Source organism: Cynocephalus volans, chromosome 1 (genome assembly GCF_027409185.1).
Source record: "Cynocephalus volans isolate mCynVol1 chromosome 1, mCynVol1.pri, whole genome shotgun sequence".
NCBI classification, from domain to species: Eukaryota; Metazoa; Chordata; class Mammalia; order Dermoptera; family Cynocephalidae; genus Cynocephalus; species Cynocephalus volans.
This window is the reverse complement of record NC_084460.1, coordinates 31,365,690-31,480,253: the sequence shown is the minus strand read 5'-3', so window position 1 is coordinate 31,480,253 and position 114,564 is coordinate 31,365,690. Positions and strand designations below refer to the sequence as shown.

At 45.6% G+C, this 114,564-nt stretch overlaps 4 protein-coding genes across 13 annotated transcripts; 2 read left to right on the top strand and 2 right to left on the bottom strand.

Annotated features, from left to right (window-relative positions):
• Positions 1 to 1,988: 1,988 nt before the first annotated feature.
• LOC134364527 (RNA-binding protein 12) lies at positions 1,989 to 36,869 on the top strand. 9 transcript variants are annotated; one of them, XM_063080441.1, is made up of 17 exons: positions 1,989 to 2,142; positions 7,628 to 7,680; positions 31,569 to 31,697; positions 31,796 to 31,975; positions 32,128 to 32,202; positions 32,285 to 32,356; positions 32,497 to 32,577; positions 32,745 to 32,834; positions 32,936 to 33,022; positions 33,161 to 33,247; positions 33,333 to 33,392; positions 33,471 to 33,604; positions 33,702 to 33,756; positions 33,988 to 34,039; positions 35,802 to 35,935; positions 36,095 to 36,331; positions 36,534 to 36,869. In XM_063080441.1, exons 3-17 carry the CDS (start codon positions 31,569 to 31,571, stop codon positions 36,672 to 36,674), a joined length of 1,614 nt encoding a protein of 537 aa, XP_062936511.1. In that variant the 5' UTR covers positions 1,989 to 2,142; positions 7,628 to 7,680; the 3' UTR covers positions 36,675 to 36,869. The 9 variants fall into 9 exon arrangements, with proteins under 9 accessions (XP_062936511.1, XP_062936503.1, XP_062936500.1 ...); XM_063080433.1 differs by having other exon boundaries at positions 7,596 to 7,680; XM_063080430.1 differs by lacking the exon at positions 7,628 to 7,680.
• Positions 36,870 to 40,028: 3,159 nt separating this feature from the next.
• On the bottom strand, positions 40,029 to 44,400 carry SPAG4 (sperm associated antigen 4). Of its 2 annotated transcripts, none has more exons than XM_063113062.1 (12): positions 44,091 to 44,400; positions 43,495 to 43,599; positions 43,143 to 43,209; positions 42,894 to 42,955; positions 42,612 to 42,655; positions 42,298 to 42,323; positions 42,063 to 42,171; positions 41,749 to 41,824; positions 41,488 to 41,603; positions 40,974 to 41,141; positions 40,364 to 40,453; positions 40,029 to 40,249 (listed from the first exon to the last, which is right to left on the bottom strand). In XM_063113062.1, the coding sequence occupies exons 1-12, from the start codon at positions 44,398 to 44,400 to the stop codon at positions 40,091 to 40,093; spliced, it is 1,332 nt and encodes a 443-aa protein (XP_062969132.1). In that variant the 3' UTR covers positions 40,029 to 40,090. The 2 variants fall into 2 exon arrangements, with proteins under 2 accessions (XP_062969132.1, XP_062969139.1); XM_063113069.1 differs by having other exon boundaries at positions 40,035 to 40,249; positions 44,110 to 44,182.
• Positions 44,401 to 50,113: 5,713 nt separating this feature from the next.
• Positions 50,114 to 93,812, top strand: LOC134390945 (fer-1-like protein 4). Its single transcript, XM_063114729.1, is given in 46 exon segments — positions 50,114 to 50,192; positions 50,466 to 50,521; positions 50,875 to 50,963; positions 51,054 to 51,153; positions 52,263 to 52,354; positions 52,540 to 52,581; positions 52,877 to 53,047; positions 53,543 to 53,603; positions 53,742 to 53,873; positions 54,126 to 54,188; positions 54,269 to 54,353; positions 54,582 to 54,741; positions 54,858 to 55,041; positions 55,128 to 55,314; positions 55,909 to 56,267; positions 56,620 to 56,728; positions 56,923 to 57,100; positions 57,194 to 57,314; positions 57,765 to 57,865; positions 61,853 to 61,940; positions 62,014 to 62,130; positions 64,758 to 64,910; positions 65,526 to 65,679; positions 65,811 to 65,935; positions 66,335 to 66,469; positions 66,569 to 66,742; positions 67,175 to 67,291; positions 67,386 to 67,547; positions 70,247 to 70,445; positions 70,568 to 70,626; positions 70,715 to 70,846; positions 71,485 to 71,527; positions 71,617 to 71,717; positions 71,794 to 71,931; positions 72,030 to 72,146; positions 88,404 to 88,531; positions 88,724 to 88,894; positions 89,323 to 89,477; positions 90,056 to 90,216; positions 90,656 to 90,685; positions 90,687 to 90,742; positions 91,986 to 92,084; positions 92,304 to 92,545; positions 93,038 to 93,318; positions 93,422 to 93,522; positions 93,626 to 93,812. Coding segments are annotated over 46 exon segments (5,994 nt in total).
• Positions 93,813 to 95,609: 1,797 nt separating this feature from the next.
• ERGIC3 (ERGIC and golgi 3) lies at positions 95,610 to 109,136 on the bottom strand. The gene is made up of 13 exons (XM_063104670.1): positions 108,996 to 109,136; positions 108,788 to 108,858; positions 108,582 to 108,669; positions 108,245 to 108,364; positions 104,656 to 104,749; positions 103,472 to 103,637; positions 103,272 to 103,329; positions 98,234 to 98,265; positions 97,167 to 97,263; positions 97,028 to 97,092; positions 96,165 to 96,301; positions 96,033 to 96,088; positions 95,610 to 95,832 (listed from the first exon to the last, which is right to left on the bottom strand). Exons 1-13 carry the CDS (start codon positions 109,081 to 109,083, stop codon positions 95,753 to 95,755), a joined length of 1,152 nt encoding a protein of 383 aa, XP_062960740.1. The 5' UTR covers positions 109,084 to 109,136; the 3' UTR covers positions 95,610 to 95,752.
• Between the last annotated feature and the right edge of the window lie 5,428 nt (positions 109,137 to 114,564).

Here is a 114,564-nt window from a genome sequence, read left to right as displayed (position 1 = left end):
CTCACTGGCTGAGCGTGGTGCTCACAGCACCAAGTCAAGGGTTAAGATCCCCTTACCGGTCATCTTTTGAAAAAAAAAAAAAAAAATTAAAAAAAAAAAAAAAAAAAGAGAAAAGATAAAATGTTAGAGTACCTTGCACATATTTTAAGAACTGTATTTTGATTATATATTTGAATGTGTATACGAGATTGCAAATATCCTTTTTTTTTTTGGCATCTGTCCAGTATTGGGATCCAAACTCTTGACCTTGGTGTTAATGTTTTAACACTGTACTCTATCCAACTGAGCTAACTGGCCAGCCCTACTCTTTCTCAAAATGAGTAATGGTCAAAAAAGTTTGAAAGCCCCTGGGCTAAAGTATGGTGAATATGGATAGACAGGGGAAGGAAGAGATGAAATTATAGAGGTTTTTTTTTTTTTTTTAAATCTTTTTTATTTTGAATAATTTTGGATTTATAGAAAAGTCACAAAGATGGGGCCGGCCTATGGCTCACTTGGGAGAGTGTGGTGCTGATAACACCAAGGCCACAGGTTCGGATCCCTATATAGGGATGGCCGGTTAGCTCACTTGGAGAGTGAGGTGCTGACAACACCAAATCAAGAGTTAAGATCCCCTTACCAGTCATCTTTAAAAAAAAAAGAAAAAAGAAAAGTTGCAAAGATAGTACAGAATTATATATCCATCACCAATTTCCTCTAATTTTTTTAAAGGAATTTATTTTTTAATTGAAATGTATTGATTGTACATATTTATGGGTACACAGTTATAATTCAATACATGTATACAATGTGTGATGGTCAAATCAGGGTAGTTAGCATATTCATCACTGCAAAAATTTATCATTTCTTTGTGATAACATTTGAGCTCTTTTCTTCTAGCCATTTGAGATCATACAATAAATTATTAACTTCTCTAGTTTTAAAATCTTATATAAAACTGTTATATTTGTCAAAACTTAGAGATTAACATTGGTACATTAATATTAACTAAACTTCAGATTTTATTAAAATTTCACCAGTTTTCCTACTGACGACCTTTTTCTATTCTAGGATCCAATCCTGGATACCACATTGCATTTACGAGGTTTTGTTGTTAATGAACTATATCATACCTACAAAGAATATATATGTAAAGTATAGTTTTGGTTTAAAAGTGTGGCCTGTTTTTTTAATTTGCTGTTTTTGACATACAAGGTTAGCACCAGTCAAGTCTTCCACACAAATGTGCCCAAAAGCTATAAAAGTTTTGATCCTGATTTTATTAGTCAGTTGACTCCCCACTTTCTGACTTGGAAGACTGGGTCAATTACGGAGACACTAATCAAAATAGAGGGTATGGGCAGAGGGAGTGAAGTCTGGGGGCTAGGACCAAAGCAGCTTGAGAATTTGAGAATAGTTTTTCCCATAGTAAGATAATACTAAAGTGCAGCTGTGGAGGGGTTATGGTGGGTAAGACTTCCTGGCCTGAAAAAAAAAATTTTTTTTAACCTTTGGGCTGAAAATTTTAAATGGGAAAAAAGAAACGGGTTTTGACTCTTTTTTTTTTTTTTTTTTTTTTTTTTTTGGCGGCTTGCCGGTATGGGGATCCGAACTTTTGACCTCGGTGTTACAACACCGCGCTCTAACCACTTGAAGGTTTTGACTCTTGGCAGGACATTATCGATAGAAGTAGCCACCACTCTGTTGTCCGTTTAATCCTCAAAATAATTCTTCTAAGCATTATTTCCCTCCTTTCGCAGAGTGGTGCAATTTGCAAAGTCTTTCAAAGAGGGGCCGAGCCGCACACTCCTACCCATCCCACCGCTCAGCGTCACTCGCCCGAGGCCGGGCTTGTGCGCAAACGCCGCTAGTACGGATTGAATGCCCCTCTCATCACACACACCGGCTACTTCCGGGAGATCGCCCGAGAACTTCAGCGCGCTTGCGCCGCACCGCCCCGTGACGTCAACCGCTCCGTTCCGCCCCCTTTTGGAACGCGGAGCTGGTGAGCGGGCTGGCGGCCATTTTGTGAAGCGGCGAAGGAGGTGGTGGCTGCTGTAGGCTCCGGGAAGACGTTCGGGCTGGGGCTGTCGGCCGCGGGGCGGAGGCACTCGCGCGGGGGGTAACTCGGGTCTGGGTTCTGGTGCCGCGCAGCTCTCCCCGGTAAGACTCCCGCAGCCCCGGAACGGGCGGGGCTGTGCGGGTTCGAGCCGCCCCTTGGTGGCCCGGGGCGGGGCCTTCGGAGGCCTCGGAGTCCGCCTCAGCGAGCGCCCCACACAAAGGGTCGGGGCAGGGCTGCGGGGGACCTGGGGCACCACTTACAGCTTGGAGGCTTGAGAGGACGCAAGGAGGACGCAAGCGAGGATGAGCCTGGGTACCGAAGTGGGGACGAGGCCATGGCCAGGATTCCCCTGTGGTCTGAGAAAGGGAGGAGGAGGCCAGAGCTGGGTGGCCCAGCGCCTGCGGGCTAACGGGGATTGCAGTGAATACACACCTACGTACCGTGTGGGGAAGATTTCCTGTATCCTCAAATGGGGCAGAGGTTATAACTACACCTCTGTACCCTGAACTGGGGAGATATTCATAGTCTGGACACTCTCTCTACCTGAACTGGAAAGGAGACCCCTGTGGCCTACCAGCAAAAGGGGACTACAGTCAGGACACACCTGTGGGGAGGAAGTTGTAGTAGGTGCACTCCTGTGTCCAGGAAATAAGTCTCAGGACCGGCTGCCTTCATAATCTCAAGGTTGATGGGGTTGCAGTGAAATGTTCCCAAGGCCCGGCGCTGGGTACAGGGCATACTCTCGAGGGTGTAGGCAATTTGAGAGGCCGCCTTCTCTATAGCAAGGAAGTGGCGGTGAGTACGCCTCCCGAGGCTCTGAGAATTGTAGTCAGGTGTCAGGCCGTTAGTCCCAGGTAGGGAAGGGGCTGCAGTGAGCAGCACCTTCAGGGCTCTCTTGGGAGAGGAGCCTCTGCCACTGAAGGAGGAGGAGATCCAGAGGGATGTGGGGGTGGGTGATTTTGATGGAGAGTTTATTGTTTCTCTGAAGGTTGGCGGCGAGCTTGAAATGGGTGGGAAGGCCTTTGGGGATCTACAGGTTAGTGACCAGGATGCATTAGGCTTAGCTGCTAGGTTGTAAGTATATGGACTTAGTGTGCCTCCAATGTGTGTTTTATAATGAAGAAACAGGTGCTCCGGTGAGCGTTATTTGGGGTTATTTGGTGCTAAACATTCATTCTGTTGAGTAGTGTATATTGAGAACGCAGGCTTCGTAGGAGAGATTTCTGGACCCTAAACCCCTCCTTGGCTCCTGGATTCCCAGAGATTGGGACAGTTGGCAGGAACCATTTTGTATTATTCAGGATTAGGGTGAATCTAGTCAATATAACCTATTGAAAAAAAAGTGTGGCTACTGAAGGTTTGTTGAAGGGAGAGACTTATGACTGGAATATTTCTCTTAGAGTTTCCTGAAATTTTAAATGGTGTAATTTTTGTAAAATGTAGTCTTAGCAACAAGAATTGCCTGGTACCTTGTTAATTAGTATATATTGTTAATGCATTTCAGAGAATTTGCAATTGAAAAAAATCCCGCAAGTCTGGACATGTAAGGAAATCCTGTTTTTTTTTAATTACAGAAATATAATACAAGAGTGGTTGTACTTGTTTTTGAAATTTGGTAGTTTTGATAGTATGGAGGATTTCTGGATTTAGTGGAAAGTAATTGTGTTCAGGAACTTTCCAAGATTATTAAAAAGAAGTTGGGAAGAACTGTTACAGGTGGTTCATATAACTTTATGGTAATTTAATTTTTGAAGAAAATGAAAGGTTTGGAATGTTTATATTAAAGCGTTAATAAAGATGTCCTTAGTATGTATTATTGGGCAGTTTTAATGAAACGGGATGCATTTTTATATCACTTTCATGTGCTCTATTAAATGTTGATTACTTTGTTTATGGATTGTATTGCGTAATTTCAGATTTTCTTATGTTCAAATCTGTTAGGTTAAAATATGAAGCTTTAGAAGCCATTGTGGTTGTTACTTGGAACATACTGTATGTGCTAATATCAGTACACTTTAGGCTTCTTTCCCTTTCTTTGACACGTCATATGTTTTGATGACTGCATATTGAGAGTTTGGGAGTTGCTGGTACAGTTTTTAGATGTGAAACTTGATTTTGTGGGCCACTGTGTTCCAGGTGCTGGAGTGATCAATGTTGATACTGTTTTTATTCCATTTTGCAGAGAGCCACTCCATCAGTTTGAATGAATGTTTTCTTCTGTAGATGTTATAGGAAGAATTGTCAGTAATTGGTTGCACAAAAGATGCTTTCAGATATCCCTTCCTAAAGTGCAGAGTATATTGTCTAGTTTTATATCTTCTGCCTGTGCTTAATACATGTTCATGGAGTAAATGAATATTGTTAAATGTTTTAGGTAAACTAAACAAAAAGAATTCCACCTAACTTACAGCTTTATTAGATTTTACTACCACCACCATATACTTTTTGGTTTGCATAGTTTAGTTGATTAAATTTAAAGAGAACTTTTAAGTATTAAAACCACAGTGAGGGTGAATGCGGTTGGTTAGGTTAAAAGTACTATTTTTGCTTTGAAATTTAAATGAAGGTAATGAACATTTTTGTTGGCAGTTGGGATCAGAAAATAACAATATTAAAGTCTTTTTGGGAGGAGGACTATCTTATTAAGAAATGTCTCTTGATTTGCGACCTTTGAGTACTGAATGGAGGTTAATGGGAAAATTGAATAATGCATTATAAAAGTGATACATCTCCATCAGTGTCAGAAGAATCTTTTCATTAAGAATGATCCCGGAATCTGAAATGTATTGTTTGGGGATGGGGGACAAAATCAAATGAATGAAGCTGTGATTGTTTCATAATGCCTACCGTAATGTGATTATACTGATTATAGCATTGTGCCCATTGTGATTGATTCTCTGTTGCTCATCTCTGAAGGGCTGCTGTTTTTTTGGTTCTTTTGGATCTGAAGAACCTAGCCCTGCTATACCCTGGTTCTTGTCAATTAAAGACTAATGATTGAACAAAGTTAAAATTGACTTTTGGATGTTTATTGCCAGATAAAGAGTGGAAATGGTTAAGTTCTAGTTTGTGCCTTGACTTCTTGATAAAGACGTTTATTGTTAGACATTTTATTTGAAATTCCAAGTGATTGGAATGGCTAGTAAATAAGGACGTCTGTCTTGTCATAATATATTAAATTTTTGTAGCAGATATTTATAATTTGTGCATGTATTTGGTATTTGCCAAGCTGAAGCAAAGCCTCTCTGTTTAGGACTAATTCCTAATACGAAGTGGAAAATATACTAAAGCAAACTTCTTGTTTTAGGTCTTCTGACATATATCATTGAATTTAATGGCAAATCAGGCCCATTTTTCTTCTTTACTACTCTTATACTTTATGTATAGATAAAATCTGTATTTTAGATATTTTGTTGAATAGAATTATTTTAGTTTTATCCTTCTAAAGTTTACCAAAGTGAATGGGGTGGATTTTTCATTTCAGGATCCTATATTCAGTTGCTAGCTGACATTTAGAATACAGGAATTAATAAATTCCTGGGTTACAAGTGTGGTCTTTACAAAGTGAGGTGTTGAAACGAAATTACTTTAATTCTTAGTTTCCATTTACTTTGCCCTTTTGAGGGAAGTATCATACCAAGGGTTGTGAAGTTCTGACTTTTGACTTCTAACCTCAACTTTGTGCATACTTTTTCTTGGTGTAAGGTGGGTTGCTGAAGGCCTGCTGTTTAGCTTAGTTGGTTAGAGCAAGGTCAAGGGTTTGGATCCCAGTACTGGCCAGTTCGTGTCCCCCCACCCCACCCCCCAAAGGTGGGTTACTGAAATAGAGAAGAATCACAAATTTATGTCTGGATTGTTTTTGTGCCTTAAGCTGAACACATAAAACTTGACTCTGGGCATTCGCCACATTCAGTGGGGCCTTTCAACCTTTCCTTGTGGAGTGAGAAGTTTCCTCCTTGTTAGTTTCTTGCAACTGTTGTAGAAATTTTTGGAAGTAGACCTAGTTAGTTTCCTTTGGACTTAACTGGCTGCTCTTGACTTTATCCTTCTCCAGATGGACATAGGGTGCCTTCTTGAGTTTGGAAGGAAAGAGGCTGAGGAACCTGTTTCCCTTCTATTTAGGGCATATGCCCGGGCCTCATATCAGACCTTTTGAATTGAAATCTCCAGTAGGGGTCATATGTTTATCTCAAGTGCTTAACTAGAAAATTACTCTGGTTCTTTAGCTCCTGGAGTCAGACCTGTACATTTAGAAATAAATATTGCAAATAATTCATACTCTTCCTCATTGCATTACTCAAAGCAAGCTTTTTTTTCTGTTTCATGTTTCCCTTTGTGACCAGTTAGATAAACTATTAGATATGGTTTCTAAATGAAGAGTTTTTTGAGCTCTTTAGACTTAGGATAGATTTGTACAACATATAAACGATTAATACAATGCTTTGGGCTTTAAAAAGTGTGTTTATGAAATACTTGCGTAGCTTTCTGTGGCAAAACAGTCTCACTATTCTTTAGTAATTTGAATAGTTGACTAGATGTTTAGCTTGTCCTTTAGAAAAGTTTAGAATAATACTTAGAGTTTTTGAAATATGTTTTACTTTTTGATGAATATTAAGCTCATTAGTGGTTTCTTAATTTTGAAAGGTATTAGTTTAAAATGAGTGATATAATGTCTTCTGTTGGTAATCTTAATATTGAACAGTGGCAGTTTTTTTCTACTTCCTTTCTCTGAATTAAAAAGTGGCCTTTTGAATATAATTGTCTAATCATTTGGTCATATATATTGCTTGTGACTTATTCATAACTTCACCAGTTTGGAAGAGATCCCAGTGAAAGATGAATGACCTGTTTTTACTTTGGGAAGTACTCTTAATATCCCAGACATTTTTAGGGATTTTTAAAAATAAGCTTTTTGCAACTGTTGTGCTGTTAGAAGAAAACATTATTCGTTAATATTTTGAACTCCAGTGGAATTAGTCCTTATAGCCAGAACTTTTACTTCATGTATGTTTTGTGATGTTTGTTGCTATTTTGGTGCAAAGAAAAATACATTGAAAGAGTAATTTTAGCAATTTCCATCCTCTTGAATTGACAGTTTAATCTGTCCAGGAATTGTTATTGTGCAAACTTGTGCTTTTTCATCAAAAATTTGGTGGGAACCTGAGGAAACAGGTAGTGATTGGACTTGTGTTATGGAGTTTTCTGGACTGGCTTAATCATCAAGTGATAAAAGCATCTGTGAAGCTGAGCTTTACGACTGTTTTAGTTTTCAATTGATTCATTCTTGGGCTAATTTATGACACATTCTTGATGTATGTAAATATATAAATATTTTGAGAGATACTCAAATTTGAAAGCAATACCAAGTAAAAAGCATGCATGGGATTTTGGTTACATGTCTTTCCTTTTTTTTTTTTTTTTTTTTGATATGCATTCTAATGAAGTACTCTGGTGGTTTCAGACTTGCCTTCGTAATGTACAGTTCAGTGTGGCCTGTGCGTGTTGTTTTGTGTTTCCTGCATTGATTTTTGCCTTCGTTTATTCTCTATTGCAGTCTAAAAGTTGGTTTTAATTGGTTGCCCACAGGATTGACTTGGCCTCTACTTCTTGTTAAGAAAATACATCTCTTGTTTTATCAGGTAAGAGATTTTGAATACAGGGTTTGTTTTTATACAAAATAAAGTGAAATCACTTATTAAGAAACATGAAAATATGTGTAGTAACTAAATTGTGTGTGTGTGTGTGTGTGTGTGCTTACAGGCTCATCTGAGGGTTGGGGGTGGAATTGACCAGGTACCCTGAACAGTTGTTGTTTCCTTTGGGGATCAGTTTTATATGGATGCATTTCTCTTGCTGCATTACTGATTGTTAGGCAATAAGTACTGTTTTTTTCCCTCAGTAGCATTCTAGACTAATTACAAATATAGGTGCTTGCTATCAGTATGGTTATTTATATTCCCGAGAGGTATAGATATAGATATTGGGCCCTATGTTTTAGAGTACAAAATTTAGACTTTATTTTTTATTTTTATTTTTTTAAAAAGATGACTGGTAAGGTGATCTTAACCCTTGACCTGGTGTTGTCAACACCACGCTCTTCCAAGTGAGCGAACCAGCCATCCCTGGTATATAGGGATCTGAATCCATGGCCTTGGTGTTATCAGCACCACACTCTCCCAAATGAGCCATGGGCCGGCCCACACATTTTAGACTTTAGATGGAACTTTAGCAACTGGAATCTAACCCTCTTGTTTAAGTAATTAGAGTTGGGTTCAAGATAGGTTGAAATGACTTAATAGGTACTTAGTAGCAGAATAGCAGGTGTTATTTTATATTTTTCAGAACTCAAAAACTTTTCTTCCTCATATGGCCTTATGAGAAATCTTGCGCTCTACTTTGGTTTAATTCTAAACGCTTTTCTAGCTGGTAGAGAGGTAAATTTTCAATAGAATTTTTTTTGTGCACCTTATACAGAACTTTAGTAAATCCCTCTCTTAGCAGAAAATGGTTTAAAGACTTATTGTGTATGTCACTTTAGCCCTGTGTTTAATTTTTGTGTTTCTTGGGACCATGTCAAGTTCCCATTTTATTGTCCCATTGCAGACTAACATCTCTCTCAAGTTGTCTTGGGTACCTGGATTACCTGTAATGATTCCCCCTATATTAAGCGATTATAAGCATTTTTTGAAGTTGAACAGGATTGCTATCACAATTTTGAATATAGCCACACATATTCTAGATTCAATAAGGAATGGGAATTTGATTTAATGACTTGGAAACTTCTTGATGAACTTCCTAATAGGCCGCTAAATAGTAAATAAGGAGAAAAGAGTCTGTTGATGTCTGTTTTTTAGGGTTACTTTTTCTTGTTGACTCTTGCAGTCCATAAATGAAAAGCTTCCCCCACCCTTCCCAAATTTCTAGTGTTTTATGATGGTCTCACAAAGAACATTTTCTGTTTGCCAGTTTATTTGTCTAGATTAAATTTGAAAGTGGCTTTTATTTTTGTGTATGAGTGTGTTAAAACTATCAAAGCCAAACAATATATTTCTCTTTCGTATACAACAATCATGAGATTGAGTTATTACTAGATTTTATTGCATTGAATTAGTGTTCATATAATACTTGACAACGAAGAATTGCTTTCAGAATGGGGTTACGGAATTCTTAGAGCTTAGAGCAGGAAACCTTGCCCCTTCTGATGTTCTTGTTTGGGAAGTGATAAAACCAAATCTGAAATAGTTTATTATAACTTCCCTGAGGTCACAGAGCCAATTTAATAGGCTTATATTTAAAAGTTGGTTTTTGAGATGACTTGGAAAACACCCTATGTTGTTTGATCACGTTAATTTCAAATTAATATTTTTTCCACTTCCAAGAATTTGGTTTATGTCGCTTCACAAAGGGCTGCCTTTGCATTTGCTCTTAGAAGTCTTTAGAACTGAAATACTGAAATTTGACTTGAACTTGGGAGAAACTTTTCTTTTTGATTAAATCAAAATAGACATTATCTAAGGAGATCAGTGAGCAACCAGAGATCCCACATGAGTTGGGTCAGAGACTAAACAATCACTGAGTAAAGTTCACATCCCAGTTCTTTGAAAACAAAACCAAAATCCCCTCATTTTCTTCATTGTCAGCCCTCCCCTAGGGAAAAAACAAGACTTATTTATTTATTTATTAATTAAAAGATGACCGGTAAGGGGATCTTAACCCTTGACATTGTCAGCACCATGCTCTCCCAAGTGAGCTAACTGGCCATCCCTATATAGGGATCTGAACCCATGGCCTTGATGTTATCAGCACCGCACTCTCTCAAGTGAGCCATGGGCCGGTTCTAAACAAGACTCTTTTTATTTTTTTTATTTTTTATTTTTTTATTTTTGTCATTTTAGTGCCCGGCCGCACCACGCTCAGCCAGTGAGCGCACCGGCCATCCTTGTATATGATCCGAACCCGCGGCGGGAGCACTGCTGCGCTCCCAGCGCCACACTCTCCCGAGTGCGCCACGGGGTCGGCCCAACAAGACTCTTTTTAATGGAGGGTTTGAGAATGAGTCATTGGACCTGAGTTTTAATTAAACCAGTCACAGTGAATGGCATTATAACTGGGATAATGAATACAAGTAACTCAGATATTGGCTGTCTTGTTCAGTATTTCTTTTGGATTCTTCGTATGTATTAACCTTGTTTATAATAAATAATTCCATATGTAGTTTTACTGAATAAAACTATAAGGCAGATTGAAAAGTTTTAGGATGAAATATGGAATCAGTTCTCATTTGAGACTTGAATCTACTTTAGTGTTAAATATTATTTGTAATTATTATTTTAGTCTTGTTTGTTGGATTTTGAGACTGAGTCCTATAAAATGACACTAATAATTCTATAAAATTATTAAGTTTATAGAAACTATGCAAAACTAGTTTTAAATATTAATTTTGATGCATCCTTTGCATGTTTTTCCCCTAGAGATTGTTAAACTTTGTTTCCTGATTTGACTTCCACTTTTAAATCTTACTTAGGGAGGTTGGAGATAATTGGGTGGGGGACATGGGGTATAATCGTAATTTGTGGTAATGGGCATACTGCCAGTGTGGATCTGGGCTTCACATCTTTTGCAAGAGGGTTGACAGTCAGCTTTGTATCTCATAAATATTCATAACCAATAAAAAAAACCTTAATTATTAGTGGTCTGAATGATGTACAGTCATGCCCCGCGTAATGACTTTTCCGTCAACGATGGACCGCATATACTATAGTGGTCGGAGTAGTAAGCTAGGTGTATATCAGGCTATACCATCTAGGTTTGTATAACACTTTGTGATATCTGCAGGACGACGAAATCACCTAATGACACGTATACCCGTCCTTAAGCGACGCATGACTGTATATGGTGATTTTATTGTCCTACAGTTGTTTTTTTCCTGAAACTTTTGAGTCTTGGGACTGAATTTCTAATCGTTTTCAGAATTAATGCCTTTTGGAAGTTGGAATTGTCTAGGTTTTACCTTGTAAATGGCACGTAATGTTTGTTCAGTTTTTAGAATATCTAAATTAAAAACATTGCTTTTGATAGCTTGAGGGAATATTTGAGAGCCTAATATGGTAGCTGGTCATTCTTATAGCTAAAAACTTGGTGTGATAAACAGGAGTCTGACCTGGCCGTTGCCTTTTCTCATCTGCAGGTGTGTGTGGTTTCAGCGCAGCATGGCTGTGGTCATCCGTTTGCAAGGTCTCCCAATTGTGGCGGGGACCATGGACATTCGCCACTTCTTCTCTGGATTGACCATCCCTGATGGGGGCGTGCATATTGTAGGGGGTGAACTGGGTGAGGCTTTCATCGTTTTTGCCACTGATGAAGATGCAAGGCTTGGTATGATGCGCACAGGTGGTACAATTAAAGGGTCAAAAGTAACACTATTGTTGAGTAGTAAAACGGAAATGCAGAATATGATTGAACTGAGTCGTAGGCGTTTTGAAACTGCCAACTTAGATATACCACCAGCAAATGCTAGTAGATCAGGACCGCCACCTAGCTCAGGAATGAGTGGCAGGGTAAACTTGCCTACAACAGTACCCAACTTTAATAATCCTTCGCCCAGTGTAGTTACTGCTACCACTTCTGCTCATGAAAGCAACAAAAGTATACAGACATTTTCCACAGCCAGCGTAGGAACGGCTCCTCCAAATATGGGGGCTTCCTTTGGGAGCCCAACATTTAGCTCAACCGTTCCAAGCACAGCCTCTCCAATGAACACAGTCCCACCACCACCGATTCCTCCAATCCCAGCGATGCCATCTTTGCCACCGATGCCATCCATTCCCCCAATACCAGTTCCTCCTCCAGTACCTGCATTGCCTCCCGTGCCTCCTGTGCCTCCAATTCCCCCAGTCCCTTCTGTGCCACCCATGACCCCATTGCCACCCATGTCAGGCATGCCGCCCTTGAATCCGCCACCTGTGGCACCTCTACCTGCTGGAATGAATGGCTCTGGAACACCTGTGAATCTGAACAATAACCTGAACCCTATGTTTTTGGGTCCATTGAATCCTGTTAATCCTATCCAGGTGAACTCTCAAAGCAGTGTAAAGCCACTTCCCATCAACCCTGATGATCTGTATGTCAGTGTACATGGAATGCCCTTTTCTGCAATGGAAAATGATGTTAGAGATTTTTTCCATGGGCTCCGTGTTGATGCAGTGCATTTGTTGAAAGATCATGTAGGTCGAAATAATGGGAATGGATTGGTTAAGTTTCTTTCCCCTCAAGATACATTTGAAGCTTTGAAAAGAAACAGAATGCTGATGATTCAACGCTATGTGGAAGTTAGCCCTGCCACAGAGAGACAGTGGGTAGCTGCTGGAGGCCATATCACTTTTAAGCAAAGTATGGGACCTTCTGGACAAACCCATCCCCCTCCTCAGACTCTTCCCAGGTCACAATCGCCCAATGGGCAGAAAAGGTCAAGGTCAAGATCACCACATGAGGCTGGTTTTTGTGTTTACTTGAAAGGGCTACCATTTGAAGCAGAAAACAAACATGTTATTGATTTTTTTAAAAAGTTGGATATTGTGGAAGATAGTATTTATATAGCTTATGGACCCAATGGGAAAGCAACTGGTGAAGGCTTCGTAGAATTCAGGAATGAGGCCGACTATAAGGCTGCTCTATGTCGTCATAAACAATACATGGGCAATCGGTTTATTCAAGTTCATCCAATTACTAAAAAAGGTATGCTAGAAAAGATAGATGTGATTCGTAAAAGACTGCAGAACTTCAGCTATGACCAGAGGGAAATGATGTTAAATCCAGAGGGGGATGTCAACTCTGCCAAAGTCTGTGCCCACATAACAAATATTCCATTCAGCATTACCAAGATGGATGTTCTTCAGTTCCTAGAAGGAATCCCAGTGGATGAAAATGCTGTACATGTTCTTGTTGATAACAATGGGCAAGGTCTAGGACAGGCAGTGGTTCAGTTTAAAAATGAAGATGATGCACGTAAGTCTGAACGCTTACACCGTAAAAAACTTAATGGGAGAGAAGCTTTTGTTCATGTAGTTACACTAGAAGATATGAGAGAGATTGAGAAAAATCCCCCTGCCCAAGGAAAAAAGGGGTTAAAGATGCCTGTGCCAGGTAATCCTGCAGTACCGGGAATGCCCGGTCCAGGAGTGCCCGGCGCGGGAATGCCCGGCCCGGGAGTGCCCGGCGCGGGAGTGCCCGGCCCGGGAATGCCCGGCCCGGGAATGCCGGGCGCGGGAATGCCCGGCGCGGGAATGCCCGGCCCGGGTATGCCCGGTGCGGGTATGCCCGGCCCGGGTATGCCCGGTGCGGGTATGCCCGGCGCGGGAATGCCTGGTGCGGCAATGCCTGGTGTGGGAATGCCCAGTGCAGGAGGTGAAGAGCATGCCTTCTTGACTGTAGGATCAAAGGAGGCCAACAATGGGCCTCCATTTAACTTTCCTGGTAATTTCGGTGGGTCGAATGCCTTTGGGCCACCCCTCCCTCCTCCAGGATTAGGAGGGGCCTTTGGTGATGGTAGGCCTGGTATGCCTTCAGTTGGAAACAGTGGTTTGCCTGGTCTAGGACTGGATGTTCCAGCTTTTGGAGGTGGACCAAATAATTTAAGTGGGCCATCAGGATTTGGAGGGGGTCCTCAGAATTTTGGAAATGGCCCTGGTAGCTTAGGTGGCCCGCCTGGGTTTGGAAGTGGCCCTCCTGGTCTTGGAAGTGCCCCAGGGCATTTGAGTGGGCCGCCAGCCTTTGGGCCTGGGCCTGGACCTGGGCCTGGGCCAATCCATATTGGTGGTCCCCCTGGCTTTGGATCTAGTTCTGGAAAACCAGGACCAACAGTAATTAAAGTGCAGAACATGCCCTTTACTGTGTCTATTGATGAGATTTTAGATTTCTTTTATGGCTATCAAGTAATTCCAGGTTCAGTGTGTTTAAAATACAATGAAAAAGGTATGCCTACAGGTGAAGCCATGGTGGCCTTTGAATCTCGGGATGAAGCCACAGCTGCTGTCATTGACTTAAATGACAGGCCTATAGGCTCAAGAAAAGTAAAACTTGTATTAGGGTAGTTGTTCACATCAATTCTTTATAAGGTAGATATTCATATTGCTGTGATTAATGCATCCAGATTGTTTTCCTAGTATTTCCAGGTTAGAACCTGTGGATTGTTTAAATTGCATATAGATTGGTTTCCGTAACAGAGCATTGGTTGACTGTTTACAGAAGACTCACTACCTGGATAAACATTGCTGTATGTTACAGTACAGCTATCTGGAGAGAACACGAAAATGATTTTGGCATACCATTAGAGAAACTATTTGTAAAACTCAAATGACCACATAAAGCTTATCAAGGAGTCTAGATTGGTTTTGTTTTATATCATATGGGATAAAGAAAATAGAAATGCCAGTAGAGCTCATTGAGGGTGCTCTTGCCAGCTGCTGAAAAATAGAAGTTGGCTACTCTTGAAATTTGGCTTAAAGCTGGAGAGATTTGCTTTGTTATAGGGTCAAAGCTTTGTCTAAAGTCCTCTTTTCCTTTTAAAATTGAATAAAATCTCTGTATACAGATTCATTGTATGTACCTTTATTGCTTCCTGAGGGTTCTCACTGTACAGACAGTTCTGCTTCAGAAGTTGCTGCTTTATTTGCCTAATTGACTCAATTTGTAAATGGGCAGAGCTGTTTTGTTTTCTTTTTCTAAATATAAAACTCCACACTTGGTTTGTGCTTTAACCTTGAATTTTGATTTCTAATGTCACACTTAAAACTGTGTGGAATAAGACTTTTGCCATAAAAATAAACTATGGAATCCTCTACCTACCAGAGCCTTTTTGGTTTGACCGCCAAGTTTTAGTTTAGTCAGTTTAAAAATTGTTTATGCTGTTTGGATGGCATCGAAAACCAGAAACCACTTTTAATAATCAGTGTTTAAGATGCTTGATTTGATGTCCTGTCCATAATGGACTAATTGTTTTGCAATTTTCTTCTGTCCCACCTTATGTGAAATTTTGCCTTTAAGTAAACAAAGAGGGGTCCACTTATAAGAAAGAGTATTATATCTAGGTTTTTAAAACTGATGTTGAAATTGTTAGCTTTGTTAGCAATAGCATTATGGAATAAAGGATCCATAAGCTGGTACACAGATTGATATGTGTTTAATTCTGTGACTTAGAGACTTTTTGGTGTAGTTGTTTGATCAGGAGCCTGTTTACAAAAATTCTTCATACAGAGTACAGTTGCAACTGCCAGAGGGGAGAGAATTGAAACTCCTTATCCTTTCATACTTTTTTTCGGCATTTAGGACACTAAGGCAGGAGGACCACGTGGGTCCTGGTTGGTACGTGTCCTTGTCATAAATTTGCCTTACCATGTCCTGGTCACTGCCACAAAAGGCGCTACTTAGGGTTACTTTCCTCCTTAGTTAAAATGTTCTAAAGATGTGTCATGGTGTATTGTAAACGTACTGAATGGAGATTGGTGAGATATCATGAAAAACAAATTTTGTCTTTTACATAGCCCTCTTGCCTTGGTTTGAAACATTCCCAACATTTCCTACAAATCAATGTAATTTCAAAGTGGTCAGCCTTTTAAAAGAAGTATTTCCTATTAAAAAAATATATGTAGTGCCTTTTTGGTGTTGCAAGTCAGTGGAACACTGAAATACAGTATTGTAATTTAGAATTAAGAGTGGCAACAGTTTCATTTGTGTGATAAGATTTAGAAAAGCCTTTTCATCACTGCAATCTTAGAGGATTGACAGTACAGGATTTTTTGTTTAGGGAAAGGATTGCTTAGACTTTCAAAGAACTGGTGGCTGCATTGTGGGTCTTTTGATAATACACGAATACAGATTTGCTTTTAACAGATCACTAGATATTGCCTCCTCAACTTAAAAAGCAATATGTTTGTATATGTTGTTCAATTTAAGTTTTCTGTTAAGTAATCATTTCTTATTCCAAAGACAGAAGGCAAAAAACTTCAGCACTGCTGCTTGGGAGTCTTATTTCAACACAGATTATTTTCCCCGTTGGAAAGCTGACTAATTTCATTTTAGCAAAATGAGTTGTTGGAAGATGAAAGTCTTTTTAACTTTTTTCCAATTTATTTTGGTTCTATGTTAGTACATTCTTATTAAATATTTCATACACTTTATTGCAACTACTTTGTTATTTCTACATTTGAGGTAAATGCTGAAAAGGAAAACTTGATTTCATTGTTCATTGAATTTAAATAAATTAATAGTGGTTTGTGTAGAAATTGGAGAGAACTATGTTTCATATTTCGTTGAATCACAACACTGCTTCTCGTTGTGAAATGTAATTAAATGCTTTACCCTCTGGAACTTGATTTTTGTGTATCTGAGACTTATTAACATTAGTGCTAATAATGCTAAGCATACTGTTTATCTTGTTCTGGGTATTGGAGTTTCAGTTTTAAAAAAATTCTTGAAAATATGTTCTGTGAAACTATTCATACTTCTCTTCCTGCAGATTTTCTCCTGAGAACTAGGTTTGGGGTAGAAATGAATTTACATTATTTTCTCATTTGTTTTGTATGGTATGAAGGATTTGTAAAGCTTGCTCAAAGTTTTGTGCATTTGTAAACACTATTATGATATTTGCAATTTTATGTGTAAATTTTATTGTCTGTTTTCGGTGACTCTGACGTTCATGGAAGAGACTCTTTTCCATTAGGTTTAATTTTTCCCCCTTCTTCCGAGTTTTTATTGGTGTTTATTTTTCTTTTCGTTTAAAGGATTAGAGAAGTCTACAAATGTATTTTATGAATAAGCAAATTTGTGAATATTTCTGAACTTTAGTGAAACATTTAGTTCACAAGCATAATTTGGAGGTGTGTTCTGTTTACACTGTAGTTTGGATGTACAATTATTAGTTTTTTTTGTTTTTAAATGCAACACAGTGTTAAGTGAAATATAGTTCTAGCTTTGTACTCCAAAATGTCAAAGCATCAACAATGAAAATCCCATTAGGAAACTTTTTATTCAAAATTTCGGTAATATTCAGTGTAGCTAAGGTCAGTCTTAACCCACTGGATGAAAATCTAGGACTGTGTGTGGAAGTAAGCAAACATACATTTTTAGATGGAGATGGACACCTTGCGTAAAAATAAGGATGCATGAAAGCCCTAGTCAAACTCACATCCCTTTTACTGTATTCTGTGATTGTATACAGGTGTGGGTCAAGTGTGTAAAAATAAAATCCATTCATCAGTTTTAAGAACACTTGAAAAACGAGTAAAGAAAATGTAAAATTGCTGCTCGTCAAATCTTTTGGAAAGCATTTCTGGCAGTGATCACTTTAAAAATTATATCCCACCCTTGCAAGATTGCCACACTTAAATTTTTTTACTGGCAGTTCTACAATAGTCCAAATTTTAGAAACCAAACACAATAAAATGGCTCATTGCCAGCATATACTGCCTTGGCATCATTCAGCAGAGGTTCTTGTTTATAAAGATGAAGTCTTGAATACTGTTCAATAAACTTGTCGCAAAATTAAACAGGCTGATGCTTTTAATGCTTTAACTGCACAAAAGTATTTACTGAGATATAACATTATTAGGTTTGTTTTAAATTCCTGAAAATATTTTGTGCCTTTGGAAAGGTGGATTTGGTGATCTTGGAGGTAACAATTGTTGCTTATCCTTGTCTGCTAATGCTGAAGTGTGGAATGAAGAGGATACCTGGAACAGAAGGGAGGACACTTGATTCTAGGTCAAATCTGTGGTATCCACCTTTTCAGAATTTTATTTTACTGTTTGTTTTGCTAGCAAACTACTTCGTTATGTGGACTGGGAAACAACTGGAGACCAGATGCTCCTTTTAACAGAAGTAGTCTTAAAGGGGTCTGTGAATTACCATTTAAAAAAACTGATGACAGTAGGAAATGGGGAAAATCTTCAGAATAGATTTTCAATTGCACGTACCTCTAAACGTTTATTTTTCCTTTTTGTTTTTGCATTAGTATGTTAGGTATTTGAGGTGGAAGAAAGGAGAGGAATAAAAAACATTACTGTTTTCTGATATTGATGCTCTAATTTTTGTCTCTTCCACATTTGTTCAACTCCTGAAAATTTAGCAAATGAAAAGTTTCCATAAACTCCACAGAGTACTTTTTAAATAATCTGGGTTGGAGTCGCAGTGAAACTAGTGGGCTGCTCCGTGTTATCAAAGCTCTTGAAATTTATGGCTTTTATCTTTATCATGAAAGAGTTTAGCTTGTATTTGAATTTGAATACCCAAATTGTTTTAAAGGGGCTTAATTCCAGGTAGTAGCTGAGCCATTTTAAAATGATCAAGGTTTGACTAAGCATTTGAAAAATTGCTGAGTGAAATCAGCAGCCTACAGATACCTGGAATGGCCTTTACCATCTGGATAGGATGGACTCTGATAATATGTCTCCTATTCATGTTCAGGAGAGGTCACTTCTATAATTAATTGTCTGCTTTCCAGTGTTTTACAGCAAGAAATAGTTTATGAATTTTGTGCGTCATCACCATTCTCCCAAAAGTAGAGATTTTATGGGATATGGTAGAATCTAAATTTATGGCTTTGCTTTTTATTAAAAATTTGCTTGGTTTCAATTTCTTTTTTTTTAGTGTAAAGTCTGATAGATCACATTAACTTGTAAAATGTTCTGGAAAGAGTACTCTGGTAGTAGCACAATGCTTTGGTGCTATAGAGACTTTTCTGGGAAAACCCTTCTGTTCAACAACGTAAGCAAATTCATCTCCTATTGGTGCCTGTTCAGGTAAATGTTAATTCTTTATTGTGCTGTTCCTGAGTTTCTTCCTGGTGCTTTGAGCTACTTTGTGTCAGAGAGTCTCAAAAGCATCCTAGAATATGATTGTTTTTTGGAATCAACATAACTAGCAATGAGTAACCAAGGTGGCACGATTTTCTACATACTGCTCTAAGTCAAGGGTCCAGAAGGAGTAAAAAGCCACCTGATGTAAACATTCCAGCCCCAGGGACAAAAGGACAGCATTTCAAAAGTCTGGGGGCAGGAAATAGTGCTGGAGAAAATCTCATTAACCACATCCCTCAAATTCTCTCAAGAGCCCTAGGGACCTACCTTCTGTGAAAACGTTGAAGGTTAGGGCATAAAGACCCAGTGAACAGCTGTAGAGAACTGGTAAATGGCACAGCAGAGCATTGGAATTGGCACTCTAGCTGTCCCAAACATCTGGCTCTGACCTTAGTAACTTAATAGTTTGAACTCATTTTTCCTAAGCAGCCGATGGCTTGCCATTTCATGTTGAGAGGAAAAGGAGGTGACTATTTGGTGGAAATGGAGCAGTGACTAGCAAGGGAACATAATTCAATATGAACTGAGTTAAAGCAGTTGAATTAACCTAACTCATCCCAGGAGTGAACCATGCTATGTTCAAGTGAGCTTCCCCTTGTTATTTCATTTCCTCTTCATTCTGCTACTGCTAGTTTTCTTTTGCCTGCTTATATAGTAAATCTGCTGGTAACCAGGATTGACTCTTAAACTGAAGCCCTCTCACTACTGTTTGTGTAGCCCCAGCCTCCTAATGGGCAGGGATCATGTTCTCATGGCTCTTGAATAGTGAATAAGACTTGTCATGCATTAGTGCTTCACATCAGATGGTAACAACCACATTGTGCTACCACAAGTCACCTGTTAGTCTCCACAGAGTGGGAGAGATTTAAGAAGGGTACAGGAATTCAGCTACTTAAGAGGTTTTAAGTCATACCAACTGGTGCTGCTGCTTTCCTCATTTTTCTTTTGTTCCACTTGGAAATACGTTGATGCCATCCTCCAATACACTCTTCCACACATTGGATTGCGATGAGGGTGGGAGGGTGGCACAGTCTTTATACGTAACTCCCTTCTGTGGTGTGGCCTGTGGGACCAGCAAAGTCCCTCTGCTATAAATCTGGCTAAAGTGATGGCAGGATTAATGCAACTACTAACTGAAGTAAATACTGCTTTGCTTCTATGACTATTGAATTGACAGGTTGGAGTTGGAAACATCTGTTGCTTTCAAGCTTTTAGGACAATTTCACCTGAATATACAGCTTAACCATAGCTGTATCCCGTCCTAACAAGTTTTTGAGCAGTGTTGTGTACCTAGCGCTTATACATTGGTGAAACAGGAAGCAAAATAAGATGCCTGTTCTTCAAGAGTTTAGAGTTAAGTTACACAAGTAAGCGCTTAGTTGTACTCATATTATGTATACTCATGTAGCACAGGAACCAGATAAAGGTTTTCCTGGCCTATTGCTAACTGATGGTCAGATAGAAACAAGTGTAAACCAGTCTGTGACTGTAGTGTATTTTTCCTATTGTCAAAATCCTCGCTTTATTTCTCTGCTTCCCTAATGTGCAAATTCTGAAGAGCAATCCACCATAAGGTCTCCCAAGTATCCCAAATGAATTTATTCCAGTAAGGAGTAGGTACACTTGCATTATCAACAATATGTAGGTTTCCTTTCCAAGGGATTTGGTCTGCTTTTGTTCATTCACTCAGCAGCTTTTGTGCCACACTGGAGATGCACAAGTTTTTGGCAGTGCCTCCACCTGGAAGATGCTCAGGAAGGTGGTTCAGTACCGTTGTTGTCTCAGACATTCCACAGGTGATAGAGAAGCATTAAAAGAATGTTGGGGCAGGATGGGGGCAGAATTGACTACCCCATAGATGTTCTTTGAAAATTTTGGTGTAGAATACATTTTTGTGAGGTGAATTCTACCTTATTTGCAGTATTCATGCCTGGTATTTAAAAACTTCTTTTGATGGAGTGTTCAGTAAATGTGGAGTCCAGCATTTCCCCCCTTTCTGCTCCAGCAGTCAGACAAATAGGAAGAACGTGGTGGATGTAGAATTATTTTCCATCTGTGTGCAAGGCTAGTTAGTATAGGTCACGGGGAGAGGCCACATGAGCCTCACTGCTTTTTAGTGACCAGGTGGACTTCAGACTGGACTGGATTACAAGATGTGAGCTGTTGCTAAAATGGGTGGATATAGAAATCACATTCTCAGGGAATCAGGTTGTGGTTCTATTATTACTGTGACCCAGTACCTTTGGCCTCTGTTTTTTTTCCTACAAAATGGGATTAAACTAGATGATCTCATATCTGGTGTTAAGCTCATGTGATTCTGTGAACCCAGCCATTCTGTATTTTTCTGGAAATGTGTAGGACCTTAAACTAAAGAGAGACCAAGAGTGGGACTCAAAATTTTGGTCTGGCTACTGCTCTACTGCTTTTTCTTTTTCTTTTTTTTTAAAGATGACCAGTAAGGGGATCTTAACCCTTCACTTTGTGTTATCAGCACCACACTCTGCCATGTGAGCCACGGGCCGGCCCTTCTACTGCTTTTTCTAAATGTAGGAGAAGTCCCACACTACAGCTTGGGAACTTCAAAGGGTCTTCATTTCCACTTTTGGGGGCTGTTCTTCTTCTGCTAGTTAGATCCTCTGGAGCAGGTAGGCGCAGAGGCATTCTTCCTGGGTATCGCATGAACCAACAGAGTTAGACCCAAAGGTGCACTTATGCATTTGTGAGCCCTGAGAGGAGGAAAGAGTTGACATACACTGGGCACTTACTCTATGCCAGGCAGGGAGCACTTTTCCTGGTTGGCCTCACAATCCTCATAGTAACCCTGTTAAATTGGCATTATTATTCCCACTTTACAGATGGGAAAATCCAGGTAAAGAGAAGCAAAGTGACTTGCCCAAGGTCTCGATAATAAGGGGTGAACAGATTTTTCGATCATAGGTGCCTACATGACTCCAGAGGTAGAGCTCCCACCCTGACCCCAACTCTTCCCTGCCTCTCTCTGACTTTTGGGGAAAATATGGAGGCCACTGGCAGTAGTCTTCTATCCTGGATCCTGAGCCTGCTGGGGAAGGGGCTCCCACCCTGCTTCAATGCCTTTTCAGTTCCCCAACTGCAAGTATAAGTGGAGGGGCAAACAGCACTACCTTCTGGGAAGGCATCTCAGCCTCCACAGTCAAGCTAATGATTACAGAGTGGGACCCGAACTTACTTTGAAGTAGGCAAGTGGAAAGTTTGTGAAGGACAATCAGAGTCTCTGGACAGAGAAAAACTCCCATTCCAGTGTAGTCCTATCCTGCTTGAAGGCCATGTGTTTGCTTAGTTTGCTTCTTTCCTCATATCCAATTCTGTCTTCAAGCTAGATTTGCTTTTCTGAAAAGGTGGGCACAGGTAGTTAGATTTGTTCAACTTTGGATAAGTCTTTGGTGATGCTGGAGTTGGATCAGTGGCTCACAAATCTTTTTGACCTTCACCCAGTACGGCCATATGGGAAATCCTGTTGCCATTTTCTTTACCATATTTCCCACTTGTCACTTTTTGTGTGCACATGCACATTTTAAGCTTTGTGGTATTGCCAAATACTGCATGGCAGTCAGACTTAGTAGTATATGGATCTAAGCCAGACTTATCGTTTAAAGTTGTAGTTTATGAACACAATTTTAGTAGCCCTTAGTCTTATGTACGAATAAAGAATATATAGTGTTATAGTAAGGACTTGCATTCTTGGTTCAGTTTGTGACCTATGAGGAATGTCCTTAGGGTTGCTGATTTAAATTTAGAGAATCCCTGAGTTAGGGGGAGAAGCAGGGGTAAGAAAGTCTTGTCTACCTTCTCCATGTCACTTGAGGAGGCTGAGAAGGAAGGGAAGAAGAGTGGTGGTCGTGGTGGGCATAGTTTGTCTATTCAATCTGAATGGGAAAAAGACTATTGAGTGGTTGGTGTTCCCTCCATTGGGAGTCTATGGAGGATTTCCTGATTGGCTTTCAAGACTTGATCCAGCACCTGTGAGCTGCTCCAGCATGTCAAGGTAGGCAACAGGAGTGAGCATGACTTTGGTTTGTAAAGGAGTGATCCTGCCATCCAGACATTTTGGTCCTCTATTCCTTCTTGTGGCCTCTTGGTGCAACTTCTGTATCATTACCTAGGGTGGATAAATGGAAATGGGAATTGCAGGAAAGCCTTTCCTCCTTAGGCTTTTGGGAGTAGAAGAGGACAGTATTAACTCCTGAACTTGAAGGGCTGATGAACGAATTTCAGCTCATCTGGCACTGAATTGGATCCAGCTGGACCCAGGAGAAAAGATCTAGGATTTATGAAGAGCAGAGTTAGAACCTCCCAAGGCAGGGAAGGGGATGCAATAGAAAATGAGTGGGATTCCCTATCAATAGTGGTATGCTGGTAAACTGGCTAGCAGAGGGGAGGAAACCCTGACCTTTAGCATTTGCCCAATTTTTGTAGTTTTAAGCTTACCACATCCACCTTCTTACAGAATAATACTTAACAATGGGCTCCTGCAGGTTCATACAGGCCTGTTCCAGCACACGGTGGCAGACTTCCCTCAGGTGTTTTCAATTCCCATTATGTGCTCATGCCTTTGCTTTGTGGCAGGCAATGCTGAAACAAGCCTTTATTCTAAAGAAGTTTGTATATTTCGTTTAGGACAAGGAGTCCTTATGTTTTGTGCAGTAGTGTGAAGAACTACCCCCCTGCCCAAGCAAGCCCAGTTGCTGTTTTTGAGCACTCTTAGTAGCATAATCTACACCTGTTATTTCTCTGTTGTCTAATAAATTAGATTCAGAACCAAAAATAAAGAAGTTTGTCATTTAATTGACAGGCAAAGAACTAGAGAAACATTGACAGTATAATTGTGTGGTATGGATTGGCTATAGAAGCCCAGAGTAAGAAGTTGTTGAGTGCTGGAGAGATCATGAAAAGGGGACATATGTGAGCTAGGCTTGAAGGATGATGGTGATAATAGCTAATGGATGGTGGTAACAGTTCCAGACTGTAATAAATGTCTTGCACACATTATTTACATTACTTTTCAGAATATGTAATATCCCCCACTTTACACCTGAGGAACCTGAGGCTTAGTGTCATAGTAGCTCATTGTGGCTAGGAAGGAATAAGACCAATATTTAGAGCCTCGTCACTTCACTGCAGAACCCATACTCTTGCCCACTCCCTCAGATTTTTTTTGAATATAAGAAGGGAGGTTCTTCCAGAAGAGGAAGGTATTTACAGTCCAAAGTTCTAGATTAGGTGGAAGTCAGAATATTTTAGTTCCCCATCTCATTCAACCACATACAAGTATGTGGCCTTAGCCAGATCACATCTCTCTCTGCCTTGGATTGAGGGATTTGGATTAGATAATCACTCAGTTCCTTTTTATTCCTGACATTCTGTGGAAAAAATTACAAAAATGAGAATGAGTATGGCTTCTTTAAGGGATAGTGGGAGAATTTGCCCTTCCAGAGTTTGGGGCTTTGGAAATCACTGAGGTTGGTGATAGGGGTAAGCATAGGAAAGCAAATTACAAGGGGAAATGGAAGGGAGTGAAACTCCCAAGTGGTAGAAAGCAACGGTAGAAAAGGTTGGAGCTAGTACTTAGCTGTTTCTGTTTACAATTACTGACTAGCTTAAAATGGAAAGGTGAGGGTATTGGGAACATACAGAGATAACAAGCTCGTCTTTTGTGTTGGAGGTTCCTAGAAAGCTCACTTTTCCCTTGATGGCTTAAGCTGCAGGTCAGGGCTAGATTTGGGTCATTTCTGAGGGTCTTTGGGTTATCAGTCCTTTTCTAGCATTCGTTAATTCGGCAGAAATTAGAGCACCTGCTATGTGCCAGTCACTGGAATAGGAACAGGGCAGATCTGGTCCCTCCCCTTGTTGGATTTACAGTCTAGTAGGGGTAATAAATAAGAAAATAATTTATACATTTTGGTAGGTTTATGAGAAACTGGGTTGTATTGGGTTGGAATCAGGGAAGGTCTCTGACATCAACGTAGAGAAGAGATGGAGGGGATTGAGTGGAAATGGCAAGTCCAGTTAGACATTTACACACATCCAGGAAAGATATGGTTGACAGAAGAGTGTGCACAAAGATCTGGTGAGTAGTAGCCAGACCTCTCTTAAAAAAATAAATGATAAAATTCCGGACCTATCTTTTTTTGACTCACTTAAATGTGATGTTTAATATGGCTTTGTAAAATTCTAGTCCTAAAAAGGAGGCTGAAAATCCCATGAGGTTAATTATAATGGCACCACTGTATGAAAAATAAATGAGTCTGGTTTAAAGTGTGTTGCTGTTAGGCCTGCCCGTGGCTCACTTGGGAGAATGTGGTGCTGATAACACCAAGGCCACGGGTTCGGATCCCTATATAGGGATGGCTGGTTAGCTCACTTGGAGAGAGCGATGCTGACAACACCAAGTCAAGGGTTAAGATCCCCTTACCGGTCATCTTTTAGGAAAAAAAAAAAAAAAAGTGTAGCTGTTCAAGAGATGTGAGGACAGATGAGTAACAAACGTGAAACCAGGAGTATTTAATCACACAATTTCCAAGCAGAGGTAGGCTTGGAAGTAGATTTTAAAGGAGATAAACAAGATTTGGAAGAGATTAATCCATGAGTTATAGATAATTTAAAGGGAATATGGCTCAAAGTATAGAAAACTACAGATTATAAAAATTTGTTTATAAGGAGTTGGTGTTTCTAGTGAGAAAGAAAAAGGCAGATCTGTGAAAAATAAAACAGTATGGTAGCACAGGAAGTTATGACCTCTCAGAATGGAAGCCAGGCCACCTGAGTACCATCACATCAGTGAGCGTTCAGTCCCATATGCTGCTGATGCACACATGAACTCATGACAGTGTGGTTGGAGTTTGAGTCTGGATTCAGAAAAGAAACTGAAGAAGAATGGAATAGGACTAGCTGTGGGAAAAGTGGTGTAATGGTAATGACTTAAGAAATCTAGTACACCAGAAATCGAGGCTTAGCACAAGAGGAAACTCCTGGCCTACTCATGTATTTGGCCCAGGCCAAAAGCATCTCTCTGGGAAATCTTTAAAAAGTCATGGAGTGAGAAGACAGCAGCTCCAGTTCCCTGTAATCTCACCACCCCTAGATAACCACTACTACTGCTTTTGTGTTTCACAACATAGTCTTACCAGGGAGAGGACCTGTAATCCTCCATTTAAACTTTTCCCCAGTGTTTTATTATGAAAACTTGCAATGTGCAGAAAAGTTGAAAAACTCTACAGTGTGGGCCGGCCCGTGGCTCACTCGGGAGAGTGCGGTGCTGATAACACCAAGGCCCCGGGTTCGGATCCCATATACGGATGGCCGGTTCGCTCACTGGCTGAGCGTGGTGCTCACAACACCAAGTCAAGGGTTAAGATCCCCTTACCGGTCATCTTTTAAAAAAAAGAAAAAAGAAAAACTCTACGGTGAATACCCATATATCCACCATTTAGATTCTGCAATTTAAATTTTCCTTTTGTTTTACCATGTATCTATCCATTCAATAATTCATTTTACTTTTTGGTGCATTTCAGAGAAGTTGCAGGCATCAGTACACTTCACCCCTAAACATTTCAGTATGCCTTGAATTCATTATTTGTGCGTTTAATTTTGTAAAATTTACATACAATCAGATGTGTACACCATAAGTGTAGCATTAGATGAAAGTGACAAATGCACACACTACTGTGACCCACATTCCTGTCACAATATAGAATTTTCCATTCCTGCCTAGACTTCTCTCTGCCTCTTCTCAGTTAATACCTGTCCCTCCTCTGGGGGAGTGGGGAGGACAACCACTATTCTGAGTTTTTTCATCATAGATTAATTTTGCTTCTTCTAAAACTTCATAAATGGAACCTGTGTACTTTATCCTTCAGATTTATCCATGTTACAGATGTTAATTGTTTTTCGTTGCTGAATAGTTTTATATAGAAATCACAGTTTGTTGGGCCGAGCCCGTGGCGCACTCGGGAGAGTGCGGCGCTGGGAGCGCGGTGACACTCCCGCCGTGGGTTCGGATCCTATATAGGAATGGCCGGTGCACTCACTGGCTGAGTACCGGTCACGAAAAAAAAGACAAAAAAAAAAAAGAAATCACAGTTTGTTTATACATTCTCATTGATAGACACCTGGGCTGTTTCAAGTTTTTGGCTATTATTTATAAAGTTGCTATGAACATATTTGTACAAATCTTTGTGGACACAATGTTTTCATTTCTTTTGGACAAAAACAGGAGTGGAATTGCTCTTGGGCTAGGTGTTATGTTTGTTTTTCTGATAGGCTGCCAGACTTTTCTAAAGTGGTACATGTAATGCTTTAAACAATGTATGAATTCTACATTCTTGCTAACTTATGGCAGATTTTGGTCTTTTTACTTTTAGCCATGCGTTAGGTATGTGTCTCATTGTGGCTTTATTTTGCATTTCCCTGATGACTGATGCTGTGGATCACATTGTTTGCTTATTTCTTATTCATATATTTTCCTTTTTGAAGTGTCTGATCAAATTTTTTGTCCAGTTTTTGACTATTACTTAATATTGGGCTGTAGGAGTTCTGCACTTGAAATTTAAAGCTTAATTGCACAGGATTAGGATAGACAAGATTTACTGCTAGACATTAGTTCAAATGAAAAAGGCCTAAAGGTGTAAGTTGTGCAAAAGCACATTCACCATTCATTCAGCAAATGGTTATGAGTACCAGCTATATGCTAAGCATTAGTACTAGAGATAAAGAGATAATAGCCAGCTCTAGTTCCAAGATGCCCATAGTTTACCAGGGTAGACAGACAAAAGTTAGAATTCTGGTGTAGTGGTTTCAGTGTTAGTCACTAAAGGTTTACTTGAGTACCTATTATAGGGTAGGTACTGTTCTAGGTAGTGGAGATATAAAGAGAGACAAACCAGACAGTGTTCCTCCTCTAACAGCTAATATTTCTGGAGTGAATATAGGAGGAGGCAGATAGTGCAGAGTCCCTGAGATGGGTAATGACATTGATGTCATCTATATGTGGATCAGAAAGGCCAGTGTGACTGGAGCTTACTGGGTGGCTAAATGATTTTAGGCAAGTGTCAGGTCTGGCAGGGCCTTGTAGACCATGGTAAGAACTTTGGATTTTATTTTGAGTGTTCTGGGAAGTCATTCCAGAGTTTTAAGCAGAGAAATGATATGATCTGGTTTCTGTTTGGCTAATAAACACAGAAATGTGTGTGGTTGCAGAAAAACTGATGAGGAAATCATTGCAGTTTTCCAGAGGAGAAATAAAATCCTACCTGGGGAAGGTGGGCAAAGTTTCATAAAGGAATAATGTCATACCAGAACTTTGGATGACAAGACAGTTGCTAGGCAGGAGAGTTAGAGGTATCAGCATGTATGTGTTTGGTGAACCAGAAATAACTTTGGATGACTAGCTGAGTGGGTGCGTGAATGGCAGGAGGTAGGGCAGGTGGCAAACTGGGAAGGGCTTTGAAGGTTGATCTAGAGATACAGGATTACCATATTGTACAGCTACTGAATTCTGTGTAGATAGGCCTTCTGGAGTTGTGCAACAAGGTGGCCCTGCTTGCGAGTTTGGCTCTGGACCTAGGGCCATGGGCAGTTATACGGGGATTTTATTTAGAGTTGAGACTCTGGAAGCTGGCATCAAGGATGACTAGCTGGGGCAGTGCTAGGGAGGAGGCAAGAGACAATAAGGGCAGAAGTTAGATAGGAGTTGTTGAACTGGAAATAGAGGCTTTGGGCTAAGAATGAATAGTCAAGAGGACTTATGATTTGGGGGAAAAAGCTAATGAGGCCCTTTAAAAAATACAAAATAAACAATATAAAAAACTGACACAATATAGAAGAGTATTAAAGTACACTTACTCTAACGAACTTTAGAGTATGTAAAATTTTCACCTTCCCCTCTTCCAAGCTACCTGAAATCACATTTATTTGGTGTATCTTCCATTTTTCTGTGTGTATATTTATTTTATGCATATATTCAAATCTATTGTATGTATACATATACACATACAATTTTTTTATATACATATACAATTGAAGTTTAAAATGGACTCATCCTCTTACCACTTTTTACAACTTTGTTTTTTCATATAGTACTAATAATAATAGTTCTGCCTTGTTTTTTTTAGCTCTACTCAGCATTCTATTGTTTGAATATACCATAATTAACTTAGTCACCACTTAGTTGATAGGCCTTTAAGCTGCCTCAGGTTTTTCGCTATTCTAAGCATTAGTAAAATGAGCACTCCTTTTTGTCTCGGTACTGTACAAACACTGCCTCAGAGAACATGCGACCTGACAAGCACGGAGTTCAGATAGTGGCTTAGGGGAAACTTGTCCTGCTCCCTTGGGGGAGTATGTGTTCTGCTCTGGACCTCTCTTTGGGGAACCTCCAAGGGAGTGATCAGAACGGTCAGAAGTCAGCACATTCTAGGGTCAATAGCCAAAAGAACTGGGGGAGTTTCTCCAGATTTTAGCTGGTACTGTTCACTGCTCCCAGGTATCAGATAAGGAGGTGGAATAAGGCTTTCCTGTGGAGCTCTAGACTGGGGAAGAAGTAGGAATAATGGGTAGAAGTGATAATTCCACAAACTTGGGTCAGTTTGGGTAGATTTTATGGAGCTGTACTTTCTGACAAGTGGATTATAAGAGTGATAGGTTTTCCATCATTGGATGCATTCAAGCAGAGGCTGAGGTGCTATGGAGGTACATGAAAAGCAAGTTGAACTCTAAGAATCATTCCAACTTTGGTTGATAACAGCATTCTAGATGAAGACTATGAGGGGCCAAGATGGGGTACTTTGGTCTGGGTGGGGAGAAGGATTGACTAATGGTTAGTATAGAGAGGCTGAGGCTGGAGGCATTCCAGGGTATAGTGCTAGGAAGCCTGGAATGCTGAGTAAAGCCGAGTGAGAGATCTGACTTCATATGCACTCCTGGTGCAGAGGGTCATCAGGTGTATGTGCCAGAGTCTGCACAGGGAGAGTAAGGGGTCTGAGGATGATTGCTCTGGTGGCTGTAGGAGAAGGGACTTCACGGGAGTCACCATAGTGATACATGCAAGAGAATAATGTTTCCGGCAGAGGAAATGGGTGAGTTGGGGAAGCTTGGTGCTGCTTGATTGTAGGGGCAAGAAGCCAGTCAGTTTGGAGCTGGCTGGGCTAGGTCGTGGGGATAGAGATGGCCTTTTCATTCAACAAATATATTTATTGTGCTTGGGATAGAGCAATGAACAGAACAGGTAAATATTCCCTCCCTCACAGAATTTACATTCTAGTGGGAGAGACAAATTATAAAATATTAAATAAAATACATCTAATATGTTAGACATTGATAAATTCCAAGAGAAAAAGCAGGAAAGGGGTATATGATGTCAGTGGCAGTAAGGTCAAATTTTAGAGTGGCTAGAAAGGGAAAGCATTCTCCATAACACAGAAGATGATTTTAAATAAAGACCTAGAGGGAGAGAGATGGAGCAACAAGCCATTTGGATAATATGGAGGAAGAACATTCCAGGTACTGCAGAGGCTTTGGGGTAGAAACAAGCTTGGCTTTTATTTGAGGAATGGCAAGCAAGGTGGCTGGAATGGAGTGTTAAGAGATCAGGTTAGAGATATTTAGATCTTTCAGGACCGTGCAGGCCATGGTAGAGTTTGGAATTTTTTTTTTTTTTTTTTTTTTAAATATGACCGGTAAGGGGATCTCAACCCTTGGCTTGGTGTTGTCAGCACCATGCTCAGCCAGAGACCCAACTGGCCATCCCTATATAGGATCCGAACCTGTGGCCTTGGTGTTATCAGCACTGCACTCTCCCGAGTGAACCACGGGCCGGCCCTCAGTTTGGATATTTTCTAAGAGCGATAGGAAATCATTAGAGGATTCAGGCAGAGGTGTGACATGACCTGACTTATGTTTTAACAGGATCAGTCTGGTTGCTGTATTGAGAATAGCCTGTTGGGGTGGAGAGGGGGGAGTGAAGGTAGGGATGGTTTAGGAGAAGAGAAACCAGTTGGAAAGGCTAATGCTTTAAGCCAGGCAAGAAATTATGATGGCTTGGTCTGGGTAGCATCAGTGGAAGCAGGAGTTGGACATGAGCAGCTGATTAGAGGTTAGGAGAATCAATAGAGGGATTGTAACTCCACTCCAAGATATAGGGCCCAGGGTGAGTGGGAGGAAGAGACTGAGAAGCAGTATGTAGATCATAGTTGCATTTGGGGCAATGTTTTGGGATTGGAACTTGGATTAAGGTCTGATCTGGGACCAGTAAGGGGGTCAGAGAGTGAGAGTCATTGGTTTCTGCAAAGATCAAGGTTGGAATCTGGGTCTGGGCAGCATTGTTGGGATTAGGACCAATTTTAGGGTGAGGACTACTTTGGGGTCAAAGTTGTAGATGGAGGCTAGTACCCCTTTTCGACATCTTCTCATCATACACTGTACCAGAGTTGGTCGTAACCACCATCGCCTATGCCATTGAGCTTACCCAGGAGGTTGAGGGGTATGGAGGCTATAGGGCCTTCTCTTCCTTGGGTGTCATGGGAGTATATGCAGGCTCAGCTGTGCCTGGGTGAAGGCTGCTGGCCCTCCCCAGCTCTGGGACCTGCAGTAAGGGAAGGGTGGCAAAAGGTCCCTGGTGCTTGACCCAGCTCCTTTTCCCCCAGATGGCCCACTGTGTGACCTTGGTTCAGCTGTCCATTTCCTGTGACCACCTCATTGACAAGGACATCGGCTCCAAATCTGACCCACTCTGTGTCCTTTTGCAGGATGTGGGAGGGGGCAACTGGGCTGAGGTGAGGAGGGCCATAGACATTAAGGTTGTGGAGGGAGGCTAGGACTGTTTTGTGGTGGAGGATGTGTCACTGTGATGCTTATTGGCGTCTTCCCACAGCTTGGCCGGACTGAGCGAGTACGAAATTGCTCAAGCCCTGAGTTCTCCAAGACTCTGCAGCTTGAGTACCACTTTGAGACAGTCCAGAAGCTACGCTTTGGAATCTATGACATAGACAACAAGACACCAGAGCTGGGGGATGATGACTTCCTAGGGGGAGCTGAGTGTTCCTTAGGACAGGTATGTAGGGTCAGGGATTAGGATCCTTCAGACACAGGTTCTGTAAGAGGCTTATCAGACAACCCAGCGTGCCTGGAGGTGAGTGGGTGGGGGGCAAGCAGGACCTAACCCTGCCTGAGATCTTGAGGCCTCCCCACCTTGCTTTGCCCCAGATTGTGTCCAGCCAGATACTGACTCTACCCTTGATGCTGAAGCCTGGAAAACCTGCTGGTCGGGGGACCGTCACGGTAAAGAAGAACCCAGCAAGGGTGGGGGAGTGGGCTTATATCAATGAAGAATTCATGAGGTGATACAGTCTCCCCTACCTAGGTCTCAGCTCAGGAGTTGAAGGACAGTCGTGTAGTAACCTTGGAGGTGGAGGCCAGAAACCTAGATAAGAAGGTATGTCTGCAAGGAGACCCTGGAGATCCAAGAATTAAGGGGACAGGGTTGGTGTATGGGGAACAGGGGTGGGTGGGGAAATAGGGCTGGCATAGTGGTTTCTCCCTGAGTCTTATAATAGGTCTCTGTGGCATTGGCAGGACTTCCTGGGAAAATCGGATCCATTCCTGGAGTTCTTCTGCCAGAGTGATGGGAAATGGCACTTGGCATACAGATCTGAGGTGTGAGACCCCTGGGATTGGGTGGGGTGAGGTAGGAGAATCTCCTGGGGCTTGTGACTAGCAAGATTTGGAATACGGAAAAAAGAGACTGCAGGTAGGTAGGGAAGTGTGGCAGCTCCTCATGGGCCAGGCCAGAGCTCAAAGGAGGCCTTTCCCTCTATCTTCAGGTAGTCAAGAACAACCTGAACCCTACATGGAAGCGTTTCTCAGTTCCCCTTCAGCATTTCTGTGGTGGAGACCCCAACACACCCATCCAGGTGAGGAGCTTGCCTCCTGAGTGGACTGAGTGGGGGAAGAGAGCCTGGGGAGGGACTAGTCTCACCTGCCTCCTTTATATCCACACACACCTTCCCCTCAGGTGCGATGCTCAGACTATGACAGTGATGGGTCACATGATCTCATTGGTACCTTCCACACCAACTTGGCCCAGCTACAAGCAGTCCCAGTGAGTGCTGGCCCTGTTGAGGGGTGTTGAGGTGGACCTTGATGGCTGCAGCCCAGGGGAGACAGGGAGGAGAGGGCAGCTCAAGTCCTTGGCTGATGTTCTGGGAGTTTCCTACCCTAATTTTTCTCTCCTCACCAGGCTGAGTTTGAATGCATCCACCCTGAGAAGCAGCGGAAAAAGAAAAGCTACAGGAACTCTGGAGTTATCTGTGTCAAGATTTGCCAAGTAAGACAATGTAGCCCATGTGACCTAGGCTCTGATCCCTGGGCTCCATACCTGTCACCGTCCATGACCCTGGTTTCATCCGCAGGTAGAAACAGAGTATTCCTTCCTGGACTATGTGATGGGAGGCTGTCAAATCAACTTCACAGTAAGTTGCTTTACCAGAGTCAAGAGAAAAGGTCTGGGGCTCAAGGTGGCTTTCAGCTCTCTTCCTTGCTTCTCCCAGGTGGGCGTGGACTTCACTGGCTCTAATGGAGACCCCTCCTCACCTGACTCTCTGCATTACCTGAGTCCAACAGGGGTCAACGAATACCTGACAGCACTGTGGAGTGTGGGCAGCGTGGTTCAGGACTATGACTCGTAAGTAACAGGTTCTCTTGGCCATCCCCTCTCCCTACAATGCTCTGGGCGGACAGTTTCCTCATTGCCTCTTCCCCAACTCACTGTTTTTCCACAGTGACAAGCTGTTCCCAGCATTTGGATTTGGGGCCCAGGTGCCACCTGACTGGCAGGTGAGCTCTCTTTTCTCCCCTACGCCTGTTTTCAGTTTCAGGGTCCTGATTAGGGGGGGATGCAATGACTTACATGCTGCTTGGCACCCAGCTTTAAGGGGAGATGCAAGGGGGATGCATCCTTGCAAACTCAGGACTAAATAATTCTTATAGGAATCTTGATACATACCATCGTGCCCTTCTTAGCACAAAGAGGTGGGGGAAGAATCTTGTTTTCACTCTTGCCCTCAGGTCTCACATGAATTTGCCTTGAACTTCAACGCCAGTAATCCCTACTGTGCAGGTAAGTTTCCCCTTCCTCCAGTGTGATGCAAGTCTGTCTATACCTAGAGGGGAAAGCCTGTATGGGCAAAGAAGAATGGGGGGCAAATACCTGCCTCCATTCTCCAGAGGAGTGGATTTTAGAGCTAGGTCTCTGGAGTCAAATCTTTAACATGACTTGGGGCAAGTTGCTTTGCCTCCGTGTTCTTTGGTTTTGTAATAATGCTAAATATTGTAGGATATCGAATATTCAAGAGAGGATGTGAGTGAAGCAGTAAATTTGAAGCAGTAAGTGTAAGCACATAGTAAGTGTTCTCTAAAAAAACAGTAGCTGTTATATTATCATCTTTGCCTAGAAGCTCACAGGTACTTAATTGGGCATCAGTGGAAGCCTTGGTGCCTCCCTGCAGGGTGCTTTTTGCTAGATTCCCCCAAGCCCTTTTGTCTAGGGCCAAATCTGTGGCTCACCAGTACCCCCAGGTGGGAAACAAGCTGAAGTGGAAAATTTGACCTGACTTGATCTGACCTGAGTTTTTAAATTCTCTTTTAACTTTGTATTTTGATATAAATTCAGACTTACAGAAAAATTGCAACAATAGTCATAAGGGTTCAGGTCATTGGAGCTCAGATTCCCCAGACATTAACATTCTACCTCATTTACTCTCTGTCTCCCTTTTTTTAATCTTATTTTTTTTCCCCTGAAATGTTTGAGAGTGTTGTAGTGAATAGCCCTGCCCCAGATTTTCCTCTGTGGCCCCACCGACTTTGTACCCATCATCTTCCACGTGGCTCATTACCCCTAAATACTTCAGTGTGTATTTCATAAAATCAAGGACAAATGCTCAAAATCAGGAAATGAACATCAATACAATACTACTTTCCAATCTATATTATTTATTCAGGTTTTGTCAGTTGTCTTAATGTATTTTACAGCAAAAGCAAATCTCAGGTCACACATTGTAATCCACTGTCATATCTTTTTATCTGGAAGAGTTCATGTCTTTTATGATATTGACATTTTTGAATAGTACAGGCCAGATTGTTTCTAGAATGTCCCTCCGTTTGGGTTTACCTGATATACTCTCATGATTAGATTCAGGTTATACATTTTTGGCAGGAATACCACTGAAGTGATGCTGTGTATTCTTCTCAGTGCATCATATCAGGAGGCACATGATGTTGATTTGTCCTATTACCACTGATGTAACTTTGATCACTTGCTTAAGGTAGGGTCTACCAGGTTTCTCCACTATGCAAGTACTGCTTTTCCCTTGGTAATTAATAAGTATCTTCTGGGAAGATACTTTAAAGCTATGTAAACATCCAGTTACTCATCAACTTTTACCTTCTAGTTTTAACATCCATGGATGATCATTGATGAATCAGTTATTCCTATGATGATTGTCAAATGATTTTATAATTCCTCCTACATTTATTGAGAGCTTTCCCTTCTCTCCCAGTAATTATTTAATATCTGTATAGACTCTTATTTTATTAAATGGATTAAAATTCATTTTTTTAAAGTAGGTTATTATCTGATGCTCAAACTGTCTTGGATTTGTCCAGGGGAATCTCCTTAATCTGGGTTTTAATTCAAACTGTGATTTAGGGCAAGTCCCTTCCTCTGTTTAACCCTTAGTTTTCTCATCTATAGGATAGAGTTAAGTACCCTGGATTACAGGGGTGATTAAATGTACTCACGTTCCCAAATCTCCCGGGCTGGTATTAGATGACTTCAGGACTGGCCCAGAATTTTACAGTGTTTTTTGCCTCCTTCCTGACAGGCATCCAGGGCATTGTGGATGCCTATCGCCAAGTCCTGCCCCAAGTTCGCCTCTATGGCCCCACCAACTTTGCACCCATCATCAACCACGTGGCCAGGTTTGCAGCCCAGGCTGCACATCAGGGGACTGCCTCGGTGAGGGTCAGGGGTGGCAGTGGCAATGGAGTGGTCAAGGGCACCCTTAAGGGTTGTGTAACAAAGGACTTCTTGTCAGTGTGAGAATGCGTGGCTGGGGTGTCTGGAGGCGTTTGGGAGGGAGGATCTGCCTCAGTACATGAATGGGCTTATCCCCAGCAATACTTCGTGCTGTTGCTGCTGACCGATGGTGCTGTGACAGATGTGGAGGCTACACGTGAGGCTGTGGTGCGTGCCTCGAACCTGCCCATGTCAGTGATCATTGTGGGTGTGGGCAGTGCTGACTTCGAGGCCATGGAGCAGCTGGATGCTGATGGTGGGCCCCTGCGTGCACGTTCTGGGCAGGCAGCTGCCCGTGACATAGTGCAATTTGTGCCCTACCGCCAATTCCAGAATGTGAGTTGGGGCAAGTTTGGGGGCAATCCAGATCTGGGAGTTACCCTTCCACCTCTCCCTGATGTGAGTGGGGTTGAGGCCCCTTCATCTAAGTCTTGGGCAGAGTTGGGTGTTGGGTTTTGTATCCTTTCTTGGGTATGAAATGTAGACCTTGGGCAGCTGTTCTGGGCCACCACTGACTTTGCCCTTCTTCTCCTGGCAGGCCCCTCGGGAGGCATTGGCACAGACTGTGCTTGCAGAAGTGCCTGCACAACTGGTCTCCTACTTCAAGGCCCAGAGTTTGGCCCCATTCAAGCCGCTTCCACCCCCAGCCAAGGGTCCTGCACAGGCCCCCCAGGCCTAGGTTCCCTTGGAGGGTAGGTGTGGCCAGTCCTCAGCCCTGTGTCCCCAACATCTGGCCCAACCCTGCACACTCTCCTCAGTTGCTAGCTAGCTCTTTATATTTGATACTTTTATATTTGCTTCTGCCGTTGCTGCTCTTGATCCCACCTGCTTGCCCCTCGTACCTCTCATTCAATAAAGACCAGTGAAGACCACTGCCTTGCCACCACTCTGTGTGTGTTTTTGGGTGGGAGGCTGCTATTGGCCATGTTTACTTTGCCTCTCTGACACTGTTTGTTGATGTTAGGGGTTGTTAAGTGAAGGATGTCTCTGGTGTAACACAGCACCACGCTATAACAAAAATTGGATATTCCTGACCAGATATCTGTTCATTCTAGAGATACTGACTCTCAGTATTTTTGAAAATACAAAGTTTGAACTTAGCCAAACACCCAGCATTCCTTCCCTCAGGTGAACTGGCAACAGGTGAAGTGCTAGACCATGTAAGAGGCCACAAAGGGCAAGGGAGGAATGAATTTTAAGGTAGAGCAAGGGCTATGTTAGACTTCCTGGAAGAGGAAGAGGTGGAGGTTCTGGTCCTAAAGATAGGCTACAAGACTGGATTTTTTTTCCCCCCGTCCCTGTCCCCCCTGGATTTTTTAAACAGCTAGTTTTTGGTTTTTTTTTTTAATTGTATACAAAATTGATTGATTGATTGATTGATTGATTGATTGGTGGCTGGCCCATACAGGGATCCTTGGTGTTATAACATGAAAAAATTTTAAATACAGAAAAAATAAATATCACCCAAACTCCCATGTCCTGATAAAATATATTTGGTGTGTATCTTTTAGTTCTTTGTGCATGTTTTTAATCTATACGTACTGTTTTAGCATGCTTTAAAATTTTTCTAATTTTAAAATGTGTGCTAGTTGGTATAAAATTATTTCAACTATAAATATTATACAAAATAGTGGAGCAGGTTAAGACCCCTGTTTTTAAAAAAAAAAAAAAAAATACAAAATACAAAATCTGACAAAGACTTCTTTTTCTAAATAGGATATTTATATATAGTATTTGCACCTTGTTTTTAATATATTTTGTATGTCTTACCCATCAGAACTTACTGCTTCACCTCATTCTTTTTAATGCCTACATATTATTCTCTTGTATAAGTGTACCAGTTTATTTAGCCAATACCTTATTTATGGATATTTGAGTCCCTTCCAGATTTGTTCAATTACAAACAATGCTATACTGAACATTCTTGTACATTTACCTTTGGGCACTTACAGGAATGTTTTTGAAGGATTTGTTCCTAGAAGTGGAAATGCTAAATCAAAGGGTATATTTAAATTTTTAATAGATATTGCAAATTGCACTCCATAACAAAAATTATGGTCAAATTCTTACTCCGTTTGTAATCTGACAGGTTACAAAAAGGAAAAAACTTCATTTTTAGTTTGAATGTATTTAAATATCAAGGCTAGGTATCATTTCATATGGTTATTTGTGAGTTAAATTTTTTCTCAATAGCCTGTTCTTCATAGGCTTTATGTGTATATGTTATAATTTATTCTTTATTCTTTTTAAGTTATTAACCCTTCATCTCTTATACATGTTGAAAATATTTCTTCCCAGGCTGTTTTTTTCATTTATTGCATCTTTTGGTATAATGAACTCTTTTTTTTTTGATGGTTAGCCAGTATAGGGATTGAACCTTAGACCTTGGTGTTATCAGCACCATGCTCTAACTAACTATAGAACTCTTTTAATATGGAAATTTAAAATTTTTGTGTATGCTGATCAGCTATCCATATATCAGGGCTGGCTGGTTAGCTCAGTTGGTTAGAGCATAGCCTTGTAACACCAAGGTCAAGGGTTTGGATCCCCTTATTGGTCAATCACCAAAAAAAAAAAAAAGAAAAAAGCTATCCATATATCATTAATTACTTTCCGTGACGTTAAACATCCCCTTATATTACCATTTCTATTGGCTGCATATATATATATATTCTTAAAGATGACTGGTAAGGGGATCTTAACCCTTGACTTGGTGTTGTCAGCACCACGCTCACCCAGTGAACTAACCGGCCATCCCTATATGGGATCCGAACCCGTGGCCTTGGTGTTATCAGCACCGCACTCTCCCGAGTGAGCCATAGGCTGGCCCTTATTTTGTAACATAATTTACCTACTTGGATACTATGTTTCCAGTTTTCTTTATAAACAACAGTATTATAAGTATCCTTGTAAGTAAGGTCTTTGAATACATTCTTAGAAATAAAATTGCTATAATTAAAAAGTATAGACAGTTTTAAGGCTTTGTTTTCCTATTTTGGAACTGCCCTCCAGAAAAGATATATTTTTTCTAACCTTAGGCTTTGAGAGCACTCAGTAGAATCTTTTTCCTTTGTCTTCAAATTACAAAAATAATACCCCCCAAATTTAAACAGGTGGATAAGTGCTCCACTCCCACACATACATATGTGTGTGTTAGACACTCCTAGTTCCACTTCCTAGAGATGTAACTCCACTGTTGATAGTCTGTATAATCTTCCAAAACATGAACGCACTGGGAAGGATCCTAACAGCCATGATGTTATTGCATGTTTCTTTGCTCATTCTGGTCCCCCTTTTCTACCCTTAGGTAGAACTCAATCCTTAATGCCTGTCTCCATCTTTTTTTCCTTCCAATTCTACTTTTGACTCAGAGTGAAGAATTCTTGAGTCTGTAAATGAATTGTCCCTATTCCCTGGAGCATCTTCTTTCCCTTGTCAGGCTCCTTGAGGGCAGGGACTGGTGAACTAGAGCACCTAAAATATGCTTAGTATGTCTAGCACTCAGGTCTCAGTAAAGACAATCTGAGTAGGGGTTACCAGGCCTGCATCAACTCTATGACTCAGAAACCTCCTAGAGGTTCTCAAGTCTCCTTAGTTTTTGAGTGTTTGCCCGAAGAAGGGTAGTTTCCCCTCTACCTGCACCTAGCAGAAGTTGGGGACTTTTCCAGACATTGGGGGTGCGAATTGAGAATAAAGCATAGCTTCAGGCTGCCTAGCAGCTTTGCAGTTAAAGAGGTTAGCCTCTGGAGGAAGGCAGGCCTGAGTCCCACTCTGGTGCTGCTCTTCACTAGCTGTGTGACCTTGAGCAAGTTTCCTGACCTAAGTCTTCCTCTCTGTGATTGTGAGGATTTAAGTTAGGTAATGTGTATAATGTCCACAGCACCATCTCTTGCACATGGTAAGCACTCCATAAACATGAACTGCTGCTATTATATTGATCTGGACTTCTCCAAGAAAAGAGGGTGTGTTGGGAGGTAGACCCCACTATACTTATATTGCCAAAGGCAGCCAGAACTCTCCCCAACAAAGAACCCCTTAGCACTGATCTAGCTTCCTTCAGCACAGAACTCAATTCTACTTCAACAATCAGCATGTTTAATGGGGCCCCCCAGTGGCCCCTGTGGCACTGTCCCCTGTCGTCTCTGAGGTTTGCACACCATGGGCACGGACACGATACAAGCACGTGAAACGGGGGTGGCCCCAGTTGCTTAGAATCTGGATCTTCACCTTGGGAAAGGCAGTTGGGGGGTCATTCTGGGGAGACAAATGGATCATGCTAAGACCTGTTCTCCCAAGGACTGCCCTCCTCCCCAATTGTCCCTCACTGCTCCACTCCCTTAGCACCTTCACCCCCAGAGACAGACACACCTGCAGGTGGAAAGTCTGAATCTCAGATTTCTCCACATCGAAGGTGAATTCCCCCAAGAAAACTTCAGTCTTGTCATCAACCTGGAGGCCCTGGTGGGTGAAGAATGAATGGAGGAACAGTGAGGAGTGGGTGGAGGGGAAGAAAAAAACTGCGTTGAGGATGTACTACTATGTGTTCAATAGCTACATGCGTACTCTCGTGTTTTTTTTTGATGGTAGGAGAGTGTAATGTGGAATGTGAGCCCTAAGAAACCAGGTTTTAAAATTTAGTCAGGCCAATTGAAAGTTGTTTGACCTTGGGCAAATAATTTTCCCTTACTGAGCATTGCTTTCCTCTGTAGACATGGAGATAATAATCGTGCTTCATGGGTTGTTATGTGGCTGCAATGAAAAATGCATGTACAGTGCATGCACAGAGTAAGCACTCAATAAGACGTAACTAATATTTGATTATGGTTATGATTATAACCTACAGCAGCCCTGAGAGTGAAGTGGTAGTATCTTCATTTTATAGAAAAGGAGCGAAGACTCAAGTACTGGCACCAGTTCTCATGACTGCCCTCTGCTTTCAAGGCAAAATCCCCCACATTCTGTCCTCGGCCCCACTCACAAAGACTGCGAAGTCGCGGGGGGCGCTGTTGGCTCCTCCGGTATGCGCCACGCTGGGTGGCGGATGCTGCAGGGTGATGTCACTCAGCAGCACACGACGCGGTAGCCGGATCACAACCTGGCCCTGGTCGCCCTCAAAAGCCCAGCAATTCCCAGGGAACACGTCTGGCTGCAGGCAGGCGGATAGACCATCAGAACCAGCCGACAGAGCAACTGCTACCCCTCCCCAGCTGGGTCCCGGCTCACGCAGGCTCCGCCCTCAGCCCCTCCCAGAGCTCTACCTCCAGCCCGGGTCCCTGCCCACTCAGATCCGCCCAGGGACCAGTCCCCTGCTACTGCACTCTCCTTTTATAACCGCATCCTCGGCCTCGCCCAGAGCCTCACCCTGGCTAAGCCAGGCCCCGCCCAGCGCAACACCCTCAGCTCAGCCAGGTCGCGCTTCCAGGGAGCTGTTCTGGTCCTTCTCCCAGCGTCCCGCCCCCGGTCTCATCCTGGGATGCTATTTCCAGTCCCACCTCCAGGATAACGGTGGGCGGCCGCGCGTAATTCCAGAAGGCGAAGCGATTCCAGAAGTAGGCAGTGTTCGTGTCCTCGTAGTCGTGGGATGTCTTCTCTAGGTCGATGGAGGCTCCTGGAGCGGGAAAAGTAACCCTCAGGAGCTCCCAGGCCTTACCAACAGTTGCGGGAGGGTCTCTCTCAGGCTCTGTCTTTGTCCGGTCAGGTGCATAGGTCCGTCTATGTCAATGGCTCGATCTCCCAGTGTTTCTGGATCTTACCCACAGAGCTCAGCGCATAGTCGGGTTTCCGCACAAAGTCCTCATTCAGCCTCTGGAACACGAGCTTAGCCACTCTCTGAAAAGAGGCGGGGCGGGGCTGGCGGGCTGGCTGTACAGGTGGGCAGAGTTCTCTGGGAACTAGGTGCTCTGGGGTGGACTTTGAGGGTCCCGGGAGAAATCCCGCAGGGCCCTGGGGTTGGAGCTTAAGTCCTAGGACCCAGGGAGCCAGGATCCGCCGCCAGGGGTTTCCGAGGTGGTCGGGACTGCGCAGTGTACGGAGCCACGGGGCTGGGCTGGGGCTGGCCCGGGCTCACCTCGCTGTTGGCTGCGCGAACGCTGGACACCTCCTTGTGGAGTTTATCCAGCTCGGCCTGGAGCTGCTGCAGCTGCTGCCCCTGGGAGCGCACGCGCTCGTGGTACTCACTGGAGGTGGGAGGTAGGCCCGGTGCGGTTGGCTCCCTGTTGCTCTGGACACCTCCCTTAAGGCCCCCCACGTCCCCAAGGTGCACCTTTGAGCCCTAATTTCCCACCCCAGGTGCCCACTTTCACCTTAGAGTCAGCATCTCCTTAGGTTCCTATTGGACCGAGGAAGGGAAGGAGGGACAAAATAGCGCGCGCTCAGCTCTCCGCGCCACTTTCTCCCACTTCAGCCTGGGAACAGCCAGACTGGAAGTGCCTCCTTTTCGAGGACTGTGCCCCCTACCCCCCGACTCTGACTTTCCAGGACCATAGCCTCTCAGAGACCCTCAAGCATATCTGGCACTGCTTCCTTCCCAGCAGCCTAGGGGACCCCCTCCGCCCCACAATCTCCAGGGTCACAACCTGCCACCCATCCACCCCAGGACACGGTCTCTCCAACTTACATTCTCCAAAGGAGGGACCAGGTACAGGAGTCCCAACCAGAGTGCTGGAGAAAGAGGGGGTCTTCAGGGGAAGGGAAAGGAAGGGCTGGGGATCCCTTAGCATAAGGGGACAGTGAGGAGAGAAGAGGCTTGAGGGGATTGAGTCTGGGGAGGGTGGTGGGAGTCTGAGGGGGAGTTAGAAGGCTCTGATGGGACCGAGTGGGCTGAGGAAAGGAGAAAATGTGCTGGATTTGGCTCCACAGCACCCAGCGCTGAGGGCCCAGGGAATTCACCGCCCCTCACCTGCCAGAAAGAGGCTCAGCAGCGACACAGCCGTGAGCAGGAAGCGGATGGAACAGACCTCCCTGAGGAACCAGAGGGAGGCTGAGGCCCCAACACCCTAGTCAACCCCCCAGCCCCGCAGGGTCCCAGACCCAGCTAGTGCGAATACGACTCAGATCTTAATCGGCTCAAGCCTCAGCTGGATCCTGGCCCTGCTCCCCACACCCTCCAAAGGGCAGCCACTGGGGCGCTTCGGTCCCTCCCTCTGACCTGTACGCACTGACCAGCACGTCTCCTGCCAGTGATATCAACACGCTCAGCACCTGGAAGAGTATGCCTGAGGAGAGGAGAGGGGGCTCAGAGCGGGGGAGAGCAGGACGTGGTGTTCCGGGTGCAGGAGGGGTTCCGGAAGGGGGCCAGGGAAGAGCCTGGGGCTCAGGAAGAGGGGTGAGCTAGGAGAATTAGATGCAGGCTAGGAGAATGGGTTGAGGCTCAGAGTGGGGCTGAAGACTCAGACATGGGCCGGGGGCTCAGAACAGAGGACGGGGTCTCAGAAATGAGAACCGGAGTTCGGGGAGGCGAGCCGAGGGCCAGAGGGGATCGGGGCTGGAGTGATCCGTACTCAGGAAGCTCTTGGACACCCGCGGGGGAGGCATTTCCTGCCTCAGATCCAGGGTCGAGAAGAGGTCGAGCTGCTCCTCAGGGACTACGGGAGACCCAGCCGGTTCTGCGGGAGCCCAAAGGCTCCATTGGGGCCTTGCGCACCACAGGCCCACTCTTCCCCCGGGACTCGGCCGCGGGATCTCCCGCCCGGAAGCCGGAGAGCTGGGCAGCATCTCAAAGGCTTTGGTGCAGCCGAAACCCGATTCCAAGTCTCTCTCCGCACTTTTAGGCCCTCCCCTCAGGGAGGATCAGTCAAGGGTAGGTCCCACCCCCAAACGGATGCCCCGCCCCCAGCCTGAGGGCTCGGCAGCCGCTCACGCTAACACTGAGGCCGCGCCTCCTCAGTAGTGCCCAATCACAGGACTTTCTCCGTCCCAGTGCCGCCCATCACACCGAGGCCCCGCCCCCTGCGGGATCTCATTTAGCACTTCCCCTTTACTCTATAGGTCCCTCCCCTTAGGCGCTGCCTGGAAATAATTTTATCCCCGTTACACGCCAGGCCCCACCCCTTAGGTCCTGCCCCCCCAACTCTCCCGGGGCCGACCCCGCCCGCACCCGAAGCCCCGCCCCTCACGGTTGCCGCGCCACAGGCGGTCTGCCCCTTGTGGCTCCGAGGCGCCGGCTTCTGCCGAGAGCTTCCTGCCCATGTGGTTCCTCCGGGCACTCCTGCGTTCAAGGCGGGCTCACCGCAGCTCGAGCCCTGGGCTCTTCTGCCCTCAGGCTCCCCGGGCCCCGGCCCAGCTGACCGGTGCCCCATGGTGTCCTCCGAGGTGACGCTCACTGAGCTGTTGCTGTTGTCGCTGTAGAAACTGGGCGTGTGCTTGAGCGGGGCCGTGGCCGAGCCCGAGCGGGGGCTCCGCCGCATCCTGACCCGGGGCCGCCCCCTCACGGACGCCGAAGTCGCCGCCGCAGCCGGCAAGGCCCTCGGCCCTCTCTCAGACGCTGAGCACCACCGGAACCTCTAGGACCCTGCTTACAGCCGGCGAGCCCCAGCGCCGGGTCCAGCCCTCTCGCCTGTATCTGTGCCTGGCTGCTGACGTCATAGAGGAGCCCACGGTCTCTGCGGACGTCCTGTCTGCACGTCACAGAGCTGGCCGTGACGTCACTAGGAGTCACAGCAGTCTCTTCTTTCTCACATTTTTTTTTATTGAATCATAATTGATTATACATATTTTGGGGGTTCAATGTTGACATACGTTGATCAAATCAATATTACTAGCATATATATTGTTAGAAATCATAATTATTCTCTATGCCCCTTGTCCAATCTCTCCCTATCCCCCTCTTCCTCCCCCCTCCCACCACGCATAACCCCAGATTTCTTCTCTCCCTCTGAAAGAGTAATGGTTACTCTGTTCATTTGTTGCCTAGATGATCTGTCCAATGCTGAAAGTTATGTTTAGGTCCCCCAATATTATCATAGAGCAGCTGCTTTTTCTGTCCCTCTGGAATGGGCTTTGTGGAGAGAGACAGACTCTACTTTTCTTTGGTCTCTGCTGGTGACTCTCCTTGTGTCAATGCACTCCAGTAGTTGGTGGACCATCTGCATGGTGGTTGTGACGTCTAGCCAGTTTCACGGCAGCCGTGGTTACAGTGGTGACTGTGGTGGACTACCCACATGGAGGTGATGTTTTTGGCATGCTCTTTGCCGCTGGTGGTGTGCCTGGTTGCAGGGGGGGTCCGGTCCTTGGCTCTATGCCCTGGGTCCCCAGGCAGGCACCAAGGAGCTGGTGGTTCTTTCTGACATTTGAAGCAAGCATTGACATCATAGCACTTCCCAGAACATCCTGTCCAAAATTGCATTCAGGGTAAAACAATTTCTATCCTCCCCTGCTTTGTTTTTCTCCTCAGCACGTGTCACTAACATGCTATATATTTTATTTATTTATTTCATCATTGCCTGTCATGCCCACTAGAATGTAAACTTTATGAGAGCCTGGATTTTTGTTTTGTTCACAACTGAATCCTCCAGCACCTAGACAGACTTAACATATAGTTGGTGCTCAAATATTTGTGAATGAATGAATGCTAAGAAGGAGCAGGGAATCACCCGGGGCACTTCTAAATAAGCATTTAGTCCCTTTTGCTCTGCAAGCCTTTCAGCCCTCTCCTCTCATACTAGTCATCAAGCCAGAGAATGCTAACCTCAAGATCTGTGGATCCCTCTCCCAGACCTATGTTTACCAGGGGTCTGTAGGGTGAGAATTTAGTACCCACCAATCACCATACCCACACTCCCACCACACACCTGAGCCATGGAGAATGGTGTTGTTTTGCCTCCCACAGATTTGTCACCTCTCTTCCCCCGGGTGACAGAGCCACAAAAAGGATTACTCAAAGCCCATTTCTTCCGAGCAGTGAGAGACCCTGAAGGGGTTAATTTCCCAGAACCCTCAAGAGAGAGGCATTCCTTCTTTTTGGAAATTAACCACGAACTGAGGTTCTCACCCCGCATTTATCTCCAGACCAGGAAGTTACAGGAAAAGAACATAGGTGGGGTTATGACCAATTATAGTTTAACAGTAAAGGCTGATAACATCAGTGAAATAACAAGGTGACATTCCATAATGCAATTTGCAAAAGGTTGAGTAGATCACCAACAAAAGCTTGATCTTAGCAAACACTATTTTTCCCTACAGCAATTTCCCCAGCATTTTATATATCAATAAAGTAACTTGTCTGTCCTTGAGCCAGCAACTTTGCTGTGTTACAAAGACTTTAGCCTGAGGAAAGTTTCCTGTCTTTTGCAAGGTTAACATTTCTACATGTACTTTTAAGAAGTTAGGCTAAACCTGAAACTGCAGGGCTTTGGAGGCCCCGTGAAATACATTTGCTTTATAAATATTGGTGTATTCCACAGAATGGAATGAAAAACCACAGACAGTCACAGCCAGGAGATAAGAGGTTCCCAAACTGTTGCTGTGCATCAAAATACCAATGCAGTTTATAGAAATTCAGGTTTCCAGGCACATCTCAAGATTCTACTTCAACATTCCTGGAGTAGGCCCAGTAACGTGCATTTTTAATAACCACATGCATGATCCTGATTAAGGGCCACACTTTGAAAAGAGAAACCACCAGGGCCGACCCCGTGGCGCACTCGGGAGAGTGCGGCACTGGGAGCCCGGCAACGCTCCCGCCGCGGGGTTCGGATCCTGTATGGGAATGGCCGGTGCACTCACTGGCTGAGTGCCGGTCACGAAAAAGACAAAAAAAAAAAAAAAAAGAAAGAAAGAAAAAGAAACCACCAGACACAGATTTAATTTGATTTCATATTTTAAGATTATAAGTGTGTATTTTGCTTAGTTTAAGAGTTAGCCTGTAGCCACTATGACAATAAACACATTGGTCTCAATAGAAAGGGTGGGAGCTTACTGTGGAGGATACTGACTAAGAAATTATTAATGAGATAGAAATAAAACACATGTATTTTGCAGGACCAAAGTCCTTAGTGTAGAAGGCCAAAGCCTGTAGTTTAGAGGACCAAAGTCCTGTAGTTTAGGAGGCCAGAGCCTCTAGTTTAGAGGGCCAAAGCCCAACCCTTTAAGAAAACAGGTAGAAATGCTAAGATTGAAAAAGACCAGAAAACTTTCACAGGACTAAAGCCTTTGATGTAGACAAGAGAATTGAAGCCCAGCAAAAAGTGATTGCTCTGGAGGCAGTTGCCATTAGTTCAGCTAAACCTAAATGATGGGAGAGTATGTGAGCTAAAATCTTCAAGGATGTTCTGCTAGTTAGTGCTTGGGGGACATTCCACATCTTGCCCTAAGCTGTTTCTTTGAGTTTCTTGCAGAGTTAAATGCTTTGGTGATTATCTCATTGATTCTTTTTGTACATCACATAGCTTAGTTTTATGACTCTTTTTGATGGGTAAATTGCTTGAGCTATTTTAAGTTATATCTGCCTTAATGAAGATTGTCACATAGCCAGTTTATGTTTTCACTATGATTGATTAACCATCTGTTTTTCTTCTGTAACTTTCTTGTCTTTACAATAAAAACTGAAGGCAAAACCGATTAGGGGCTATGCCTGGGCTCCCCTCTCTTGAAGGAGTTTTCCCTTAGTGCAGTGCCTTTGGGCTTCTCATTGCTTTGAGTAATATATGGGCTCTGAGTAATCTTTTCCATCTCCATCACTCTGTGAGAGGTGACAGCTTATGACAGGGAAAAGTGTATGAGAAATTGCTTAAAGAATGTCCTGCTTGTCTTAAAGGAAAATTTAGCCAGTTAAACATAAAATAATAATAATAATTAGTAGTGATTTAGGGTCACAAGATGTTTGTTCTTTGAAAAATGATTTGTGATAACATCTCTGACACCAATCCTAAGTTTGTTTTGCAGGTGAAGCAAGACCACTAAAGACCACAGACCTGCTGAAACACGTACTTCCCAGATCTGATGAAGCCAAGAAAAATGTCACTCAAGATGCCAGAAATAATTGTGCTGACTTCACTGTGAGCCAATCGGATCCCCACACAACTCCCAACACGCCTGCTCATGATTTTTGTTCTATAAATGCTTGTGATTTTAAGCCATTGGGGAGTTCGGGTTTTGAAAGCATTAGCTTCCCATTTTCTTTGGTACCTTTCAAGTAAAGCCTGTGTTATAACACCAAGGACAGAGGTTTGGATCTCCTTACCGGCCAGCGGCCAAAAAAAAAAAAAAAAAAAAGACTGCAAATCCTGGTGTGAGACTTAATTGGTACAGTTGTGCACCAGGCAAGCAGACCCTTCTACGTTAACAAAAGCAATGCAGTGCATCCTGCACAAGTTACACAGCTAGGCAAACAGGTCCAGAGAAGGAAAAGGACTTCCCAGAGACCACGAAAAATGTGACAGATTTAGAATTCCAAAATCCTGATCTCCAGCCCAGCACTCTTCTCACCATATCACACTTTCCTTAGAATGTTAGGAAGTGGAAATGGCAGTTCTCAGAGGGGTTGAGGCACAGAAACAACCTGTTAAGCTGTGTTCCTGCGCAGAGGAGGAGGAGGGAGAGGAAGGCTAAAGCACTGCAAACTAAGAATGCTGGTCTGTCCCCCTAACCCCCTGCTCCTGCCCTTTTTTCTGTTTGTGAACTCCTTTGGGTCCCAGCGTTCCCATCTATCAGAAGGAGGAGGTGAAGCTCTCCCCCAACGCCTGAGAGTCTTGAGGTTTAACCTGGACATTGCTTAGAAATGGAACCCATCCCTCTTGTCTGGTGTTTTATAGACCCCCAAACTCATTTGAATACCTAACAGCTGAGAAATAGGCAGAAGAGGACTTTCCAACCTCAGCATGGAGATGGAAAAGCTGAAGCACTAGGAGGGACCATGTCTGGATCAAGGCCACACAGCAAGACCCAGCTCCTCTGTCTAATCTTATCTGCTGCTGCTGCCTGGTACCTTCCTTGTATTCAGGCCAAACTGAACAAATCACGTGTCCCAGAACATGCCCTGCATTCCTTCCCACTGCCTGAATGTCTGTCTCAGGTCTCAACTCCTGTCCTCTAATCCCATTTTAAACACTCCCTCCTCTGAGCTCCCCAGCCCTGACCATTTCCTGCTCTGATGGTGGTTGCAGTCTTTCTAGGCTGTGTTAGGTATTGGAGTCTGTGAAGCTACTGGAAGACAGAACACGTATGATTCGCCTCTCTGTTGCTGTGCCCCCTGCCCCCAGACCACGTACCTGTACTCTTGGGGAAGGAATAGCACAAGTCTTGCACATAGAAGGTGTCATTAAATAGAATAATTAAGTGGATGGCTGTGAAATGCACTCAGCACACAGTTAATTTCAACTATCATGGGTTCAGACTTCAAGATACATTCATTATTTCACTCAGGAAAGGTATTGCACATCTGTTTAAGGGTTATTACCTAACCTAGGAGTTTTATGTCCAGAAAAGTGTACACATGATATTTTATAGAAAATTTCAAAGGTTTGCAAACTCCACAGAGCCATTCTACGGTCCCATTAGGGTCCTAGGACCCCAAGATAAGAACTTCTGGCTTCTGTCTTGAACATCTACTATGTGCAAGCAAGGGACACGTATTCAATCACTCATTAATTCAAGAAATGTGTTGAATGCCTATAGCACTAATGCTGGGGCCTAGGGGATTCATTTATTAATACATCTATTTATTTAGCCAGTGTTTTAGGGTCTACCATATGCCACACCCTGAGCTGGGCACGAGGACAGAAAGATGAACAAAAAAGAACATGAAATTCATGCCCTTGAGGCCTCAGAGGCTAGCAGGGACCAGAATGGGCAGATTGGGTCCTGTCCTCTTCCACTTTGCATCCATCCACCCTATCCAAGCTCCCACCCCTCAAGGATACAGGATGAGGCTAAAGCAGTCCTGCCAGCTTGCAGCTGGTGCGGGCAGGGGAGACTGAGCTGAGCAAAGGGACCTTATCCCCATCTTTCAGTCATCTCCTCCCTCCCCACACATGACCCCCGTGCCTGCTGCCTGTGTATTTGACTAAAGGGCAGGGATTGCTGAACCTGCTGGGTAAGTCAGTGAGTCAGAGGCGATTCAGGTGGGCGGGCGGGTGGGCAGAAGGGCAGGCAGGCAGAGGGAGAGCCAGTGGTGCTGGGACCATGGCTCTGACCGTATGTGTGCGGCGACTAACAGGGCTGCCGGGCACCCATGACCGACAAGTGAGGCTCAGCTTTCGGGGTGAGGCTTGCAGAGGTTCTGTAAAGATTTTGGGTACAGGGGGGCTCTGGCTCCTCCATTCTCTAGATCCCCCAACCCACCCTTGCTATCTCTACAGCCTGTCTCCTGTCTCCCCCAGCCTGATGTCGCCAATCCTCTGACTCCTTCCCTCTCCATCATCTCCTTTTCTTTAAGGGTGAAAGGGACTGGACACTGGGCAAAGGGTGGGGGAGGCAAATAATTTTTTTGTGTGGGGGGAGGGGCTGATAAATGACTAGTTTCGGTTCTGAGCAGGCTTTACCCAGAAAACAAGAAAAATTCACTGTGGTCAAGAAGCAGATATTGGTGAGGTCAGTACTGTTGGTTCCTGGATGGGGAGAAGCAGGTCTATTCTTGGGTTAGGGGACTCAGTCCTAGGTCTTGGGAGGTGTACTCTTGGGTGGTGGGGACAGTCTCAGACTTGAGAGATTAGTCTGGAAAAAGTCAGCCCCAAGATTGGGGGGATTAGTTCTTTGTTGATAGTTAGCCCCAGGCCCACCCTAGTTTGGAGTTAACTCCTTGTTGGGGGATAGTTCCAGGTTTGGGAGGTCAGTCCTAGAGTTAGCTCCAAGTTTGGAGGGCTGGTTTCTGTTTCAGGGTTGGAAATAGGTTCTGGATTGGGGGTCAGAGTCAGCTTGAGTCACAAACTTTCTCCTATCACTAGCTGTTCCGTTGGCCCCACTATGGGGCTCCGCTGGCTGGGGAGAGTCTGTCTGTGCAGGTGGTCAACTGCAGCCATGTGTTCAGCCCCCGGTGAGTAGGCCTGGGGGAGCCAGGGATGCAGGTGGGGCTGGGGGTGGCTTGACGCCATTCCCCTGGGTCACTCTTGTGCCACTCCTCCAGGCCTCTGGGGACCTTGGTGATCTCCCTGCAGCAGCTACAGAGTGCCGGGCATTTGGTACTGCGGGAGGCCCTGGTAGATAAGAATCTGCGAGTGTCTCCGGTGAGTTCCACCAGCTCCCAGCCTGAGAATCCCTCTAGAGAGAGGGTTCCATTTCTCAGAGGGCAAAACCCAAGACCCAGACAGGAGTGGTAACAAGGTACCCCAGTCAGGGCTCCTTTTATTGCCTGAGTTCCACAAGAACCAGGTTCAGCTCTGAGCCCTAGAGGTGTGGAGATGGGGGATATAAGGATTTCTGTGCTGCTCCCTGACCTTGCACCAGGCTCAGTTCTTGTGGGAGACAAAGATGAACCTGGCCAGATTTTCCTGGTGTTTCACAGAGGGTCATATAGCCTACTAGAAATGGGCCTGGGTTCAAATCTCAGATCTGCCATTTCTTAGCTGAGAACTTGGACAAATTATTTAGCATCTCTAAGCTGTTTCATCACCTACATCATGTGGAGTCATACAAAATGCTGAGTTTTTCATTCAGTCTGCCATCATTTGTTGAGCTCTTATTATAAGCCTAGTGCTGTGCTGAGCAATGAAGATTCAGTGGTGAGCAAAACCAGATAAGTTTTTATCTAGTTTTCCTCTTGGAGTTCCTATCTAAAGAGGGAGGCAAACATTAAACAAATATTCACACAAATAAATGTACAATTGCAACCGGCAGGTGTTACAAAAGAGCTGGTAAGGGGCTGGGAGAGTGTTTAGCAGGGGAGTGTGACATATTTGGGATCCAGAAAAGGTTACCTGAGGAACCAAAGCATGACAGGCATTAATTAAGTGGAACAGAAATGTGCAGAAGTCTAGTGCCCTGAGGGAGGATAGCTGGGGTGCAGAGCAGGAGCAGAACTGGAAAGAGATGGAGCTGGAAAGGTTGGCAGGGACCAGGCCATGCAGAGCTGTGAAGGCCCCAGTGAAGGGTTTCCAAGAGCAATGAGGGAATTGTGGAATCATGTTTGTCTCCCTCAAGAGGTAACTTGCACATGGTAAGTTCTTAATAGGTTGTGAGTAGTCAATATTATTAATGATCAGAGAGGAACCACAAGTCACCACAGATTCAAGCCAGGAAGGTCTCTATTTACAGATGGAGTAAAAGTGTCCTTGGGCCTCTCTTAGCCCCAGGGCAGCTTGAGGGACCCTTGGGGACACTGTGTATGTGTTTTCAGATCCAGGTGGAGCTTGACCTAAAGTATCAGCCCCCAGAGGGTGCTGCTGGAGCCTGGGCAGAGGAGGACTTTGGGGCACCAATCCGGGACAGGTAACCCCCCAGCAATCTAAGCAAGTTCTGGTACTCCCAGCCCAGTGAGGCCCTGGAAAGGGAGAAGTAGCCCCCAATTCCTCTCTGGATCTGCGGATACTGAAGCCCTTGGGAGTGTGCTAACTGGGTTGCAGCTCTGTAGTCAGGCCTGGCCCTCTTGCTCCTTTCATTTCTCTGCCTCCCAGCTCGGAGCTGATCATCCCCAATGTGGGCTTCCAGGAGCTGGAGTAAGTATATGGGGATGCCCTGGGGTCACTGAGGTCAGTCATAGGGTTAGGAGCCAGTGATGTGGGGTCAATCCTGGGGTCTGGGATCAGTACTGAATCAATTCTAGGGTCGGGGTCACTCCTAGAATCAAGAGTCAACTCTGGAATTAGAGGGGTCCCAGGGTTGGGGGTCTGTCTTGGAATCAATGGGGTCAGTCCAAGAGTCAGGGGTCAGTCCTAGGGTCAGGGAAGTCAGGGGATGCCCAGAGATGGGTGATAGGTCCCAGGCATGTCCCTTGAGGGCCTTTCCTATCAGGCCTGGGGAGGCCCTGCTGGAGCGGCGGGCAGTGGCTTTGGGCCGCAGGCTAGCTCGAGGCCTAGGCCAGCAGGACGATGAGGAGAATGACCTGGAGCTGGAGCTGGAGCTGGAGATCGAGGATGAGCCTGATGTGGAGCTTTCCGGGGTCATGTTCAGCCCCCTCAAGAGGTACCCACTGCACACTTGCTCCCACACCCTACTAGTGAGTCAGTCTCACCACTTACACATGCAGGCCCACGCCCATCCACCCTCACAAACACACAGTCCCAGTGTATGGGTGAAGGGCAGATATCCTGGGGTCAAAGTGTCACTCACTCATAGGCATAGACACAGCCACGTTCACGCACACAGTTACACTGGCTTACAATCACACACACGTGATGATGAAAGCTTAATGAGGGCAAGGAGTTCTGTCTCTTTTGTTCATAGCAGTGTCCTAGTGCCTAGAACAGTGTTGGCACATAGTAGGTGCTCAATAAATCTTTGTTGAATAAATAGTTTCAGGGCTCCAGGAATGAGTCAAATTCTGGGTGTAGGGTTGAGATGGAGGCAAGACAAGACCCTAAGGACTCAGAATCCAAAAGTTCAGAGGGAGAGGAGACCAAGCAAGTGTGCATGCAGGCAGGCAGGGGGCAAAGTGAGATCTCACCTTAACCTCTGCAGCCGAACCCGGGGCCCGGACCGCGGGGATCCCTCCCAGATGTCCAGAGCCCAGGATTTCCAGGTATTGCTCTTCTTCAGACCCTAACCCTTGGGGAGTACCACCTGTTCTGCACACACACAATCCCCCCCCCCCCCCCCCCCCCCCCCCCGCTATCTGGGCAGGTCTGGCTTCTTTTCCTCCTCCTTCTGCACCCCTCAGGTGGGGGTCACCGTGCTGGAGGCCCAGAAACTGGTGGGAGTCAACATTAACCCCTATGTGGCCGTGCGTGTTGGGGAGCAGCGCCGAGTTACCGCCACACAGCGCGGGACCAGTTGCCCCTTCTACAACGAGGTGGGCGCGACCAAGGAAGAGGGCGGGTCTGAGAGAATGGGCAGGACCCAGATAAGAACTGTCCCTGGAGGGCGCGTGGCCTGAGTGGAACTGAGCCCGGCACCCGCCTACGGATGGGCAGGGCTTGTCGAGGGAAGGCACGGAGAGGCCCGGGGGCGGGGTGCGGTGGGGGAGTGGCTGTTTTCTTTGCAAGAGGCAGCGGCCAGCCGGCGCGGCCCTTCACGTCTAACCTTCTCTCGCCCCCATTTCAAGTACTTCTTGTTCGAATTCCATGAGAGCCGGCTTCGCCTCCAGGACTTGCTGCTGGAGATCACGGTGAGGGGGGTAGAGTGAGAGGTTTTTGTCAGAGGAGGGGGGATGCTGAAGCTCCAGGACTACCGTCACCTTCCCCACAGGCCTTCCATTCGCAGACTCTCCCGTTTATGACCACCCGGATAGGCACCTTCAGGATGGACCTGGGCATCGTCTTCGACCAGCCAGGTACCGAGCCCTGCCCTTATTGAGACTCATCTACACCAAGACCCCTAGACACTGACTTCTGAAACGGCCGCCTCTCGCGAGGGCCGACCTCCTCGCTTCCCGCTCCTCCCTGCTGAGCCGGCGGAAACCCCGGCCCGTGGCTAACCCTCCCATCGCAGCCCTAGGATCGCCCCCTGCCTCCCGCCGGTCTTCCCTGACCCGACCCCCAGCCCACCCCTCCGCCCCCAGATGGCCACTTCTACCAGAAATGGGCTCCACTGCATGACCCCCGCGACACCCGCTCCGGGACCAAGGGCTTCGTCAAGGTTACCTTGTCCGTGAGGGCGCGCGGGGACCTGCCCCCTCCACTGCCGCCCCCGGGCCCAGGGCACAGTTCGGACATCGAGAAGTGAGCTGGGGTGAGGTGGGGAGGGGACACTAGGACGGCGCGTGGCCCAGGCGCGCCGAGAAGGGCAGGGGCCGAGACTCCAGCCTCTCCACCTTCTCCGCGCCCCCCTTCCCTAGGAACCTGCTGCTGCCGCGCCGGGTGCCGGCCGAGAGGCCGTGGGCGCGGCTCCGCGTGCGCGTGTACCGTGCCGAGGGGATCCCCGCGCTGCGCCCGGGGCTGCTGGGCAGCCTGGCCCGCGCCCTGCACGACCAGCGCGTCTTCATGGACCCCTACGTGCGGGTGTCTTTCCTGGGGCAGCAGGTAAGTGGCTCCCGTGCCCGCTCTCTGCGGCCCCGGCCCTGGTCCCGCGCCGACCCCTCTCCGCCTGTCTTCGCCGCCGCCTTCAGGGCGAGACGTCGGTGAGCGGCGAGGCGGCGGCGCCCGAGTGGAACGAGCAGCTGAGCTTCGTGGAGCTCTTCCCGCCGCTGACGCGCGGCCTTCGCCTGCAGCTGCTGGACGACGCGCCCCTCGTCGATGTGGCCCTCGCCACGCACGTGCTGGACCTTCGGCAGGTCTCCCACCCCGGCCGCGCGGGTAAGCGCGTCCGGACCCCGTCTGCCCTGGGTCCCGCGCCCGCGGCAAACCCCATCCTTGGGACGCAGCTCCACTTAGGAAGCCCGCTCCACCCCCAAAACGGCGCAGCCCCTCGGAGCCAAGCCGGCCTCGCCCTTCGGAGCCTCACCTGTCGCCCCCAGACTATGAATCCCAACCTCGGTCTGGCTCTGTTGACAAAACTCTGACTCCAGCAGCATATCCACTAACCTCTCCATCCCCGCGCTTCCTACAGGTTTACACGCATTGAAACAAGCCCATCTACCCGTATCCGTTTATCTCGGTCCCTTACCTGATCACCCGTAGCCCCGCCCCAGTCCACCTCCAGGACTCTGGCTCCGTCTGTCCACAGCGCCTTTGGGAGACAAGCTGGTTTCAAAGCGCTCCAGGTCGTGGTCCGCAGCTGTGCGTCCGCAGCCGTTCGCAAACTTTTTTACTTCCAGGGCCCCTTCCCCACCCCCCCACCCCCATCCCTCCAAAGGTCTTGGAGGAATCAGCGTGTGGAGCATAGACTGACCTGGCTAGCACCCACCTGCTCAGTGCTCCCCTCCAAAACACTGTTCTTGTTCCTTACAGCGGGGTTTAACCCCACCTTCGGCCCAGCCTGGGTGCCCCTCTATGGCTCGCCCCCCAGCGGGGGGCTCCGGGACGGTCTTCAAAGTCTCAATGAAGGCCTTGGCCAAGGCATTTGGTTCCGTGGCCGTCTGCTTGTGGCTGTGTCCATGGATGTGCTCGAAGGGAGAGCTGAACCTGAGCCTCCCCAGACCCCAAAGGGGTCTAGATTGTCCCGGCTCACCGGAAAGAAGAAGAAAGGCCGGCGGGGCCAAACCCCAACGGCGGCTCCGCAGCACGTGGACACCAGCTCCAGCGCGGATGGGCCTGAGATTCCTAGTGCAATGGAGGTGGAGGTGGACGAGTTGCTGCCGCTGCCACAGGTCGGAGCTGGGGTTTTAGCAAAGGGGCGGAGTCACCTTCAGCCCTTCATTAAATACCATGCGGGTCTCAATTTGGGGGCATGGGTGAAGAGTGCAGCGTGTGGACACATGTGCTTGAGTGTATGTGCACATGTTGGGGGACTGACCAATCAGGGGTGGGCCAGAGAAGACCAATCCCTAGGCCAATGGTTGGGGCTGCAAGGGGAAGAGACCGAGGTAGGATACCTACGGTGACTTCCAGGCCTTGGTTGCAGTGTCTTTCTGTGAGCATTGTGGCCAAGTGTAGTCCAGGCTGCTCCCGGGGGGGGGGGGGGGGGGGGGGGGCTGAGACCAGCCTGACTCCTTTCCCCAGAACGCCCTGGCGCCCTGCGAAGATTTCCTGCTTTTTGGTGTGCTCTTCGAGGCCACCATGATTGACCCCGTCGTGGCCTCGCAGCCTATCAGCTTCGAGATTTCCATTGGTGTGTGGCCTCGCTGAACCTCCGAGGGTCATGGGTTTGAGGGTGGTAATTCTTGTTTCAGACCTTAGGCCCCTGGAAGGGGCTGTTGACCTTCAGTAAGGGGTGTGTTCTGACCTCTATTGAGGCAGAGGAGGTTGAGGAAGGGGTCTGACCCTCAGTCTATTGCCTGCTGACCCTTGCTTCTCTGTGGGTAGGTCGTGCAGGCCGCCAGGAGGAGCAATTGGGACGAGGGTCCAGGGCTGGGGAGGGAACAGACGGCACGGCGGTGGAGGCGCAGCCTCTGCTGGAGTCGGACGTGGGGGCCAGGCCAGAGGAGGAGGAGGAGGAGATAGGGACCCCTGCTCAGCGGCCTGAGCCTATGGACGGCAGCGGGTGAGTGCTCCTGATGGCTGGAAGGAAGGTGTTGGGCGGTCCCAGGGATCCAGAATGCCCCCCAAAGCCTCCACTCTTCTCCACCTGGCCCAGGCCATACCTCTGCTTGCCCCTGCGTCACCGCAAGCCGTGTGTGCGTGTGTGGAGCCGCTGGGAGGATCATACGTGGCGCCTGCTGAGCAGCAACTGTGTGCACAAAGTGGCTGAGAGGCTCGTGAGTGCAAGGCCGGTGCCCACAGGGAGAGGCTGGACCATAGAGACTCTGGGGGTGGCGTGGGGGGACTGTGGCCTTTGAAGGGAGCTCTGGAGCGGGGCTAATGGATGGAGCACTAGGGAGCCAGCACCTTGTTGGTGCAAGGCCAGAAGGTGGAGGCCAAAGAGCACAGCTTCTGGGCAAACTGAGGAGGCCAGAAGTTGTGGGAGGACAGGGATTCAGAATTGTTGGACCCAGGAAGGGGCTGGGTGAAGGAGATGCATAGAGCTATTGGGGGCAGGGTCTCACTGGGGTGGAACCAGTAGGGGGCTAGAAAAATGGAACCTGATCAAGCCAAAGAAGGGTGGGCCAAGAGGTGCGGTCGTGAGTTGGTGGGGCCTCGAGGTGGAGGTGGTCCTCAAGAAGTCCCAGACCCTCAAGACTCTCTGACCCTTTTGGCTGGTTGCGCAGGACCAGGGGCTGCAGGAAGTTGAGACGCTGCAGCGCAGGCCGGGGCCGGGAGCCTGTGCACGGCTCAAGCAGTCTCTGGAAGAGCTGGTGGCTGGGAGCAGGTGAGCTGAGAGCCACCCCTTGCTGCCAACGCCGTGGTGAGGGAGCTCAGGGTAGCTGTCTGGCCCCAGGGTGGCTTGAAGCTGCGATTGCTCAGCACTTTACAGAAGAGTAAGAAGGTGATTGTCCCTATGGAAGGAGTTTGATGGAGACAATTGGGGGTTTGACGGTCCCCACATCCTTGGGCATCTCTACTGCCCTCTCCTGTAAACTTCCTTTCCCACGCTCCTGGAGGCTTGTACAGTTTCTCTTCTCAAACCTCCCCTCTTCCTCCTCCACACTGGTCCTGGCTAATGACCTCTCTTCCTTCATGGAGAAAACAGGGGCCTTACCTTCCTCCAGCCAGTCCACACCTTGCCAGCCTCTGCATCCATCTGCTCTCCTTCCTGCTGCAGCAGAGGAAGTGCCCTGCTCCAGTAGCCCTAGCTGTGGCATTGATTTCATCTCCTCTCACCTACTGGAGGAATTTGTTCTGAAGTTATCCAGTTTCTCTCCTGCATCATCGACTGGTCCCTAGTTACCAGGTCATTGCTGAAACCACATAAACATGTTCTAGTCGCTTCCATCTTTGATCTTCATTTCCCTGAATTCCATTACCTGCTCCAGTTACTTACGTGTTTTTCTGACCCTCTTCTTGAAATAGTTATTTATCTATTTAATAAACATTTATGACATTTACTATGCCAGACCCTGAAGCTTACATTCTGGTGTGTGTGTGGGGGGAGTGGGTGAGTGTGTGTGTGGGGGGGACACAGATAATGAACATGTAAACAAAGCAATAGAAATGAGTAGGATAAGGATAAGTGTTAAGGGAGAAAATAAAGTGAGGGAGCATTTTAGAGACATGTTGCAATTTTGGAAAGGGTGGAGAGGAGAGGTCACTCTGTAGACGACATGAAGAAGATGAAGGAGCAAGCCTTGTCTGTAAGGATGTTCCAGGCAGAGAGGAGAGCATGTGCAAAAGCCCCGAGGTGAAAGCATGCCTGCTGTGTTTAAGGAAGAGCAAGGGAACCAGTGTGACTGCAGTAGTGTGAGCAGAATAGATGAGGCTGGAGGGAGGCAGGGTAGATCATGCGGGAGCCTCATAGGCAATTGTCATGACCTTGGCTTCTTCTCTGAGTGCAGACACTGAAGGTTTTGAAAAGAGGAGAGATATACTCTAACTTACACTTCTTAAAAAGAGGGCTGGCTGGTTAACTCACTTGCTCAGAGTGTGGTGCCGATAACGCCAAGGTCATAGGTTCAGATCCCTGTACTGGGCAACCACCAAAAAAAGAAGTGGGAGAGGAATGATGTAAGAGAGGAAGCAGGGAGATTACTAAAGAGGGCATTGTAGGGGCCAGCCCGTGGCTCACTCGGGAGAGTGTGGTGCTGATAACACCAAGGCCACGGGTTCGGATCCGTATATAGGGATGGCCGGGTTGCTCACTTGGAGAGCGTGGTGCTGACAACACTAAGTCAAAGGTTAAGATCCCCTTACCGGTCATCTTTAAAAAAATAATAATAATAATAATAAAGAAGGCATTGTAATAATCGAAGTGATAGATGATGGTGGTTGCAGTGGAGATGCAGTGCCAGGATTTGCTAGTGAATAGGTGTAGGGGATGAGGAAAACTCACGAAGAATAGTCATGAATGACTCCCAAGATTTTGGCTTGCACAGTGATGTAGATGGTGCTGTTTACTGAGTTATGGGAAAAAAGAGAAGGAGAAGATCTGAAGGGGGCTGGGAGGCAAGGGAGGACATCAGAAGCTCATTTTTGGACATGGTAACTTTGAGGTGTCTATTAGACTTATAAGTGGACGTGTCTGGTAGGCAGTTAGCTAGATGAGGTCAGTTCTGGGGAGAGTTCTAAGCAGGGATTGTAAATTTGGGAGCTGTCATTACGTAGATGGGGATGGATAAAACCATCTAGGGAGCCGAGAAAAGAGAAATCTGAGGACCTGGAGAGCTCCAGCATTTAGGGGTAGGGTAGAAGAGGGGGACTCTGCCAGGGACCCCAGTCAGGAGAGGCAATGAGGTAGTAGGTTGTAGGTGGCCACTTTTCTGCCCTCCTTTTGCTCAATCCTTCAGTGTCAGTGGATGCAGTTGATGTCCCTCCTTCTTGAAACATTCTCTGTGGTGAACTTCCATGAGTCCACACTGCCCTGGTTTTCCTCCCACCTTCTTGCCTATTCCTTCTCATCTCTTTTGCTGACTCCCTTTCTGCTTGACTTCTAAAAGTTCTAAATGTTCATGCGTATGTGTCCCAGAGATTAATTGTAAGGCTACATTCTCTAAGTCTCCAAAAGAGCAGCCACCTTATCCAGCTTAATTCCTTGCTTGATTTTCTAAACTGTTTCTGTTTTCACTTTACTGAAATTATTTTATTACTGAAATTATTTTTTGGCAGGCAAAGTTTCTTTTGCTTTGTGTGTGTGTGTGTGTGTGGTGGCTGGCTGGTAAGGGAATCTGACCCCTTGACCCTGGTGTTATCAACACCATGCTCTAACGAACTGATTGGCAGGGAAATTTCAATGAAAGATCTGTACATATGTTTCACTATTTATAGTTTTAGCCAATGTAGTTTTCTTTTATGGCCATTGTTTCTGTCAGGTCCAATTTCCTTGAATCCAGTTTGGGATTTAATTCTTGACATAAAGATTTGATTCTTTTGTCAGTTTTCAATCAATATCAAACATTCATAAATGCAAACATTCATAAAAAAATAATAATAATTGGGGTCAAAATGGTTCCAAAAGATCTGTTTCAAAAATCATTTTTGACTGAGAATACAAGTGGTAATCAAAATGAATTCCCTGCCCTAGCTTACTTTCAATGTAGGAAGACAGACAATAGATAAATAAAGCAGAGTATTTATTTATGCCATGGGGAAAGTGGCAGGAGCTGTTTAGATGGGGTGATCAGGGAAGCTGACATTTGAGTAGAGATCTGAATGAAGAAAGGAATGAGCCATGCACAGATTTAAGGGCAGAACATTCTAGTAGAGGGAGGAATTAATACAAAGGCCCTGAGGTGGAAATGAACTTGGTGTATTTGTAAGGGAGCAAAAATGCCACTGTGGCCATAGGGGTGTGCATGAGGGCGAGTTATATTTGATGAAGATGGGGACAGAAAGGGAGCCAGGTTATGGAGGGCCGTTTAAGCCATTTTAAGGATTTTTGTCTTTTCCTCTGAGATGAGAAGCCACTGCAGAGGAGTGGGATGGTCTGGAAAGCATTGAAAAGAGCACTCTGGATGCTACATATTGAGAATATTGTGCAGGAGCGGGGGTAAGAATAGAAGCAGTTAGAGCAATTAGGAGGCTGTTGCAATAATGCTGGGTGAGAAATGATGGAGGTTGGTCTAGGGTGGTCCTGGAGAAAGAGAAAGGGAGAAAAGTGGTCAGATTTTGGATATTTTTTGAAGGTAGAGCATAAATAACTTGCAGATGGATTGATGTGGAATGAGAGAGAAAGAAAGAGAAGTGAAGGATGACTCTGACATTTTGAGGTTAAGCAGGGTTTTCTTTGTGAGGGGTGTCATTGGAAATCGTGCATTTGGTTTGGGCATGTGATGTTCAAGCTATCTTTTAGTCAAGCTGGTGGAGACTAAACCACAGGTCATCCCAGACTTAAAGGCACATACGAATTCCCCAGAGTACAAACTTGTAGATTCTGATGCAGTAGGGTCTGGGAGGAGGCTGGACATTTATAACTAGCCTGCAAGTGATACCAATGCTGTTGGTCCATGGGCCAAACTTGGAGTAGCCAGGGTAGTAAATTAAATATTAGCGAGATCTGGAGCTCAAAGGTGAAGCTGGCCTTGATGAATTTGGGTGTGGTCCAAATACAGAAGGCCCTCTTTGGATGAGGAAGGGCACCCCTTCTGAGATCAGGACTGAGAGGGCTGTTGGAGGCTGGGGGCGCTCCGAGAGCAGGGAATGGCCCCAAGAGTCAGTGTTCTCTCCCTTGACTCCCCCCTGCTTTGCATGCCCCTGCTTTCTGCAGACAGTTTTGCCGCAGTGCTGAGCGCAGGACGATGATCAGGCCCAACACCCTGGATCGATGCCGAGGGAAACTGCTGGTGCACAGCCTGGTATGGGGCAAGGAAGGGAATCAGGGGCACCTAGCTGGGGCCCTGCACTCACGCTCTCTTCTTGACCTTCCAGAACCTGTTGGCAAAGCAAGGACTACGGCTTCTACAGGGCCTGAGACAGGGCAATGTGCAAAAGAAAGTGGCATTGGCCAAGAAGCTCCTGACAAAACTGCGCTTCTTGGCTCAGGAGGTGATGCCTTGCCTACCCCATTCCCTCACCATGTATACCCTTTCCCCTAAGCTTTTGGATCATTCCAGAAGCCTCTGGGCAGGTGTGATTTGCCCTTTGGAATGATGCCAGGGCTGGGACACATTGATTGTTCTGGGCATAGGACTGAGCTCCATTTGGAGCAGCTAAGGGTGAGGATGAGAGTTCTGGGGCCCACCAGGGTCTGGGGAATATTTGGGATCTCTTTGGATGAAGATTTGAGAGAAAGTTCCCTTGGGTATGACACCCTTGCTCTGCAGATCTGAACACGACATGTGTGAAGGGTGAAGAGAGTTTGCATTTTTGAAATGCTTCCTCTGCTAAACATCTGTGTGTGTTATCTTGTGTCCTTCCAACAACCTTGGGAAGAGCTTACCCCATTTGACAGGCATGGAAACTGAGAGAGGGAAAGGGACTGGTCCATTATGTCACCGCTGGTTAAGTAGCAGAGCTGGAATTCAAAGCCAGTTCTGCCTGACTCTGAAGCTCAGTCCTTCCCAAAGGCACAGGATATTTAGATCCCTGGGGCCAGAATGTCCTCAGAGTCAACCACTGAGGAATTGGATTTTGGTCTTTCTTAGAACTTGAAGGATAAGTTGGAATTTGGCAAGTGAGAAAGGATGCACAGCGTGTGCAAAGGCCCAGAGTCGGGAGGTCTGGGCAGCTGGAAGACGGTGTTGGAAAGAGAGACAGGACAGAGACCTTATTATGTTGAATTTCAGTGCAAAATTGCTTCTTAAATGTGTAAGAAAAACCTCCTTTTGTCTGCTGACACTTAAAATTTTTATGACATAAATATGCATCCTGAAAAAGTAGTTTAATTTTACTGTTTTTGAAACTTTATATTATTTTGCTTTTTTATTCAATATTGTTTGTGAGATTTACCCATATCATTACATGTAGTTGTAATTTGTCCATTTCATTGCTGTATAATATTACATTATATGAATATACCATAATTTACTTATTCATCATACTGTTCATGGATATATGAGTTGTTCCCAGTAGGTGGTGATTAGAAACAACGCTTCCAAGACAATTCTTTACATGTCATGATGTGCAAGTGGTTTCTTCTGGGCAATGTTCTCAAACGTTGTGGTTTCAGGACTGGAGACCCAAAAGAACTTTTGCTTATGTAGATTGCTATCTACTGATATTTGCCATTATATAAATTAAAACTGAAAAAAAATTACAACCTGAGAAATAAAAAATTATTATTAATTATTTAAGATAACAAGAGTAAAGGGTTTGGATCCCCATACTGGCCAGCTGCCAAAAACAAACAAACAAACAAACAAATAAATAAATAAAAATAACAAGAGTAAAATTATTGCATGTTAACATAAATAATATGTTTTTATGAAAAATATATTCTTCAAAACAAAAAAATTACTGGGAAGAGTGGCATTTCTTCACATTTAAAAAAAATGTCTGGCAAAGAACTTTTTATACTTTGTTATATTAAAATCCATTGGTCTATCTTGCAGTTTGAATGGATCTCTTATCCTTGCATGATCATGCATAGGATCATTTGAAATCAACATGGTGTAAATGCTTTAAATATTTGGTAGAATTCACCGATGAAGCCATCTGGTCCTGGACATTTCTTTGTTGGGAGGTTTTTGCTTACTGATTCAATCTCTGTACTTGTTATAGGTCTGTTCAAATTTGTTGTTGTACAATTGTTCTTCGTATTATCTTTTAATTGTTGTTATTTTTGTAAGGTCAGTAGTAATGACCTCACTTTCATTTCTGACTTTAGTTATTTGTGAAATCTGTGATAGTCTAGAATGCATCAGAAGATTTCTCTTGGGTCTCCAGCCGAGCCTTAAGCATTTGCTAGCTGGAAGCCTAATGGGGGAGTTTTTTTTTTTTTTAAAGATGACCGGTAAGGGGATCTTAACCCTTAACTTGGTGCTGTCAGCACCACACTCTCCAAGTGAGCCACGGGTCGGCCCTAGTGAGGGAGTTTTGTCTCAGTACCTCTGCCTCATCCTTATCCTTCAAAAAGTTGAAATCCCAGAAGGCCACTGATGGATTTCTTTTAGCTCTCCTGCCCCACACCTTCTTCTAAGAGTGGTTACTTTGCACTTGCAAGAAATCCCAGGTGCCTGAGGAGGATGAATGGTGCTGATGGTTGCACAATGTGAATGTACTTAAAGCCACTGCAGTGCACAATTAAAACTAGTTAAGATGGGGCCGGCCAGTGGCTCACTTGGGAGAATGTGGTGCTGATAACACCAAGGTCACAGGTTCGGATCCCTGTGTAGCCGGTTGGCTCACTTGGGAGAGTGTGGTCCTGACAACACCAAGTTAAGGGTTAAGATCCCCTTACCAGTCATCTTTAAAAAAAAAAAAAAAAGTTAAGATGGTAAATTTTGTGTTATGTATATTTTACCACAATTAAAAAAAAAAAAGTCAGGTTGGACTTTGAGCCTGAGGTGGCTTGGGGGGCATCTGGGGGAGATGTCCAGGAGGCAGGTGGCCATGAGGATCTGGGGTGCAGGCAGGGCTGGGATGGATATTTGGTCCATCCATCCAGTCCAAGCTGTGAGAGCAGGTGGTCTCAGCTCCCAACCCCCCTCCGTGACACAGTTCTCTGCCCGCAGCCCCAACCACCCCTCCCTGATGTGCTGGTCTGGATGTTCAGTGGGCGACGCCGCGTGGCCTGGGCTCGGATCCCTGCCCAGGATGTGCTGTTCTCTGTGGTCGAGGAGGAGCGGGGCCGGGACTGTGGGAAGATCCAGAGTCTGCTGCTCACAGTGAGGGGGTGGGGGCGAGGGTGTCTGGGAGAAGTGGGGTGAGGCTCATAGGGCGGGCGTGGGCATCAGGGTGGAGGCCTGTGGTCAACCAGGAGCCCCTGAACTCTTTTCAGTTGTCCAAAAAGCCAACATAAGGTTGTGCCTTTGCCCAGGCCACCTTTGAAATGAGATAAACACATTTTTCAGCTCTGGGCCTGCACTCGCCCTCTTGTTGACCACATTGTGACAAATGGGCAGGGTAGTGAAAGAGGAACCGTAATCAATTAGTCCCTTACAAAAAAATTTCTAAATGAGGTGTCCCTGGAAAAGATATCAAAGGGGTCCCTTGTGGTGAGAAGTGGTGACCCTTGGTATAGGGGTCAGGGAATGCAAATGTGTCAGGAATGGCGAGGACAAAGGAGGGAGTGTGGGGTGTGGGGTATAGGAAGTGACAGCATTGGGGCAGGAGGTGTGGGGAGTGGGAGTGAAAGGGGAATGGGGTGGAGGGTGGGGGGCACAAAGGTGTGGTATAGCCATACAGAGAAAGGGCGTGCCTTGGGGAACAAGATTGTTGCCTCTAGCTGGGGTAATAAGAGGAGACAGCTGGGGCCTTAACATGCCTCCTTTCCCCACCAGGCGCTTGGGGCAGCCCCTGGTGAGGTCTGTGCCAAGCTGGAGCTCTTCCTGTGGCTGGGGCTGGGTAAGCAAGCCAAGGCCTGCACCTCCGAGCTGCCCCCGGACCTGCTGCCTGAGCCCTCGGCCGGGCTGCCCCACAGCCTGTGTCGGGATGGTGAGTGAGGGGCGGGCAGGGGACAGGGGGCACAGGGCCCACCTGGCTATTTGCCCAAAGTGTGGGGCTAATAAGTCTAGGCACTCCAGTGGTCCCCTGAGCAAACATGACCTTTTCCTTCCCCCTCCCAGATTTTAGCTACTTCCAGCTCCGGGCTCACTTATACCAGGCCCGAGGTGTGTTGGCAGCAGATGACAGTGGCCTCTCAGACCCCTTTGCTCGAGTCCTCATCTCTACCCAGTGCCATACCACACGGGTGAGGGCTGGGATGGGATGTGGGTGGAGGGGGCTGGGAGACAAGATGGGGTCTTAGGTCCCCACGTCCCTAAGGCTCTTCCCACCCTGGATTTTCAGGACCAGATATTGGATGGGACTGCCTTGACTTAGGGGGTGGTGGAGAACCAGAGGTCTTAGGGGTGAGGAGTTGTTTTCTGGGGTTGACTTTAGGTCTGGGCTCAGAGGGCGGCAGATTACAACAGGGAGAGACCAGGGCTAGGAGACCAGTGTGAAGATGCTTTGCCCTCCTTCACATCCCCACTTCTCTGGTGACAAACAGTTACTTAAAGGGTTACTTTAGCTCAGTGGTGCTGTCCTACATGTGCTTCAGGAGCCTTCTTCTGACACCCGATGTTGCCACTTCTCTGCGTGGCCCCAGGTCCTGGAGCAGACGCTGAGCCCCCTGTGGGATGAGCTCCTGGTCTTTGATCAGCTGATTGTGGACGGCAGGAGGGAGCAGCTGCGGGAGGAGCCTCCTCTGGTCATCATCAATGTCTTCGACCACAATAAGTTTGTGAGTGAGGCTGGGCCCCCCCAGGTTCCCAGCCTGGAGTCCCCCTCCCCTGGCTCCTGAGCCTCTTTCCCTTTTGTCTTCATGCCCTGCTCCCTGCAGGGCCCTCCTATGTTTCTGGGCAGGGCACTGGCTGCCCCGAGGGTGAAGCTGGCGGAGGACCCATACCAGCGCCCTGAGCTGCAGTTCTTCCCCCTGAGGAAGGGACCCCGGGCAGCTGGGGAGCTCATTGCCACCTTTGAACTCATTGAACTGGACTACAGTGGCCGACTTGAGGTCAGAATGCCCTGGCCTAGCTGGCACAGGCTGCGGGCCCATCTGTTATTCCATCAGGCATCCAGCTTCAGGGAATAGAAAACATGTGTGTGTCCCAGGGATATCCCTCCAGGTCCCTTATCCCCAGAGCATGCAGGCTGCAGGTCTGTCCTGGGGTCACCTCATTGGACCTCCTAACTCCAGGGAACATTATAAGTGGTCATACCCTAGGTTTACCTTGCCAGGCTCCTCCAACCCCAGAGAACCCAGGTACCCACCCTCCCTCCCTGCACATGGCTACTTCCTGAGACACCCCCACTCCCCCAATCCAGCCTTGCCCGGTTCTTCTGTGCCTATATTTCACCAGCACCTCTCCATATCCCTTCCCCAAGCCTGGGCTTTTTCTCCTTTGGCCTGACTCCTCTTTGACATTTGACCTCTTCTCCCCTGCAGCCTTCAGTGCCCAGTGATGTGGAGCCCCAGGATCTGACAACCCTGGTTGAGCCCCTCTCTGGACACCTGTCCCTGCCACCCAATGTGCGCCCAGTGCTCAGGGAGTTCCGTGTTGAGGTAGCACCAGACACTCAATGACCCCTTGCTCCCCTGCACTGGGGCATCCCTCTGTCAGGTGCAGGTCCCTGAATCTCCCACTTCCTGAACCTAGGTGCTCTTCTGGGGTCTGAGAAACCTTGGTCGTGTGCATCTGTTCGAGGTGGAGCAGCCCCAGGTGGTGCTAGAGGTGGCCGGGCAACGTGTGGAGTCCGAGGTCCTGGCCAGCTACCGTGAGAGCCCCAATTTCACAGAACTTGTCAAGCATCTGACAGTGGTGAGGGTGTGGGCCATGGGCAAGGAGTGCTGGGCAGAGAAGTGCAAGAGGGCAGTGCATGGTGAATTTCCAGCTGGTCATCAGATTGATCCACGGGTCAGCAAACTGTCTGTAAAGGGCCAGATAGTAAATGTGTAGGCTTTGTGGTCCATACAGTCTCAGTTGCAACTACTCAACTCTGCCATTGTAGCACAAAAATAGCCATAGATGGTATGTAAATGAATGAGTATGACTATGTTCCAATAAAACTTTATTTACAAAAACTGGCTGTTGGCCAGACTTGGCTTATGGGCTATAGTTTGCTGATCTCTGGATTAATCCAAGGGCTGGTGGTATTCCCTTGGCTCTCTTGAATGAGTAGATTAACCAAGTGCCCTGAAAGATGAGTCTCAAAAAATCTATGTAGTCTCTGAGACACCAGGGACTGGGAAGAAAAATATATTCATTGTGTAATTTGTAATTACTACAGTCTGGAGTTTGGAGTCAAATCCTGGTAATGCCACTTAGGATCTTGTCAAATCACTTGTCTTATTTGAGCTTCAGTTTTTCTGTATGTAAAATGAGGGTAATAGGTACAAAAGAAAAAAGGTTGGCAGGACATACAGCAGGTATCTCCTGGCAGGAGTGCTGTGAGGAGCAAATGACAGAAAGGATTTTGGTGAAAGGGCTTTGTAAACTGAAAAGTGCCGTGACTGTGTGACTAGGACAAAGCACAATGGTTTCAGACTGCGAGGGGGCAAAAGACAAACAAACAGAAAACCCCACCACTATTTCATGACTCTGTTTCACATGCAGGAGTTTTCTGTTTGAAACTTCACTGTGCTATAAGATAATGAAACTGAAAGCAGCTTGCCTGTTGAACTTCCAGGGGCTATGTCTTAGTCTGTTCTGGCTTTTATAACAGTATATCTTAGACTGGGTAATTGATAATCAATAGAAATTTATTACTCACAATTCTGGAGGCTGGAAAGTACAAAATCAAGGTGCCAGCAGATTTGGTGTTTGGTGGGGGCCCATTCCTCATAGATGACACCTCTCTCTCTCTCTTTCTCTCTCTCTGGCAGCTGGCCAGTACAGGGATCAAACCCAGGACCTTGGTGTTATCAGCACCACACTCTAACTAACTGAGCTTTCCAGCTAGTCTAGATGGTACCTTCTATTTGTCTTCATGTGGCAAAAGGGCAAACAGAGGCTAACAAGCTCCCTCAGGACTCTTTTATAAGGGCACTAATTCATGAAGGCTCTGTTCTCATGACCTGATCACCTCCCAAAGGCCCCACCTCTTAATACCATTATCTTGGGGGTTATGTTTTAATATATAAATTTGGGGGGGACACATACATTTAGACCATCACAGGGTGTTTCTTTTCATTTCTCACTTCATAGTGCAAATTGGGGAGCACACATCCCTTTCTGCATTTTGCACTTGAAAAGAATATGAATTCTTCTGTTGTTGAGTGGAATGTTCTATAGATATGTTAGGTCAAGTTGTTTGACAGTATTATTCAAGTCACTTGAACAAGGCTCCTTTATTTTCTGTTTAGTTCTATCCGTTATTGAGAATAGGGCATTGAAGTTTCCAACTATTATTGTTGGATTGCCTGTTTTTCCTTTCAATTCTATCATTTAACTTCTTGTATGTTGATGTTCTTTTGTTAGGTGCATATAAGTTTATAATTGCTATATTTTCCTGATAAGTTGACCTGTTTATGATTATAAAATGTCCCTCTTCATCTCTAGTAAAATTTTTTGTCTTAAACTCTATTTTTTTGATAGCATAACTACTATCTGTGGTTACTGTTTGCATAATATAACTTTTCTCATTCTTTTACTTTCAACCTATATGTGTCTTTGAATATAAAGAATGTCTCTTAGACAGCATGTGGTTGTATCTTTTTAAAATCCAGTTGAAAATCTCTGTCTTTTGATTGAAAAGTTTGATACAGCCACAATTGATGTTATTATTGATATTATTGGTTGGACTTACAGCTGCCATTTTATTATTTGCTTTCTATATGTCTTGTATATTTTTTGTTCCTCTTTTACTGCCTTTTTTGTATTAAATAGATATTTCTTGGTGTACTACTTTAATTACTTTGTTGTTTTTACTCAGTAGTTGTCCTAAGGATTATGATAGGTATACTAACTTTTCACAGTTTACTTTAGATTAATGCTAATTTAGTTTCAGTAAAATATAGAAAACTTTCTCCAGTATAGCTCCATTCCTTCCTCTCTCCTTTGTGCTATAATTGTCACACACACACACACACAAACACACACACAATCCAGCAATACAGTAGTGTAATTATAACCCCCACCCCCAATCCATTGGTAGATATGGAATTCCTGGGTTAAAGGCCATACATATTTTTATGGCTCTAAATCTATATTTGTAAATTGAGTATTGGTCCTTTACATAAGAATAATAACCCCATGTTTCTGATAGCACTTTGTAGGCTCCAAAATACTTTTGTATCTATTATGTTATCTGATACGGCTTTTGAATCCAGAACTGTGTTCTATTTTTAGCTGGGAAACAGTTAGAAGGCAGTGACTTACCAGAGATGGCACAGAGAGGCCATAGCAGAGCTGGGCTGAGAATGTGAGCTCAGATGTATCGTTTTTCCACCTGTCTCTGTGGCTGCCTTTCCCTCCTCCCCACGTCTTCGGACACACAGTTCCTCTCTCCCCACCCCCAGAACTTGCCGGAGCAGCCTTACCTGCAGCCCCCTCTCAGCATCCTGGTGATCGAGCGCCGGGCCTTTGGCCGTACAGTCCTTGTGGGTTCCCACATTGTCCCACACATGCTGCGATTCACACTCCAGGGTCATGAAGATCCCCCTGAGGAAGAAGAGGAGGAGGAGGAAACAGGGGACCTGGTGCCCAAGGGACCTCAAGGTTAGGGGCCACCACACAGAAGCTCCTCTGTTCCTCGCAGAGACAGCTCCAGGGGACTCTCCAGTTGGGCACGGAGTCTGACTTCTTCTCACCTCACCTCATGGTGTCATTTCCCCTCCCAGGACAGAAGTCCCTGGATCCCTTATTGGCTGAAGCAGGGATCTCCAGACAGCTCCTGAAGGTGATGGGGGATGGGAGATGGGTGGAGAAGGGGCTGGCAGGTCTTGGGGTGGTTCTGGGTTAGAGGGACCGAATTCTCTCTGCCTCAGGCTCCTTTGAAGAAGCTCCCCCTAGGGGGCCTCCTGAATCAAGGCCCTGAGCTGGAGGAGGACGTCCCTGATCCTGAAGAGCTCGACTGGTGGTCCAAGTACTATGCATCGTTGCAGGAGCTCCAGGGGCAGGTGGGCGTAGAGGAGGGTCCCAGGATGGGGGCTAGAGGGTAAATGGCAAGAGGATGATATAGTTGAATGTGGAGCTCTACAGTTTCTCAGAGCTCTATGTTACAGCTATCTTTTCTCATCTTCACAACAATTCTAGAAGCTGGGGATTGTTAACAGCATTATGTAGAGCTGTGTTGTCCAACAGAAATATACTGCAAGTGACATAGGTAATTTTAACTTTTGTAGTGTAGAAGTCACATTAAAAGTAAAAGGAAACAGGTGAGATTAATTTAAATAATATATTTTATTTAACCTAATATATCCAAAATATTAGCATTTCAACAAGTAATCATCATAAAAATTAATAATGAGCTATTTTACATTCTTATTTCATACCAAGTCTTTAAAATCTGGTGTGTGTTTTACACTTCCGGCACATTCAGTTAGGACTAGCCCGTTTCACGTGCTCCGTAGCCGCATGTGGCTTGTGATTACTGTCTTGGACAGCTCAGGACTAGAAGATAACCTGAAGTTTTGAAAATGCAAGTGGCTTACACAGCTGGAACTCAAACTAAGATTTCCCAACTTCCTATCCTGAAAGGGGTAGAGAAAGGAGATGCAGGGTGGGAAAGAATCTCTGACCTGCCCTTTCATTTCAGCCCAACTTTGATGAGGATGAAATTGATGATCCTGGGGATTCAGGTAAGAAATTCAGTTTTTTTGCTGTTGCTCCATCTGCATCCTCCTCTTCACCCAGATATTTCTGACTGGGGCACTTTTGCTGTTACCAGATGGAGCCAACCTTATTTCTGTGGACGGGGAGACCCAAGACCAGGGTGAGGCTGAAGCCAAAGGCTCTGTGTCCCAGAAAAAAACAATCACCACCCTGAAGGTGACTGGGTGCTGGGGAGAAGGGAGTCCCCTCAGATTCTGGATGTAGGGCTGTCACTGACGCCCTCGCCTTTCAGATCTACAACAGCTCCCTGGAGGAAGAGTTTAACCACTTTGAAGACTGGCTGAATGTGTTTCCCCTGTACCGAGGGCAAGCGGGCCAGGATGGAGATGGAGAGGAAGGAGGGTCTGGACATCTTGTGGGCAAGTTCAAGGTATGTTTGGGGAAGGAAAGGGTGACCAGGAAACATAGGTGAGGATTCAGGAAGAAAACTCTCTTACTGGGGCCTTTCCTGTTTCCCCCCAACCCCAGGGCTCTTTCCTCATTTACCCTGAATCAGAGGCAGCATTGTTCTCTGAGCCCCAGATCTCCAGGGGGATCCCACAGAACCGGCCCATCAAGCTCCTGGTCAGAGTATATGTCGTAAAGGTGAGTGTCTGCAGCTCTGGCACGCCTCCGACTCAGCAAAGGAACCTATGGAATGAAGGCTTTGGAAAGAACCTCAGGGGTCACAGAGCCCAACTTCTTCATTTTTCACATGGGAAATCTTAGACATAACATTGGGAGAACCCCCAGGGTTCCAAAACCTGCTCATGGCAGAACCGGAATTTAAAGCGTAGGTCTCCTGACCACTGTTCACAGTTCTAGTCCTGTAGAATGGGAAGTGTAGTTCCAGGGTGAGTGTAGCTCTGAATCTCAAACTTCAGAATAGCTTGTCATCAAACGTCTTTGTACAGATCCTTCCATTGCTCCAATTTCCCGGCAGAGCTCAGCAGGGCCCTGAAGTTTTCTTAAAGGTATCTCAGAGAGTAAGGGGGGGATGAGTGAGCGGCTCTGCCCTCTCACCCCCATCACCAGAGCAGATGCTGCACTTTTATCTATTTTCAATATAGGGATTGTGACTAAGCTGTAATTTGAAGAAATGTCCTATGGCATTGTTCTACCATAATCTAAAAATCCTAGTGCATAAATTAGATAGTAGAAATCATCTTGACCTTCTGCTTCTAGCAATATGACACACTAGCTAGTCTGAAATAACTTCCTGATATAATACTTCTAGAAATTCTAGATAAATAGTCTTTTATTTATTTTTTTTTTTTCCTTTTTTTTTTTTTTTTTTTTTGTCGTTTTTTCATGACCGGCACTCAGCCAGTGAGTGCACCGGTCAGTCCTATATAGGATCCGAACCCGCGGCGGGAGCGTCGCCGCGCTCCCAGCGCAGCACTCTACCAAGTGCGCCACGGGCTCAGCCCGATAAATGGTCTTTTAAATTAATGCTAAGCTTATAGGAAAGGGAAATCATAACAGGCCCCAAATGTAAAAGCAGCAGGAATCCCAAGTGGAGGATAAGCCCCAAAGCTCAGGTTGTCTTGAGAGAACTTGCCCATACCTGGGCCTTGAACCTTGGATTCTTGTAGCCTATGCAGGGTGGGGAGCCACAACCAAGACCCTTGCATGAAGTGGACCCAAGTGCAAGGTGGGCAACCCCTTCCCACTGGAAAAGGAGACTTTAAGGTTAATGGTCTGTCTCAGCCTCTGTTCCAGTTGGGGGATATAAAAAAAAAGTCTTCCTTGAGAATTTATTATTAGAGTTTTGCCCTCACATTGATTTAAGACTTGATTTCATACTACCTGCTTAGTCCAGAAAACTCAAAGCTGAGAGATTGGCTCCAAGTGATCCCAAATCTGGCTTCACCATTTTCATAGATTTAAATAACCAAATGTTATATACAAATACAAAATTACAAAATATATAAGAAAACATGATCAGAAGAAACAACACAAAGGTAAATTAGACAACTAAGGGCTTTGGATATTAGAATTTTCAAATATTAGAATGTAAAATAATTTTTTAAAGTATTTCAGAAGAAGAGACAAGTGGCTATCAAAAACAACCAAGCAGTTTGGAAATAAATAAAATTTCTAAAAATGAAAGACCATTAAAAATAAAATCTTAGGGGCTGGCCTGTGGCTCACTCGGGAGAGTGTGGTGCTGATAACACCAAGGCCACGGGTTCAGATCCCTATATAGGGATGGCCGGTTAGCTCACTTGGGAGAGCGTGGTGCTGACAGCACCAAGTCAAGGGTTAAGATCCCCTTTCCGGTCATCTTTAAAAAAAAAAAAATAATTAATTAAATAAATAAAATCTTGGGCTGTCCAGTTAGCTCAGCTGGGTAAGAGTGTGTTGCTGCTAACACCAAGGTCCCAGGGTTCAATCCTTGTACTGGGCAGCTGCCAAAAACAAAACAAAACACTTATTAAATGTCCATATATAGAAGAGTGGGTGAATGAACTGTGATATGTTTACACAGTGGAGTACTATGCAGGTGTAAAAAAGAATAAGGAAGATTTCTATGAACTCATATGGAGTAATTTCCAGGACATGCTGTAAAGTAAAAATAGCAAAGTGAACAGGCATACCTACAGTGTGCCACTCTTCATGGAAGGAAGAAGAAGATGCAAAAAAGTACATGTGCAACAGAAATACAGGAAGGACAACTAGAAACTAAAGAGACTAGTTAAAGAGGGTGAGTGCCAAAGGGGCAGAAAGAAGGGAGGAATGGGATCAGGGTGGCAGGAATGAGAACAAAGTGACATTTCTTAGAGTATGTCTTTTTGTATAGCTCTCACTTTTAGGTCCATAGTAATATTTCACAAAAAATTAAAACCAACCACAGTGTTGAGGGAACCTAACATGGAGAACAACCGCTAGCAAATGACCCTAACTGTATTACAAATGAGTAATATGACCATGCTGAAGGAGGTAAAGAACTAAATCAAGCAACTTTAGAGAACGGTAATTTGACAGGATACTATATGACTGAAAATAAAAAAGAGCTGTACATATGAAGGTACTTCAAAAAGTTCATGGAAAAATAGAATGCAAAGATAATACAAATCTTTTCACAAATTTTTGAATTACCCTTGCAAATGCTGTAATCTAGTTAGAGGTATGGGCTAGTGATTCTAAAACTATTTCATGTGTATATACTGGTATTCATAAATAAGTAAATATATTGTAGATAAAGATAACTGGTTTCTTACTGTTAGAGAAAGATGTTACAAATAAGGAAAGGGGTAAAAATAAACCCAGTGGTATTAGATTAGAACCAGAGGTATTAGTATAAACTTGTGATTTTTAATATAGATACAGATGGGCAGATACAGAAATACACATGTGGGTATGTATGTGTGGGTTGTATCATACATCTATTTGCTAGCTCTGTCTGCTGAGAGGGCCTAGAAGCAACAAGTTTCTAGTAGCAGTGAACACACCAAGTGTCCAGATCTTGATTTCTAAACACCATTATTTAATAAGAGGGACCAGGGCTCCTTGGAGAAGTGTTTGATTCTGGGGCTGGGGCTGGCAAAATATAAGACAAGCCTGGAGCATCTCGTGGTGCCAGAAAATAAGGAAGTGTTCAAAAAAGGATCTCGTCTAAAGAACGCAAGAGCCAACCTGAAGAAGCACTTAATGGTTAAAATTGGAATAAGTTGAGTGACAAAATAAATGATAGTATTGGATTTTTCGGCCATTATTTCTGCCAATATTTTTTCTTCTCTTTTCTCTCTCTATCCTTCTGGTACTCCCATTATACATTTGTTGGTGTGCTTAATGGTGTTCCACATTTTTTTGAGGCTTTGTTTCTTTCTTTCTTTTTTTTTTTTGGCAGCTGGCTGGTATGGGGATCCGAACCCTTGATCTGAACTCTTGAGCTTGGTGTCATATTATTTTTCTTAATTCTCTTTTCTGTCTGTTCTTTGGCTTGCATATCTCCATTGATCCATCTTCAAGTCTGCTGATTTGTTCTTCTGCTAGTTCAAGCCTGCTATTAAGCCCCTCTAGTGAATTTTTAAATTTCAATTATTATACTTTTCAGCTCCAGAATTTCCATTTGGTTCTTTTTAAACATTTCTGTCTCTTTATTGATGTTCTCTATTTAACACAACATTGTCATCCTACTTTCCTTTATGTCTCTAATCAGCTTTCTTTCAGTTCTGTGAACATATTTATAATGGCTACTTTGAGATCTTTTCTTGTTAAATCCGACATCGGGTTGCTCTCACAGGCAGTTTCTCTTGCTTGCTTTTGAGGGGAGTAAATGGAAAAAACAAAACAAAAAACTTTCCTATTTCTTTGCATGTCTCATAATTTTTTTGTCAGAAATGACATTTTAGATAATATATTGTGGCAACTCTGGGTACTGGTTCCCAAACCTCCAGGGTTTGTTTTTATTATTTGCTTGATTATTTGTTTAGTGACTGGCTGGATTCTTTCAGTGAAGTCTATTTCCTATAAGTGTCTGATGCTGCAGCTCCCAGAAGGCACACCTTTGGATAAGCCAGTCATCTTGGGATGACAGTGACGCTGGTAGGCTCTCTTCCACTCTTTTTCCTGAGCACACCCAGCTGTTAAACTCCACTAACTGCACTTTTGTTTACAACACTGCCCTAGGGACATATATTCTCCACTTCAAACTAATTTAATCAAATTCTCTCTCCTTCAGATGAATACTTTCTCAGGTTAGTGTCTAACATTTGTTCTGACCCCAGGAGAGCTGCTCCCAGCTGTCTTATCCCCTGGTTCTCACCTGCAAAATAGCCAGCCTACAGTCAAGGCTGTGTTTTCGTTAGAGTGGGAATCTCCTCCCAATTCCCTTCACCACAACCTCCACTGTTTTTGAGAATGTTCTTAGGTTTAAACTTCTGTGTGCATTGTTGCAAATGAAGTCAGTTCCTCTGAAAAGTGACTAGGGGGATCTGTATTATGGTCCACTTCTCCCCACAAAGTCTCTGACTTTGCTCTCAAGCTTGAGGTGAAGACTATGACAAAGTTCTCTCTGAGTGACACTCCCACTCTCGGACCCAGGAGTTAGTGGGGGGAGGAGGGGGATAGTTGCCTGAAATCTTCTATCCTGGCATGGAACCATGGAACCATTCACACCTCACAAGCCAAGGCAACGATGATCACGGCTCCAGTCTTGTTAGCGGGCTCTATCCATGGTAGGGCCTCCAACCCATGAGCGGGGGAAACCCCTCCCTACCTCCCAAGAGCTCTTGCTGGGGACTAAGGTTTAGCTGGGGGCAGGACGACCCGCGCTGATGTCCTGCTTGCTCTCTGCCTAGGAACTGCAGGAGAGGGAGCACGATGGACGTTCTAGGCAGAAGCAATCTCAAGTGGGGTCTCCACCTTTCCGAGTTATTCTTACCATATTTTCATAGTTTTTTCTTTTCTTTTTTTTTTTTTGCTATGAAGGGCATTACTAGGGCAGTTTTCTTTTGTTGTTTCCCTTTCTTTCCTTCTTTCTTTTTTTGTCGGCTGGCGAGTACGGGAACTGAACCCTTGATCTTGGTGTTACAAGGCTGTGCTCTACCCAATTGAGAAACCGGCCAGCCCCATAGATTTTTTTCGTTTTTTTGAATAGGTGTTTCTTCACTTGCTGTTTGACCTTAGAACCACTTCCAGAAGCTTTAAATGGTTGATTGTTATTACTTTCACCAGTTTACTGGGGAGCTCCTTCCTTCTGTCATGTCAGAAGTCTATCTCTAGTATTGGATTTTAACCCTTAGAAGAAAACAAATATCCATAAGTCCATAAAGATATGAATCAATAACTAAATAAACAAATGGTGAGAAAGAGAGAACTCTTCTTCATAGTAGAAGTCCAATTAAATGTAGAAGGAAAGAGAGAAATAAAAAAATCACCCTTGAGGGCCGGCCCATGGCTCACTTGGGAGAGCGTGGTGCTGACAACACCAAGTCAAGGATTAAGATCCCTTTACTGGTCATCTTTAAAAAAAAAAAAAAGAAAGAAAGAAAAAGAAAAATTACCCTTAAAAAACAAAAGTCACCCTTAGGCAAACTCCACAGCAATAATTTTGCAGTTAAGATCTACCAATGGGTGTTAAATTAGTAGGTGCGAATTTGAGAAATGGTATTGCATAGTCTCTAAGTATCTCCTTCAAGATATTTTTAAAACTACATAGAATGTACATTTGGTAGGGGAATAAAAAAGTTAAAATATTTTAAGGATGGAAGGTAAAGGTATAAATGTTGGCTTTTAAGACATGTATGTAGGTTTAATTTCTACAGGAATCTCAAAGTATTGAAAGAATGTTTAACTTCTAAACTAATAAAAGGGGGAAAATAGGATGATAAAAGAATCAGTTCAAAGGAAGGCAAGAGGGGGGCCGGCCTGTGGCTCACTCGGGAGAGTGCGGTGCTGATAACACCAAGGCCATGGGTTCGGATCCCATATAGGGATGGCCGGTTAGTTCACTGGCTGAGCATGGTGCTGACAACACCAAGTCAAGGGATGAGATCCCCTTACCCGTCATCTTCTTAAAAAAAAAAAGAGGAAGGCAAGAAAGGAGATTCAGGAAGGAAGAGTAGATAGCACAAAAAAGATGATAAACTAAAATGTCAATAATTACATTGACAGTATATGGATTGGGGCTGTCCAGTTGGCTCAGTTGGTAAGAGCACAGCCTTCTAATACCAAGGTCAGGGGTTCAGATCCCCATACTGGCCAGCTACCAAACAAACAAACAAACAAACAACAACAACAACAAAACCCAAATAGTATATGGACTAAGTACTCTTGTTAAAAGAAAATCACTGAAAGTTTGCATTTAAAATCCAATATATGTGGATATGTTTCCTAATGACTAATTACACTGAGCAACTTTTCACGTGCTTGTTGGCCATTTGTATATCTTGGAGAAGTCTCTGTTTAAGTCCTTTGCCCATTTTAAAATTGGGCTGGTTGTTATTTTGTTGTTGAGTTGAAGGAGTACTTTGTATATTTTGGATATTAGACCCGTATCAGCTATATGGTTTGCAGATATATGGTTTGCAAATATTTTCTCCCACTCTGTAGGTTGTATTTTCACTCTGTTGGTAGTGTCCTTTGAAGAACAACTTATTTTAATTTTAAGGAAGTCCAATTTACCTATTTTTTTCTTCTGTTGCCAGTGCTTTTGGTGTCATATTTAAGAAACCCTTGCCAAATCCAAGGTCATGAAGATTTATCCCTATGTTTTCTTCAAAGAGTTTTATAGTTTTAGCTCTTATGTTTAGGTGTATGGTCCATTTTGAGTTAGGTTTTGTATATGGTGTGAGGTAAGGATCTTATTTCATACCTTTGCATGTGGCTATCTATTTGTCTCCACTCCATTTATTGAAGAGACTTTTTTCTTCATTGAATGGTCTAGGCACCCTTGTTGCAAATCAATTGACCATAGATATATAGGTTTCTTTCTGGACTCTCAGTTCTATTCCATTGATCTATATTTATGCCAGTCCCACACTCTTTTATTGCTGAAGCTTTGTAGTAAGTTTGAAACTGGGAAATGTGAGTCTACATTTGAATAGGAGCCCCCAACTCTGCCTGAAAACTACCTTGCCAGTTAGGGTCCAAATTTAGAATTATCTGTTTCTTTGTTGATATAAGTTACAAGCAAAAAAAGTAATATATTTTAATTTACAAATGAAATGTATGAAGCCAGTTTCTTCTACATAAAATTTAATATAAGCAACATCAGGGAAACTGGCAACAGATACCTGCAATCCTATTCTCTGATCTGTCACTAACTGGAAATGAGAAGCCAAATCAGGAATGGGATTTAGATGCCTAATACTTTGTGCAGGTAGGAATCTTAGGATCATATCAAAAGGCAGAGGAAATTAAGGCCTGACTGATTGTCCCTAAGTAAGACTAGGACAGGACAAGAGAGGAAAGAGATTTTGAAGAGTAAAATTAATTTGTAATCATAAGGAGGAAAAAAAAAAAAAACTTTGCCTTTATGGAGCTTGCATTCTAGTAAGAGAAACAGACATTAACAAAATGCTTTAATTTTATAGTACATTAGAAAGGCATAAATGCAAGAATCAGTAGAGAAACACAAGATCTAAACAAGACTCTAGACCAATTGGAATTGGCAGATATCTACAGAACATTCCACCCAACAACCTCAGAATATTCATTCTTCTCATCAGCACATGGATCATTCTCCAGGATAGATCACATTTTAGGTCACAAATCAAGTCGCAATAAATTTTTAAAAAATTGGAATTATCCCATGTATCTTCTCAGACCACAATGGATTAAAACTAGAAATTAATAACAAACGAAACTCTGGAAACTATACAAACACATGGAAATTAAACAGCATTCTACTTAATGACATATGGGTGCAAGAAGAAATCAAGCAGGAAATCAAAAAATTTATTGAAACTAATGAAAACAATGATACATCATACCAAAACCTGTGGGATACTGCAAAAGCAGTATTGAGGGGGAAATTTATTGCATTAAACGCTCACTTTAGAAGAATGGAAAGATGGCAAGTGAACAACCTAACACTTCACCTTAAAGAACTAGAAAAACAAGAACAATCCAAACCTAAAGTTAGCAGACGGAAAGAAATCATTAAGATCAGAGCAGAACTAAATGAAATTGAAAACCAAAAAACAATTCAAAAGATCAACGAATCAAAAAGTTGGTTTTTTGAAAAGATAAATAAAATTGACAAACCATTAGCATGGCTAACAAAAAAAAGAAGAGAGAAGACTCAAATAACAAAAATTAGAAATGAAAAAGGCGATATTACAACTGATTCATCTGAAATACAAGGAATCATTCGAGACTACTATAAACAACTATACGCCAACAAATTTGAAAATCTGGAGGAAATGGATAAATTTCTGGACACACACAAGCTCCCAAAACTGAACCATGAAGACGTAGAAAATTTGAACAGACCAATAACAATAAAGGAGATTGAAGCTGTTATCAGAAGGCTCCCAACAAAGAAAAGCCCAGGACCAGATGGATTCACAGCAGAATTTTACCAAACATTCAAAGAGGAATTGACACCGATTCTTTACAAACTATTCCAAAAGATTGAAACGGACGCAAATCTCCCAAACTCATTCTATGAAGCAAACATCATCCTGATACCAAAACCAGGTAAACATATAACCAAAAAAGAAAACTACAGGCCGATATCCTTGATGAATATAGACGCAAAAATCCTCACTAAAATACTAGCAAACAGAATACAGCAACACATACGAAAAATTATTCATCACGATCAAGTGGGATTCATTCCAGGGATGCAAGGTTGGTTCAACATACGCAAATCAATAAATGTGATACACCATATTAATAAACTCAAACACAAGGACCATATGATCATCTCTATAGATGCTGAAAAAGCATTTGATAAAGTTCAGCACTCATTCTTGACAAAGACCCTCTATAAGTTAGGTATAGAGAGAAAGTATCTCAACATAATTAAAGCCATATATACCAAACCCACGGCCAATATCATCCTGAATGGGGAAAAGCTGAAAGCTTTTCCTTTAAGAACAGGAACTAGACAAGGATGCCCACTCTCACCACTCCTATTCAACATAGTGTTGGAAGTACTAGCCAGAGCAATCAGAGAAGAGAAGGAAATAAAGGGCATCCAGATTGGAAAAGATGAAGTCAAACTGTCCCTGTTTGCAGATGACATGATCCTATATATCGAACAGCCTAAAACCTCTACAAAAAAACTGCTGGAATTGATAAATGATTTCAGCACAGTAGCAGGATACAAAATCAACACACAAAAATCAGTAGCATTTCTTTTCTCCAATAGTGAACATGCAGAACGAGAAATCAAGAAAGCCTGCCCATTTACAATAGCTACCAAAAAAATAAAATACTTAGGAATTGAGTTAACCAAAGAGGTGAAAAATCTCTATAATGAGAACTACAAGCCACTGGTGAGAGAAATTAGAGAGGATACAAGAAGATGGAAAGATATCCCATGCTCTTGGATTGGAAGAATCAACATAGTGAAAATGTCCATACTACCCAAAGTGATATACAAATTCAATGCAATCCCCATCAAAATTCCAAAGACATTTTTCTCAGAAATGGAAAAAACTATCCAGTCATTTATATGGAACAATAAAAGACCACGCATAGCCAAAGCAATGCTGAGCAAAAAAAATAAAGCTGGAGGCATAACACTACCTGACTTTAAGCTATACTACAAAGCTATAATAACCAAAACAGTATGGTACTGGCATAAAAACAGACACACTGACCAATGGAATAGAATAGAGAATCCAGAAATCAACCCACACACTTACTTCCATCTGATCTTTGACAAAGGCACCAAGCCTATTCGCTGGGGAAGGGACTGCCTCTTCAGCAAATGGTGCTGGGATAACTGGATATCCATATGCAGGAGAATGAAACTAGATCCATACCTCTCACCGTATACTAAAATCAACTCAAAATGGATTAAGGATTTAAATATACACCCTGAAACAATAAAACTTCTTAAAGAAAACATAGGAGAAACACTTCAGGAAATAGGACTGGACACAGACTTCATGAACACGACCCCAAAAGCATGGGCAACCAAAGGAAAAATAAACAAATGGGATTATATCAAACTATAAAGCTTCTGCACCGCAAAAGAAACAATTAACAGAGTTAAAAGACAACCAACAGAGTGGGAGAAAATATTTGCAAAATATACATCTGACAAAGGATTAATATCCAGAATATACAAGGAACTCCAACAACTTTACAAGAAGAAAACAAGCAACCCAATTAAAAAATGGGCAAAAGAGCTAAGTAGGCATTTCTCTAAGGAAGATATACAAATGGCCAACAGACATATGAAAAAATGCTCAACATCACTCAGCATCCGGGAAATGCAAATCAAAACCACACTGAGATACCACCTAACCCCAGTTAGGATGGCTAAAATCCAAAAGACTCTGAACGATAAATGCTGGCGAGGTTGCGGAGAAAAAGGAACTCTCATACATTGTTGGTGGGACTGCAAAATGGTGCATCCTCTATGGAAAATGGTATGGAGATTTCTCAAACAACTGCAGACAGATCTACCATACGACCCAGCTATCCCACTGTTGGGAATATACCCAGAGGAATGGAAATCATCAAGTCGAAGGTATACCTGTTCCCCAATGTTCATCGCAGCACTCTTTACAATAGCCAAGAGTTGGAACCAGCCCAAATGTCCATCATCAGATGAGTGGATACGGAAAATGTGGTACATCTACACAATGGAATACTACTCAGCTATAAAAACGAATGCCATTTGCACCACCATGGATGGACCTCGAGAGAATTATATTAAGTGAAACAAGTCAGGCACAGAAAGAGAAATACCACATGTTCTCACTTATTGGTGGGAGCTAAAAATTAATATATAAATTCACACACACACACACACACACACACACACAAAAAGAAACCGGGGAGGGGGGAAGAAGATATAACAACCACAATTACTTGAAGTTGAAACGACAAGCAAACAGAAAGTACATTGTTGGGGGGGAGGGGGGGAGGGAGAAGGGAGGAAGGTTTTGGTGATGGGGAGCAATAATCAGCCACAATGTATATCGAGAAAATAAAATTTAAAAAAAAAAATCAAAAAAAAAAAAAAAAAGAAAGGCATAAATGCTATGGAAAATATAAGTATCAGTTAGAACGAGGTGTTATAACACTCAGGTCAAGGGTTTGTATTCCCATACCATTCAGCCAAAATGAAAAAAAAAAAAAGTAAATATAAATATCAGAGAGAGAGTGCAGATTGCTATAATGGAATGACCGTTAGACTTACGGACTTCTCTACAGCAACCAAGAACGCTGGAAGAAAAATGAAATAATATCTTCAAAGTGTTGAGAGAAAAATAAGTATTAACCTTGAATTGTGTGCCCTTGTAAAAGCTCATTCAAGAAAGAGAAAAAAATGAAGACCTCTTCAGGCAATCAACAACTGAGAAAATTTATCACTGAACAACTTTCGGTCAAGAAACTACATAGGATATAATTTGGGACGAAGAAAAATAACTATTGAAAAATGAATGGCTGGCTGGTTAGCTCAGTTGGTTAGAGCACACTGTTATAACACCAGTGTCAAGGGTTCAGATCCCATACCCACCACTGTAAACAAAACAAACAAACAAAAAGCAACAATAGAAAAATTGAAAAATAAAATAACAATAATAAAAAACAACACGAAGAAGGAAGCTCTATGAGAAAACAAGAAAGCAAAAGGCTTGCAAAGGAACTGGTAAATATATAGGTGAACCTAAACTTTGACTATGTAAAAATAATATCTACCTTTGGAAGTAAAAATAACTAAAATGTTGGGCAAAAATAATATGTAAGACAGGTAGAGGTGATTTAAAGCATTCTAAAGGCTTTGTATTGTTCAAGGCAGGAATATTTATTATGTTTAGACTTTAAGTATGCCTGGTAAAATTTAAATAGAAATACAGCATATTCCAAAATAATAGAGGGGGAAATAGAAGTTTAAAAACTTAACCAGTATAAAAGAAGGTAGGAAAAGGAGAACATAAGAAAGAGGACAAATTGAATGTACAAAATAAGGTGGCAGAAATAACTCCAAATAGATAGTTACAATAAATAAGATGTATTCTTATACTCTGTAGTTAAATCACATGTCAGATTATACTAAAAATAATTTATAAGAGGCAGCTTTATACTATTTACAAGACCCACAAAAGCCCGACATAAAGGTTGAAAGTAACAGGATGGAAAAAGACACAAGAAAGTTGGTGGAGCTATGTAAATATCAGATAAAATAGACTTCAAGGCAAAAATTCATCATCGGGGACAATGGAGGTGACTGGTTTTACTCACATTGTGCTAGATATCCAACCAGTGAAGCAAAATGAGCAAAATAAAGAAAAAGGTATAAGAACTGGAAAGCCAGTTAGCACGATTGGTTAGACTGTGGTATTATAACACCAAGGTCACAGGTTCAGATTCCTGCACCAGCCAGCTGCCAAAAAAAATGAACAAAACTGCCATTATTCATAGATGATGATATTGCATACACAGAAAATAAAAGACCCAATAGAAAAAGTACTACGATCAAGAGTTCAACAAGAAGGCTGGATATATTATTATACAAACAGAAAAAGAACAAACTTTTAAATATTTACAGAAACAACAAAAAGTAAGGTACTTAGAACAAATGTATTGTGTAAGGGCTGGATGCAAAAAAAATTTTTTTTTAAAAAAGTTTATTGAGAGATAATAAGTCATAAAAGAAATGGGGAGATAAACCATGTTGATGGATAGGAAAACTCATTATTGTTAAGATGGCAGTTCTCCTCAAAATGTTCCATAGAGTCTGGGCCGAGCCCGTGGCGCACTCGGTAGCGTGCTGCGCTAGCAGCGCGGCGACGCTCCCGCCGCGGGTTCGGATCCTATATAGGAATGGCCGGTGCACTCACTGGCTGAGTGCCGGTCACGAAAAAGACAAAAAAAAAAGAAAAAAAAAGAAAAAAAAAAAAATGTTCCATAGAGTCAATGCAATTCCAATTATAAGCCTGTCAGGGTTTTCCTTGAAATTATGAAGCTGATTCTAAAATATCTATGGAAGAACAAAGTGCCAAGAATAGCCAAGATAATTTTGAACAACAAGATGGGAAGACAAGAATTATTATAAAGGTATAGTAATTGAGACATTGTGGTTTTGGCACAGAAATAGATAAATAAGCCAATGGGACAGGATAGAGATTAAAACAAACAAAACTAGACCCAGACATAGATGGAAAGTTATACCAGAGTTGACACTGCATATCAGTGGAGGAAAAATGGACTTTTTTATAAGTGGTCCCATGAAAACTGATTATCCATATGGAAAAAAAATAAAATTAGACTCCCAACTCATACCACCCACAAAAAATTCAGCTAAATCAAATATTTGATTATGAAACTTTAAGAAAATATTAAAATATCTTTATGATCTTGGGTGTGGGAAAGTTTTCTTGATATGTAAGAATACAAAACATAAATTTGGAAACAAACGATACATCTGGGCATCCATAAACACTTTAAAGCAAGTGATAGGACTGGCCATAGACTGAGTAAGGTGTTTACCCTATGCATAATCAACAGAGGGTTAGTGTCCACAATATGTATAAGGAATTCTCACACATCTGTAAGAAGCAGACACACACAAAAACGTTAGAAAAATCTAGAAAAAATATGAAAAGGCAATTGACAGGAGAAATTCCAATGGCCAGTAAACATAGAAAAAAAATGCAAAACCTTAACTAATCAGGACACACAAGTAATTGAAATCATGAGGAACCAATTCCCTTCCCTTTGATTGGCAAAATTAGAAGTGTTACCTGGGCTGCTGGTTAGCTCACTTGGGAGAGCATGGTGCTGAGAACACCGAGGTCAAGTGTTCGGATACCACACCGGCCAGCCGTCAAAAAAAAAAAGGAAGAGAAGTGTTACCAGACAAGGGTTGGGGAGGCTATGTGATTTGACACGGTGCTAGTGGCAATATTTATCAGTATCCTATTGCTGCTGTAACAAATTACGAAAAACTTGGCAGCTTAAACACTACAAAGTTATCATCTTATAGTTCAGAAGTATGAAATAGGTCTTAATGAGCTAAAATCAAGGTATTAGCAGGGCTGCATTCTTTCTAGAGGCTCTAGGGGAGAATCCATTTCCTTGTCTTTTCAAACTTCTAGAGTCCCCCTGCGTATCTTGGCTCATGGCTCCTTCCTCCATCTTCAAAGCCAGCAGCATAGTGTTTGCAAATCTCCCTCTGACTCTCCTGTCTACTTCTTTCACTTATATGGACCTTTGTGATGACCCTGGTCCTACTTAGATAATCTAGAATAATCTACCCATCTCATGATCCTTAATTTAATCACATTTGCAAAGTTCCTTTTGCCATGTAAGGTAAAATATTCACAGGTTTGGGGGATTAATGTACGGACATCTTGAGGGGGTCATTATTCTGCCTGCCACAGAATGTAAATTGCTATAACAACTTTGGAGAACAATTTGATAATTTTTTGTAAAATGGAAGATTTTCATAGCCAAGATCCAGTGATAACACATCTAGGTGTAACACTAGAGAAATTCTTGTACATGTATATGAAGAAACACATACGAATTGTTCATGCAAAAGCAAACCCTCTCTGGCAGAGCAGTCCAGGCTCTCAGAATGAGTTAAAACAAATATGAGTCATGATAAAAAGTACCAGGATGCAAAGAAAGAAACCACCATGAAGAAGAATTAACAAAAATAATAACTGAGTCAGACCCCTAAGGTCATTGATATTGGAATGATTAGATAGAGAATATAAAATGACTATGTATGAAATGTTTAAAGAAATAAAAGAATAAATTTAAAATGAGCAAGACACAAGAGACTATTAAAAATAAATAGGAGATTTGAAAGACCAGATAGAATTTTTAGAAATTAAAAGTAAAATATTTAAAATTAAAAGCTCCATTGTAGCCGGCCGGTTAGCTCAGTTGGTTAAATGTGGTGCTAATAACACCAAGGTCCAAGGTTCGATCCCTGTACCGACCAACAGCCAAAAACCAAACCAAAACAAAAAACTCAATGGCAAGTGCTGGCCAGTTAGCTAAACTGGTTAGAGCACAGCCTTATAACACCAAGGTCATGGGTTCAGATCCCCATACTGGCTAGCCCCCAAACAGAACAAAAAAACTCAATAGTAAGGCAAAAGATTGAAGAGTCACTTCACAAAAGAACAAATGTGTATGGCCAACAAGCACATGAAAAGATGCTCAACATGGTTAGTTATCAGGGAAATGCAAATTAAAACCATAATGACCTACAATTTCACATACACTAGAATGACTAAAATAAAAAAGATGGATAATATCAAGTGCTGACAGAGATGTGGACCAACTGGAACTCTCATACAGTGCAGGGAGGTGAGTAAAAAATACTAAAAATATATTTGTATGTAAATTATACTTCAATAATGTATGCATTAGATATGTTTACTAAATGGTATCGTTATCGAAAACAGAAAAAAGTAAGTTTAAAACATGCAGTTTAAAAACATGCAAAATATGTCTGGCCAGTTAGCTCAGTTGGTTAGAGCATGGCTTTGTAACCCCAAGGTCAAGTGTTCAGATCCCCCAGCTGCAAGAACCCAAAAAACAAACCAAAAAACCCCACAAAAAACATGTAAAATAGTGCTACATATTACTCAGGGATACTTATATAGGTAGTAAAAGTATAAAAATACATGTTAGTGGTAAATCCCAAGTAAAGGGTTTTGGTTACTTCAGGGATGAGGAGGGAATTAAATCAGGTAAGCTTATTAAGGGTCTCTCAGTTTGTTAGTAATGTCTCATTTATTAAACTGGGCACACGCATGCTCAATGTATTATTTTTTCATTTAATTAAAACACTCTTTTTTTTTTTTTTTTTTGGTGGCTGGGTGGTAAGGGGATCTGAACCCGTGACCTTGGTGTTACCAGCACCATGCTAACCCTTAATTATTCCTAATAGTAAAAGATGCTCATCATAAAAAATAAAAGTCAAACAATATGGAGAGTCATAAACTGAACAAGTCCCTTATACTGTACATTGTTCCACATATTTTGTTTTTTATTATATTTTTCATTATACTTATTTGTATGTCTTAAGCATCTCATAACTAATTGAAAATAAACATCATCTTGAACCTCCCAGTTAACTTCTCACAGTGGGAGATCTCTCCTTGGTAACTTCCTGCTTACATTTAATCTGAGATTAGGTCCAACAAGGATAATCTTGGGCTATGACAATGACACTTCTTCCAATTCCACTCCATACTGTCCCACTAGGCTACCAACCTGGCTCCTGCAGACCCTAACGGCAAAGCAGACCCCTATGTGGTGGTGAGCGCTGGCCGGGAACGGCAGGACACCAAGGAACGCTATATCCCCAAGCAGCTCAACCCCGTCTTTGGAGAGTGAGGCTGGGCCCTGGGGATAGGGATGGGGGAGCAATTTGACCATCAGGCCCTGTGGCCCAAGGGCTCTCACTTGGGTAACTGGTCTGGTGATGGTGGTGGAATGGACCCACGCTGCTGACACCCCTACTCCCACCCTACACCACCTCCTAGGGTGTGGAGGTGTCCTCAGCCACTCTCCCTCCTGGCCAGGGTCCTGGAGCTAAGCATCTCCCTCCCGGCTGAGCCAGAGCTGACTGTGGCCATATTCGATCATGACCTTGTGGGTTCTGATGACCTCATCGGGGAGACCCACATTGATTTGGAAAACCGATTCTACAGTCACCACAGAGCGAACTGTGGGCTAGCCTCGCAGTATGACGTGTGAGTCTGGGGCCCTCAGCAGCCATTCTAGGTCTCTGACCAAACATGTTCAAGCTCACATTCCCATTTGTATCTCCAGATTGCATGATATCATAAAAGGGGACCCGCCACTACCCAACCAAGACATTATAGCTCAGTGGTCAAGACTTGGCCTTGGGAGTTGGGATCCTGTATAAGTCACTTGGCCTCTTTGAGCCTCAGTTTCCTCATCTTCAAAATGGAGATAATATCATTATCTCTGTCATGGGAGCACCTGGCACACATCTTTGATTTTTTTTTTTTTTATCACTGTAAATGAAGACTAACATGTCTCCTGTTGGAGTTATGAACCTGGGTCCCATGCCTTCAAGGGTCCCCATCCCTGCCCCTGTGCCCAACTGTGTCCATATGCTGGACCCAGCTGAGGCACCTTCCTTTTGTGCCTGCAGGGATGGGTACAATGCCTGGCGTGATGCATTCCGGCCTTCGCAGATCCTGGCGGGGCTGTGCCAACGCTGTGGCCTCCCCACCCCTGAGTACCGAACAGGGGCTGTCAAGGTGGGCAGCAAGGTCTTTCTGACACCGCCAGAGACCCTGTCCCCAGGTACCAGCCCTTCTCTGCTGGACAGGCCAAAGGGAGCAAGATGGTGGTAGAACAAGGTACAGAGGGCCCCAGATGCCCAGTCTAGTATGCCCCCTCAAAGAGCCCACTTCCTTCAGCAAGCAGAGAAGATGAGTTCAGTTGAGTAAGGACAAGGTTCTTGGATGGTGGGAAGAAAATGGTCTTTGTTGGTGAGCGTTGAGATCCCCAAAGAGCAAAAGTGGACCCCTCAGAGCCATAGCTAATCAAGTTCCCAGAACACAGGGTAGCCCCATAGATTGTCCCCTCCAGCTGACTGTGGCTGCGGAATTGAGCTCATGTCTCATGAATGGCTGGTGGTCTTTTCTCTAAGGCTGCAGCCCCTCCAATCCCACTCTCTCCCTGACAGCTGGCTTTTCGCTGGGAAAAGTTGTTATAGCAGCTTCCTCCACTTTTTGGCACTGCAGACTTGCCCTTCCAGTCCACAGGCTCTCTCCAACACAGCGGCTGCCTCAGCCTAAAGCTTCTATGGAGGAGCACAGGGATGGAGGGGGGAGAGCTGGAAAATGTGCAGGACTCAAGCTCATGCCCTCTTGTTTCAGGTAGTGGGGTCCCCAGGGTGGCAAGTGGGGCCCTCGAGGAGCCCCAGGCATTGCTCGTGCTGCGGCGCTGGCAAGAGATGCCAGGGCTTGGGATCCAGCTGGTACCTGAACACGTAGAAACACGGCCCCTCTACCACCCCCGCAGCCCAGGACTGCTACAGGTGAGGGAGGGGTCACCCGACCTCAGAATCCCAGACTTCCAAGACTCCCAGGACTCCCAGAATCCCAGAATTCCCACATGATCCTGGACTCTGGACCCTCAGGATACTCCTTCCCCCAAATCTCCCCTGGGCACCATACTGCCAATTCTGAGTCTGGCTCCTGAGGGTGGTTCCCCACATCCCCACTTGTCTTGGACCTCCATCATGGACCTCATACCCAACTTCTGGGACCTCTTCCCTGCACCCCCAACCTAACCTCGACCCTGGAACCCCCACTTCACACTCTACCTTTATCCTCACCCCCCCAGGATCTGCCTGACCCCACCCTTCCGACCCTAGTTCTTCTCTCCACCTGGGGTAAGGCACAGCCTCTGGCCACAGGGCTGTTGGGGAGGTGGGGACCCTAGCAAGACCCTCCAGCCTAGTCCTGTGCTTCCAGGGATCTCTTCACATGTGGGTTGACATTTTCCCCCCGAGATGTGCCTGCCCCACCCCCAGTTGACATCAAACCTCGGCAGCCAATCAGGTAAGAGAGTTCTGGCCCTTCCTCAAAGGGGCAGGGCACATCTTGGTCTACCTGTACAAGGGTCCTCTGAAAATCTGAGCCCTCAGTGAAGCAGGCAGAGACCACAGCCCTTTCAGTTAGATGCGTCATTAAGTTCACCTTTTTCAGAAGTCATTGTGAGTAGGGTGTCTGTTATGTGTAAACTGAAAAAGTCCAAATACATTTCATAAACCCCTTTCCAACCTGAGCTAGTCTGAGAGTTCTGTGCAGGGTGGAGCCACTTCAGTCAGGGCTGGATCCAGATGCTCAGATGTTGTCAGCAGCCTGTCAATTTCTACCTCTGGGTTCGGCCTTCCTTGGTGTGACACTCTCAGGGAGACTTTTGCAGTCTGAGGGCAAGGTGGCTTCTAGTGCCAGGCTTACTTATCAGCTGGGCCACTTGAACAGAAATAAATACCTTTTTCACAGTTATAGCAAAATCCTCAGGGCTGACTCTCATTAGACCAGCTTAGATCGAATGCTGTTCCCAGAACCAATTGTTGTGGTCAGAGGGCTGTAATACACTTACTGGCCAGTCCTAGGTGATGTTCCACCCCTGGAGCCAGGTAGGGATCTGCCCCAGCAGAATCACATTGATCGACAGTGGTGGTGGTGGTGTGTGTGGGGGGGGGTTGCCAGCAAAAAATCAGGGTGTTGTCAACAAACGAGGGGAAATTGATGCTGGGCAAGAGAAAACAGCCACTGTCTAGGCAAACCCAGATGGCCACGGACAGGGCCACAAGAGGGTAGGATGCAGAATATTGCAGCCCCTCCTTCTGTCCCTTGGGGCTGCATGCTCTCATCCCCACTCTTTCTCCCATCCTTCCACTTCTCTCTGAAGACTGGCTTTCTCTGCTCACTCACCAGTTTTCTGTGCCCCAACTCTTCACCTGGCACATCACTTTGGCTTGCAGTGGCTGTAACTCTGCATCTGATGCTATGCCACTCAATGTTTCAGGGCTCTGATTCCAAATTTATGGGAAGAAGAACCTCACAGGCCCAGCTTGGGTTGGCAGACCATCTTTCATGGCATCCACTGTGGCTGGGGTGGTGATACCTGGGGCTGTCCCTTCATGGGACCACAGGCATTCTGATTACCCAGCTGGGCACACCCTAGGTGCTCAATGAATGTCAGAGGCCCTGGCCCAGGTCCTTCCTGCTTCCTGCAACCCCTCCCAGGGCCCCTCTCAAGAGTCTGAAAACCATCCCCCGATATCCCCCCCAGTTATGAGCTCAGAGTCATCATCTGGAACACGGAAGATGTGGTTCTGGATGACGTGAATCCACTCACTGGAGAGATGTCGAGTGACATCTATGTGAAAAGGTAGGCCTGCAGGCTGGGCCGCACAGTAGCTGTGGACTAAGCGGGAACTGCAAACAGAGGCCTGGGCCCTGGGGCAAGCCCAGAGCCCTGTCCCCCAAGCCCTCCATGGTGCCTAGAGCTGGGTGAGTGGAGGGGCAAGGTGGGTGAGGAGCTGGGTTCTGGGTAGGCCCCAGCCCTGATGCCTGTCGCTCTCGGACTGTCCCTTTCCCCTGGCCTCAGCTGGGTGAAGGGGCTGGAGCATGAGAAGCAGGAGACAGACGTCCACTTCAACTCCCTGACTGGGGAGGGGAACTTCAACTGGCGCTTTGTGTTTCACTTTGACTACTTGCCCACTGAGCGGGAAGTGAGCGTCCGGCGCCGGCCCGGACCCTTCGCCCTTGAGGAGGCTGAGTTCCGGCAGCCGGCCGTGCTGGTCCTGCAGGTCTGGGACTATGACCGCATCTCTGCCAACGACTTCCTTGGTACCCAACCTCAACCCCTGCCCTGATTTCTGTCCCCCAATGCCCCTGCCCTCTGGCCCTTACTTTCTTTGGTTTCCTGCTCTGACCCAACCCTGAATCCTGGGATTTCAGACTCCAGGTCTGAACCTTTGCTTTCTGGCCTAATTACTGAGCTTATCAGCCCTGGCCACAATAAACTCCATTCCTCCCCCTCTCTCCACCAAGTCCGTGACTCAGTTCTCTGGGTTGACCTTATCTCAAGTCACGCTGGACTTGACTCTGTGGCCTTTGGTCCTTACTTTGGCAATCGGATCCCAATTTTTGACCCTCTTCCACTGGGATCTGACAACCTGTTGACAATTGGGCTGTGGTCTGGGTAGTCCTTGCTGTGGCCTGATCATCACACCCTAACTCTCTATGCCCCTGCTTACAACCCTGCTATACCTGCTTCCTCACCCCTGGCCCAGTTAGACTTGGATCTCATGCCTAACCCAGTGAATTCTGGACTTGCAGGATCACTGGAGCTGCAGCTTCCGGACATGGTGCGGGGGGCCCGGGGCCCTGAGCTCTGTTCCGTGCGGCTGGCCCGCGATGGGGCTGGGCCAAGGTGCAATCTGTTCCGCTGCCGACGCTTGCGAGGCTGGTGGCCTGTAGTGAAGCTGCGGGAGGCTGAGGATGTGGAGCGGGAAGCCCGGGAGGCTCAAGCTGGCAAGAAGAGACGGAAGAAGAGGAGGAAGGGCCGGCCAGAAGACCTGGAGTTCACGGACACTGGCGGCAATGTGTACATCCTCACGGTGGGTGCAGCCGGGCAGGGGACCAGGCTGAGAGGGGACCAGGCCTGAGCCTGCCTCAGAGCTGGGCCTCTGCTCCTAGCGATGCAAGAGTGTCTCTTCCTAGGGGAAGGTGGAGGCAGAGTTTGAGCTGCTCACTGTGGAGGAGGCCGAGAAGCGGCCAGTGGGGAAGGGGCGGAAGGAGCCAGAGCCCCTGGAGAAGCCCAAGTGAGTCAGGGGCACAGTAGGCCGAGGCCAGAGCCTGAGGAGGGAGGAGGGGGCAGCCAGCAGGGCTTCCTCATCATCCTGACACCTCCCTATCCCCCAACAGCCGCCCCAAAACCTCCTTCAACTGGTTCGTGAACCCACTGAAGACCTTCGTCTTCTTCATCTGGCGCCGGTACTGGCGCATCCTGCTGCTGCTGCTGCTGCTGGCACTGGTCACCGTCTTCCTCCTCCTCGTCTTCTACACCATCCCCGGCCAGATCAGCGAGGTCATCTTTCGCCCTCTCCACTAAGCCTGACTCTATCTGACCCTGGACACTCCCCTCATGGTGCCAACCCTTCCATTCCCACTCCTGGAAGTCCTTCCCCCACCCACGTGAACTGAGTTCACAGCTTTCTTTGAATAAACCTTATCACACCTCTACTGACACCTGCTATTTGCTGAGCTCCTACTGCTGGCAGGGAACGGAGATGGTCTCAGGCAACCTCAGGTGCTGGGGATTTACTGGAAGAGTGCACAGGAGGCAGGAGGCCCACGTGCCCTGCCCTCCAAGCAGCCCCCCTGCTGCGCCTGCTGTGGCCAATGGCGGGGTCCCTCTCACCTAATCCTAAGCACTTTACATACTCCATTAACTTGTTTATTCCTCACCAACCCTGAGGTAGGCATACTTATCAGGATACTTTGGTTGCAAGTGATAGAAATCCCAGCCCAAACTGGCTTAAGCAAAAAGGTAATCTGTTGGCTTGCATAACTATAATTTGGAGTGTGGCTGGCTGGCTTCAGGTGCAACTTGTCACAGGTTTCAAACAACGTCACCAAAGCCAACTGCCTCTGCCTCTTGGCTCAGAACTACCGTCCTTTGGGGAACGGGTCCTTCGCAGACAGGCTCTCCCCCAGGAACTGCTGGATCACTGCAGCAACTTCATGTCTCCCCATATTCATATCCAGAAGGAAAGAAAGCTCTCCTCCTCTAGACGGTGTCTGGCTTGCACAGAGTTACTGTGGCTAGGGACATGGGATATGTGGATTGAGGTCCTTCCCTGGAGCTCAGGATGGGAGACCAGCCCTCTTCCCAAACCATATAAGCTGAGAGGATGGACAGGGGGTTCCCAGAGGAAATTCAGGATACTGCTAACAAGAGAAATGGCTCCTGGGTGACCAACCCCCCCCCCAAAAAAAACCTCCCTATGGTAGGTGCCGTCATCCCTAATTTATAGGTGACACTGATGCCCATAAAAGGGGAGTAAATTACATGTGCAGGGTCAAACAGCTCTTAGGTGATCACATCAGAACTGGATCTCAGGCCCGATTCCAGAGGTTTAGCCCTCATTTTCCTACTCTGCTTTCTGTCCCTCTCTCTGCAATCTTACATTGAAGCTCCCTGAGCAATGATATGACAAAATGGCCAGTTGTTACTGTCCCTGGCTCCCTGGGCTGTGGAGTAGTGAGGTCTCTGGACTTTGGTTCTCTGCATGTGGAAACAGCTCAAATGGGAAGCCCTGATTAAGTCCTGAGCCAGGAGTCTTGTGCTGGCTCTGTTCCAAGAATGGCCACCCCTACCTTCCCTCCTTGTTTTTCAATTATGCCTCCATCTAGGAGACTGCCAAGGACCAGGAAGGCCTCCTTTCTGCACCACGAGCCAGCATGGGGCTTGGCACAGAGAAAGGTAGGAGTGAGGATCAGGCAACTGCACCCAGGGTGGCAGGAGTGGCCCCAGCTTTAGCCGTCACCAAAGAGGTGGCAAGCCCCAAACAATGCTCAGGGCCCTGTAATAGCAGCACTGGGGTCAGACACTCATGAGCCTGGGGGCCACGGTAGCTCCAGGAAGTTCAGCCTAGAAAGGTCCATCTGAGTCCTGGGGCTGAATCCAGAAGGCTGAAGACGCAGCAGAGGAGGGACTGAGGACAGGGCTGTGAGGTGGACATCAGTCTGGTTTGAATAAAGCCCTATTACCAGGGATGCCCATGGGGGCTTCCAGAGAGCATCCGGGCCCCGATCTGTCAGTGACGATTGCCTTCCATAAGTGGCTGTGATGAGGGGTTGTTCCCAAGCTCTGGCCGGACCCAAGAATCACACAGAAACCAGCAAGTCCTATCACAATCAATAGATTTATCAACTTGGGGCTGGTGGACTCTCTGAGGAGGTGGGGGTGTGGGGGTGGAGGAGGCTGGGGGGATATAACCAGGCCCAAGAGCAACAGGAGAAAGGGAGCAAGCGAGGAGAGGAAGGTAACTACGTTGTCTTCCCTAGATCAATTTTCTTCTGGATGGCTCGTGCTGAATGGTAGATGAGCGAATCGATGAGTCCAGCCACTGAGAGAGAGACAAGGGCTGGTACTGTCCCAGCTGGGCCCTCGGCTTTACCTCGAAGGTCTTGATCACCTAACTGGCCAGGCCAATCTCTCTTCTTGGCCCTCCAGGTGCCCTTTCTCCTCCAACCAAAACCTGGGGTGCCCAAGCTTTACCCTCCCCACTGTGCACCATCCCCAAGCACACGCCCTGGGGCTTCTTACCAGTGAACATGCCCCCAATGATGGCACACACGCCAGTCAGGAAGTGGGTGAAGGACCTGACAGAGGAAGCGGGGGGCTCAGCCAGCACCCTACCTCGACAGGCCCCAGCCTGGGCCCGCCCTCTCCCCTCACCTGCGCTTCTCTGTCAGCTTCACCATCATGGGCGAGAGCTCGTACAGCACGAAGACTCCGGGAAGCCCCTGGTCACCCAACAGCCCATTGGCAACCTTCTCATGTCTGGTCACAGAGAACTGATTTGTCCTCAGCACCTGCGGAGGGAGGGGAGCCTGGGCCAGGGCCAGGGCCAGACCTGCAACCTGGCTCCCAATCCCCTCAGCGCTGCCCCCACTCTGCCCTTGGTCTTGCTGTGCCTTGACTGTGTGGAGGCAGAGAATGAGACACCATGTTGGTAACTAACACTGTGAGTCCTGGGACAACCAAGACCCCACTCCCAGTCTAGCCATTCCGACTTCCCCTATGGTCACCAGTTCTTTAGGGTTTTCCCATCCCAGCCACATTTGGTGGATGCTCTTGGGGTTCGGGGATGAGCAGTTCTCCAGGGCTGCACCATCAAGGCTGGGACTGACTTCCTCTGCCCTGCAGTCCCTCGATTTCTACCATCTGGCTGAGGTGCTGCTCCACAGGCCACAGCAGAAATGGGACCAGCGGCCCGGGAAGGCTTGGCCAGCTAAACCCCAGCCAAGGGCAGACCACAGGGAGACAGTGAGGCAGGCAGACAGACAGACAGTGACACCAGAGCAACAAATGGAGGCAGTCTGGATAGCAAAAAAAAACGAGTGCTTTGGAATCTGACAGCCCGGGCCTGAACTCTGCCTGTGAGGGCAAATCACTTCCCTTCTGTGAAGCCCAGTTTTTCAGCCATCACATGGGGATAAGGGCAGCACTCACTTCCCAGGCTGAAGGAACTACACGAAGGAGCTCACATGCTTGGTACCCAGCGGGAGATTCCAACACCTGAGCTCCCCCAGACTCACCTCCCCGTCCACCTTCATGTACACTGTGGGGACTACCTTCACGAAGTACTGGAACATCATGGAGGCTGAAAGAGAAAAGAGCACTGGGCATGGATGCCAGTGGGGCTTTGGGAGCCAGGGCTATCTCCCAGGCTGGTACCTTGGGGTGCAGTGACGTTGGTGCTGTCCAGGGGGTTCACAATGCCTGGGTAGTCCTCCCCGAATGACAGGTGCTGGATGTAGTGGGTCATATTGATCTGCAAGCAACATCAACACCTAAGGCCCCAACAGTCCCCAGCCCATGCAAAGCTGTGTGTTACAATAGCAGACAGGGATGGCCGGGTCCGTCTGCAGAGGTGGGGGAGGGAGGCGGGCACTATCTGGGAAGAGCTGTAGCCCTAAGGGGAAAACCTACCCATGACAGGTGTCCCCCATTCCCCACCTAGGAACTCTTCCTTCTCACAGTTCACAGGCTCCTGGACCTCCAGTTTGTTAAGGGACTGGCTTCATTCACATGTTAGGCACACTCAGACAGGCACTGACTCTGTGTGGCAGGCGCTACCTTTGCCTAGAGGCCTCAAACCATGGAGGCCTAGGATGGGGGCGCTGCAGACCTCCTGGCCACACTCCCTTCTTGCTTCAATCTATGTCACACTTAGCCACTAGAGGGACCTTTTATTTTTTTGTGGCTGGCTGGTATGGGGATCCAAACCCTTGACCTTGGTGTTATAACACCACGCTCTGGACAACTGAGCTAACCGGCCAGCCACAGAGGGACCTTTTAAAAATGCAAATCTGATTGCATCATGACCCTGCTTAAAGTGGGCCAACAGCTTCCCACTGTTCTTAGGAGAAAGACCAGACTCCTTAATGGGGCCCCCAAGTCCCATGTGGTCTGGTCCCTGCCTACTTCTCCAGCCTTACCCACCCACACCTGCCCTGAAGTTCCTTAGAAGTGCCACATCCCTCCCAACCTTGCCCAAAGTTCCCTCTGTCTGGGATGCTCTTGGGCAACCCCATCCCTGCCCCCAGCCTGCTTAGACCTCCGTTCACAAGTCACCCTCGCTTACTCCACCCTTGGCTGGATCCCCTGTCAGGACACGGTCTAGTCTGCTCTATGTGCTCCCCCATCTCAAGATGTCCCTAAAGAGAAACGAAGGCAGCAACCCAGGCTTCCCCACACCCGCCCTCCATGGATGCGCTCCATGGATTCCACCCGGTACATACGTTGTCAAGGCCGAAGCTCTGCAAGTCATGGACTAGGAGAGAAGAGAGAGGTGTCATCAGGGAGAGCAGCCCGATCCCCGACTCCCTCAGAGTCCTCGCCTGCCCTCCTCCCTCTGGAGGGTGTCCCCTGGCTCTTCTTTGACCCCTCATTCACTCTCCAGCCTGGCACCTGCTGGTCCTGCTTAAGGACAGCCGGAAAGACCTGCCTTGGCCTTTGTGAGAGCCCCTGCCCTCCTCGGGGGTCATAATATCAAGACTCTATCTCTTCCCTGATATACACATGGAGCTCCAGGCCTTCCCTCCTGCCAAGGCCCTGCCTGCATCTCAGGACTTTGGTCTCTCATTAACTACAGCTGATGGCAAATCACTGAACTGCCAAGTGAGGCAGGCCCTGAGAATGCTGTCTGAGCTCTTTCCCTGACTCTCTTGTCCCACCCTCAAAGTTCCCATAAGGAAACCCCGTGGGCACCCTGTACAACTGTACCAGAACAAGTTCTTCCTGCCCTCTGACCGCAAGCCCTCCTGCTGCAAGAAATCCTACCTCAAGGAAAGGTCCCAGTGCTTTTACGGTCACCCAGTGGCCAGGCCAGAGAAGGCCCCAATCCCAAACCCATCAAAACCTCCCCCATCCTGGGAGGACAGGCTGCCCCAGAAGTGGGGCAGCCTGGCCTCCCTGGGAGGCAGGGTCACTTACTCTCCACAGCATGTACTGCAGCATGGGGGAGGGGAGGAGAGAGAAGGGAGGAAGAGAACAAAGATTCAGAGCTTCACAATGAGAACTATGGAGCAAGATACGTGTTGGGAGGGAGGGCTGGAATATTCCTGTCTGAGCAACAGGGTCTGGCCCCAGCTAACAGGCCACCTCCCAGTCCCCTTCTTGAAGGTTTTTCGTGGGCCAAGGGGACTTCGGGACAGAGGTATGGTGACCTAGAAAGAACAAAAGACCTAGAGCCAAAGAGCCACTTTCCTAGCTGTGTGACTTTGGGCAAATCACTTGCCCTTTCTGGGCCTCAATGTTCTCCTCTGCAAAGGACTGTCCTGAGGACCAGGTAGAATATCTAAAATGGGAAAATACTTGGTAAACTTTACAATATAAAAGATTATGTCCCCCTGCCCCCCCAAAATCAAGGATGTCAGACATTAGTTCCCATGCCTCAAATCAGCCAGATCTCTGGCATTAGGTAACTGCAGCTTTGTGTTTGCACATCCTTCTAGGTACAGAGCACCCATGCCCTGGGATCCACGACTCTGACGACAGCCTTAGGCAGAGAAGCAGAGATGTCGCTGCTACCACACGGGCACTACATCCTACTGAGTGCCTGCAAGGCCTTGTGCCAACAGCTTGACATGGAACATCTTCCTACAATCCCAGTGAGACCACCCTTCCCCCGGCCTCCTCCATATTCAAGAGGGGGCTCCAGAGCTCTGCGGAGTCCTCCAGACCCCACCCTCCTGCCCCTCCCAACACAGTCTCACCCCCACAGAGTGCCTGAAAGGTCAGCAGGGCATCTCCATCTGACTCTACTCCTGCTACCTCAGTCACCCTGCACAGCTCAGGACTGCCAGGCCATCTCTCCCACCCTGGACTCTGATCACCATGTAGCTCTGTCCATCCCCAATGCCATCCCAACTCCCATCCCTCCCAAACCCTTCCACTGGGCCCTCTGTTCCTCAGTCATCAGCAAACCTCCATCTTCAATCTCTACACATTCCTTTCTCCCTCTTGCTTCAACCACAGCTCAGCTCTCCCTTCAAGGCATGTCTCCCTTGCATACTTTCAATCAGTGACTATTTTCTCTTCCATACCCATCCCCCTCCTTGGCCTAAAGGGAGGTCCTTCTTGCTCCTTACTGCCACTTCCAGATTGTTGTCCCTCGATCTGCCCTAAAAATCCCCAGCTTTGAAGATCATGGCAAGCCAATCTCCTTGTCTTAGTCACCTAGAGATCTGCATAAACCCCTCCAGGATAATGCTCTCCCCACCATTTCTCAATGGTTTTAGCAACTGCCTGTCACTTGCTCCCATCCTAGTCACAGTTCCTGGTGATTTCCATATCCACGTAGGTAATCCTACCAATATCCTGGCCTCCCAGTTCCTAGACATCCCCTCTTTCCTGATTCCTCCTCCCACCTGAGCCACCCGCTCTGATGGTCGTTCCCTAAACTTTGCCATAACAGTAACTCCACCCCCTCCGTAAGTTCCATTTCAAGCATCCCATGTTCCAACCACCAGCTTCCTAATTTTCTTCAGCTCATTCCCTCCAGTACCCCGCCAAATCCAAAAATTCTTTGACACTACACCAAGGACCTGCAGTCCATGGCTCCTCCCACCTCGTCACTGGTTTCATTCCCACCCCACATGCTCTCCTTCCTCCTTTACCAGCTCATATCCTGTGGGTTCTGTATCAGGATCATGTCTTTACATATTCCTTTGACTCCCTGGCCATTGCAGGCATACCTGGCACCACCAGACCCTAGGTGATTCCGATGCTCTGTCTACTCGAAGCCCACCCCCATACTGCTGGGAAAACCAGACAACCATACTGACTGGTCTCACTTTCCATTCATGGTCACCAACTCCAAGCAGGCCCTCTGTGTGGCCTGGCAATCCTGTTCAATTTCCCCAGTCCATGCTCTCTCCCCCACAACATGACCAGTTGCACCTTTTCCTCTCTCTCAAATCTCCAACACCTTCTTCCCTCTCTCCTCATTCTCAGCTGATGACCTTGCCTCCTATGTGACAGAGAAAACAGAAACACTCAGAAGAGCCTGTCCACGTGCTTCCACCACCACAGCTTCCAACCTACATGTACCTACAGGGCCTGCCTTTCCTCCTACTGCTAAGCTTGTCCTTTTCACATGTCTAAGAAGCTAGACTCTATCTTCTGTCTTCTTCTCCAGGACTTCACTAAAATAAGCGTCCCGTCCCTCTCATCTCTGGAGCATCACTGTTTCTCTTTAGTAGGTAATTTCTGACAGCATATTAACATTCTGCTATATCACCCACCTTAAAAAACCCTCTCTTGACTCCACAGCCCTCCAGCGACAACCCTCGTTCTTTCCTCCCTTTAAAGCAAGCTCCACAGGAGAGTTGCCTATACTCACTGGAAAACTCCTCTCCCAGTCCCTGATGAACCCACTCTGTCGTGGTTCCTATCACTCCACGCAAATGTCCCTGTCAAGGCCAAAATGGCTGCCGTGTTCTAGGGCAGTTCTTGCTCAATGTCCAGAAGCATCTGCTATGGTTTTTGGCTTGCAGGATGCCACTCTCTGCGCTCACACTCCTACCTCACCAGTTTCTAACCAGTCTCACCTGATGGTTCCTCCTGATAGTCTTGGCTGCTAATGTAGAAGGCCTGGTGCTTAGCCTTTTAAGCTCCCCTATTCTCCATCTACCCTCACCTCCAGGGTGATTTCATCCAGTCCTGTGGCTTTAAATATGCTGATGACTCCAATGACTGTATCTCCAGGCCAGCCCTTTCCCTGAACTCCAGGTTGAACAGCCGACTGTTTAGCTGACATCCTGGGTGTCTAAAAGGACACCCAATCCTACTGGTCTGAATGTGTCAGAAGCTGAATACCTGCTTTATGCCCCCACCTCCAAACATCTAAAGCTGGCCCTCTGAGTCTTCCTCTTTTCACTAGTGGCAACTGCATCCTTCTCACTACTCAACTATGAAACTTTGGAGTCATCCTTGACTCCTCTTTCTCTCGCTTACCCCTTACTTCCATCAGCAACTCCTCTCAGCACTACCTCCAAAATATATCCAGAACCCAATCACCTCTCACTGCCTCCACTGTCACTCTAGTCCAAGCCCCACCATCTTTTGCCTGGATTGATCACTGAGGTAGCCTCCCAACTGGCCTCTCTGATTCTATCCTTCTCATCTATGGTGTTTTCCACAGAGCAGTCAGAGTGCCGCTTACCTTTTAAAAGTTAAGTCAGAACATGTACCACTTCTTCAAAGCCCTACAATAGCTTCCTGTCTCATGCAGAGTGGAAGTCCAAGTCCCTACAGTGCCCTTCCAGGCCCTACGTGACATGGCCCTGTTACCTCACCTCACTTCTAACCACACTCCTCTGCTCCAGCCACCCTAACTTTCTTACTGTACCTTGACCCTGCCAAGTACATTCTTGCCTTAGGGATTTGCATTTACTGTTCTGGGGGCAAGTGTTCCTTCCCCCAAGACATCCACATGGCTGGCTCCTTCATTCTCATGTCTTTGTCAAATATCACCTCATCAGAGAGTCTTTCCCTGACCCTCCTATTTAAAATAATGCGCACACACAGTCCCACTCTAGCCTCTCACCTCCATCATCTCTATCCTGCCTTGTTTTGCTCCATATTACTTAATAGCATCTGATATACCATATAGTGTACATACTTGTTTATTGTCTGTTTCTTTACTAGATGTTCTGAGGGCAAGAATCTTGTTCACTGGTGATCCCTAGCACCTAGACTAGCACCTGGCACACAGTAGGTGATTACTAAATATCTAGTGAATGCATGAATGACTAAATGAGTGAGACTAAATCTCATTTATTCACCCCAACAACCATGCGAGGCAGGCATTAGTACCATCATCTCCATTTTACAGAAGAAAAAACTGAGTAGGGCTCAATACTTCCCTAGTGTGACATAGCTTGAGTGGCAGAACCTGTGTTCCAACCCAGCTCTGCTTCCACCAGAGCTCACACACAGGTCATTTGACATTGGGAGCTACCATTTAAACAAGTATAATTTTTAACCTGCCCAAACACCTGTGAGGTAAGTACTTTTATCACCATCTTATAAAGTAGGAAAATGAAGCTCAAAAAGAAATGTTCTCAAAGTTACACAGCCAGTAAGGTCTGAAACTGATATGTGAACCCAGCAGTCTGGCTCCTCAGCCTGTGCTCTTAAGCACTGTGCCATGCTGCTGCCCTGGGATGAAGGCCTGGGCCAAAGACAAAAGAACATCAGGCAGGTGAAGGGCATTCAAACTCACCAAGAAAGTGTCAGCGTCTAAACCTTCCCAGATGATACAGGGTCACTCACCGTGTACATGGGACTGCTGGAAGCTCTTCCCAGGAGCAAAGTGGAAGTTTCCAGCCACCTGTGGGGGATATTTCCTCTCATTCTTCAGTTGTGTCCTCCCTTTACCTCCTGTGGGCCCAAGTGGGCCCTGGTTCATGGTGGAGCTCTCCCAGCCCTCCTGATCCCAGCTGGCTCTACTTTGCCTCGATCCCTCCATGTACCTTGTTGACTTCCAAGAAACCGTACACCTGGCAGCCCTCATTCTTCTGCTCCTGCATCTTCTGGCTGAAGCCCTCTCGACGGCACTGCTCAATAGTGTCTGGGTTCTTGAAGGCCCAGCCTCGGCGGCGATATGCCTCCCGCACATCTTCACAGGAGTTACAGCATCTGTAGGGGAGGAGTTAAGGGATCAGTGTCAAAGAGGCACAAGACCAGTGCTGGCCCCTTGGGAAACAAAGCCTGAGCAGCTCTTCCCGCTAATGAAGCCTCTGCCAGCCTCATTCCTGACCACCAAATGATCTCCAAATGTGTGTCCTCAGTGGCAGCAAGACTGTTAAAAACATATTCCCATTCTGTTTGGTGTGATGAAAAGTTTTGGAACAGACAATGGTGATAGCTGCACAATCTTGTGAATGTACTTAATGCCACTGCGTTGTACACTTAAAAATGGTTTAAAATAGTAAATATGGTGTTATATGTAATTTCCAATAAAAAATGGTTAAAATGGCAAATTTTATGTCACATATATTTCACCACAATAAAAGAATTTTGTAGTACATATTCCCAAGCCCCACCACAGTGTCAGGACCTGGGAAACACAACAGCAGTTATCATGTATTGGGGGCTTAATAATCTGGGCTGGACCTTCCATCTCGGTGCTTTACATACAATATTAATTAATTAATTAATTAATTCATTCATTCATTTATTGAAGGGTGGCCAGTTAGGGGAACAAAACCCTTGACCTTGATGTTACAAGGCTGTGTTCTAACCAACCAAGCTAACTGGCTAGCCCACAATATACATTTAATCCTTATGTGACTCTTACAAGGAAGTGTAATTATTATCCCTCTTCACGTAGAGGGATCACATGGCTTGACTCAAGGACACAGGGCTGGAACCCAGGCAGCTGGAATCCAGAGACCTTCTCTGAACCATTTCTCTAGGCTGAAGAGCAGGGACCACCTCAGCCTCGTCCCTAGGTCTGCAGCTCCCAGAGCATCCCTAGATCTGGTCACAGAGCCTCAGTCACTTACACCAGGATCAGCAACCAAGGCTCATCCCCCACCCCTCTAAATGCTTGGTATGACCTCCCCACCTGCCATAGTCTGGCCAAGGCTGAGGCTGGCTGACAGATGGTGCCTGATGGGAACCCTGCTCTGCCCACCCCCAGGGTTCAGCTCACTTGATGTCTTCTGACTCAGCACCATAGCAGCTCTCACAGCGATCAGGATCCAGGGAGGCAGGGTCAAACACCGTCACCTCGATTTTCCCGAGCTCTAAGAGGAGGGCAGAGGCATCAGCTGGGGGAAGATGCAGTGAAATTGGTAGCCTCAGCCCCTGCACAGGCCAGCAGCTTGGGAATAATAAAAGGTATACGAAGCTAATACAAAGGTACTTCAAAAAGGTTGTGGAAAAATGGAATAAGAAGATAACACAAATCTTTCCATGAACTTTTTGAACAACCCCCATATTTATTTAGTGCATATTATGGGTCAGGCACTAAGCACTTCTACACATGTATTAATTCTTTTAGTAAGAGTAAGCAAACGATGACAGTAAATAATAAATGTTAGCTGGGGAAAGGTCAATATACCTTACATACATCATCTCATTTCATCCCACAGTAACTCTATGAAGGTGGAGGTTATTATCCCCATTTTACTGGGAAGATGCTGAGGCTCATGGATGAGAAGTGACTTTACCCAGTACAACCTAGTAAGTGGTAGATTACAGTTCTAATTCCAAAGTGTATGTCCTTACCCACTTTGCCATGGGGCTTCTCCTCAGACTTCTCTCTTTGCACCCGGCTCCCTGCCTCTCTCTAGCCACCCCGTCATAATTGGTGATTTCAAGAATCAACACCTTGATGTCCTGTCCTCCAATAATCCTTCTGTCATCGCATCTTAGCTACCCATTCCAGGCTCATACCTAGACCATGTCATTACCAATAACTGCAAACCTTCCAAAATTTAATTTCAAATATCCAAGTGTTCAAGTATCTGAGTGTTCAACTACTTACCCTTACTTTCCCAGTTCACTGTCTCTGGTACCCGGAATCCAATTCTTTGACACCATTGACACCATCACCCCTTCGTGTCCTCACTTCCCTTCCTATTTAAATTCCATGGCCCATTGCTGTAATTATTCTCTTGTACAAAACCACAACGCACTTGTTCCTCTTCCCTTTCGCTGTACAAGCCTGACAAAACCCACATCCTAGGGCTGGCTAGCTCAGTTAGTTTGAGTGCTGCCTTGTAACACCAAGGACAAGGGTTCAGATCCCTGTACTGGCCAACTACCAAATATATAAATAAATGAAAAAGTGAAAAAAAACCAAAAACCCCCACATCCTAGCTACATTCAACTCTCAGTGCCTGGACCTCCCTTAACGCTGCCTGGCCATTCTACGTCATTTCCCTAATCAGTTCACTCTCCCGTTCTCTGAGATAACTAACTTATACTTTCTCCTCTCCCTTCAGGCTTCCAAAACCCTTTCCTCTTTCTTCACTCTTAGCTAATGCCCTTGTTTTCAATTTCCACTAAGAGAAGCAACAGAATCTCACTTGATCTCACCACTAAATCCAGCACTTCACCTGCATCCTCCTCTAGCCCCCACCCTATTTCTCTGTTCTCCCTTACAGCAAAACTCCCCAAAGCGTCATCTATACTTGATGTCCCCACTTCCTTTTTTGCTCCTTGATCAGATTTTTATCCCTAAAAGTATCAAAACTGTTCCTTTCAAAGCTTCCAGTGATCTGTGTTGCCAATTGCAAGGACAATTCTCACTCCTCATTTTACTGGAGTATCAGTAGCTTCGGACACAGTTACTCTTTCTTCTTGAAACTCTCCACTTGGCTTTTAGGAAACCTCTGGGTTGTCTTCTACTTCAATGGATAATCCCTCTCAATCTTCCTTCCTGGATCCTCATTTCCTGACTTCTAAATATTGGAGGGGACCAGGGTACTGTCCCTAGGTGTCCCCGCTACCTACATTTACTCCTTAGGTTTCCTCACTTAATCCAATGGCTTTAAGTACCATCTACATGCTGATAACGCCTAAATTTATTTCTCCAGTCCTACTCCTCTAAATTCTAGATTGGCATTTCTACTTTCCTCTTTACATCACCAGAGTATAAAACAGGCACCCCAAATTTAACATGCCCCAAACCTAAGATCTCCCCCTCCCCCCAATCCTGATCTTACCCCGTGGGAGCCAGCTTCCAAGATGTTCCCAATAGCTGCCACCTCCTACTATTCACATCCTAAGTACGACTGACATGTGCAGCCACTAGCATAGTGCAGAAACGATGATGTACAACTTCTGAGGCCAGGTCATAAAAGAAGCTGTGGTTTCTACGTTGCAAGATCCATATGGGGGAAGACAGCTGCCATGTTGTGAGGGCATTCAAGCCCCCCTATTGAGAGTCCCATGTGGTGAGGCACTGAGGCATCCTGCCAAGAGCCATATGAGTGAACCTAGCCTAGCAGTAGATCCCTTAGCTCCAGTCAAGCCTTCAAATAACTGCAGCTCCAGGAAACAGCTTGACTGTAATTTCTTGAGAGACATTAAGCCAGAACCACCAAATCAAGCCACTCCTGAATTACTGACCCATGGAAACTGAAAAAAACAAATGTTTGTTGTATTAAGCTACTAACTTTTGGGGTAATTTGTTACACAGTAGTGGATATCTAATAGTCCCGCACATTCACACCAAAAAAATCCTTCTCTTTTCTGGACATCCCCATCTCAAGCCATTTATTTGCTCAGGCTAAAAGCCTAGGAATCAACCTTGACTTTACTTTTTTACACCTTACATCCAATCCTACAGCAAATTCTGTTTGGTTTCACTGGTGTTCAACATATATCTGCTGAATGAATGAATGATAAAGTTCCCCACCAGAGCAATCTCTAAGGTGTGAAAAATTCCAGCTTTGAAGACAGTTTTGCTATGGTGGAAAACGGAACTAATGGAGGCATTGGGAGGCCTCCTGTAGAAAGGAAAGGAAGCTAAAAGTGAGCACCCACTGTGTACTAAGCATTTTACAAATATTACCTCACTTGATCCTATAATTCCATGTGGTGGCTACTATTGTTTATCACCACTTTATAGCTGAGGCTCACAGACTACAAGAGACAAAGCTAGATCTGAACCCAAGCAACCTGACTTGAGAACCTAAACTCTTTTTTTTTTTTTTTTTTTAAAGATGACCGGTAAGGGGATCTCAACCCTTGGCTTGGTGTTGTCAGCACCAGGCTCAGCCAGTGAGCAAACTGGCCATCCCTATATAGGATCCGAACCCTTGGCCTTGGTGTTATCAGCACCGCACTCTACCGAGTGAGCCACAGGCCGGCCTGAGAACCTAAACTCTTAACCTTGAACACCTATATTCTAAAGGGGAAGAGCATTACGGGCTGAATTCTACCATTGGGTAGGGGAAGCACACACTGAAGCTTGGATCCATCTAAAGGACTTCCACCAAGGCAACATAAGACCCATTCTTAAACTTCTGTTACTCAAACCATGACAGGCAGGGATTGAAGAGCTCTGAGAATTAGAGCCAGGTAGAATGCCCTCTTCAATATATAGGAGTTGGCGTGGATTTCGGTCAGCTCTGACTCTTAATCTCTGAGGGACCTTTGGCAAGGCACTTGACTTCTCTAGGTCTTATTTGTTTAATGCATCATTGAGCCTGCCACGGCCCACTTGCCAGAAGGTAGGACTTGCGCATGTCCAGCTCTGGGAGCTGAGACCCAGCCCCTCCCCTGGTTACCATGCCTCTCGGCCTCTGAGCTCACGGGGCTGCCGTCTTTGTCCAGTCGCTGCTTGAAGAGGTTGTGCTCCACATCCAGCTGCTGCTCTCCAGCCACGTCCATGGCGTCGATGCTCAGATCTGCAAGCGGGAAGTCACGCTGAGGACTGGGACCCTAAAGCCAACGGGATCTCGGTTTTGGAGGGGAAGGGGATTCTGGGCATGGCTTGGGGCAGAACTGCATTAGGGGAAGAAGGTTTTCCTGGGGTCCAGTCCAGTACCTAAGGCTGGAGTGTGAATCTTGAAGCCCACCTGAGAGCCCTGGCACTGGCAATTCCACCCATGGTGAGGTACTCACAGGCACAAGGCATGTGCGGGAAAAGTATATCAATGTTGATCTTCAGTTTATCTCCCCGTGACTTGTCCACGTAGAGTTCAGGATGCACCTGGGGTAGCACTACTTCAGTGAGATTTGGCCCCACGCCTCTCCTTCCCCACTCCCACCCCTACAGGTCCTACGCCTAGAATGCTAAACCCCGCCCACGTATTAGGCTCGCCCCTTACCTCAGTGGTGAGGTAATACTGCAGCTCGGACAGGAACAGCAGCAGCATGAGAAGGCCACTGACAATGGTCACTGCAGAGCAGGGAGTGAGGGTCAGAATGGCCTCTGTTCCACTCCCTCAGACTCCAGCAGGCCGGTCAGAGCCCAGGCGCCCGGGCCAAGCTCTAGGTTGCCCCACTCCCCAAGATCCCGGCCCCGCCGCCGCCTACCCGTGGCGCCCCCACAGGTCTTGACCCGGAAGTCCTCCAGAGTCTTGGGGTAGGCATCGAACTGCTTCAGCTTCCCCAGCGCCTCCATGGGGACCGGCCGGAAAGGGCCCTCCAGCCGGCCCGCCCCAGCAGCCTCCCGCTTCCGGCCCGGAGCAGGAGCCACGCCCCTTCCCTCCTCACGCAGGCGCAGCAAGGCTCACGCCTGACCCCACCCCTCATCCGTGTTCTCACGCAGGCCGCCCCTCCCGCCGATGCTGCCACGCCCCCTCGCGCAGGTAGTTGGGGCGAGACTGCCTGAGGCACCGCGGCCAGGGGCGAGTCCTGGGTGGGCCATGGTGCCGGGAGGAGCTTTCTGCGGGTTAGAAAGAGTAATAGCGTTCTCTTACCTTGTGTCAGGAACTGCGCCAAGTTTTTCACATCAGACTCTTGGAACATCTTGCAACATCCTACAGCAGTGGTTTTCATTGTTCCCGGACCAGCAGCATTATTATCACTTGGGAACTGGTCAGAAAGGCGAATAATTGGTTTCCACCTACTGAATCAGAAACTCTGGGAATGGTGTTGTAACACCAAGGTCAAGGGTCCAGATCTCCGTACCGGCCAGCCGCCAAAAACCAAAAACACAAAACCCAAAAACAGAAATGCTGGGGGTGGCAGTTAAAGCGTGAGAATCTCCGCCCTGGGAAGTAGGCGTGACTTTTATTTCCATTTTCCGAAGCCCAAATTGTGGCCTGGAGAAGTTAAGTAACTTGCCCAGGACCACAGTTAATTAATAGCCGGACCTGACTCCAACCCAGCTCTTCTGGACCTCAGAGTACTCTGAGGACCAGGGCCTCTTGGGTTGATTTTCCTCAACAGCATTCCAGGGCTTCTCCTGAGCGCCGCTTTCTGGATTACCCTAAATTGCTTCCCAGAACCTGTGTTCCTCACGGATGTGCTCCACCCTTCCAGGCCTAGACTTCAGTAGGATGGAGCTTAAGCGCTCCCCTGACACCGCCCGTTGCAGCCCTTTGTTTCTTGAGGGACAGCTCGCACAGTAATCCATCTGTAATGACTGAAGTATAAAATGCTCATAGGCTTGGATTCAGGGATCCCACTTTAGGAAATAAAAGCACTGGGCTGCTGTGTGGTTGTTACAGCCCACAATATTGAATTTGTCCCTTCCATTTAAAGATTTATTAAAGAAAAAAAAAAGTACACCAGGTCATAAAGATATATGCATGAAATTGTTCAACGGCCAAAAACTGAAACCAACCTGAATGGCCCTTGACAGTGGAATGGTTGAATAAATTATGGGATATCCATTCTATGGAATATTATGCAGTTTTTCGAAAGAATGAGGTAGATTTACTCCCACAGGTATATTAAGAATGTATTTTTAAGGGGAGAAAGAAGATGCAAAGTAACGTGCATTGTATGGTTCCATTTTTTAATTAAAAATAATCCTGTATGGGGGAATATGCATTTATGTGATCATGGAAAAATGTTTGGAAGGAGTCATGCTACATCTTACAGGGGGTCGGGGGGGAATTGGAGGAGGACTTTTCACTGAAGCCAAAATTTCTTGGATCTCCCTGAGCTAGAGGTTGGCAGAGGATACCTGGGATCCTCTTCTATTATCTAGGTATCAGATTCCTGGAAGGATCAAGAATTCTATCAGAAACAGTAAGGAATCTGCTGATGGGATTAAGTCTAAAGCCTTGCTACCCTAAATGTAGTACTTGGACCAGAAACATTGGCCTCATCTGGGAGCTTGTTAGAAGTGCAGAATCCCAGGCCCCACCCAAACCTGCAGAATCAGAATCTGCACTCTAACATGACTCCCCAAACAATTAGCATGCACATTAAAATTTGAGAAGTACTTTCCTGGAAGGCTCCTTCCCTTATTGCTCCCATAGGACCAAACCCAGCAGCACAGGGGGAAAAAAAATCTGAGTGGCTCAAATTTTGCACTAAATTCACATTTTAAAATGTTATAAACTCGTTTTGCAAGCAAGACAAACATATACACACACACTGTGTTGAGTCCTAGGAAGAGAGTTGAGTTAGAACAGTCCTTGCCTTCAAGAAGGTCACAGTCCTATTATGGGATGGCAACAAGTAATAATAAAAAATAATACCTAACATTTATCAAGCCGCTACTATGTGACGGTGGTAGACTCTTTACCTTCATCTACATCATGTCAGTTCGCTTCACAACAATCTTAGAAGCTAAGTGCTTTTATTACCCCCAATTAAAAGATGAGGAAACTTTAGCTTTGAGTGCTCATGTGGATAATATGCTGATATCTAAACTCTAGTCTGTCTCATTTCAAGGTACATGGCTCAAATCATTTCAATGACATGACACCAGAACTTTGAAAAGAGGTGGCACAGGGAACCATGGAGGTCTACAAAAAAAGTGACAGACCTGCTGGGTTAGGGAAAGCTTCCGTGAAGAGAAGGAGGGACACTGGAGCTGGTGCCTCATGGCAGTCTGACTTGGAAGTTGAACAATGAGAGCCTGCCTTCTGCCCTCAGACTGAATCTTGCTAAGGAAGGGAAGAGGGGAAGGAGAAACTCAAACTAACTGAACACTGGCAATATGCCAACTGCTGTCATCCATTCCACCCTTAGAGCAACCCTGGGAGGTAGATGCTGTTTCAAACCTCATTTTATAGATGAGGAAGCCAAGAGGTGAATTGACTTTGCTCAAGGTTAGAGGAACAGTTAATGGAGCAGAGCTGGTGTTCAAGGCCAAGTTTCTATGGCTCCAGAGTCTGGGTCTCTCCACACACTAGCTGCCACCCACAAGTACAGGAGGCATCTATTCTCAGATGGATGACCAGGGACATTAATAGACATTGTCCTTTTCTCTCTTACTTGTGCCTATTCTGTGCTTATCCATGTTTGACTTCCAAACCCTCCCTCCTCAGTGGGGCTCCAGGTTAAATGACTCACTCCTTCATTCCTCCAGCACATATTTACCCAGCACCTCTTAGTTCTCAGGTCTCCCCTGGGTTATGGGAATACTGTGGTGAATAAGACAGACATGGCTAATGCCTACCTTCAAGGAACTTTCAGCTGAGGTAGGGAGAGATAAACCAAACATAAATGATAATAAGTATACTAAAAAGAGTTAATAATAAACAATAATAACATAAAAGAAGATTAAACCAGTTGATGGAAATGTAACAGCAATAAAGTTTACTATGCATCTTTTCATAGATGATTTTTAAACCCTTTTTATTTTGATATAACTATAGGCACATAAGAAATTGCAAAAATAGTACAAAGATGTCCCATGCACCCATCACCCATTTTTTCCTTTTTTTTTTTAAGAATTTATTTATTCTTTTTATTTTATTAATATTATTTTTTACAGTCTATGATGTTGTTGCAGAGCAGTTGGGAGGGAGGGGGAAAGGAGAAGGGGAAGGAAATGGGATGGAAGAAGGAGGAAGGGAGAGGGGCGGGATTGAGGCCTGTGACACGCCTCTCATTCCCACAGGGGAGACCAGGGGGCTTCCAGAGGTGGCTTGGTCATTGCTAGGCTGGGCAAATATGTCAGAGGGGTTTGGAAAAAGCCCTCACCCCCCCCCACCCTAGCTCGGGAACCTAGGGCCCTTCTTGCTGTAGCTTGCTGGTCATCACTGAGCTGGTTGTGCGTGTTGGGGTGTGTGGCTAAGGCCCTTGGCCCCAATTGCCCCAGCTTGGGAGAGCTGGGGGTGCTTCCTGCAGTTGCTCAGTGGTCATCACTAGACTGGTTGTGGGTGTGGGGGGGTGTGACCAAGGCCCAAGGTCCCCACCCTCGGGACTGGTTGTGGGTGTCAGGGGGCATGGCTGAGACCCCTGGCCCTCTCCCCTTTCTGGCTTGGTAGCCCAGGGGACTTCCAGTCCTTCTAGGTGTTATAGGTGTCTTTGGTGAAATGAGACCTTTACTAGTTAATATCAAAAACTTTGTCTTGGGGGCCGGCCTGTGGCTCACTCGGGAGAGTGCGGTGCTGATAACACCAAGGCCATGGGTTCGGATCCCATATAGGGTTGGCCGTAAGTCAAGGGTTAAGATCCCCTTCCCGGTCATCTTTTTAAAAAAACAAAAAACAAAAAACAAAAACTTTGTCTCTGGTTGTGGGTACTTTGTTTTTTCTTTCAGTTCTGTGTTGGATTATTTGCTGTTCCCACCACTTAAACTCTTTACTGGAACTAATTTGCTGTCCTTTGCTTACTTCTAAAATGGGGGAACTTCCTGTGGGACCAGTACTTGAGCTCTGCGGTTGAGTTAAACTCCTGCTTTGCTGCTGATTCCCTAGGGAAGGCTTTTTGTGCAGCTCAGGTTTTAATGGTTAACTTTATAGGTGCTTCTGGGTCTAGTGAAATCCAGTGCACCTGGGTTGTGTGGAAACTCTGGTCTGGGCCTGAGTCTTTTTATCAAACTGCACCCCATGCAATTCTGTATTCCTGACCAGTTTCCTCTGAGTGGTCCTACACTGATTGGGGGGGCAGATCAGCTGTCCTTGCTGTGCCCCAGTGTTACCCCAGTGGGCCCATCTGCCACACCACCTATGCTCCAAACTCTTCACATGGGATGGGCCATGCTCCGGTCCCTTGTGATGACTTTCTGGTCTCTGAGAGGCTCCTTTTTTTCAGTTGTTGTGGCTCCTTGCACCTATGTGGGTCCACAGGTGTAGAGGGTTAGAAATCTTGATTCTCATTTGATTTTTAGAATAGGGTTTTTAGGCAAATGCATGTATGGGACAAAAGTCTGATAGGAGACAACGGTCTACAGATAGCATGGCAACAGCCCGTTTAATCAATCTAATTAAATAATGTTGATTCTCATTGTTTTTTAGAATAGGGTTTTTAGGTAAATACATGTGTAGGACAAAAGTCCTTAGTTTAGGAGACGACAGTCTACAGATAGCGTGGCCACAGATCATCTAATCAACTCTAATCACTGCTTAGGTATGGGATTGTATACTTTAAAGATTTTAGAGCTAACAGGTGGTTGTCATACTGATCCTGTTAAGACATTTTAAGAATTGCTGAAGGGAAAGATGCGAAAAAAATGTTTGCGAGGGGCAAGCTGTCTGTTGGTGGAAACTTTAGAGATAATTATACTTAGATTTATATCATTTAAGGCGAGATTATATTTTAGATAATGATTGCAGTTTGACCAACTTGGCTTTTCACAAATTGTACTTTGGAATGTCACATTGTTAATTTTACTGATGTTACTAGTTTCCATTGTTAAGCTATACTTAGCCATAGATAACTTTTGTAACACTGCTCATGTCTGTGTGTTCTTTTGCAATGATTGAATCAACTGATTTTTCTTGTGAAACTTCCTTGTCTTTACAATGAAAAACAGAAGCTAACTTTGAATTGGGGCTATACCCAGTTTTCTCCTGCTAACAGAGAAGTTGCTGAGGTGCAGTACCTTTGGGCTTCTCATCGCACTCATGGTGCTTTGAGTAATCCTTTTATTTTCTCTGTTACACAGTGAGAAGTGTAACACATGGCAACCCTATTGGTATTGCTGGCCTGAGGGCCACCAAGGCCCTCTTATCCCCTGCCACCTCCATGCAAC

Coding starts and splice junctions, on each gene's coding strand:
- LOC134364527 (XM_063080422.1), top strand. CDS start 11,251: ATGGCTGTGGTCATCCGTTTGCAAGGTCTCCCAATTGTGGCGGGGACC.
- SPAG4 (XM_063113062.1), bottom strand. CDS start 44,400: ATGCGGCGGAGCCCCCGCTCGGGCTCGGCCACGGCCCCGCTCAAGCAC. Junction 43,210..43,494: donor GGTGTCCAAGAGCTTCCTGA/GTACGGATCACT, acceptor TCCTCTCCTCAG/GCATACTCTTCCAGGTGCTG. Junction 41,604..41,748: donor CTATGCGCTGAGCTCTGTGG/GTAAGATCCAGA, acceptor TTCCCGCTCCAG/GAGCCTCCATCGACCTAGAG.
- ERGIC3 (XM_063104670.1), bottom strand. CDS start 109,083: ATGGAGGCGCTGGGGAAGCTGAAGCAGTTCGATGCCTACCCCAAGACT. Junction 108,859..108,995: donor GACCTGTGGGGGCGCCACGG/GTAGGCGGCGGC, acceptor CCTGCTCTGCAG/TGACCATTGTCAGTGGCCTT. Junction 96,302..97,027: donor ACATGAAGGTGGACGGGGAG/GTGAGTCTGGGG, acceptor CTCCCTCCGCAG/GTGCTGAGGACAAATCAGTT.